The 144,179-nt window shown below is 48.7% G+C and overlaps 2 protein-coding genes across 3 annotated transcripts in view; one reads left to right on the forward strand and one right to left on the reverse strand.

The window, feature by feature from the left end:
* LOC120916960 (small VCP interacting protein) overlaps nt 1-10,494 on the forward strand; it is a 19,942-nt gene extending 9,448 nt beyond the window's left edge. For both annotated transcript variants that reach the window (XM_040327897.1, XM_040327898.1), the window contains one exon: nt 9,886-10,494. In XM_040327897.1, coding sequence (XP_040183831.1) covers nt 9,886-9,900 — 15 coding nt within the window. In that variant the 3' untranslated portion in view covers nt 9,901-10,494. The remainder of the gene's footprint in view (nt 1-9,885) is intronic.
* Nucleotides 10,495-19,653: 9,159 nt separating this feature from the next.
* On the reverse strand, nt 19,654-92,028 carry GAS2 (growth arrest specific 2). Its single transcript, XM_040327900.1, is given in 9 exon segments — nt 19,654-22,368; nt 50,108-50,215; nt 51,585-51,735; nt 56,820-56,883; nt 69,262-69,403; nt 74,102-74,176; nt 74,179-74,228; nt 81,440-81,600; nt 91,635-92,028. Coding segments are annotated over 8 exon segments (954 nt in total). The 5' UTR covers nt 81,585-81,600; nt 91,635-92,028; the 3' UTR covers nt 19,654-22,149.
* Nucleotides 92,029-144,179: the final 52,151 nt, after the last annotated feature.

The following is a 144,179-nucleotide window of genomic DNA, read 5'->3' on the forward strand; positions in this document are numbered from 1 at the left end:
AACAAGCAATGCGGGGCCCCCCCAACAAGCAATGCGGGGCCCCCCAACAAGCAATGCGGGGCCCCCCAACAAGCAATGCGGGGCCCCCCAACAAGCAATGCGGGGCCCCCCAACAAGCAATGCGGGGCCCCCCAACAAGCAATGCGGGGCCCTTCCGTCTATTTCTAGTCTGGCTGGAATGTGTTGTATAACACTGAGGGGGGGGATCCTTCCAGATTGGATGGGATACACGCCCCGTGTGTGGTGTAAACACTCCGTACTTCTATGTGCTTCTAATTCCGGCTCTGATCACTTGCAGGGTGTGAAATAATTGCAGCTGTACTTGTATTGGCTGAGCAATGCTGACCTAAGGAATGGGAGATTTTATCTGTGAAATACTCTGCTGGAGGACTCTGCTCCTTCCTCTGTCTAACTTTTACTCTCCTAAAATATCGGGGAAGTTCCCAGCGTGAGGACCTCACGTTTGCAGCCCCACCCTACGCGTTACGTCCTTAGGACTGCATCATATAGGGTCTGCATGAGGATTGGGGGTCTGCTCCTTCCTCTATAACTCTCCTCTCCTGAAATACTCTGCTGGAGGACTCTGCTCCTTCCTCCAGAACTCTCCTCTCCTGATATACTCTGCTGGAGGACTCTGCTCCTTCCTCTATAACTCTCCTCTCCTGATATACTCTGCTGGAGGACTCTGCTCCTTCCTCTATAACTCTCCTCTCCAGAAATACTCTGCTGGAGGACTCTGCTCCTTCCTCTATAACTCTCCTGAAATACTCTGCTCTGCTGGAGGACTCTGCTTCTTCCTCTATAACTCTCCTCTCCAGAAATACTCTGCTGGAGGACTCTGCTCCTTCCTCTATAACTCTCCTGAAATACTCTGCTCTGCTGGAGGACTCTGCTTCTTCCTCTATAACTCTCCTCTCCTGAAATACTCTGCACTGCTGGATGACTCTGCTCCTTCCTCTATAACTCTCCTCTCCAGAAATACTCTGCTGGAGAACTCTGCTCCTTCCTCTATAACTCTCCTCTCCTGAAATACTCTGCTGGAGGACTCTGCTCCTTCCTCTATAACTCTCCTCTCCTGATATACTCTGCTGGAGGACTGTGCTCCTTCCTCTATAACTCTCCTCTCCTGAAATACTCTGCACTGCTGGAGGACTCTGCTCCTTCCTCTATAACTCTCCTCTCCTGATATACTCTGCATCAGGGTTTGACAAAATCTGGGCGCCTGGTCGCAATTGCGACTAGAATTGGCAACCTGGTGCCCGGGGAAGCTTGGGCCTGCAGAAGGCCGCAAAGCCGCACCCTCAGTTACCGACCGGCGCAGCCCGATGCGATCGCGCGGCAGGGGGAGGTGGGGGCGCATGGAAACCCATCCTGGGTCTCCGTGCACTCCCGCGCCGGCCGGTAATTGAGGCCGTAGCTTTGCGGCCTTCTACAGGCCTAAGCTTCCTTCTGTGCTCTGGCGCCTTCTTGAGGTGGCCGTTGGCATGACAAGTAAACCAGCAATTCTAATGGAGCTTCCCATGTGTTTTCACTGCCATTTCCTTCCCTCTGATTAGAATAAAATATATATATAATGTTTGGGGGCTCTAACACCCTAGAGAATAAAATGGTGGTTGTAAAATACTTTCTGTCACATCGTATTTGCTCAGCGGTCTTACAAGCGTACTTTTTTTGGGGGAAAAAAATCTTTTTTGAAATAAAAAAAATAAGACAACAGTAAAGTTAGCCACATTTTTTTTTATATTGTGAAAGATAATGTTACGCCGAGTAAATTGATACCCATCATGTCGCGCTTCAAAATTGCGCCCGCTCGTAGAATGGCGACAAACTTTTACCCTTTAAAATCTCCATAGGTGACGTTTAAAAAAAACTCTACAGGTTGCATGTTTTGAGTTAGAGGAGTTCTAGGGTTAAAATTATTGCTCTCACTCTAACCATCGCGGCGACACCTCACATGTGTGGTTTGAACACCGTTTTCATATGCGGCCGCTGCTCACGTATGTGTTCGCTTCTGCGCGCGATGGGGCGCGTTTTCTGGCTCCTAACTTTTTTAGCTGGATCCTAGATTCCAAGCAAATTTGTCAAACCCTGCTCTGCACTGCTGGAGGACTCTGCTCCTTGCTCTATAACTCTCCTCTCCTGAAATACTCTGCTCTGCCGGAGGACTCTGCTCCTTCCTCTATAACTCTCCTCTCCTGAAATACTCTGCTCTGCTGGAGGACTCTGCTCCTTCCTCTATAACTCTCCTCTCCTGAAATTCTCTGCTGGAGGACTCTGCTCCTTCCTCTATAACTCTCCTCTCCTGATATACTCTGCTGGAGGACTCTGCTCCTTCCTCTATAACTAGGGTTGTCCCGATACCACTTTTTTAGGACCGAGTACAAGTACCGATACTTTTTTTCAAGTAGTCGCCGATACCGAATACCGATACTTTTTTAAAATGTGTCCCCAAATGCAGCCATGTCCCCCCACAAATGCAGCCATGTCCCCCCACAAATGCAGCCATGTCCCCCCATATGCAGCCATGTCCCTCTAGCCATGTCCCTCACATATGCAGCCATGTCCCTCACATATGCAGCAATGTCCCTCTAGCCATGTCCCTCACATATGCAGCAATGTCCCTCTAGCCATGTCCCTCACATATGCAGCAATGTCCCTCTAGCCATGTCCCTCGATGCGGCGGCGGGGGGGGGAAAGGGGGGGTAAAGTATTCTATTTAGGTATCGGGGGTATTTGCGCGAGTACGAGTACTCCCGCAAATACTCGGTATCGGTCCCGATACCGATACTGGTATCGGTATCTGAACAACCCTATCTATAACTCTCCTCTCCTGATATAGAGGAAGGAGCAGAGTCCTCCAGCAGAGTATATCAGGAGAGGAGAGTTATAGAGGAAGGAGCAGAGTCCTCCAGCAGAGTATAACTCTCCTCTCCTGATATACTCTGCTGGAGGACTCTGCTCCTTCCTCTATAACTCTCCTCTCCTGATATTCTCTGCTGGAGGACTCTGCTCCTTCCTCTATAACTCTCCTCTCCAGAAATACTCTGCTGGAGGACTCTGCTCCTTCCTCTATAACTCTCCTCTCCAGAAATACTCTGCTGGAGGACTCTGCTCCTTCCTCTATAACTCTCCTGAAATACTCTGCTCTGCTGGAGGACTCTGCTTCTTCCTCTATAACTCTCCTCTCCTGAAATACTCTGCACTGCTGGATGACTCTGCTCCTTCCTCTATAACTCTCCTCTCCTGAAATACTCTGCTGGAGGACTCTGCTCCTTCCTCTATAACTCTCCTCTCCTGAAATACTCTGCACTGCTGGTGATTTCAGGATTTTACATCTTTATAAATGGCTCTGTTCCTTTTTTTTTAATCATGCATTTCCTGCTGCAGACACAAGGTGGCGGCGGAGATCCTCCTGTCTAGATTGATGGGATTACTTTCCCAAATCCTCGGAGTGAAGCAGAAGACAGGCAGCAGGAAAGCTGCGACACGTTCCGTGAGACGAATGACCTTTCCTCACGCCTTCCATCTGGCGGAGAGGAGCTTGTCGGACGGATTTAGCGGGCCGCGTTCTTTGGCGACGCAGCCATTATCTTAATGCAGCTCTGCTCACCTTCCCCCCCCCCCAGCCGATTCGGCTTCCTTGTTAGAATGTTATTAGGCAGACACTTCACACGGATCCTCCTCCCCAATCTCCCCACCCGTCATGTACAGCCTACGGAGACCGGGAGTTGTAGTACTCTGTGGAGACTTTAGGGGGCAGTGTTTTGTAGTCGCATGTCCTGGCAGAGGACCCCCAACCTTTTTTCACAGATATTAGAAGAAAAATATATATAATTGTGAAATGTTCTCTTTCTCTTCCGTTCATGGACGAACACAGCAGCAATTGACCTTAGGGTATTATCCTTCCTTTTAGGAGATTGACTAGGCAGAAAAACAGCATGTCAAGTGTTAAAACACTCCACACAGTACAGTACCTCCCAGGGGGCGGATCCCCCGGGTACATCCCTCTCTCTGCATCATGCAGCCTCAGTTTTTTTTCTGCCTAGCAAAAGGAGAAGACATGGCTCTTCTGGGCCCATGTGCTCTGGAGATTTTTTGCGATTTTTCTCGCTTTCCTTTTATTTTTTTCCAGCATTTTTGGATCCTGGGCGGCTCAATCGGAAAGGTGTCACGGTTCGTGGCCAGGTCAAGAGACCTGTGGGCGGACGCGTCGGTGGCGCCATGGGGTCACTATCGCCTAATCTACGCCTTCCCTCCTCTGAAGCTTCTTCCTCGCCTGCTGCGCAGAGTGGAAGCCGAGGGGATACCAACAATCCTGATCGCTCCGGATTGGCCGCGCCGTCCCTGGTACGCGGATCTGGTGGCAGACGTCCCCTGGTGTCTACCCCTGAGAGAAGACCTTCTGTCGCAGGGTCCGATCTTCCACCCTGCTTTACAGTTGTTGGCTTTAACGGCGTGGCTGTTGAGAGCCAGGTGCTGAAGGATCGAGGTCTGTCGGGATCGGTGGTTTCTACCATGCTACGAGCACGGAAGGCTACTTTACGGAGGATTTACCATCGTACGTGGAAGGCCTACATCTCCATGTGTGAAGAAATGAAGTGGCACCGCCGTACATACGTGATGTCCCGAATTCTGCTGTTCTTACAGCGTAGGGTGGATCAGGCTCTCGCCTTAAGTACGGTTAAGAGTCAGATTTCGGCTCTCTGCCCGTTGAATAGAACTAAGTGAGTAAATTATGGATTCTGTTGTTTTTCTCCCACCTTTCTCTGTGTGTTTTTATGAAAATGCTCAATGTGTACCAGCTACCAAAGTTTTGTAAAATGATGTACCGGGCGATGTTCGCCTAGGATGTGTGTTTGTTGTACTGTCTGTTTTGTATGTACAAAAATTTCAAAATAAAAATGTACCTTTAAAAAAAAAAAAGATTTCGGCTCTAGCCATTTACTTTTGGCGACCCTTGGCGGCGCACACTCTGGTGCGTACGTTTGTGCAGGGGGTCCGGCATGTGGCCCCTCCTGTGCGCCCTCCACTGCCTCCATGGGACTTGAATTTAGTCCTCTCGGTGCTTCAAGAGTCTCCGTTTGAGGACATTCGAAAAATCCCTTTATTGACTCTTTCCCAGAAGGTGGTTTTTCTGGTGGCAATTACTTTTCTGGTGGCAATTACCTCGGTCAGACGAGTATCTGAACTGGCGGCCTTGTCCTGCAAGGCTCCCTACTTGGTCATCCACAAGGATAAGGTGGTGCTGCGGCCGCAGCCGTCATTCCTTCCAAAGGTTGTTTCGGCTTTTCACATTAATGAGGACATTGTTCTTCCATCCTTGTGTCCTCGGCCGAAAAACCCGAAGGAGGCCACTTTACATTCCTTGGACGTGGTTCGGGCCCTACGGGTGTACCTGTCTACTATGGCTCAGTTTCGGAAGTCGGACTCACTGTTAGTGTCGGTGACTGGTCCTAAGAAGGGTCTGGCGGTCTCATCGGCCACCATTTCTAGGTGGATCAGACAGGTCGTGCTCCAGGCCTATGCCCTAAAGGGGCGGGCGCCCCCCTTCCCGGTTACGGCGCATTCGACCAGGGCAATTGGTGCCTCTTGGGCTTTTCGCCATCAAGCGTCTGTTTTACAGGTGTGTAAGGCAGCGACCTGGTCGTCAGTCCACACCTTCTCAAAGTTTTACAAGGTGGATGTGAGTGTGTCTTCGGATGCCTCCTTTGGCCGCAGGGTGTTACAGGCGGCTGTTTATGGTTGAAGTTCCTCCGTTGAGGAGCTCTGGTTTGTTTGGGGTGAAGTTGGTTTGCTGTGTTTTCCCGCCCCTCGATTTTTGACACTGCTTGGGGAGGTCCCTGTGAGGGGGGCGGAGATTTGTCATTGTAACAGTTTTGGAAATGACATATAAGCTGTGTGTTATAACATTAAAGTCTGTGTTGTTCAAGCAGTAAGCTGGTCTCATGTGTGGCTTTCTGGGCGATTCCAGGGATATCCCTCCTCGTGGAATATTGGGGTGATTTTCGTTATGGGAAGAAGGGAACGTTGACGGGGATATCATACCGATACCGTCACAATTGGTTGGTAGCAGTGGGATTTTTCCCTTCTATTCCCCTTCACACCCGGATTCCAAGCAGACACTGGAAGAACTACTGGAAGTTCGTGGAAGGATTGCTAGCAACAAAACCAAGCGGGTCATCATGGCAGAATCAATGGAGCTAGACCAGGAGGACGGGATTGCAGCAACGCCAGCAGTACAAGAGATGGAGACACCAGTGATTCAGGAGGAGGAATCGCCAGCCAACAAGCTAATGAGAGAGAAGCTAGCGTGGTTCGGCCCGAACCCAACACCAGATGTGGTACTGAAAGTGATGGACCTGTTAGCGAAGGAGGCTAAAGAAATAAGGGACGCAGAACTACAGTTAAAACTGGCAGCAGTCCAACAAGCAGCCGCACATTCTCCAAACAGTGAGTACAGCACAGCAGACGCAAGGAAGATTCCGTTTAGCGCTTTTAAAGCTTTTGATGAAAAGGACTGTGAGATTGATAACTTCCTGGCGGATTTTGAGCGACAATGTAACCTGCACCGAATAGCTAGAGGAGACTGGGTTGCAATATTGTCAGGCAAACTGTCAGGCAAAGCTTCTGATGCTTTCCGGACCGTGCCAGATCAGGATATCCATAGCTACGCCCGGGTTAAAGAAGTGCTCCTGGCTCGTTATGCATTAACCCCAGAGTCCCACCGACAGAAGTTCAGGGATTCACGCAAAACCACGAAAGACTCTTATGCGGAATGGGCATGCCAATTGTCCCGGTCGGCCTCTAACTGGGCTAACAGCAGCCAGGCCACCACCGCAGAGGACATTTTGCAACTAATGCTCCTGGAGCAATTTTACAATCACATCCAGACGGACGTCAAAGATTGGGTGAGAGATCGCAGGCCCATGACTCTACCAGAGGCCGCGAAGTTGGCGGATGAATATGCAGATACTCGCAAGACGAACCAGGTCACACCACAGGAACAACCTCCACCACAAACGGTGCCCTCACACCCACCAACCGCTAGATACCAACCTCCTAACAGACCGGTGACATCTAGCCCTCGCTATCATCGCCAGGAGGGCAACGAACAACGCTGCTTCCGGTGCAAACAGCTGGGTCACTTCAAGCAGAATTGCCCCATGAATGACAACACCAGGTCAAATTGGTCTCAACCTGGGTACCGCCCACCAGCAGCAGCCCATTGTGTAGACTCGGCTTGGGATCCAAAGGAGCTGGGTCAGGAAGAACCATTGGGCACCCCTTACGAAGCCCTCATGGTACAATCTGTTATTACGGACAACAGGGAACACCATTGTCAGCTGGTCATGGGCGACAGCCCTGAGCCGGAGGGGCCCTGGAGGGAGCTGGGCAGAAAGAGGCACCGCCGGCCACCCTTCAAGAAGAAGAGGTCCTGGAAGCCGTATAACAAGCTGACCTGGGAGGAGAAGAAGCGACTGGAGGAGAGGGAGTCGCAGCGGGCGTCCCAGATGCGTGCCGAGATGTTCGCCAAGGGCCCACCGGTGGCCCCTTACACCACCACCCAGTTCCTGATGATGAAGGACCACGTGGAGAGCCTGCAGGACATGAGCAAGCAGGAGCTGATCCGTGAGTACATAGAGCTGGAGGAGTGCATAAGCCGCATGGAGGAGGAGAACAACCACCTGAGGTCACAGCAGGCTGACCCCCCCAGGCTCCATGAACTGGAGATGGAGCTGGAGAAGCTCCAAGAGGAGAACCGGCGGCTGCGGAGTGAGCAGGGGGTGGCTGACCTTATGGGGCTCTGATTCCCCTCCCCCCCCCCCCCCCCCGGACTCTGAGCACCAGTGCTACAGCATTTCAACAAATATAACTTTTTCTTTTTATGAATCTCCTGGGATTGTCACTTCAGAGCCATAACCTGCCCCCTCCCATAGCGGGACACCTAGACGGCGGCGCACAGACCCATTCGCTGTCTTCACACTGACTTCTGGTGACTTTGCAGATCGCACAAAGACTTGGGGACTGACCGGCGTGTGATCTGACGACCCGGTGACATACCTGAGTCTGAAGCAGTTGCCAAGGGAGGTCAGTCATGCCAAACGGAGTTAACCTCTGACTAATAGCTCTGAACCCGTCAACCCTACTGGACCAGGGAAGGTCCAACCGGGTTTGCCGGAGCAGGGAGCAAAAGGGGGGCCATTGTGATACATTTGCCTATATGTCTCAGTTTACTGCTCCCTGCTAGCCAGGTTATTGATGTGCTAATGTCCCCTCACTATTTCTAAAGGTTAATTGATCTATTGTGTTGTGTGAAGGAGAGCTGGGTTTAAGTGGCTTGTGTTAATTATTCTGATTGCTTCATTGTGGTAATTATCTCTCTCTATGCGAGGTCGAGCGGTCTGGTTGATGTATTCAGTACAGCTAGTGCTCAGCGTCATTGATGTCATTGTCTAAAGAAAATGTGTTTCAGCATCGGCCCCGTCGTGTCTACCTACTCATCTGTATGGAAGCCCCAGTGTGAGGGGGGCGGAGATTTGTCATTGTAACAGTTTTGGAAATGACATATAAGCTGTGTGTTATAACATTAAAGTCTGTGTTGTTCAAGCAGTAAGCTGGTCTCATGTGTGGCTTTCTGGGCGATTCCAGGGATATCCCTCCTCGTGGAATATTGGGGTGATTTTCGTTATGGGAAGAACGTTGACGGGGATATCATACCGATACCGTCACAGTCCCTAAGGTCAATGCTGCTGTGTCCATCCATGAACGGAAGAGAAAATAGGATTTTTGTACTCACCGTAAAATCCATTTCTCTGAGTTCATGGACGGACACAGCACCCACCCCTCTTTTTGTTTGTACTGCTTGTTTACGAACTGAGGGCCAGATTCTCGTAGATCGGCGTATCTTTGCGCGGGCGTAACGTATCCGATTTACGTTACGCCTCCGCAACTTAGACGGGCAAGTGCTGTATTCTCAAAGCACTTGCTTCGTAAGTTGCGGCGGCGTAGCGTAAATAGGCCCGCCTAAACCCACCTAAATCAAATTTGGAACAGGGGGGCGTGTTTTATGTAAATAACTTGTGACCCGTCATGATTGATGTTTTTGACGAACGGCGCATGCAATTTCCCAGTGTGCATTGCTCCAAAGTACGCCGCAAGGACGTATTGGTTTCGACGTGAACGTAAATGATGTCCAGCCACATTCACGGACGACTTACGCAAACGACGTAAAATGTTCAAAATTCGACGCGGGAACGACGGCCATACTTAACATTGGTATGCCACATGTACGCCACCATATAGCAGGGGTAACTTTACACTGGGAAAAGCCTAACGGAAACAGCGTATCTGTACTGCGTCGGCCGGGCGTACGTTCGTGAATTCACGTATCTAGCTGATTTACATATTTCTAGGTGTAAATCAGCGTACACGCCCAGCGTAAATATGCAGTTAAGATCCGACGGCGTAACAGACTTACGCCGGTCGGATCTAATAGAAATCTATGCGTAACTGATTCTAAGAATCAGGTGCATGGATACGACCGCCCAGACTCAGAGTTACGCCGTCGTATCTGGAGATACGCCGTCGTATCTCTTTTGAAAATCTGGCCCAGAGGCATGATGCAAAGAGAGGGGTGTACCCGGGGGATCCGCCCCCATGGGCGGTGCTGTACTATGTGGAGTGTTTTAACACTTAACATGCTGTTTTTCTGCTTAGTCAATCTCCTAAAAGGGAGGATAATACCAGAAGGTCAATTGCTGCTGTGTCCGTCCATGAACTCAGAGAAATGGATTTTACGGTGAGTACAAAATCCTATTTTTGTGTGTTTGAATATAAAAAAAAAAAGGCGAGGTCTAATGCGACTTTTTATTGGTTGTCTTCCAGTGGCAGGTCGGCTAGCGATTGGACGGATCCCGGAAGACGATGTTGTTGTTGCAGAATTCCCGTTCTTGGAACAATTGTCTGGCTTTTGCTGTTTGCATATTGTGGTTCCTGGAGACAGTCGGTGACGCTGCGTTGTGGGCGGCGACGACCCCTGACCTCTGCAGCCTATCGCTTCGCAGTCCCGTATTGCTTAAATCCAAGCTGCTAACGCAAATCTCCACCCCCCGCCCATCATCATCATCACCACACCGGAGACTTCGCCTGTCCCCCAACCGGCCGTGCCAAACTTTATATAAGATGACCGGACTGATCACTGCCAGTCGTCGCCCAATTAAAAGCCCAACTGTCACCAAAACTTCTTCTTTTATTTTGGATGGAGCAGGGAAGCTGCAGAGGCCATTTTTAAGCTGTTTGTGTTTCTGTTTGGGAGATTTATCCTCACTTCCTGTTGCAGTCACACAGCAGGAAGTGAGAAGAAATCTCCCAACTTGTTCTTGTTTTGTCAAAATCATGTAAAAAAAAAAAAAAAGTGAGAGGAACCCCCACCCCATAGGGGTATAGAACAGAAAGTGACCAGATACCCCCCCCCCTCCCTCCCCCATAGGGGCATAGAACAGGAAGTGAAGGGAACCCCCTTTTTACTCCAACAGGGACACCGTACACAAAAGTGAGGGGATTCCCCATCCATAGGGGCATAGAACAGGAAGTGACGGGACCCTCGCTTCCCCCTTCAACAGGAACATGTTCCCCACCCATAGTGGCATAGAACAGGAAGTGAGTGGATTACCCCCACCCCCATATAGGGGGCATAGAACAGTAAGTGAGTGGATTAACCCACCAACCACACGCCCCCCCCCATAGGGCATAAAACAGGAAGTGAGTGGATCAACCAACCCCCCCGCCATGGGGGCATAGAACAGGAAGTGAGTGGATTACCCCACCCCCCTATAGGGGCATAGAACAGGAAGTGAGTGGATTCCACCCCCATAGGGGCATAGAACAGGAAGTGAGTGGATTAATCCACCCCCCCCCCCCCCATAGGGGCATAGATCAGGAAGTGATGGGAACCCCCCCCCCCCTCTATAGGAACACATACATAAAGTAAGGGGATTACCCCACCCATAGGGGCATAGAACAGGAAGTGAGTGGATTAATCCACCCCCCCCCCATAGGGGCATAGAACAGGAAGTGATGGGAACCCCCCCTCTATAGGAACACATACATAAAGTAAGGGGATTACCCCACCCAGGGGCATAGAACAGGAAGTGAGTGGATTCCACCCCCATAGGGTCATAGAACAGGAAGTGAGTGGATTAATCCACCCCCCCCCCCATAGTGGTATAGAACAGGAAGTGAATGGAACCCCTCTTCCCCTCTAACAGGGACACCATACATAAAGTGAGGGGATTTCCCACCCATAGGGGCATAGAATAGGAAGTAAGCAAATCCCTCCCTCTTTAATAGGGGCATAGAACAGGAAGTGAGTGGATTCCACCCCCATAGGGGCATAGAACAGGAAGTGAGTGGATTCCACCCCCATAGGGGCATAGAACAGGAAGTGTGTGGATTAATCCACCCCCCCCCCCCCATAGGGGCATAGAACAGGAAGTGAATGGAACCCCTCTCCCCCTCTAACAGGGACACCATATATAAAGTGAGGGGATTCCCCACCCATAAGGGCATAGAACAGGAAGTAAGCAAATCTCCCCCCTCCCTCTTTAATAGGGGCATAGAACAGGAAGTAAGGGGAATCCGTCCAACAGGGCTACAGACAGAAATAAAAACGTATTTTCCAGTATAGAGGGGAAGATTGGGGGCCTCTGTCAGGATCTTATTACTGTGTCCCCATGAGGGTGATTTCCCCCTCACTTTCTGTCCAGATAATAAGAACAGAACAAGAAGAGAAATCTCAGTTCTATCCCTTCTCTACGCTATCCAACAATTTAAAGCAGAACTCCACTCCAAAGTTTTATAAAAGCAGCTTTTTGCTTCAACAGTTTTTTAGGGCCATGCCCATGCAGTAATTCCTTTCCGCCACTAGATGTCCTCAGTCTTGAATGACAGCCAGCATCGTACTTCCTGCTTCCCCCTAAGCCACCCTTGGCTGTCATGGACCCGCCCCCTAGTGTGATGTCATTACACCAGGCTGGGCTCGAGTATCATGGTGCTCACATGTCATTTTACACCAGGCTGGAGCAAGGACCGCTCACTGACCTAGGAAAAGAGATCTGTGAGGTAATCGGACCGACCAGAAATTGGAGTTCTACTTTATAGATGAAAACGTTTTTGTTTGATTTTGGGCTTTGAGTTGGTGACATTCACTGTGAGATTGTTTTTTTAGTGTTATTGAGGAAACTTTCTATATATAGAAATATAAAACCCATAGAGATTATAAACCCATGTGTCTGACGGAGAACCAATCACCATTGTCCATTCCGCACCAGATATGTAACCAGTCAAGCTGCATTCTGCTTTGCTGAACCTCTGTAAGCTTTAGTGACACCAAACATGATGAATCCGACATCTGCTCCCCATATCTGACGCATTTCGCCCATAATATGGACCTAGTCGTAGATTAAGACCCCCTATAATGCAGCCTTTGTTGTGTGTGAAACGTGTCAAGGGTGTGGTCTTGTCATACATGGTCAATCCGACATCTGCTCCCCGTAACTGACGCTTTTCGCCCATAATATGGACCTAGTCGTAGATGAAGACCCCTATGATGAAGCCTTTGTTGTGGATGAAACGCCTGGGAGGTGGGGTCATGTCAGACATCTGGTCTTCATAACTGACACATTTCACCCATTATTTGGGCACTAGTCATAGACTAAGAACCCCTATGATGAAGCCTTTGTTGTGGATGAAACGTGTCAGCGGTGTGGTCTTGTCATACAAGGTCGATCCGACATCTGCTCCCCATAACTAATGCATTTCGTCCATAATATGGCCCTAGTCGTAGACAAAGGCGCCTTTGTTGTGGATGAAACGTGTCGGAGGTGTGGTCTTGTCATACAAGGTCAGGCCGATATCTGATCCCCATAGCTAATGCGTTTTGTCCATAATATGGACCTAGTCATAGACTAATTCCCCCTATGATGAAGCCTTTATTGTGGGTGAAACGCCTGGGAGGTGGGGGTCATGTCGGCCATCTTCTCCCCGTAGCTAATGCATTTCACCCATAAAATTAGCCTTGTTCGGCGAAGACCCTTATAATGAAGCCTTTGTTGTAGATGAAACGTGTCAGAGGTGTGGTCTTGTCATACAAGGTCAATCCAACATCTGCTCCCCATAACTAATACATTTCGTCCATAATATGGGCCCTAGTCGTAGACGAAGACGCCTATGATGAAGCCTATGTTGTCGGTGAAACGCCTGGGTGGTGGGGTCATGTCAGACCAGGTCAATTTGACGTCTGATCCCCATAACTGATGCATTTTTAGTATGGACCCTAGTCATAGACTGATCCCTATGCCTGGAGCCTTTGTTGTGGGTGAAACGTTTGGGAGGTGGAGTCATGTCAGACATCTGCTCTTTATAACTGACACATTTTGTCTATAATATGGGCCCTATGATGGAGCCTTTGTTGTGGGTGAAATGCTCGGGAGGTGGGGTCATGTCAGAAATCTGCTCCCCTAACCTGAAGCATTTCGCCCATATTATGAGACTAAGACCCCTATGATGAAGCCTTTGTTGTGGGTGAAACTTGTTGGAGGTGGGGTCATGTCTGGAGGGAGAGGAGTTATCTGACTGACCTTGTAATTCAGAAAAGTAAAGCAGAGTGCAGCTTCACTGTTTATATCTTCTTCAGGGAAGAGGCGGATCCCGGAACGGTTGAGGTTGCCTAGAGAAGAGCCCTTTCTATCCATTCCCCACGAGAACGACTTCTGACGAAGCTCACACTCTATACATGTGGCCCCCAAACGAAGGACTATTGGCCCCATGTGTGGACGGTATTCCAGGGGTATGACAACCAATCAGATTCTGCCTTGGGACGCCAGCAGCTGCAATCTCATTGGTCGACTTTGGCAATACCGAGCGCCCTCCATTGCCATGTTTCCGCTCTTCAGTTGTTTTGTAGTGCAGGTCTGAGTCTTGATTGGTTACTCTGACGCAAAACAGACGGTTCCTTTTTCAAGCTGTGTGATAAGAGTGGCAAATGTTTTTTGTTTTAAAGAGGACCTGTCACTTTGGAAGTGTCGGGTGGTCGGTATGTCTACGACCTTTTTCTTATCTTATTTCGGAATTTTACATTCTTGGCCCGGCTTGCAGCTGAGAGTCAAGTCTGTGGTGTCCCCGATTCCTCCTATCACAGCCACCTTCTCCCTACAGATCCTAAAGAGAACCTGTCAGGAACGTGGGCACTAGGTTCTTTTATCCCTGGCTGAGTAGGAATAGGGGACCAGCCAGTGCAGTCCGCGTCCCACCCATGGTGAGGATGACGGCCCAGAAACCTGCACCTCGACTGTTGCTGAGAGTCAGGCCTGTGATGTCCCTGATTCCTCCTATCACAGCCACCTTCTCCCTACAGATCCTAAAGAGAACCTGTCAGGAACGTGGGCACTAGGTTCTTTTATCCCTGGCTGAGTAGGAATAGGGGACCAGCCAGTGCAGTCCACGTCTCACCCATGGTGAGGATGACGGCCCAGAAACCTGCACCTCGACTGTTGCTGAGAGTCAGGCCTGTGGTGTCTCTAATCCCTCCTATAGCAACCACCTGATCCCTACAGATCCTAAAGAGAACCTGTCAGGACAGGAACATGGGAGCTGCCGGTGGTAGCTTATCTCCCTGTCCCTGTCCGTAATTTCTACCCAAGAAGGAGAGTCCAGCCAGAGACCATGGGGTTCCATGTCTACATGCCAGTGACCCCCGATGAGGGGGCCAACATTTCCCCCTAAGTACTAAAACCAAGAGATAGATGGGGCAGTCATATTTACTCTACAGTTCATGGAGACCTTTCGCTTCAGTCATTGGATTTAAGGGTTTATGTCGCCGCCTGCAGGAGGAGGATGCTAGGTGCAATAAAAAAAGCTACCTTAGGGGGCCAGCACCAGCTAGTGGCTAAACCCGTCCTGAGGGGGCCAGCACCACCTAGTGGCTAAACCCATCCTGAGGGGGCCAGCACCACCTAGTGGCTAAACCCGTCCTGAGGGGGCCAGCACCACCTAGTGGCTAAACCCGTCCTGAGGGGGCCAGCACCACCTAGTGGCTTAACCTGTCCTGAGGGGGCCAGCACCACCTAGTGGCTCAACCCGTCCTGAGGGGGCCAGCACCACCTAGTGGCTCAACCCGTTCTGAGGGGGCCAGCACCACCTAGTGGCTCAACCCGTCCTGAGGGGGCCAGCACCACCTAGTGGCTAAACCCGTCCTGAGGGGGCCAGCACCACCTAGTGGCTAAACCCGTCCTGAGGGGGCCAGCACCACCTAGTGGCTAAACCCGTCCTGAGGGGGCCAGCACCACCTAGTGGCTCAACCCGTCCTGAGGGGGCCAGCACCACCTAGTGGCTAAACCCGTCCTGAGGGGGCCAGCACCACCTAGTGGCTAAACCCGCCCTGAGGGGGCCAGCACCACCTAGTGGCTAAACCCGTCATGAGGGGGCCAGCACCATCTAGTGGCTAAACCCGTCCTGAGGGGGCCAGCACCACCTAGTGGCTAAACCCGTCCTGAGGGGGCCAGCACCACCTAGTGGCTAAACCTGTCCTGAGGGGGCCAGCACCACCTAGTGGCTAAACCCGTCCTGAGGGGGCCAGCACCACCTAGTGGCTAAACCTGTGCTGAGGGGGCCAGCACTACCTAGTGGCTAAACCTTTCCTGAGGGGGCCAGCACCACCTAGTGGCTAAACCCGTCATGAGGGGGCCAGCACCACCTAGTGGCTAAACCTTTCCTGAGGGGGACAGCACTACCTAGTGGCTAAACCCATCCTAAGGGGAGCAGCACCACCTAGTGGCTAAACCTTTCCTGAGGGGGCCAGCACCACCTAATGGCTAAACCCATCCTTGCATAGGGGTGAACTTTTTTATTCTAGCGTCCAAGGAGGAAGGACCCCTCTTGCCCCGCTCCATGGTTCCAGTTACATTTGAAGCTTTTTAGGGCGAGAAGTACAATCTGCTGAATAAGCAATTTCCAAAGTATACAGGTCCTCTTTAGCGTGTACCGGTATCGAGCACAAAGTGAAGGCTGCGGTTGGCTTATTAACTGTGCAGCCCATCGGGGGGGGGGGGGGGGGGGCACCAAAAATTTCCAACATGTGGCCACCTGGTCGGCTGAGGACACTTTCAGCCAATCAGTATGCTTGCAGTCAGCGATTCACCAAAAACCGCCACCATGCTGCTGCTGTTTATTTTCAGCCAATCCGCTTGCTGGCTCCCCCTGCCAATGTTCACACTGCCAATGTGCATAGTGCCTTGTGATGTCACAGGGGGAGGGGTATCCTCATTGGAAGGTGGGGCGTCCTCATTGGAGGGAGGTGCATCCTCATTGGGGGAGGGGCAACCTCATGGGGAGGGGTGTCCTCGCTGGGGGGAGGGGCGTCCTCATTGGGGAGAAGGTGCATCCTCATTGGAGGGAGGGGTGTCCTCATGGGAGGGAGGAGCATCCTCATTGGGAGGAGGGAGGAGCATCCTCATTGGGAGGAGGGGGTCCTCATTGGAGGGAGGAGCATCCTCATTGGGGGGAGGAGCGTCCATTGGAGGGAGGGGTGACCTCACTGGGGGGAGGGGTGTCCTCATCGGCCCCCTTCGCTGATACCGGTTGGACAGGTACACTTGAAATGCATTCCTTGGGTGAAGCGACACTCGCCGGTCACACCTGTGGAGGGATCCTGTTCAGTGTTTGGTTCGGGTTTGAAGTATAAGATATTTATATAAAATGTTCTATTAAATGTTCTATTATATTAACCTGTTTATTTAATTCTATAAAATTTATCATTTCACTGACACCGGCGTCCTCGTCTTCTTTCCTGAAGTTCATATGTATCGCTGTGCCACATAATTTGAGGCGCAAAAGGGTTCTCACCATCCCTGTGCCGAGTTCTAGACATGTGCACTGCCGAAAAAAAATTGTTTGCGTTCCTTTCATTCATTTTTATAGCTTTTTTGGGAAATTCGGGTAATTCGAAATTACGAAATTAGGAATACGGAAATTCGAAAATCCACGTTTTTAACATTTTCAAATTTCCGGTCTTTGAATTTCCGAAAATTTTCGGATTTCCAAACCAAAAATTCCGGAAATTCAGAGAGTTCAGAATTAACAAATTTTGTCAAAATTTGTTAAAAAACAAATTAGGAGCGAATTGCACATGTCTACTGAGTTCCCGGGTCTGTACACCCGCTGTGCCCATTATGAGGGGTTCCCACCATCCCTGTGCTGAGTTCCTGGGTCTGTACACCCACTGTGCCCCATTATGAGGGGTTCCCACCATCCCTGTGCTGAGTTCCCGGGTCTGTACACCCGCTGTGCCCATTATGAGGGGTTCCCACCATCCCTGTGCTGAGTTCCCGGGTCTGTACACCCACTGTGCCCCATTATGAGGGGTTCCCACCATCCCTGTGCTGAGTTCCCGGGTCTGTACACCCACTGTGCCCCATTATGAGGGGTTCCCACCATCCCTGTGCTGAGTCCCGGGTCTGTACACCCGCTGTGCCCATTATGAGGAGTTCCCACGATCCCTGTGCTGAGTTCCCGGGTCTGTACCCCCGCTGTGCCCATTATGAGGGGTTCCCACCATCCCTGTGCTGAGTTCCCGGGTCTGTACACCCGCTGTGCCCATTATGAGGGGTTCCCACCATCCCTGTGCTGAGTTCTAGACATGTGCACTGCCGGAAAAAAAATTTGTTCGCTTTCGTTTCATTCATTTTTATAGCTTTTTTTTTGGAAATTCGGGTAATTCGAAATTACGAAAATGTGCAATACGGAAATTCGAAAATCCAAGTTTTTCGAATTTTCGGAAATTTCGAATTTCCAAACCAAAAATTCTGGAAATTCAGAGTTTGGAATTAACAAATTTTGTCAAAATTTGTTAAAAAAAACTAATTTAGGAACTTTAATGAATTGCAGTCTACTGAGTTCCCAGGTCTGTACACCTGATGTGCCCATTATGAGGGGTTCTCACCATCCCTGTGCTGAGTCCCGGGTCTGTACACCCGCTGTGCCCCATTATGAGGGGTTCCCACCATTCCTGTGCTGAGTCCCGGGTCTGTATACCTGCTGTGCCCATTATGAGGGGTTCCCACCATCCCTGTGCTGAGTTCCTGGGTCTGTACACCCGCTGTGCCCATTATGAGGGGTTCTCACCATCCCTGTGCTGAGTTCCCGGGTCTGTACACCCGCTGTGCCCCATTATGAAGGGTTCCCACCATCCCTGTGCTGAGTTCCCGGGTCTGTACACCCGCTGTGCCCATTATGAGGGGTTCCCACCATCCCTTTGCTGAGTTCCCGGGTCTGTACACCCGCTGTGCCCATTATGAGGGGTTCCCACCATCCCTGTGCTGAGTCCTGGGTCTGTACACCCGCTGTGCCCATTATGAGGGGTTCCCACCATCCCTGAAGCTCACAGTGTGCAGTGAAATCGGAGGAAGCCGGTTCAGTCCAGGAGAGGAGCCTCGGGGGTCCCGGGACCTCGGAAGTAACAATGAACACAACACAACAATCTGTTTTAAAAAAAAAAACTTTATCAAAATCAGGAAAGTTTTCTACCTACAGAAGGAAAGTCGGCCGTACAAAGCCGAGATCTACAATCTACCAATCAACAGAAAACACAAAATCATCGTCGCAACCTCTCATCTTCATTCCAGTTATCAGAACATAAAATACAAAATGTGATCCGGAGCGACTCAAATAAAGGGAACACAACACCTGTGTGAGAAGCTTCCGATGGAAGTTGTCATTTCCAGACCTGTGATCCCCGGTGTGCCGCCCCCCACAGGTCAGAGAGTGTCGGCTTCCAGCGGAGGCTTCTTATAAATCACGGGGGACCCCAACAGAAATGATCAGAGTGTCTCGAAATTCAACAGAAATTTCATATTTGTTCACTTTTGGATATTCCGCTCTTTTATATCTGTTTGATAAGTACAAAATAATACTTGTTGATCCTGCCAAAAATCCCCGTCCCCTCATATTCTATATGACAGAGGGGGAGGGGTTATGTAGTTCACAGAGAGGGTTGGAAACAATGTAACTGATAATAGTGCAGCACAGGAAGTTATTTCTGGCAGAATCTATAGGGATTTATACACACGTTTATTGAATTTATTTTATTATTTGTATTTAATTTATTGAATTTTTAACTGAATTTATTTTGTTTTTATTATTTGTATTTTATATTTTTATTTTATTTATTGAATTTTTAACTGAATTTATTTTATTTTTATTATTTGTATTTTATATTTTTATTTTATTTATTGAATTTTTACCTGAATTTATTTTATTTTTTATTATTTGTATTTTAAATTGTTATTGTATTTATTGAATTTTTAACTGAATTTATTGAATTTGTATTATTTGTATTTTATATTTTTATTTTATTTATTGAATTCTTAACTGAATTTATTTTTATTTAACAAATTTATTTTATTGAATTTATTTGTTGAATTGTTTTATTGAATGTGCTTTTTTTACTGGGTGTATTATTTGCATTTATTTTTTTAAATGTATTTATTGAATTCATTCTATTGAATTGATTTATTGAATTTATTTTATTAAATGTATGGATTGATTGAAAGACACTGGTGACGTAGCCTTCCCAGGAGGCATCAGGAAGACACTGGTGATGTAGCCTTCCCAGAAGGCATCAGGAAGACACTGGTGACATACCCTTCCTAGAAGGCATCAGGAAGACACTGGTGATGTAGCCTTCCCAGGAGGCATCAGGAAGACACTGGTGACGTAGCCTTCCCAGGAGGCATCAGGAAGACACTGGTGCTTTACCCTTCCCAGGAGGCATCAGGAAGACACTGGTGATGTAGCCTTCCCAGGAGGCATCAGGAAGACACTGGTGATGTAGCCTTCCCAGGAGGCATCAGGAAGACACTGGTGACGTAGCCTTCCCAGGAGGCATCAGGAAGACACTGGTGCTTTACCCTTCCCAGGAGGCATCAGGAAGACACTGATGCTGTTGCCTTCCCAGGAGGCAGTAGGGAGAATCTGGTGACAGAGCCTTCCTAGGAGGCTGTTGGGAAACACTAATGATGAATCTTTCCCAAGAGGCATCAGAAAGGCATTGTGGCTGTAGCCTTCCCAGGAGTTGGCAGGAAGACACTGGTGCCAAAGCCTTCCCAGAAGGGAGCAGGGAGGCACTGGTGTCATAGACTTCCCAGGAGGGACAAAGGCTTCTGGGGAGGCACAGATCATCTAGCATTCCCAGGAGGCATCAGGAAGGCACTGTTGCCATAGCTTTCCCAGGAGGGAGCAGGGAGGCACTGGTGACATAGCCTTTCCAGGAGGCATCAAGGAGGTACTGGTGATGTACAGTAGCATTCCCAGGAGGCAGCAGGGAGACCCTGGTGAGGGAGCCTTCCCAGGAGGCAGCAGGGAGGCCTACTAGTAATGTAAAGTAGCCTTCCCAAGAAGGATCAGGGAGGCACTGGTGACATAGAGTTTCCAAGAGGCAGCAGGAAGGCACTGGTGACAAAGGCTTCTGGGGAGGCACAGGTGTCATAGCTTTCCCAGGAGGCATTGAGAAGGCACTGGTGATGGAGCCTTCCTAGGAGGCAGCAGAGAGACCCTGGTGAGGGAGCATTCCTAGGAGGCAGCAGGGAGACCCTGGTGAGGGAGCATACCTAGGAGGCAGCAGGGAGACCCTGGTGATGGAGCCTTTCTAGGAGGCAGCAGAGAGACCCTGGTGAGGGAGCCTTCTCAGGAGGCAGCAGGGAGACCCTGGTGAGGGAGCCTTCCTAAGAGGCAGCAGAGAGACCCTGGTGATGGAGCCTTCCTAGGAGGCAGCAGGGAGATCCTGCTGAGGAAGCCTCCCCAAGAGGCAGCAGGGAGATCCTGGTGATGGAGCCTTCCCAGGAGGCAGCAGGGAGATCCTAGTGATGGAGCCTTCCCAGGAGGCAGCAGAGAGATCAGGTGATAGAGTCTTCCCAGGAGGCAGCAGGGAGATTCTGGTGAGGGAGCCTTCCCAGGAGGCAGCAGGGAGATCCTGGTGATGGAGCCTTCCCAGGAGGCAGCAGGGAGATCCTGGTGATGGAGCCTTTCCAGGAGGCAGCAGGGGGATCCTGGTGAGGGAGCCTTCCCAGGAGGCAGCAGGGAGACCCTGCTGAGGGAGCCTTCCCAGGAGGCAGCAGGGAGATCCTGGTGATGGAGCCTTTCCAGGAGGCAGCAGGGGGATCCTGGTGAGGGAGCCTTCCCAGGAGGCAACAGGGGGATCCTGCTGAGGGAGCCTCCCCAGGAGGCAGCAGGGAGACCCTGGTGATTGAGCCTTCCCAGGAGGCAGCAGGGAGACCCTGCTGAGGGAGCCCTCCCAGGAGGCAGCAGGGAGATCCTGGTGATGGAGCCTTCCTAGGAGGCAGCAGGGAGATCCTGGTGATGGCGCCTTCCTAGGGGGTAGCGGGGAGACTCTGGTGAGGGAGCCTTCCTAGGAGGCAGCAAGGAGATCCTGGTGAGGGCGCCTTCCCAGGAGGCAGCAGGGAGACCCTAGTGATGGAGCCTTCCTAGGAGGGTAGCAGGGAGACCCTAGTGATGGAGCCTTCCTAGGGGGTAGCAGGGAGACCCTAGTGATGGAGCCTTCCTAGGGGGTAACAGGGAGACCCTAGTGATGGAGCCTTCCCAGGAGGCATCTAGGAGGCTTTGGTTACGTCACCAGTGCTTGCAGACATGCAGAAGGGGAAGAACCTTTCTGAGTGTATATAGAGCCGTATTCAATGTATCATTCTGTATCTGGGGGAGGGGGGGGGATGTTCCTCTTTATTTCTGATGATTCCTATTCTTCCCGTGTCCGAGACAAAAAAACGATACGACAAGAGACAACGATTGTTTCCAGCAATAAACATAAACTGACAGTAAAAAGACGACTGGAGCTTCCTATATCCAGAAAGAGATGAACACGTCCCCACCAATGAGAGGAATGTATGAGTGGGATCCCTCCCTGTGATTGGGTGATCAGAGCGCCATGTTCATTATAACACAATAATACTCGGTACGTTTTCTTTACACGCTAAACATACTCAATATGCAAGTTACACTTCTAACATTTCGCTCGCCCAGATCGGCAGCGTTAGGCGTTTTCTTTTTTTATTGGCGAATTCCCGGCGCCCAACCAGCGGCGTCTCACTTCACCTCCCTCTTGGACTTGTAGTGCGCCGACACCACCAGGTAGGTGTCGGGACTCATGTCTTTGATGGTCGGAGATTTGTTCTGGATGGGGGAGGTCTTGCCGTCTACGCGGGAAATCTGCAGCATCCGGCACGGGTCGTGTTTCAGCAGATAACCGGCGAACGTTTCCCAGCCGCCTCCCACGCGCACCATCACGTGTTTGTTGTGAAGCATCTGGAACAGGAAAGAGGAATCAAATGAATGTCTTAAAATTCTAAAATATTGTTATTAAATAAAAATGTACTTTATACAGTCTATAAATGATATATATATATATATTTTAATTAATTCAATTTTGCATATTTTTTAATTCATAAATATTTAATTGAAAATGTTTATTTTAATAATTAATTACATATTAAAAAAGAAATAAAACAAAAAAATAATAATTATTATTATTAAATAACAAAAAAACTGTAATATATATATATGATGGTGACCTCTACTTGGTGACCAGTAGAGAAGGAACACCTTACACTGGTGGTCAAGGGAGAAGGGCTCCTTTACATTGGTGGTAAGTAGAGAAGGACCTCCCCCCTTACATTGGTGGTCAGTAGAGAAGGACCTCCCCCCCTTACATTGGTGGTCAGTAGAGATGGACCTCCCCCTTACATTGGTGGTCAGTAGGGATGAGCTCCGCGTTCGATTCGAACGTATGTTCGAATCGAACATCGGTCGTTCGATCGTTCGTCGAAAATCGAACAAAACGGGTCGTTCGCGCCAAATTCGAATGACACTAAACGTCCCATAATTCACTGGGGCGTTGAGCGCTGATGATTGGCCAAGCATGCTGTATGTCCCGCATGCTTGCCCAATCACAGCGCTCAAAAAACGAAGAGCCATAATTGGCCAAAGCCAGGGTGGCTTTGGCCAATTATGGCTCAGGGGGATTAGTACACGCCCCCCACTATAAAAGGCAGCCTGCACGGCTGCCTAGTGTAGTGTGTTGGCGGTTCTAGAGAAGATCAGTCAGTCAGACAGAGAGAGATAGAGAGATAGAGACACAGTGTCTTAACTAGATAGATAGATAGATAGATAGATAGAGTAGGAAGTGTAGTCAGTATAGTTAAAAGTACAGTTTGTAGAGAATATATTCACATCCTTAGGCGTTGTCAATATATTTATAAACTGTACAGCTCAGCTAGTTTATCTATCAGGCAGGAGATTGTTCTACATGCAGCGCTCTAACGTGTTGTATTGCCTGCATTAGGGATTAGTGCTAGTTAATTGCACACACAGACGCATTACCTGTTACTGCACGTGTGCAATTTATTTGCACAGAAGCACAGTCGCTGTTAATGCAACTGGGCTATTGAATTGCACAGAAACGCAGTCGCTATTACTGCGTGCGTGCTGTTTAATAGCAACTAAAGGCAGTTGGTGTCACTGCGTGCGTGCTGTTAAATCGCATTTGACCGCAGTCGCTATTACTGCGTGCGTGCTGTTTAATAGCAACTAAAGGAAGTTGGTGTCACTGCGTGCGTGCTGTTAAATCGCATTTGACCGCAGTCGCTATTACTGCGTGCGTGCTGTTTAATAGCAACTAAAGGCAGTTGGTGTCACTGCGTGCGTGCTGTTAAATCGCATTTGACCGCAGTCGCTATTACTGCGTGCGTGCTGTTTAATAGCAAGTAAAGGCAGTTGGTGTCACTGCGTGCGTGCTGTTAAATCGCATTTGACCGCAGTCGCTATTACTGCGTACGTGCTGTTTAATAGCAACTAAAGGCAGTTGGTGTCACTGCGTGCGTGCTGTTAAATCGCATTTGACCGCAGTCGCTATTACTGCGTGCGTGCTGTTTAATAGCAACTAAAGGCAGTTGGTGTCACTGCGGCTATTTTGTTACTTTACACTTGAGCCAAGTCGCTCTTACTGTGTGGTTGCTGTTTAATACCATCTGAAAGCAGTTGGTGTGACAGCGACTATTTTGTTACTTTACACTTGAACCAAGTCGCTCTTACTGTGTGATTGCTGTTTAATACCATCTGAACGCAGTCGGTGTGACAGCGACTATTTTGTTACTTTACACTTGAGCCAAGTCGCTCTTACTGTGTGGTTGCTGTTTAATACCATCTGAACGCAGTCGGTGTGACAGCGACTATTTTGTTACTTTACACTTGAGCCAAGTCGCTCTTACTGTGTGGTTGCTGTTTAATACCATCTGAACGCAGTTGGTGTGACAGCGACTATTTTGTTACTTTACACTTGAACCAAGTCGCTCTTACTGTGTGATTGCTGTTTAATACCATCTGAACGCAGTCGGTGTGACAGCGACTATTTTGTTACTTTACACTTGAGCCAAGTCGCTCTTACTGTGTGGTTGCTGTTTAATACCATCTGAACGCAGTTGGTGTGACAGCGACTATTTTGTTACTTCACACTTGAGCCAAGTCGCTCTTACTGTGTGGTTGCTGTTTAATACCATCTGAAAGCAGTTGGTGTGACAGCGACTATTTTGTTACTTTACACTTGAACCAAGTCGCTCTTACTGTGTGGTTGCTGTTTAATACCATCTGAACGCAGTTGGTGTGACAGCGACTATTTTGTTACTTCACACTTGAGCCAAGTCGCTCTTACTGTGTGGTTGCTGTTTAATACCATCTGAAAGCAGTTGGTGTGACAGCGACTATTTTGTTACTTTACACTTGAACCAAGTCGCTCTTACTGTGTGATTGCTGTTTAATACCATCTGAACGCAGTCGGTGTGACAGCGACTATTTTGTTACTTTACACTTGAGCCAAGTCGCTCTTACTGTGTGGTTGCTGTTTAATACCATCTGAACGCAGTTGGTGTGACAGCGACTATTTTGTTACATAACACCTGAACGCATAACTATGGCTGGAAGGACAAAGAGAGGCAGAGAGTCACGAGGGCAAGCAGGCTCTGCATCTAGAGGTAACGCTGGTGATGGATGTGGTGCATCCTCTTCAGCACGTGGCCGTGGCCGCTCGTCCTTCTTTTCGGGAGCTGGCCGTGTTGAGCCTCAACATGCTGAGAAATTAGTTGAGTGGATGACCAAGCCGTCCTCATCCTCCTCATCCTCTCTCACACAGACTGATTATAGTTTGTCTGGCAAAGCAGCTGCCAAGGCGTCCTCTACCCTCTGCACAATGGGATCACACAATCCTTCCCTAGTCCCACCGTGTCCTCCTGAGGAGTCCCCCGAACTGTTTCAACACAGTGTTGGGTACATGCTAGCTGAAGATGCACAGCGTTTTGAAGACTCCGATGACGGAACACTGATAGAGGAAGGCATTGATGTGAGCCCAGGGAGAGGGGGTGGCCGAGAGGGACAACAATCTGGGAGTGATGTTCCCCCAGCTGGAGCATACTGCCAGGTTGTCGCCAGTGATGATGAGGAGGGAGGGGATGATGAGGTCATTGACTCTACCTGGGTGCCTGGTAGGAGAGAGGAGGAGGAGGAAGAGGACGAGGCACAGGCACATCTTCAAAGAGGCAGGAAGCCCTCCAGGGGTCAGCTTAAGGGCAGTACACCAACTGCATTACGTGGCGCTGCTGTGTCTCAACGGTACAGCAAAAGTTCTTTGGTGTGGGCCTTTTTTGAAACCTGTCCATCAGATGCTACCTTTGCTGTTTGCAACATATGTCTCAAGCGTATCTCGCGTGGCCAAAACATCACCCGCTTGGGCACCACATGCTTGTCCAGACATATGTCGACCTGCCATGCAGCTCGTTGGCAGGCATACCAGAAAGACCCACACCAAAGACCAAAGCGGTCCTCCCCTTGCCCTTCTGTGACCTCAAACCCCACTAGACCCCTAGTCCTCTCTGCAGCCTGCACCGAAGGTGTAGAAATAGGTGTGTCACAACGTAGTAGTGGTAGTACATCCGGCCAATCTACTGATATTACCAGACAAATTTCCCTGCCCCAGCTGCTGCAGCGCCGAAAGAAGTACGCTCCCAGCCATCCACATGCCCAGCGGTTGAATGCTAGCTTAGCAAAATTGCTAGCACTTCAACTGCTACCTTTTCAGTTGGTAGATTCTGCCCCCTTCCGTGAGTTTGTGGAATGTGCAGTACCTCAGTGGCAAGTACCCAAACGCCACTTTTTTTCACGGAAGGCGATTCCGGCTCTCTACCGGCATGTGGAAGGCAATGTCCATACCTCGCTGGACAGGGCGGTCAGTGGTAAGGTGCATCTTACCGCTGACTCATGGTCCAGCAGGCATGGACAGGGACGTTACCTGTCTTTTACGGCCCATTGGGTGACTCTGCTGGCAGCTGGGAAGGACGCAGGTCAAGGCACAGTAGTTTTGGAGGTTGTTCCACCACCACGCCTCCAAAACACTACAACTGCTTGTGACACACCTCTCTCCTCCACCCCCTCCTCTTCTTCTTCCTCTGTGGCCTCTTCCTGTGGTGATGTTGGCTCAGAACCAGCCGTGCTCCGTAGGCGTACGACGGGCTACGCAGGAATGCAGGCCAAGAGATGCCATGCGGTCCTAGAGCTGGTGTGCTTGGGAGACAGGAGCCACACTGGGGAAGAGGTTCTTTCAGCTCTGCAGGGGCAGGCTCAGAGGTGGTTGACGCCACGCCAGCTGAAGCCTGGAATGGTGGTCAGCGATAATGGCACCAACCTCCTCTCTGCCCTGCGACGTGGAAAACTCACCCATGTGCCCTGTTTTGCGCATGTTCTCAATTTGGTGGTGCAGCGGTTCTTGGGCAGGTACCCTGGCTTACAGGATGTCCTGAGGCAGGCCAGGAAAGTCTGTGTGCATTTCCGGAGGTCATATAATGCCACTGCTCGGCTGACAGACCTCCAGAGGGAATACAACCTGCCCAAGAACCGCCTAATCTGTGACATGCCCACCAGATGGAACTCTACGTTGGCCATGCTGCAGCGGCTGCACACGCAGCAGAGGGCCATCAATGAGTACCTGTGCCAATATGGCAGCAGAACTGGCTCAGGGGAGCTTGGGTTTTTTTCACCACGCCAGTGGGCCTTGATCAGGGATGCATGCACTGTCCTGTCACCATTTGAGGAGGCCACGAGGATGGTGAGCAGTGACAGTGCATGCATCAGTGAGACTGTCCCGCTTATTCACATGTTGGAGCACACCCTACGTGGAATAATGGACAGGGCCCTTGAGGCAGAACAGAGGGAGGAAGAGGAGGACTTCCTTACCTCTCAAGGCCCCCTTTATCCAGACACTGTTCCTGCTTGCCCACCTGGAACACAGGAAGAGGAGGAGGAGGATGAGGAAGAGGAGGAGGATTGTATCAGCAGCATGGAGGTGGAGCCTAGCACTCAGCATCAACAGCAGCAGTCTTCAAGGGATCATTTACAGTCCCAAGGAACACGTGGACTTTTACGTGGCTGGGATGAGGTGGCTGAGGATCCTGTCGTCCTCAGTGACCCAGAGGACTGTGCCCCGAATGCCTCTGCAAACCTACGCTGCATGGCCTCCCTGATTCTGCAAAGCCTGCGTAAGGATCCTCGTGTACGTGCTATCAAGGAGAGGGATCATTACTGGCTGGCAACTCTCCTTGATCCACGTTACAAGAGTAAGGTAACGGATCTTATGTTGCCATCGCAGAGGGAGCAGAAGATGAAACTACTGCGGGAGGCCTTGCAGAAGGGTCTGTGCAATGCGTTCCCAGAACCGGGGGGATTACCAAAACCTGGCCCTGGACAACGTCTTGCTGAGGCTTCGGTGAGTCAGAGAAGGAGCGGTGGAGAAGGTGGCCGTCTGACCGATGCGTTCAGACAATTTTTTAGTCCGCAGCCCCAAGGTCTGACCGGTTCCAGCAACCATCGCCAGCGTCTGGTTTACATGGTCCGGGAATACCTAGCGGCAAGATCCGACTTGGACACCTTCCCCACGGAAAATCCTCTGGCTTACTGGGTCTTGAGGATGGATCACTGGCCAGAGCTTGCACAGTACGCAATTGAGCTACTGGCTTGCCCTGCATCCAGTGTTCTTTCAGAACGTACATTCAGTGCTGCTGGAGGCTTTGTGACCGATCACAGGGTACGCCTCTCCACCGACTCTGTTGATCGACTGACCTTCATCAAAATGAATCAGGCTTGGATCAACACCGGCTACCAAGCACCTGATGCTGATGTTACTGAATAAGAATTTTGTGTTGAAATATCAGATCCCTTTGAGACTGCTGATGCTGAGTGACTGTCCTGTTGTGCTGCTGATGGAATATCCTCCTCCTCACTTTTCATGCTGTTAGCTAGTAAGAAATTTTGTTTTTCTGTGCTCCGCCACCAGTGCCTAAGGCCTAATTTTTCTGCCCCTGTTTAACAGGGGCGCCTAATAACAATTTTTGATGCAATACTTTGCACGTGGCCTAAGGCCTAATTTTTGTGCCCCTGTGTAACAGGGGCGCCTAATAACAATTTTTGATGCAATACTTTGCACGTGGCTCCTTGTTGCGCTCCAATTACAGATATTGGGAGGGGTTGCAGTGTTATGTTGCGCCTAATAACAATTTTGGATGCAATACTTTGCATGTGGCCTAAGGCCTAAGGCCTAATTTTTCTGCCCCTGTGTAACAGGGGCGTCTAATAACAATTTTTGATGCAATACTTTGCACGTGGCCTAAGGCACAATTTTTGTGCCCCTGTGTAACAGGGGCACCTAATAACAATTTTTGATGCAATACTTTGCACATGGCTCCTTGTTGCGCTCCAATTACAGATATTGGGAGGGGTTGCAGTGTTATGTTGCGCCTACGGACACATTTTTATGCCCCTGTGTAACAGGGGCACCTAATAACAATTTTTGATGCAATACTTTGCACGTGGCTCCTTGTTGCGCTCCAATTACAGATATTGGAAGGGGTTGCAGTGTTATGTTGCGCCTATGGACACATTTTTATGCCCCTGTGTAACAGGGGCACCTAATAACAATTTTTGATGCAATACTTTGCACGTGGCTCCTTGTTGCGCTCCAATTACAGATATTGGGAGGGGTTGCAGTGTTATGTTGCGCCTACGGACACATTTTTATGCCCCTGTGTAACAAGGGCGCCTAATAACAATTTTTGATGCAATACTTTGCACGTGGCTCTTTGTTGCGCTACAATTACAGATATTGGGAGGGGTTGCAGTGTTATGTTGCGCCTACGGACACATTTTTATGCCCCTGTGTAACAGGGGCACCTAATAACAATTTTTGATGCAATACTTTGCACGTGGCTCCTTGTTGCGCTCCAATTACAGATATTGGGAGGGGTTGCAGTGTTATGTTGCGCCTACGGACACATTTTTATGCCCCTGTGTAACAAGGGCGCCTAATAACAATTTTTGATGCAATACTTTGCACGTGGCTCTTTGTTGCGCTACAATTACAGATATTGGGAGGGGTTGCAGTGTTATGTTGCGCCTACGGACACATTTTTATGCCCCTGTGTAACAAGGGCGCCTAATAACAATTTTTGATGCAATACTTTGCACGTGGCTCCTTGTTGCGCTACAATTACAGTATGTTTGAGGGGTGCCCTTTTTTCTACAATTTTGCTTTCCCAAAAAGATAATGCCACCCCCCCACCACCCCTAAAATAATCGAGATATTGTTCCCACACAGCACGTGCGCAACCAGTATTAAATTACTTTGTTCTTATAATATTTTAATGTTGTGCAGGGACATTTCTAAACACGTGCCACTACTAGAGACACACAGCAGGTGTGATATTTGAAGGAATTTTTCATTTTTTTTTTTCACTTTAAACATCATTAAAATCGCTGCTCCGCAAAAACGTCTGTTTTTAAAATATTTTTTTCGATTGATACATGTTCCCTGGGGCAAGACCCGGGTTCTGAAAGACGTTTACCAACATTAAATTGAATATTGGTCTTTAAAATGATCGTTTTTTAATTCGAACGTTCGAGTCCCATAGACTTCAATGGGGTTCTAAATGTTCGCGCGAACCCGCGGTCTGTTCGAACGTTCTGATGCGAACCGAACCCGGGTATGTTCGGCTCATCCCTAGTGGTCAGTAGAGAAGGACCCCCCTTACATTGGTGGTCAGTAGAGAAGGACCTCCCCCCTTACATTGGTGGTCAGTAGAGATGGACCTCCCCCTTACATTGGTGGTCAGTAGAGAAGGACCTCCCCCCTTACATTAGTGGTCGGTAGAGATGGACCTCCCTCTTACATTGGTGGTCAGTAGAGAAGGACCCCCCTTACATTGGTGGTCAGTGGAAAAGTGTCCCCTTTACATTGGTGGTCAGTAGGGAGGTGCCCTCTTACATTAGTGGTCAGGATAAAAAGGTCACTTTACCTTGGTGGCCAGTAGAGAAGGAACACCTTACACAGTTGGTCAAGGAAGAAGGGCTTCTTTACATTGGTGGTTAGTAGAGAAGGATCCCCCATACATTGGTGGGCAGTAGAAAAGGACCCCCCCCCCCTTTACATTGGTTGGTCAGTGGAAGTGTGTCCTCTTTACATTGGTTTTCAGTAGAGAGTTCAGGGTAAAAGGACTTTAGATTGGTGGCCAGTAGAGAAGGACCCCTGTAAAATGCTGGTCAAGGGAGAAGGGTTCCTTTACATTATTGATCAGTAGAGGACTCCCCCCCACTTACATTGGTTGTCTGTAGAGAAGGGCCTGCTTACAAGGATAAAAGGGCCACTTTACATTGGTGGCCAGTAGAGAAGGAAGACCTTACACAGGTGGTCAAGGAAGAAGGGCTTCTTTACATTGGTGGTTAGTAGAGAAGGACCCCCCATACATTGGTGGTCAGTGGATAAGTGCCACCTTACATAGGTGGTCAATGTAAAATGACCCCTTTACATTGGTGTTCAGAAGAGAAGTTCTCCCTTAGATGGCTGCTCAATGGAATAGGGCCCCTTCCATTGGGGGTTATTGTAGAAGTGACCCCTGACATTGGATAAAACATTGCCTCCTCATATTAATGCTCAGGTGGGAGATCAATCCACCACTTATTGCTCAAGGAACCCATAGTGACCTCTGGAGGACCCATAGTGACCTCTGGAGCAACTCCTAGTGACCACTGGAGGAATTCCTAGTGACCTCTGGAGGAACTCCTAGTGAAGTCTGGAGGAACCCCTAATGACCTCTGGAGGAACCCCCTAGTGACATCTGGAGGAACCCCCTAGTGACATCTGGAGGAACCCCTAGTGACCTCTGGAGGACCCCCTAGTGACCTCTGGAGGAACCCCCTAGTGACTTCTGGAGGAACCCCTAGTGACCTCTGGAGGAACCCCCTAGTGACATCTGGAGGAACCCCTAGTGACATCTGGAGGAACCCCTAGTGACCTCTGGAGGAACCCCTAGTGACCTCTGGAGGAACCCCTAGTGACCTCTGGAGGAGCCCCCTAGTGACATCTGGAGGAACCCCTAGTGACCTCTGGAGGAACCCCTAGTGACCTCTGGAGGACCCCTAACGTCCACAGAACTCTGGCCGAGCTAGACTTCTCCCGGATATATGAGCCTTCTATGTTTCCTCGTATTGTTGATGCCGGGAGCTCGGAGCATTTCGCACTTTTCCACCCGCTGAAGTTTTATAAAATTTGGAATGATCTGTGCGTTATTATTATCACCTCTATGAAGGTCCCTCCCGGCGGGTGACGGGCCCCGCGAGACGCGGGATAATCAGATTGTGTGCTGTGAAAGGTCAGGCGGGACGTGATGAGATTTCTGGAGATCGGTTCTCACTCTCAGTAATTGTTCTTAAGTTCCCAGCGGAATCCCGTCCCGGAGCCCCGGAGCCCCGGGGCCCTTCATACGCCTCCTGTCAATTGTGAAGGAGCAATATGGATTTTTTTTCATATCGAGCTATAAAATGACATTAGGATGGAAGTGATGGGCTTAAGGCAGGATTCTGGAATCTCCATTCACATTATCGCATTGCGGGAACGCTGCGGTGCGCGGGGTTTGCACAAAGTGACACATAATTGTGAAGTGGAAGGAAAATGATGCAAATAAATGTGAAAGGGGGAGGGGCATTTGTATGGCGCCCCCTTCACTCTGATACCCCCAACTAAAATCTAGTTGAAGCAATCGCCTTCAGAAGTCACCTAATTAGTAAACAGAGTCCACCTGTGTGTGATGTAATCTCAGTATAAATACAGCTGTTCTGTGAAGCCCTCAGAGGTTTGTTAGAGAACCTTAGTGAACAAACAGCATCAAGAAGGCCAAGGAACACACCAGACAGGTCAGGGATAAAGTTGTGGAGAAGTATAAAGCAGGGTTCGGTTATAAAAAAAATCTCCCAAGCTTTGAAGATCTCACGGAGCTTCTGTTCAATCCATCATCCGAAAATGGAAAGAGTATGGCACAACTGCAAACCTACCAAGACATGGCCGTCCCTCTAAACTGACCGGGCCGGGCAAGGAGAGCATTTATCAGAGAAGCAGCCAAGAGGCCCATGGTAACTCTGGAGGAGCTGCAGAGATCCACAGCTCAGGGGGGAGAATCTGTCCACAGGAAAACTATTAGTGGTCTCTCCACAAATCTGCCCTTTATGGAAGAGTGACAAGAAGAAAGACATTGGAGAAAGAAAGACATAAGAAGTCCTGTTTGCAGTTTGTGAGAAGCCATGTGGGGAGGGGACACAGCAAACATGTGGAAGAAGGGGCTCTGGTCACATGACACCAAAATTCCACAAAAACCGCTATGTGTGGGGGGGAAAACTAACACTGCACATCACCCTGAACACACCATCCCCACCGTGAAACATGGTGGTGGCAGCATCATGTGGTGGGGATGCTTTTCTTCAGCAGGGACAGGGAAGCTGGTCAGAGTTGATGGGAAGATGGATGGAGACAAATACAGGACAATCTTAGGAGAAAAGACTTGAGACTGGGGGGGGGGGGGGGTTCACCTTCCAGCAGGACAACGACCCTAAAGTACAGCCAGAGCTACAATGGAACGGTTTAGATCAAAGCCTATTCATGTGTTAGAATGGCCGAGTCACAGTCCAGACCTAAATCCCATTGAGAATCTGTGGGCAAGACTTGAAAATTGCTGATCACAGACGCTCTCCATCCAATCTGACAGAGCGTGAGATATTTTACAAAGAAGAAGAATGGGGCAGAAATGTCCCTCTCTAGATGTGCAAAGCTGGTAGAGACACCCCCAAAAAGACTTGTAGAGAAAGGGGGTTCTACAAAGTATACAAATGCCCCTCCCCCCCACACTTTTCACATATTTATTTGTATCATTTATTATTCACAATTATGTGACACATTGTGTCTCTCACATAAAATCCCAATAAAAGACATTTAGGTTTTTGGTTGTAACATGAGAAAGTGTGGGGAATTTCAAGGGGTATGAATACTTTTTCAAGGCACTGTATATATATATATATATATATATATATATATGGAGAGAGAGATAGAGATACACTGTATATATATATATATAGGGAGAGAGAGATAGAGATACACTGTATATATATATATATATATATATATAGGGAGAGAGAGATAGAGATACACTGTGTATATATATATATATATATATATATATATATATATATATATATAGGGAGAGAGGGATAGAGATACACTGTATATATATATATATATATATGGGGAGAGAGAGATAGAGATACACTGTATATATATATATAGGGAGAGAGGGATAGAGATACACTGTATATATATATATAGGGAGAGAGAAATAGAGATACACTGTGTATATATATATATATATATATATATATATATAGGGAGAGAGGGATAGAGATACACTGTATATATATATATATGGGGAGAGAGAGATAGAGATACACTGTATATATATATATATATAGGGAGAGAGAGATAGAGATACACTGTATATATATATATATATATATATATATATATATATATAGGGAGAGAGAGATAGAGATACACTGTATATATATATATATATATATATATATATATATATATATATAGGGAGAGGGGGATAGAGATACACTGTATATATATATATATATATAGGATAAGAATGCTGAATATAAACTAATAAACATGGAATTGGCCTTGTTCCTCTGTGTTACATTGTGGGACCAATTGATGGGGTTTGTTGTGTTTTTTTTTTGGGGGGGGGGGGGTCTCGGCCCCCCACCAATGAGAAGAAAGCCTCAAAAGTCAGATTTCTTCTCGGAGCATTTTTTTTTTTTTTTTTAATAAATAATCCACAAGTCTGGGGCCCGCGCTGGGTTGCCATGGAGACGGCTGCCTCCTCAAGGCTACGTGAATGCAGAGTGAGGAGGTCCTCTGCGCTCGGATCATCCTGCTACAAAACTGATGTGTGTGGTGGGGGGGGGGGGTGGAGACTCGCGTACGCCGATAATTAAAGACCTGATAGGAATATATTCTGTAAAGCCGCAACGGGATATGACGGGGGAGGGGCCTATCTCCTCTAAAAATCAATTTACAATCTCGGCAACAATAATGTGATTCAGTTGGATCTCTGAAGATGGAATTATCTTCTCTGTTTTCCATATGGATGCCGGACTCCAAGAGGGATTGATGTGTCGGCATTACGGCCTTTCAGCTGGGTTCTTTAAGGTTTGGAAATGGCATTTATTGTCAGCTAGGTCCAATGAGCTCTGGAAATGTCAGCTATTTTCAGCTACGTCCAATGGGGTTTGAAAAAAAATAATTTTTTTCAGCTAGGTCCAATGAGAATTGAAAATGTCGGCTATTTTCAGCTAGGTTCAATACGGCTTTGAAATGTCAGTTATTATCAGCGAGGTCCAATGAGGTCTGAAAATGACAGTTTCTTTCAGCTAGGTCCAATGAGGGTTAAAAATGTCAGTTATCTTCAGCTAGGTCCAATGAGGTTTGGAAATGACGACAGAGAAGACTGGGCCGCCGCTAAGAAGATAGCGGAGGAGCCCGGCAGAAGGAAGAAGGCACCGGAGAGCGGGAGAAGGACCGGAGACGACACCGGAGAGCAGAAGAAGAGAGCGGAGAAGTCGGAAGAAGACCCCCGAAGTCGGAGAAGAAGACCCCGGAGCTGCCTAATAAATGACTTTAAAAACCTGTGTAGTGTGTTTTTTTTTCTTGACACTTTTTTTCTCCAGGTTAATGGGTAGGGGTACAATGTACCCCATACTCATTCACCTAGGGTGGGGGGCCAGGATCTGGGGGCCCCCTTATTAAAGGGGGCTCCCGAATTCCGATAAGCCCCCCACCCGCAGACCCCAATGGCCAGGGTTGTCGGGAAGAGGCCCTTGTCCTCATCAACACAGGGACAGGGTGCTTTGGGGTGGGCGCCCCCCTGCCCCAAAGCACCCACCCCCCCATGTTGAGGGCATGTGGCTCAAGAGGGGGGGGTGCTCGCTTGTCCTCGTCCCCTTTCCTGACCGGCCAGTCTGCATGCTCGGATAAGGGTCTGGTATGGATCTTGGGGGAACCCCTATGCTGGCGGCCTAGGGGGGGTTCCCCTTAAAATCCATATCAGACCTAAGGGCCCCGGCATGCTCCTGGAGGGGAACCCATGCAGTTTTTTAATTTAAAATTTGGCGTGGAGTTCCCCCTCATGATTCATACCAAACACAGTGCCTGGAATTGGCGGGAATCCAAATCGGATCCCCGTCACTTCTTTTGCGCTCGCTGTAATGTGTTTTTCCCATTGCAGCCAGCGCGAGATGTACAGTAGCCTGTCGCCGAGAACCAGCGCGATGCGATTGCGCTGGAAACACATTCTCGCGGGCAGGTACTGTATGTCTATGTAGTTTTTGAAGGCTTGCCTGATTGGATGCAAATTCAAAGAATAGTTGAGGCTTGTCCTTGTGTTATATAGTATTGATGAATCTAAAGGATATTTCAGAGAAGTTGTACAATCAGATTGTAAAGTGTGTGGCAGGCTTCAGGCTTGGGATGAAGCTGTGTGAATGGATTGTGTTACAATGTACAGATTGATACATCAGATGTCGGGAGAAGAGAGATATGGAAAGGAAGGATTTGGGTTCCTGGTGCCCCCTGGTGGTGAGAAGCAGTTAATGGCGGCTGTAGGTGCCAGGAAAGGGTGTCAAGTCGTTTTCAAGGGCACCACCGGCGGTGTAAATGAAGAAGAATTCATGCAGTGAGGAGCGCCAGGGAGGCATCGCACTCCTACAATAAATACACATTAACCCCGGTGTCATCGGAGGACCAATAGGCTGAGCGCCGCGGCCTTGGGCTGAGCTGACATTGTAAATATTTAATGTACAGAGCAGAACAAACAGGATTGTGATGGAGGAGGGGCAGCGGGGCGGGAGAGAGAGATTCCTCCTAAGGACACCAACAATGGGCAGAAATCTGGAACTTCACATTACAGGATTCTTACGGGGCCATAGCCTCTCAGGAATAATTTTCACATCAATAAGTTAATAAATCTTAAATTTTATTGAATACAAAGTGTTAAAATCGAAAAACATAGAGGGCCAGATTCACAGTCAGCGGCGTATCTTTGCCCGGGCGTAACGTATCCGATTTACTTTACGCCTCCGCAACTTAGACGGGCAAGTGCTTTATTCTCAAAGCACTTGCTCTGTAAGTTGCGGCGGCGTAGTGTAAATCGGCCAGCGTAAGCCCGCCTAATTCAAATTTGGATCAGGGGGGCGTGTTTTATGTAAAACTACTGTGACCCGACGTGATTGACGTTTTTGCGGAACGGCGCATGCGCCGTCCGTGAAATTTCCCAGTGTGCATTGCTCCAAAGTACGCCGCAAGGACGTCATTGGTTTCAACGTGAACGTAAATGACGTCCAGACCCATTCACGGACGACTTACGCAAACGACGTAACTTTTTCAAATTCCGACGCGGGAACGACGGCCATACTTAACATTGGTACGCCGCACTTATGCCTCATATGGCAGGGGCAACTATACGCCGGGAAAAGCCTAACGTAAACGTCGTAACTTTACTGCGTCGGCCGCGCGTACGTTCGGGAATTTGCGTATCTAACTAATTTGCATACTCGACGGGGAAAATGACGGATGCGCCACTTAGCGGGCAAAAAAAAAATTACAGTTAAGATCCAACGGCGTAAGAGCCTTACGCCTGTCGGATCTAATGGATATCTATGCGTAACTGATTCTAAGAATCAGTCGCATAGATACGACGGGCCAGATTAGGACTTTTATGACGGCGTACATGGCGTTGCGCCATCGTAAGCCCTTTGAGAATCTGGGCCACAGACTTCAACAGGTTAAAAATACGGCATTGATGGCCAGCTAAAAAAATCTGGTGGGAAGAAAAATGAACAAAAAAAAAGATTTTTACGGTGCCATAGAACCTTGCAATGTAACAATTCCTTAAGAACGTCAGATTGGACGAAACGCGTCGGACGGAGTCTAAAAAATGATTTTTACGTTGCCATAGCCTCTCAGGAATAATTTTCACATCAATAAGTTAAAAAATCTTAAATTTTATTGAATACAAAGTGTTCACTGCCAGTGTCATTTACACAGTAATCAGTGCATTTTTAGAGCACTGATCGCTGTATAAATGACAATGGTCCCAAAATAGTGTCTGAAGTGTCCGCCATGATGTCGCAGTCACGATAAAAATCGCAGATCGCCGCCATTACTAGTAAAAATAATATAAAAAAATGCCATAAAACTATCCCCTATTTTGTAGACGCTATAACTTTTGCGCAAACCAATCAATAAACGCTTCTTGCGATTTTTTTTTTACCAAAAATATATATAAGATTACGTATCGGCCTAAACCGAGGAAAACATTTTTTGGGGGATATTTATTATAGTAAAAAGTAAAAAATATTGTGTTTTTTTTTCAAAATTGTCGCTCTATTTTTGTTTATAGCGCCAAAAAGCTCTATTTGTGGGCAAAAAAGGACGTCAATTTTGTTTGGGAGCCACGTCGCACGACCGCGCAATTGTCAGTTAAAGCGACGCGGTGCCGAATCGCAAAAAGTGGCCCGGTCATCGGGCAGCCAAATGGTCCGGGGGCTGAAGTGGTTAATTATACTTTGAATAATGTTCTGCACAAATTAAGTTTTGGTTATGGGTAGGTAAGTCGGTGGGTTTTTTCTTTTTTTTTTCTTTCTCTTCTAAAGAGGACATGATCAAGGACCCAGTGTGTTTTCTCCGCCCAACGTGTTTCGTCCAATCGGACGTTCTTAAGGGATTGTTACATTACAAGGATCTGCTGGATGGTAGACGGATGTAAATTCTATTCTATGTTTTTTTGTGTTATTCAAACACAAAATTTAAGATTTTTAACTTATTGATGTGAAAATTATTCCTAAGAGGCACCGCAAAAATCTATTTTATTTTTCTTGTTTTTTGTTAATTTTTCTTCTCACTAGAGTAGTTTAGAGGAATGGAATATGGGATTTGTCTGTTAGGCCTTGAGACCCAACATGGGGAAACAACAATGTACATTCTATGTTTTTTTTAAAGGTATCAGTGCAAAGATTTCTCCCAAGAGGCTATAGCACCATAAAAATCTCACTGAGAATCCACCCCGATGCGTTTCGTCCATACGGACATTCTTAAGGGGTTGTTAAATTACAAGGATCTGCTGGGTGGGGTGGGGGAGATCTTCTCTGAACTTTGACTAAAGCCGGACGTTTGGCACATTAAACGCCTTTTATTTATTTTGTATGTCTTTCAGTGGCAGACGCTCAGGCATGGTGCAGGAGCGTTGCCCCCCTAATCTATGCGCAGGGTGCCAGGCACGTGGATTTCAAGTTTTTTTTTCGAAGCACATGATTAGATCCTGAAGCACTAATTGGCTTTAAAAAAGGGTGGACTCGGGGGGGGGGGGCAGAGCACTGCGTCCGGAGCCCACCCAGCTGTGTGACATTAATATTCGCTAATGTCTTCCTGTTTCTCCTCCCAGCCAACCAGGAAGCGAGTCCTGAGACCCGATCGTCCCGGAGTCCTAAGACCCGATTGGCCGCGATTCCTAAGTCCTGATTGACCGGGAGGAGAAGCGAACGTCAGGACTCGGGGGGGGGGGGAGCCCTGAAGCCGAGACCTGGATGGGGTAAGTGTGGGGCTGTCGGGGGGCCTGGTGGGCGACAAGCGAGTGATGCGGCGATCGATTTGGGTTTTGGGTTGTTTGCCAGCGGTCATACATGCATATCCCATCCTGATGATTTCTTCCTTATTAATGAGTAATATTTGACTGCAAGTCCGGGTTTTATCAGCCAGGTAAGACATCAGACAGGCGGCCGTAACAGATCAACACTTTGGGTGTGAGCGTTTTGTACGCCGCAGGGGCTGTTCTCATATCCCACACTAACAACAGGTGAGCTTGAGGACAAGGTTGAGGGTCCACCATCAATGTGCAGAGGTGGCTCTTTAATTAGGCAAATTAGGCGGTCGCCCAAGGCCTCGCACTAACAGGGGCCTCGTGGCCGCCTAACCTACCCAATGCATTACCCCAGTTTTGAGGAACAGTGGACCTTAAAGGTGCTGTGCTCAGGCAGCATTAAAAGCCCTGACTCAGAAGCGGGGGCCGCCAACGTCCATAACAACCAGTGAATATAGGTGACACCACCCCTTGTGACGTCAATGACTCAGCATGCCCTCAGTCAATGACGTCACAAGGGGGCGGGTTCACCAGGTGACATCACCGGGTGGCCCCAGGCAGTTAGGTATTAAATAGCAGGATCTGGAGGCCGTCTTGTTAAAGAGGGCTTCCGGATTCCATTAAGTCCCATGTCCGCAGACCCCCCACAACCACCGGCCAGGGTTGTGGGGAAGAGGCTCTTGTCCTCTATTTTTCCCATCATTGGCGTGAGTGGGGCCCCATACCAAGTTTTGCCTCACAAAGCCTAGAGCCGCCTCTATCAATGTGCTCCACCCAGTCCTCAAGCTTCTCCGTCAGCCTCACCAAAAGACGGCCTCTGTATTTCTCTCAGTACAGGTTTGATATAAAATTTTACAAAGCACAAGCAAGTAAGAATGGTTCAAGTTCGTTGGATTTTTGTTTTCGGGAAATCAGGTGTCTTGTTGTCTATGAAATCATCAATTATTTTTAACATCTTTCCTATCTTCTCACATCTTTCCACGGCAAAGGAATGAGAGCAGCGATCCCCCAATCATCCAGCAGATGGCGTGTTTGCTCTAAAATCTCACACATCCATTTCATAGGCGAGGTATAGATTTTGGATAAAGGGCTAGCACATTTATTTATTTTTCCCACTTCTGTATAAATGATTAGAGATGTTAAATGTTGGCCCCCGGGGGCCACACAAATCCCTCGGCTCCTCTGTTCTTCCTTGTCAGGTAGCAGCCGGCCTGACAGGTTCCTCTTATTATACATTGCAGATTTACACCTCATCCACCATGGCTCACCCCAACGATGATGTCATTTTGTACCGGCACCTCCTTCCCTCTACATCCCCTGCACCCCATTTCCTCTACATCCCCTATACCTCCTTCCCTCTACATCCCCGGCACCTCCTTCCCTCCACATCCCCTGCACCTCCTTCCCTCCACATCCCCGACACCTCCTTCCCTCTACATCCCCTGCACCTCCTTCCCTCTACATCCCCTGCACCTCCTTCCCTCTACATCCCCTGCACCTCCTTCCCTCTACATCCCCTGCACCTCCTTTCCTCTACATCCCCTGCACCTCCTTCCCTCTACATCCCCTGCACCTCCTTCCCTCTACATCCTCGGCACCTCCTTCCCTCTACATCCCCTGAACCCCATTTCCTCTACATCCCCTATACCTCCTTCCCTCTACATCCCCTGCACCTCCTTCCCTCTACATCCCCTGCACCTCCTTCACTCTACATCCCCTGCACCCCATTTCCTCTACATCCCCTATACCTCCTTCCCTCTACATCCCCTGCACCTCCTTCCCTTTACATCCCCTGCACCTCCTTCCCTCTACATCCCCTGCACCTCCTTCCCTCTACATCCCCTGCACCTCCTTCCCTCTACATCCCCTGCACCCCATTTCCTCTACATCCCCTATACCTCCTTCCCTCTACATCCCCTGCATCTCCTTCCCTCTACATCCTCGGCACCTCCTTCCCTCTACATTCCCTGCACCCAATTTCCTCTTCATCCCCTATACCTCCTTCCCTCTACATCCCCTGCACCTCCTTCCCTCTACATCCTCGGCACCTCCTTCCCTCTACATTCCCTGCACCCAATTTCCTCTTCATCCCCTGCACCTCCTTCCCTCTTCATCACCTACACCTCCTTCCCTCTACATCCCTTGCACCTCCTTCCCTCTACATCCCCTATACCTCCTTCCCTCTACATCCCCTGCACCCCATTTCCTCTACATCCCCTGCACCTCCTTCCTTCTACAGCAGGGGTCTCCAAACTTTCTAAACAAAGGGCCAGTTTATTGTCCTTCAAACTTCAGGGGGGTCACACTGTGGCCAGCAAGGGTGGAAGTTTTTCTGCCATCAGTGGGAGTAAAAATGGCCACATTTGGTAGAAATGGTTCCCTATTGTTGGTATCAGTGGGAAGAATAGTGCCCAGAGGGCCGGATAAAAGCAAGAAAGAGGCCACATCTGGCCCCCGGGCCGTAGTTTGTAGACCACTACTTTACATCACCTGTATCCTATTTCCTCTACATCACCTGCACCTCCTTTCCTCGACATCCCCGGCACCCCCTTTCCTCTACATCCCCAGCACCCCCTTTCCGCTACACCCCCTGCACCCTATTTCCTCTACATCCCCTGCACCCTATTTCCTCGACATCCCCGGCACCCCCTTTCATCTACACCCCCGGCACCCCCTTTCCTCTACATCCCGATACCTCCTTTCATCTACACCCCCGGCACCCCCTTTCCTCTACACCCCCAACACCCCCTTTCCTCTACATCCCCGGGACCCCTTTCCTCTACATCTCCTGCACCCCATTTCCTCTACAGCCGGGGTCTCCAAACTTTCTAAACAAAGGGCCAGTTTATTGTCCTTCAGGGGGGGCCGCACTGTGGCCAGCAAGGGGTTTTTCTGCCATCAGTTGGAGTAAAAAATACCACATTTGATATTATGACCACATCTGGCCCCCGGGCAGCAGTTTGAAGACCACTGCTCTACATCACCTGTACCCTATTTCCTCTACATCCGCGACACCCCCTTTCCTCTACATCCCCTGCGCTTCCTTTCCACTACATCCCCTGCACCCCCTTTCCTCTACATCCGCGACACCCCCTTTCCTCTACATCCCCTGCACTTCCTTTCCACTACATCCCCTGCACCCCCTTTCCTCTACATCCGCGACACCCCCTTTCCTCTACATCCCCTGCACTTCCTTTCCACTACATCCCCTGCACCTCCTTTCCTCTACATCCCAACACCCGCTTTCCTCTACATCCCCTGCACCCCCTTTCCTCTACATCCGCGACACCCCCTTTCCTCTACATCCCCTTCACCTCCTTTCCTCTACATCCCCTGCACCTCCTTTCCTCTACATCCGCGACACCCCCTTTCCTCTACATCCCCTTTACCTCCTTTCCTCTACATCCCCTGCACCCCCTTTCCTCTACATCCCCTTTACCTCCTTTCCTCTACATCCCCTGCACCCCCTTTCCTCTACATTCCCTGCACCTCCTTTCCTCTACATTCGCGACACCCCCTTTCCTCTACATTCCCTGCACCTCCTTTCCTCTACATCCCCTGCACCCCCTTTCCTCTACATCACCTGTACCCTATTTCCTCTACATCCGCGACACCCCCTTTCCTCTACATCCCCTGCACCTCCTTTCCTCTACATCCGCGACACCCCCTTTCCTCTACATTCCCTGCACCTCCTTTCCTCTACATCCGCGACACCCCCTTTCCTCTACATCCCCTGCACCCCCTTTCCTCTACATCCCCTGCACCTCCTTTCCTCTACATCCGCGACACCCCCTTTCCTCTACATACCCTTTACCTCCTTTCCTCTACATCCCCTGTACCCCCTTTCCTCTACATCCCCTGCACTTCCTTTCCACTACATCCCCTGTACCCTCTTTCTGCACATCCCCAGTACCCTCTTTCCATCTACATCCCCTGTACCCCATTCCCTCTACCCCCCCTGCACCTCCGACCCTCTACATTTCCTGTACCTAATTCCATCTACCACCCCATTTCCTGAACACCTCCTGTACCCCCTTCCCCCTATAACTACTACCAATCCATTCTGCAGTGGGAGTCTCATCGATCATCGATCATTGGTCAGTAAGGTTGCTCTCACTCAGTGAAGTTTGGCCTCCAAGTCAGAGAAAGTCAATCCCGGGTAAGAAAGTGAAACTAAATCAGAGAGCCGGGGCACAGAAGAGCCTGTTCTGGGTGATGGTGGGTACATCACACATCATGTAGCTAAGGTACACTTTATATGATACATATAGAAATAAAGCCCTGTATGTGGGAGCCCCCTGTGCCCCAGGCATTGTGGGTAATGTAGACATCACTGTCCCCAGCCAGAGGATGTTATGCTGCGAGTTCCTCTTTGTCTCGACATCTTCCCATTCAACAAACATAAGACCAGATAATAGCCCTGGCTGTGTTCCTATCTCCCCGATCAGCCCGGTGTCCTCTCCGCCTCAATCGTCTTATCCATGTAATCACTTATCCCTCAGAGGCCGCAGACACCAATCTGCCTTCCTGAAGCCGTCGTGATGAATGGGGGCGCGATATTACAGATTGGGAGCTGCCGACACTTAATAAGACCGTGTCACATTGAGGAGATGATTCAGACGTATTGGAGAACACTCTGAGGCGATTACACCGTAATTCAGTGCGGCTTCAGGACCGAGCCGTCATAATCTTATTACTGCGCCATCGGACACCGAACACTCTACCGTATCTCCACTCACTGCATAGACCACCCATTTTCAACCAGGGTTCCTTCAGAGGTGGCTAGGGGTTCCTTGAACTGATTGACCTTCAATTATTGGAGCCGGCATAGTTCTGGGGCCAACACCACTTGGAAGAGTCATCAACAGGACATAATGATCTTTTGATCTCTTGTTAAGGGTGCTATCAATGTAGGGGGCATTTTTACCACTGAGCCTCAATAAATTACTTTTAGTAGGGGTTCCCCCAAGACCTGAAATGTATTTATATATCTATAGAGGTATAAGCCAAATATAAGCCCCAATCATGATGGCCAATGGTCCCTCAGAGGTGGCCGATTGACCTTCCTTTACTGGTGCCTGTGACTTTTCCTTAAGGTTCCTCTAACGTGAAAGTTCCTTCAAGGACTGCGCAGGCGCAAACTTGCCGACGAAAATCTCCGAACCTCGCCCGGCATCCAGGCTCATTCTTTAACATGCCCGTGGATTGGAGGATGTTAAAAAAAGAGCCAGGAGGCCGAGCGAAGCGAGGACGTGAGGCCGACTGGGCACTTTCCTCGAAATCCACGTCGCCCTGGATGCCGGCCGAGGTTCGGAGATTTCCGTCGGCAAGTTTGCGCCTGCGCAGTCCTTAAAGGAACTTTCTCGTTAGCCGGAACCATATCGGCAGATCAGATTGCGCCTGCGCAGGAACTTTCACGTTAGCCAGAACCAGCTCGGCAGATCACCGGCATAGCTCCTGGGCTAGGGGTTCCTTGAACTGATTGACCTTCCATTATTGGAGCCGGCATAGTTCTGGGGCCAACACCACTTGGAAGAGTCATTAACAGGACACAATGATCTTTTTATCTCTTGTTAAGGGTGCTATCAATGTAGGGGGCATTTTCCCATTGACCACCAATGTAGGGGGCATTTTGACCACTGAGCCTCAATAAATTACCTTTAGTAGGGGTTCCCCTCAAGACCTGAAATGTATTTCCTCTGGGGTAAAGGGTTGAGAAAGGCCAACATAGACTGAACTAAGATTTGGCATCATCATCTATAGAGGTAGAAGCCAACCATAAGCTCCAATCACGATGGCCAATGGTACCTCAGATGTTCCTTAAGCAGTGGCTAATTGACCTACCTTCCACTACTGGTGCCGGCATAGTTCCTGGGCCATGCATGGGACATTTTTCCCACTGACTACCTATGTAGGAGACATTTTTCCCACTGACCCTCAATAAACTAGTTTTAGCTGAAGTTCCCTCAAGACTCGAAATGTATTTCAAGGGTTCCTCTGGGATTAAAGGTTGAGAAAGGCCGACAATAAACTGAACGTAGACTCTGCGCCATCATCTGTAGAGGTGGAAGTAAAGTATAAGCTCCAATCACGATGGTCAATGGTCCCTCAGAGGTTCCTTAAGCAGTGGCTGATTGACCTTCCTTTACTGGTGCCGGCATAGTTCCTGGGTCAACACCACTTTGCAGAGCCATCGACATGTCACCAATGATCTTTTTATCTCTTGATAAGGGTGGTATTCTGACCACCAAAGTAGGGGACATTTTTCCCACTGACCACCAAATTAGGGGACATTTTTCCCACTGACCACCAAAGTAGTGGTCATTTTTCTCACTGACCCTCAATAAACTAGTTTTAGCTGAGGTTCCCTCAAGACCTGAAATGTATTTTAAGGGTTCCTCTGGGATTAAAGGTTGAGAAAGGCCGACAATAAACCGAATGCAGACTCTGCGCCATCATCTGTAGAGGTGGAAGGCAACTATACGCTTCTCTCACAATGGTATGTGGTCCCTCCAGGGGTTCCTTGAACTGTGGCTGATTCACCTTCCTTTACTGGTGCCGACATAGTTCTGGGACCAAAGCCACTTGGCAGAGTCTTTGGCATGACATCAATGATTTTTTTATCTCTTTTTTAAGGGTGGTATTCTAACCACAAATGAAGGTGACATTTTTCCCCCCTGGCCACCAATGCAGTGGACATTTTTCCCACTGACCTTCAAATAAATACTTTTAGTAGAGGTTCCTTCAAGACCTGATATTTATTTCAAGAGTTCATCTGGGGTAAAAGGTTGCGAAAAGGTCGGCCTTGACTGCGCTTAGGCTCGGCGTCACCTGTAGAGGTGGAGGCCAACCATAACCTCCCATCGCGATGGTCAATGGTACCTCAGAGGTTGGCCAAGTACCACGATGATGATGAGCTGAATGTAACTGGGTTCGGTTATTGATGGGGTCGTAGAACATTACTGGAGTTCAGGTGTCAAATTCCAACCCAAAAGAACTCAATGGGAGCCAGAGGCACGAGACTCATTGCAACAAAATCCATTCATTATGGGTCTTCTTCTCGAATCTCGGTGATCTTTGTGTACTTCTACCAGATCTGTGAGGTAATCCAGTGAGACTTCCTGTAATAAAGACCGCCCACTGCTGCTCTCTCTATGTGCAGGGTGACTGGTCTTGTCTCCGCCCCCTCCTGTAGTTTTCTTTAAGTAGCTTATAGTGGGTGGTGCTTGATGGCCCCTCCCACAGCTCTGCTCTCTCTCTCCTTGTGCAGGGTGACTGATCTTGTCTCTGCCCCTTTCCTGCAGTTTTCTTTAGGCAACCTCTAGAGGGTGGGGCCTAATGAGCCCCTCCCACAGCTCTGCTCTCTCACCTTGTGCAGAGTGACTGGTCTTGTCTCCTCCCCCTCCTGTAGTTTCCTTTCTATACCTTATAGTGGGTGGTGCTTGATGGCCCCTCCCACAGCTCTGCTCTCTCTCACCTTGTGCAGGGTGACTGGTCTTGTCTCCGCCCCTTTCCTGCAGTTTTCTTTAGATACCTTATAGTGGGTGGTGCTTAATGGCCCCTCCCACACCTCTACTCTCTCTCCTTGTGCAGAGTGACTGGTCTTGTCTCCGCCCCCTCCTGTAGTTTTCTTTAGGCAACCTCTAGAGGGTGGGGCCTAATGAGCCCCTCCCACAGCTCTGCTCTTTCACCTTGTGCAGGGTGACTGGTCTTGTCTCCGCCCCCTCCTGTAGATTTCTTTAGATACCTTATAGTGGGTGGTGCTTGATGGCCCCTCCCACAGCTCTGCTCTCTCTCTCCTTGTGCAGGGTGACTGGTCTTGTCTCCGCCCCCTCCTATAGTTTTTCTTTAAGTAGCTTATAGTGGGTGGTGCTTGATGGCCCCTCCCACAGCTTTGCTCTCTCTCACCTTATGCAGAGTGACTGGTCTTGTCTCCGCCCCCTCCTGTAGTTTCCTTTATATACCTTATAGTGGGTGGTGCTTGATGGCCCCTCCCACAGCTCTGCTCTCTCTCTCTCCTTGTGCAGAGTGACTGATCTTGTCTCCGCCCCTTTCCTGCAGTTTTCTTTAGAAAAACTTATAGTGGGTGGTGCTTAATGGCCCCTCCCACAGCTCTGCTCTCTCTCTCCTTGTGCAGGCTGACTGGTCTTGTCTCCGCCCCCTCCTGTCGTTTTCTTTAGGCAACCTCTAGAGGGTGGGGCCTAATGAGCCCCTCCCACAGCTCTGTTGTCTGCGCAGGCTATGTACAGCACAGTGATGATGTCACTGCTACTTTTACAAGGTAATATCTGGGATTGCAAAGGCAAAGGGATTTTCTTCGATTTTTTATAGCCAGATGGAGGCAGCAAACGGAATAGCAATGAGAAATTGCGGCGGGCGCTCTTAATGCATGATGGAGGGGGGGGGGGGAGGGGTGATAGAGGCGATGGCGGGGCTCCAATCATACAAACTCGTATCATAAATGAGGTGCGTGTTTAATTTTCGCAGGGCGGCCTCGGGCGAAGCGTCGCGCCGATTTATAATGTGCTAATGTACTAAACAGACATCAATCCCGCTCAGCGGCCCGAGCCGCGCACATCACTCACTGCTAATGCCTCAAATCCCCGAAGAGACGTCCCGGCTCTGTTACCAAGGCGACCGGATTACGCCCCATCCTTCAAGTCGGGTTAGCGGCCGCAGGAACCCGGCGCGGCCTCGCTGCGCGCCCCCAACCAAGATCGATCGATGCCCAACGCCGTCCGGCTAAAATCCAGACGTTGCTTTTCCTACTGAATAATTCAATGGGGATTATTGTCCCCGGTACGAGACCGGCCGCCATTTTATGGGTGGGATCTTCCTGTATTCATCATTGGAAGCTTTACTTCATCACCGGAGTCCCCCTTATAACAGGTTCCCCATCGGAGTCCTTCCTTACATTCAGTGTCCCCATCAATGCCCCCCTTACATCAGGGTCTACTTCAGAGCCCACATTAGAGTCCGCCCTTACATCAGGGTCCCCATCAGAGTCTGCCCATACATCGGGACCCCATCAGAGTCCCCATTTACATCAGGATCTACACCAGAGCCCATATTAGAGTCCCCCTTACATCAGAGCTCCCATCAATATTCCCATTACATCAGGGTCTATATCAGAGCCCCCCCCTTATATCAGGGTCCCCATCAGAGTCCCCTATTACATCTAGTGTTCCCTCTTACATTAGAGTCCCTATCAGAGTCCCCCTTACATCAGGAACACCATCAGAGTTCCCCTTTACATCAGGGTCTACTTCAGAGCCCACATTAGAGTCCCCCTTACATCAGGGTACCCATAACATCAGGGTCCCCATGAGAGTCCGCCCTTACATCAGGGTCCCCATCAGAGTCCACCCATACATCAGGTCCCCATTTACATCAGGATCTACACCAGAGCCCATATTAGAGTCCCCCTTACATCAGGGCTCCCATCAATATCCCCATTACATCAGGGTCTATATCAGAGCCCCCTTATATCAGGGTCCCCATCAGAGTCCCCTCTTACATCAGGGTCCCCATCAGAGTCCCCCTTACATCAGAGTCCTCTCTTACATCAGGGTCCCCATCAGAGTCCCCCTTACATCAGAGTCCCCTCTTACATCAGAGTCCTCTCTTACATCAGGGTCCCCATCAGAGTCCCCCTTACATCAGGATCCCCATCAGAGTCCCCCTTACATCAGGGTCCCCATCAGAGTCCCCCTTACATCAGGATCCCCATCAGAGTCCCCCTTACATCAGGGTCCCCATCAAAGTCCTCCCTTACATCAGGGTCCCCATCAGAGTCCTCCCTTACATCAGGGTCCCCATGAGAGTCCCCTTTACATTCAGGGTCCCCATAAGAGTCCTCCCTTACATCATGATCCCCATCAGAGTCCCCCTTACATCAGGGTCCCCTTCAGAGTCTTCCCTTATATCAGGGTCCCCATCAAAGTCCTCCCTTACATCAGGGTCCCCATGAGAGTCCTCCCTTACATCAGTCCCCTATCAGAGTCCTCCCTTACATCAGGGTCCCCATCAATATCTCTTGTTACATCAGCATCTACATCAGAGTCCCCCCTTACATTCTGTGTCCCCATACAAATGTCCCCCCCCCCTTACATTAGGGTACCCCTCAGAGTCCCCTCTTACATCAGGGTCCACATCAGAGTCCCCCTTACATCCAGTGTCCCCACTGTTTTTTTCCCCAGAAAGCAGAGACCCTGAAAAAAATGTATTATAACTAAAATATTTAAAATACAATTTAAAATAGAATACAAATATAAAAAAAAAAAAAATGTAAATAATAAAATCAAATTTAAAAGAAATCATTATAAATAAAAGAAAATATTTAAAATATGATATTTTTTCTAAAATGCAGAGACCCTGAAAAAAGTTATTATAACTAAAATATTTAAAATAAAATAAAAATATAATTTTTTTTAAAATTAAAATAATAAAATACAATTTAAAATAATAGTCGTGGAAGCAGATTTTTATGTCACACAATATTAGTGTAACAGTCTATCAATTTAAAAAAAAAAATAAAAAAAATGGACCAAAGTAAATTTTTAGGGCACACAAATACATTCCCCCTTTTTTTGGGTACAATATAAAAGAGACTCTGCGTCAAGTAAATAGATACCAAACATGTCAAACCTTCAAATTGCTACAACAGCAGCAAACTTTTCTGCTGTGACTTGCTACATTGTTGCAGCCTGTTTACCGGGGGGGGGGGGGGGGCATTCCTCCTACCTGCAGCAGACTGATGACATCATCTCAGCCTAGGCAAAACCACTGACTGGAGTTTCAGGACAGTTTTATGACTGGCATTTTAGACTTCACTGGCTACATGCTAACTCGCCAGGTAATGAAAATCAGAAGTAAAATGTCAGCCATAGAAGTTCTCATCATATCTCCCCTTCAAGGCGCAGTCCACTTACCCTGATGAAGAGGATCTTCTCCCCCACTTTGTACCTCCCCTGAGATAGACGTTCCACGCAGAATTTGTTGGGGCATTTACATGGAGGGTCCTGAGAAATGTGCTGCACCTGAAATACAAGGGGGGGGGGAGGGGGGAGGGGGGTTAGGCTGCGGTTCTGCTGACAAAATATGAAAACTTCCCTCTAAAACAGTGGTCTCCAAACTGCGGCCCGGGGGCCAGATGTGGCCCATTGCTTAATTTTATCCGGCCCTTGGGGTGCTTTTTTATTCATTGGCACCAATGATGGGGCAGAATTCCTCCCAATTACCCAAATAAAGGGGCAGAATTACTCCCAATGACACCAATGATGGGGCAGAATTCCTCCCAATGATAGGGCAGAATTCCTCCCAATGATGGGGCAGAATTCCTCCCAATGATGGGGCAGAATTCCTCCCAATGATAGGGCAGAATTCCTCCCAATGACACCAATGATGGGGCAGGATTCCTCCCAATGACACCAATGATGGGGCAGAATTCCTCCCAATGACACCAATGATAGGGCAGAATTCCTCCCAATGATAGGGCAGAATTCCTCCCAATGATGGGGCAGAATTCCTCCCAATGACACCAATGATGGGGCAGAATTCCTCCCAATGATGGGGCAGAATTCCTCCCAATGACACCAATGATGGGGCAGAATTCCTCCCAATGACACCAATGATAGGGCAGAATTCCTCCCAATGATAGGGCAGAATTCCTCCCAATGATGGGGCAGAATTCCTCCCAATGACACCAATGATGGGGCAGAATTCCTCCCAATGATGGGGCAGAATTCCTCCCAATGACACCAATGATGGGGCAGAATTCCTCCCAATGATGGGGCAGAATTCCTCCCAATGACACCAATGATGGGGTAGAATTCCTCCCAATGACACCAATGATAGGGCAGAATTCCTCCCAATGATGGGGCAGAATTCCTCCCAGTGATGGGGCAGAATTTCTCCCAAAGACACCAATGATGGGGGATTTTGTACTCATGATGGCCACAGTCCGGCCCCCTTAAAGTCTGGAGGACAGTAATCCGGCCCTTTGTTTAGAAAGTTTGGAGACCCCTGCTCTAGAAGGATAACAATACAGCTGGAGCCATGCGCTTCACTCAACACGGTCTATTTCTACAACATTGTTTATAAACATTGTTCAAACAGGAGATAGAGAGATACAAAGTAACATTTTGTTTACTCTATTTACTATTATATCTACAAATATCAGAAGGATGAGATTTTGTATACAAAGTCCCATTAAAGCAACCCGACAAGTTAAAAAAAAAAAAACGTTTTTGTTTGTTCCATCTGTTCCTATGTAACGCTTAGTTTACCCTGATCAGCTCCAATTAACTCCTTCTTCCCCTTCTCCTCTTAACAATTATTTTAACGATTATTTTCCTGATGATTATTTTTTATCTTATGTTTCTACCCATCGCATTCCTATATCCTTACTGCGTCATCTAATAGCTTCCCGGCGCTCTTCTTTCCAGACGCGGACTTTGTGGGGGAAGGGGACGGGGACGGTGTCGTCGGGGTCGATAGCGTTTCTTCCTGTTCAATCTCCTTCTCCAGTTTTATCAAACCAGGCGGCTCCAGGCCAAACCTGCCAATCAGAAAGAATGATTAGTTTACAGTAACAGCCTATAGACAGCACAGCTACCCCCAGCTTGTATCTCACAGACATGTGACTGGGGGGGTCACCAAGGAGGGGCTGAGAGATTCACACACCTCTGGGACTTTATCTGTCCTCAAAGCAAATGCAAAAAAAAAAAAAAAAAGAGAAGAAAGTTGAAGCCCCCAAATCAAGAACATTTATCAAAAGTATATATATTTTTTTTAAGAATTGTGACAGTACTACTTATAGCCAACAGGTGGCGCTGTAGAACAGCCACAATTAAGCAGCACCTGTCACCTGTAAACACACCTTGAAAATTCACTAATCACAGTAAGGGGCGGGTTCAGATTGGTCTGACATGCGCTGCGACTTCGAGAGCACAAGTTGCACGACATGTCAAAATCAATGGCTTCCTATGAGAGCCGTCCTAACTGGTCCGCCTTTGAAAGTGCTCCCTGCACCACTTTGGCACGATTTTAGCCCATTGATTTGAATGGAAGTCGGATCATCAGCTTAACAGATCCAACTTGTGGCTCCCCTCTCCCCCCCCCAAAGCACCTTGTCCCCATTATAATGAAGACAAGGGCCTCTGCTCCAAAACCCTGGCCTGGCGGTGGTTTTGGGGGTATGCAGGCAGGGGGTTTATCGGAATCGAGAAAGCCCCCTGTCATGTGAATGAGTAGGGGGTGGAGGGGGCAGGATCTGGGGACTTTCAGATTCCTGTAAGCCCCCCTGCCTGCAGACCCCCAAAACCACCAGGCCAGGGCTTTGGGGCAGAGGCCATTGTCCTCATCAACATGGGGACAAGGTGCTTTAAGGGGGGGGGGGGAGCCACAAGTCGGATCTGTTAAGATCTTGAGGGGAACCCCATGCCAAAAAAAAAAATACTGTTGGCCCCCCCCCCTTCCAAGACAATACCAGACCCTTATCCAAGCATGCAGTCCGGCAAATCAGGAAATGGGGGGACGGACGAGCATCCCCCCTTTTATACCAAATCCATACCAGGCCCTTTGAGTCTGGTATGGTATGGATCTTAAGGGGAGCCCCATGCCAAATAAATAAATATGAAAATGGTGTTGGGTCTCCCCACAACATCATACTAGACCCTTATTCAAGAATTCAGCCTGGCAAGTCAGGAAACGGGGGGGGGGGGGGGGTAGGGGGATGAGTGAGCGCCATACCAGGCCCGTTGAGTCTGGTATGGATCTTGAGGGGAACCCCATGCCAAAAAAAAATCTTGAGGGGAACCCCCTGCCTGCAGACCCCCACAACCACCACCATGCCAGGGTTGTGGGGCAGAGGCCCTTGTCCTCATCAACATGGGAACAAGGTGCTTTGGGGGGAGAGGGGAGCCCCCCCCACCTCAAAGCACCCCCCCCCCATGTTGAGGGCATGTCGCCTGGTATGGTTTAGGGGGGCTAGCTCACCCCCCCCCCTTCACTGCATGCTCAGACAAGGTTCTGGTATGGATTTAGGGGGAGGGGGACTCCCATGCCCTTTTTCTCTTACATTTTGGCATGGGACTCCTTTTAAAATCCATACCAGACCCGAAGAAGGGGGGGCTCATTTGTAGAATAATGCCAAAGACGTTGCAACGCGACGGTTCAAACAAAGACATTTTCTGCCGCGTCCCATCCTTCCCGCTATCGCCCCGTGTTGAACGCAGGCTTCCACCGGATTGCAATGTGTGCGGTCGGCGCGCCGGGTGCCAACGTCAGGCGTTATTAGAAGCGGCGGTCTCGCCTGTTATTGCAGCCGTCGGAATGAAGCGATTCGGCGGAGGGAACGGCTACAAGAAAATTCCATCGGCTTCCTGTCTGTCTGGCCTCTGGCCGTAAATCTTGGAATTCCCTCTGGGCTGCGGGCCCGACACCTGCACATAAAAAAAAAAAGAACCTGCTGGAGGAGCCAGAGCTCGCGCCTGCCCAAAATCGCAGCGATATTACACAGCGCCTCGTCCGGCCGCCCGCTGGAAGGTGGCGGGAAAACGCATTCGGCTATTTATAGAATGACGGGAAAAATAAAAAAAAATGGAAAAACGAGACGTTCTCAGATCTAAAAAAATCTCTGCAGGAGACGGAGGAGCCACCGGTCCTGAGTTACCCTGGAAAGCCATGAAAGACAAAAAGCTTCCCGTCAATTCTCTCTCCCGATATTTTACATGAAATAACTTTGCAGATATTGTAATTCCAATCGCCAGATGCCCCTCCGACATTTCCAAATGCCACCCATACAACGCTCACGCAATTGCCGGCAAAAAACTTGGTCCATGGGAATTCTGGGTGGTGTGGATTTTTCTAAAAAAAATTTTTTTACAAGAAATTCTACTACAAATTTAAAAAATTTGGGGGGGATTATTGTTGTGAAGGTTTTAATATTAAAGCGGAAGCTCCACCCAAAAGGGGAAGCCTTTTTGGCACCTTGTGTGGGGGAGGGTGAAGCGGGTACCTGGTTTTGACAGGTACCCGCTCACACTTCCTGCTGAGGTCACCATAGCCCTCAGCTACATATCCAAATCATTGTCAACCACCCTTCTCTGCCAATCCCTTCACTGGCTACCCTTCACCTCTGCTCTGAGCGACATTACCAATCACTAAAGGTCCACCCACCCCCTCTGCCAATATATCCACTGGCTTCCCTTCACCCCTGCTTCAAACTCCATCACCAACCGGTCCACCCACCATCTCTCTCCACCAATCCTTCCACTAGCTTCCCTTCACCAACCACTCAGTGTCCACCATCTCGCTCTACAAATATCCCCATTGGCTTCCCTTCATCTTTGCTTCAAGCTCCTTCACCAACTGCTTAATGACCACCACCCCTCTCTACCAATCATTCCACTAGCTTCCCTTCACCTCTGCTCCGGGCTACATCACCAAACTGTTCAGTGTCCACCATTTTGCTCTACCAATATCACCATTTCCTTCACCTCTGCTTCAAGCTCCTTCACCAACTGCTCAATGTCCATCATCCCTCTCTACCAATCCCTCCACTAGTTTCCCTTCACCTCTGCTCTGGGCTTCATATCCAGGCCATTCATTGTCCACCACCCCTCTCTGCCAATCCTTCCACTGGCTTCCCTTCACCTCTGCTCCAAGCTCCATCACCAACCACGCCAGATCCACCAATCCCTTCTACCAATATCTCCACTGGCTACTCTTTAACACTGCTAGGGGCTACATATCCAAACCATTGTCCACCACCCCAATCCCTCCACTGTCTACCATTCACCTCTGCACTAATCAACATTACCAACCACTCAAAGTCCACCAATCCCCTCTGCCAATATCTCCAATGACTTCCCTTCACCTCTGCTTCATACTCCATCACCAACCGCTAAGTTTCCACCATCTTTCTCTACCAATCCCACCACTGGCTTTCCTTCACTTCTCCTCTGGGCTACATCACCAACCACTCAAGGTCCACCACCCCTCTCTACCAATATCTCCATTGGCTTCCCTTCACCTCTGCTTCTAACTCCATCATCAACCGCTCAGTTACCACTATCCCTCTCTATTAATCCTTCCACTAGCTTCCCTTCACATCTGCTCCGAGCTCCTTCACCAACCACTCAAGGTCCACCAACCCCCTCTGCCAATATCTCCACTGGCTTCCCTTAATCTCTGCTTTGAGCTCCTTTATCAACTGCTCAAGATACACCAATCTCCCCTGCTAATATCTCTACTGGCTTCCCTTCTCCTCTGCTTCAAACTCCATCACCAACCACTCAAGATCTACCAATCACCTCTGCCAATATCTCCAATGGCTTCCCTTCTTCTCTGCTTCAAACTCCATCACCAACCACTCAAGATATACCAATACCCTCTGCCAATATCTCCAATGGCTTCCCTTCACCTCTGCTTCGAACTCCATCACCAACCGCTCAGTATCCACCACTCCTCTTTACCAATCCTTCCACTAGCTTTCCTTCACCTCTACTCCAGGCTACATCACCAACCACTCAAGGGCCATCACCCTTCTCTACCGATATATCCTCTGGCTCCCCTTCACCTCTGCTCTGAGCTCTATCACCAACCACTCAGTGTCCACTATTCCTCTCTACCAATATCTCCACTGGCTTCCCTTCACCTCTTCTTTGAACTCCATCACCAAGCCGCTCAGTGTCCACCACTCCTCTCTACCAATCCCTCCATTAGCTCCCCTTCACCTCTGCTCCGGGCTACATGTCCAGACCATTCATTGTCAACCACCCCTCTCTGCCAGTCCCTCTCCACTGACTTCTGATCACCCAACACATCAAAAATATTAACAACAACATACAAAGTCATCCACAACTTCTCCCCAGGCTACATCATCAACTCTATTTCAAAATATCACCCAAACCGACCTCCTGCTCTCCAGGACTTCTTCAGAGACTCTCTTATCCTCTGGAACTCCCTACCTCGATCTATCCTGCTATCTTTTACAATAAATAACTCATCCCTTCCAGGAAGCCTATCCCACCTCCACCTAACAACTGCACTTCTACTTTCATTAACAGCTCACCCCTGACAGTTATTACCTTTGGTATTACGTGACCCTCCCTATTAGATTGCAAGTTCTCATGGGCAGGGTTCTCCTAACCCTCTGGTCTTGATACTGTATGTACTGTCTCCCTTTATAACATAGAGCAGTGGTCATCAACCCTGTCCTCAGGGCCCACTAAGGTAATACATAAAACCTGGACGGTTAGTGGGCCCTGAGGAGGACAGGGTTGATGACCACTGGCGTAGAGCACCATGAAATCTGTTGGCGCTAAATCCTCTATAATAATAATAATAATAATAATAATAATAATAATATATAAACATTCCCTGATCCTTTTGCTCGGGAGGAGTTCCCCTTTAAAACACCATGGTGGAGTTCTGAGCCCTCCGTCCCTCCCTCTCACATTTGCTCACAAGATGTTCATTATCGGTCACACTGAACGCTCCAGTTCTACGGGGTTATTATTACAAGAGCACAAAAAAAAAGGTTTATTAGTTCAAGACAAATGTTGTTATTTTAAGGGAGAAAAAAAAGACGTAAAATATGTAGAAAATGTGAATGTGCTCCATGCGGAGTTCTCGTACCTCGCCGCTATCCTGCCCAACTCCAAGAGGCAGAGGCACACTTCCCGGGGCTGCTTGTGGAGGACTAGGAGACAAAAAGAGGAACATGTGTTATAATTATAAAATGCACAAAACTTTCTTCTTTTGTGTTGATTGGGTCAGGAGGTTAAAATGTCCCGTCATAGAAGACAGTGGCAGGACATCCAGCGCCCAGCGTGAAGATGCCAAACTGTAGGCATCAGGTGTCATCAACACCCACCCCCCAAACAAATCCAGCATTTACCTGCACGCCCCACCCCCTTAAGCATAAATTCCCCATTTACACCCCATCTACACACCCCCAATTTACACCCCATCTACACACCCCCCAGTTACACCCCATCTACACACCCCCCATTTACACCCCATCTACACACCCCATCTACACACCCCCCATTTACACCCCATCTACACACCCCATCTACACCCCCCCCAGTTACACCCCATCTACACACCCCCCATGTACACCCCATCTACACCCCCCCCAGTTACACCCCATCTACACCCCCCCCCAGTTACACCCCATCTACACCCCCCCCATTTACACCCCATCTACACACCCCCCCATTTACACCCCATCTACACACCCCCAATTTACACCCCATCTACACACCCCATCTACACCCCCCCATCTACACCCCCCCATCTACACCCCATCTACACACCCCATCTACACCCCCCCATCTACACCCCCCCATCTACACCCCATCTACACACACCCCATCTAAACCCCCCCATCTACACCCCATCTACACCCCCCATCTACACCCCCCCATTTACACCCCATCTACACCCCCCCATCTACACCCCATCTACACACCCCATCTACACCCCCCATCTACACCCCCCCCATTTACACCCCATCTACAAACCCCCCATTTACACCCCATCTACACACCCCATCTAACCCCCCCCCCATCTACACCCCATCTTCACACCCCCCATCTACACCCCATCTACACACCACATCTACACCCCCCCATCTACACCCCATCTACACACCCCCCATTTACACCCCATCTACACCCCATCTACACACCCCCCATCTACACACCCCATCTACACACCCCATCTACACCCCCCCCATCTACACACCCCATCTACACCCCCCCCATCTACACACCCCATCTACACACCCCATCTACACCCCCCCCATCTACACCCCATCTACACACCCCCATTTACACCCCATCTACAAACCCCCCATCTACACACCCCATCTACACACCCCATCTACACCCCCCCATCTACACCCCATCTACACACCCCCAATCTACACCCCATCTACACCCCATCTACACACCCCATATACACACCCCATCTACACCCCCCCCCATCTACACCCCATCTACACCCCCCCATCTACACCCCATCTACACCCCCCCATCTACACACCACAACTACACACCTCATCTTCACACACCCCATCTACACCCCCCATCTACACACACCTCATCACACACATCCCATCTTCACCCCCCCCAACTACACACCATCCACACACACCCCAACTACACACCATCCACACACACCCCAACTACACACCATCCACACACACCCCATCTACACACCTTATCTACACACACACACACACACCTGAGACATTGGAAAAGTTATCCTCTTGTGAGAGAAAACCATGAATTATAACCATTATGGTCAGATGGAGATCTGTGTGAATGGTGTGCATACAATCACTCCAATGTATGATTAGTAATGGAAAAACACAGAGATCTCAGAATTGTGCTAAAGTGTATGTACACCCCAACAATGAACGACTCTGATTGGCTCCATTTGGTCTGTTAAAGTGACACTAAACGTTATCCTTATTCTCAAAAAATTATCTATACACATCCACTACTTAACGGTCCCGTAATCTATTTCCATTAAACTGTTCCCTTGTAATGTCCTCTGTCAGCTCCCGATCCTCTCCTTTTCCCACCTCACTTCCCTTTGTTTGGAATGCTCAGTGCACACTGCATGTGGTCATGTACACTGCTCTATGTACACCAATCTATAGTCCATATTTTACAGACCATAGTCTATAGTCCAGTCTATAGGCCGAGAATTGGTCCATTGTCTATAGTCCAGTCTATTGGGTATAGTCTATAGTCCAAAGTTTATACTCCATAGTGTGTGCATAGTCTATAGTCCAGTCTATAGGGCATAGTCCATAGTCCAGTCTATAGTCCATAGTCTTTAGTCCAGTCTGTAGGGCGTACTTTGTCCATAGTCTTTAGTCCAGTCTATAGGGCGTACTTTGTCCATAGTCTATAGTCCAGTCTATTGGACATAGTCATAGTCCAGTCTATAGGGCATAGTCCATAGTCCAGTCTATAGTCCATAGTCTTTAGTCCAGTCTATAGGGCGTACTTAGTCCATAGTCTATAGTCCAGTCTACTGAGTATAGTCCATAGTCATAGTCCATAGTCTATAGTCAAGTCTATAGTCAAGTCTATAGGGCCTACATAATCCATTGTCTAGAGCCCAATCTATTGGGTATAATCTATAGTCCATAGTTTATACTCCATAGTCTATAGGGCGTAAATGGTCTATTGGGCAAAGTCTATAGTCCAGTCTATAGGGCATACTTAGTCCGTAGTTTATAGTCCAGTCTATTGAGCATAGTCCATTGTCTATAGTCCAGTCTATTGGGTATAATCTATAGTTCATAGTTTATACTCCATAGTCTATAGGGCGTACATAGTCTATAGTCCAGTCTATTGGGCATAGTCCATAGTCAAGTCTATAGGGCGTACTTAGTCCATAGTCTATAGTCCAGTCTATTGAGTATAGTCTATAGTCCTTAGTCCATTGTCTATAGTCCAGTCTATTGAGTATAGTCTATAGTCCTTAGTCCATTGTCTATAGTCCAGTCTATTGGGCATAGTCTATAGTCCATAGTCTACAGTTCATAGTCTATAGTCCATTTGGGCATAGTCTATAATCCATAGTCCAGTCTACAGTCCATAGCCTATAGTCCAGCCTATTGGGCATAGTCCATAATCAACAGTCCATAGTCTATAGTCCAGTCTATAGGGCCTAGCCCATAGTACATACTCCAAAGTCTATAGTCCAGTCTATAGGGCACAGTACATAGTACATAGTCCACAGTCTATAGTCCAATCTATTAGGCATAGTCTATAGTCCAGTCCAATGGGAATTGTCTATCGTACATAGTCTATACTCCATAGTCCATAATCCATACACTATAATCTATAGTCTACAGTCCAGTCTATAGAACATAGTCCATAGTCTATAGTGTATAGTCTATAGTACATAATACATTGTCTATACTACAGTCTATAGTGTATAGTCCATAGTACACAGTCCATCATTTATAGTCCAGTCTATAGTCCATAGTCTATAGTACAGTCTGCAGTGTATAGTCCATAATACATATTCACAGATAGTCATGGTTTGGTAGAGCAGTGGAGGGGGCTCAGCCGTACCACATTTTGTTCAAGTTTTATATACCCTTTTTTTTTGTTGGGTTCTGTATGTTGGAGATTTAATTATTTGGGCCACTAAAGTCCTGTTAAGGGGGAGTTTTCTCCATTGTAGTCTATAGTACAGTCTGTAGTATAAAGTCCATAATACATTATACACAGTCTATAGTCGATCTCAGGGACAGGAAAAGGAGGCGGCGTTCCTCCATACAATGGGACGAGGATCAATGTTTGTCGCCCTCTAACAGGAAGTCAGACTGAAATAAAATTGTATTTTCTAAACCAGAATTTAGTGTCACCTTAAAATTCCTATTAAAGTGATTTGTTTTATCTGCTCAATAAATGCAAAGAGGAGCCATTGATCCTGCCAGAAAGCTTGTGCGCTGATACCCTCCTGTGCTGCACAGTTATCAGTTATATTGCTCCCATTTATTTCTAAGGACTACAAACCACCTCCACCTATGTTATGGGGGGGGGGGGTGTGAAGAAAAGGGGAGGTGTTCTGTAGTCCTCAGAAATAACTGGCAACAATGTAACAGATAAGAGTGCTGCACAGAAATGTATCAGTTCCATAGATACTAGCGGTGTCACTCTAGGACAGGAAGTGAGTTACTGGCAGGATCGCCGGGTGACAATAAGAGAAAAAAGTCTAAAAAATAAAACGAAGGCAGACATCACATCGGATGGCCTGGTAAGCTGCAATATATTATGTTTTTGTTCTGGGGTTTAGATACATTTTAAATTAAAATGTGAATGTTGGGTGCACAAAGCAGAGCGGAGGTGATGTGTGTGGAGGACACCAGGAATGCGAGGATGGCGATATGTGAAATGGACGAGCAATGATAAAAAATCTGCGTCCTACCAGCTGGGGCGGCATCGAGAAGGCAATAGCTTACAGCAAAGGAGAAAGTAAAGATAATATTATTACTATTATTATTATAATATATTATAATATTATAACATTAATAATATTAAATATTATTAACATTATAAGTATAAATATTATAATATAAAATTATATTATATACTTTTTTAATTCAGTAATGTTTTATACATTTTTCTTTCAATAATACTAATTAACATTTCACATTGATTGATAATTTTCCAGATACAGTTATCATACACATACTACATCTTACAGTAACCCCACAAATGTTTTTTTTTTTTTTATATATATATATAATATATAAAATAATTATAAATATCAAAATAACTACAAACATACATCCTACATACAACTATTAATATTATAATACTATAAATATATAATAATATAATATAATATAATATGGTATTATATATAATATTATAATAATATAAGTATTAAAAAAAAAAATTAAATCATACAGTAACTATTACATATAATATTATATATAACATTGTAATATTAAAAGTAAAATAAATAAATAAATAAAAACGTTCAGAATTATTAATATTGTAATATAAAATGATATTATATATAGAATTCTAATATGATACATATAAATAAAAAGAAACACATACATAACTATTAGCATTCTAATATTATAAATATATAATATTATAATGTAAAATTATAATATATATAACATTTGAATGTCATACGTATTAAAAAGAACATAAAACATACAATATTATAATATTATAAATATATATTATAATATAAATATACGGGGCTAGATTCAGAGAGACTTACGACGGCGTATCAGTAGACATATTTTTTTTTTTAAATTATAATGTGCCCTGCATGTAGTTATGTCATTTTTAAAATAATTACACATATATATATATATATTTATAAATTATAATTTATTTTAGTTTTCATCAGACGAACCGATCCTGTGTACAGGGCATTACATTATAAGTATTAAAAAAATACTAAAAACATACATAAATATCAATATTATAATATTTTTATATAAAATGATATCATATATACAATTCTAATATTATACATATTAAAAAAATATTAAAAGAATACATAACTATCAATATTATAATATTATAATACTAATAATTATGAAAGTTTTTAGTTTTTATATATACATACTATATATATATACACAGTGGGCCAGATCCAGAGAGAATTACATCCGCGCAGCGTATCAGAGATACGCTACGCCGACGTACCTTACCTGGCGGATCTTCGAATCCTCAAAGAATTTGCGCCTTAAGTTACGGCGGCGTAGTGTATTTCTGGCGGCGGAATTCAAATCGGCGATTAGGGGGCGTGATTCATTTAAATTAAGCGCGTCTCCGCGCCGATTGACCTGCGCATGCTCCGTTTTGAAATTTCCCGCCGTGCTTTGCGCGAAATGATGTTGCAACAACGTAATTTTTTGAACTTAGACGTGAGTTACGTCCATCCCTATTCACAGACGACTTACGCAAAAAAAAAAATCTAATTTAGACGCGGGGAACGACGGCCATACTTAACATGGCAAGTCTAACCTATACGCCGCAAAATACCAGCTTTAACTATATGCCGGAAAAAGCCGACTAGAGACGACGTAAGAGAATGCGACGGCCGCGTGTACGTTCGTGGATTGTCGTAAATCGCTAATTTGCATACTCGACGCGGAAAATGACAGGAACGCCACCAAGCGGACGCCGAAGAATTGCATCTTAGATCCGAAGGCGTACAAAGCCATACACCTGTCGGATCGAACCCAGATGCGTCGTATCTTGGTTTGAGGATTCAAAACAAAGGTACGACGCGGGAAATTTGAAAGTACGCCGGCGTATCAGTAGATACGCCGGCGTACTCGCTCTGTGGATCTGCCCCTGTCTCTGTCCATCGCACAGTTACTGGAGTTGCTTCTAGAAAGGTTACGCAGCATTTTTTATTTTTTTTTGGGAGGGGGAGGGGGAATCGAAAGTTTGGCAGACGCAGTCCAAACTGTCAGCTGGCCGACTGTCTAGGACACGTCAAGCATAAAATGAGGAACAGGCAGAGCATTGTCAGTGCGCCGCACTCACTGTACGCACTCCGACCTTTCTCCTCCAATAAAATCCCCTTTTCATAGAAGACGATTTATCTCATGGCGGTCCTGAGGTCTGAATGTTTGTTTTTTGTTTATTATTGGATAGATGAAACTAAACATTTTTTTTTTTTTACTTCTTTTTACTGCCTGTGAATATTTTATCTTTTTCTACTTGCAGGCCAGCGGAATTTTCTAGGCTAATTTACTTCTATGCTGTGAATAGCCCTAATAGGAGGGAGGGGCCAGGGTACAGAGTGGGGTCAGAATAGGGACACACCCCCCTCCTATTCCACAAACAGAGATTGGACCATGTGGATAAATCAATGTTTCTCAACTCCAGTCTCAAGGCGTCCCAACAGGTCATGTTTTCAGGATTTCCATTATTTTGCAGAGGGGATTTTATCAGTTTCACTGCCTTAGTAATTACCACAGCTGTTTCATCTGGAGGGAAATCCTGAAAACATGACCTGTTGGGGTTGAGAAACACTGGGATAAATGATGCATAGGACGTGCCATGGATATCCAGTGATAGAAGAGTAGCGCCCTCTAGTGTGTCAGGGTTACTAGAGTTCAGGGCTGGATGACTCATCCTGGCAGCTCTCTGGTGCCCCCACCCTCCCCCTGATTCTAGAATGTTGGAGAACATTCTAGAATATAGTGGGCGGGGGATAGGAGGGGACTGCCTGGGATTTTTTTGTGGGCCCTCAGCCAATCCCCAGGAGTAGGTCACAGGGAGCACATGGGGTGCACAGGGGTGTCATAGGATGTACAGAGGTGCAGAGGAGTCTTGGGGCACACAAATGCACAGGAGATGCATAGGAGTCGTGAGGCACACAGGGGATGCATGAAATTCTTGGGGTGCAGAGGGGTGCATGGGAGTCATGGGGTACAGAGAGGGGCATGGGAGTCATGGGGTGCACAGGAGTCATGGGGTACAGAGAGGGGCATGAGGGTCATGGGGTGCAGAGGGGGCATGGGTGATGGGGTACAGAGGGGTGCATCGAAGTCATGGGGTACAGAGAGGGGCATGGGAGTCATGGGGTGTAGAGGGGTGCATGGGAGTGATGGGGTACAGAGGGCTGCATGAAAGTCATGGTGTGCAGATGGAGGCATGGGAGTCATGGGGTGCACGGGAGTCATGGGGTACAAAGAGGGGCATGGGAATTTATGGGGTGCAGAGGGGTGCATGGGGGTCACAGGGGGCAGAGGGGTGCATGGGGGTCACGGGGGCAGAGGGGTGCATGGGAGTCATGGGGTACAGAAAGGCATGGGAGTCATGGGGTGCAGAGGGGTGCATGGGAGTCATGGGGTGCAGAGAGGGGCATGGGAGTCATGGGGTGCAGAGAGGGGCATGGGAGTCATGGGGTGCAGAGAGGTGCATGGGAGTCATGGGGTGCAGAGAGGGGCATGGGAATCATGGGGTGCAGAGGGGTGCATGGGAGTCATAGGGTGCAGAGGGGGGCATGGGAGTCATGGGATGCAGAGGGGGCATGGGAGTCAGGGCCGATCCGCCCTATAGGCTCACTATGCAAGCCGCTTAGGGCCCCCTAAATTACTAGAGGCCCCGCCTGGTGAGAAGTCATTTTTAACCCCTCACCCCGCTTCTCAACTCGCTGGTTGCACGGGAGAAGAGGTAGGAAACCAGCACCCCCGCTTCTCACTTTAATGTAAGATGTAATTTCCGAGAGCAGAACACCCCCTCACTGTCGGCAGCGCCCCCCCCCTGCCTCTTAAATTTAATGTGACATGTAATTTCGGCAGTGCCGCTTCTCAACTTTCATGTGACATGTAATTTTGCTTAGGTCCCCAGGGAGGTCAGGATCGGCACTGATGGGAGTCATGGGGTGCAGAGAGGGGTATGGGGGTCATGGGGTGCAGAGGGTGGCATGGGAGTCATGGGGTGCAGAGGGGGCATGGGAGTCATGGGGTGGAGAGGGGGGCATGGGAGTCATGGGGTGCAGAGAGGGGTATGGGAGTCATGGGGTGCAGAGGGGGCATGGGAGTCATGGGGTACAGAGAGGGGCAAGGGAATCATGGGGTGCAGAGGGGGGTATGGGAGTCATGGGGTGCAGAGGGGGGCATGGGAGTCATGGGGTGCAGAGAGGGGCATTGGAGTCATGGGGTGGAGAGGGGTGCATGGGAGTCATGGGGTGGAGAGGGGGTATGGGAGTCATGGGGTGGAGAGGGGGGCATGGGAGTCATGGGTGGAGAGGGGTGCATGGGGGTCAGGGGGTGGAGAGGGGTGCATGGGAGTCATGGGGTGCAGAGGGGTGCATGGGAGTCATGGGGTGCAGAGGGGTGCATGGGAGTCATGGGGTACAGAGAGGGGGATGGGAGTCATGGAGTGCAGAGGGGTGCATGGGAGTCATGGGGTGCAGAGGGGGGCATGGGAGTCATGGGGTGCAGAGGGGGCATGGGAGTCATGGGGTGCAGAAGGGTGCATGGGAGTCATGGGGTGCAGAGTATGGGAGTCATGGGGTGCAGAGGGGGGCATGGGAGTCGTGGGGTGCAGAGGGGGGCATGGGAGTCATGGGGTGCAGAGGGGGGCATGGGAGTCATGGGGTGCAGCCATGGTGAGAAGCTCACAGTGTGCGGTAAAATCAGAGGAAGCCGTTTCAGTCCAGGGGGAGGAGCCGGATTTAGCGCCAGCTCAGCATTTAAATAAAAATTAAAAATACACTTTTAAATAATATTCAGTTTTCTACTTTTTAGGCCCTACAAGCCAGGAAAGCGTCTTCAGGGAGCGGGGGAAGCGCTGAGCGTTGCGGCTCATCCTCGCCGGGCGATGACAAGCGATCGTATTCCGCGGGGAGCCGCTCCATCCTGGTGTCTCAGTTACAATAGCAGAGATGGAGGTGGAGATAACGGGGGGGGGGGGGGGGGGAGTCATCTCCACACAGAGGACCCCCGGGGGCCCCGAGGATCTGGTGTCATCCGACAGAAAGCCTTTTCATCGCCGCGAACAGAGCCGCCATTTATCCCGTTATCTATCGGCCCCGAACATCTCAGCTCTTTATTCGCCGGGCCTGACTGGCAGTCATGTGTTTGGCGCTGCGATCGATTCTCTGATAAAGACGCTTTGATATGAAAAGGAAAACTCAGAACTAAAATAGACTCTTCCCTGATAGGACACATAAAGGCCGTCTTCTTCTCTCGCAAATATTTGACATTTTTCCAGCAATCGTCTCTTTTCCGAGTCAAAAGATCGAGCGGCGCCGAGCCGCGGACTTCACCTCTCTTCATTCCCTACATTTTAACCCTTTTATTGACAGAGGCCCAGATCCACGTAGCGCGGCATATTTTTAGGCAGGCGTAGCGTATCGTAGTTACGCTACGGTGCCGCTACTTTGAGAGGCAAGTGCTGTATTCACAAAGCACTTGCGTCTAAAGTCACGGCGGCGTAGCGTAAATGTGTCGGCGTAAGGGGGCGGAATTCAAATGACAAAGATGTGGGCGTGTTTTATGTATATTAACTGTGACCCCCACGTAAATTACGTTTATATCGAACGGCGCATGCGCCGTCCGTGGGGGTATCCCAGTGCGCATGCTCCAAATGACGTCGGCAAATCGTCATGCTTTCGACGTGCAACGTAAATTACGGCCAGCCCCATCACGGACGAGTTACGCAAACGACGTAAAATTTGAAAAAATTCGCGCGGTTCGACGTCCATACTTAACAATGGCTGCGCCATGTTATTGGTGGTTTATCTTTACGCCTGAAAACCCCTACGTAAACGGCGTATCTTTACTGCGACGGCCGGGCGTACGTTCGTGAATAGGCGTATCTAGCTGATTTACATATTTAGGCGTAAATCAACGTACACGCCCCCTAGCGGCCAGCGTAAATATGCAGTTAAGATACGGCGGTGTAGGAGACTTACGCCGGCCGTATCTTAGCAACATTTAATCGTATCTCAGTTTGAGCATACGCTTAAAGTTGCGACGGCGCGGATTCGGACTTACGACGGCGTATCTACCTGATACGCCCGTCGTAAGTCTTCGTGATCTGGCCCCAGAGACTTTTTTTTTTGCGTTTTGTTACAAACATGTTATACCTCTTCATGACACTTGTTGTTTACAAGTTAAATCTGTATTTCTTGGCTAGAAAATTACTTACGACCCGCAAACATATATATTTTTTTAACAGAGACCCTAGAGAATAAAATGGCGGTCGTTGCAAACTTATTTCTGTCACACCGTATTGCGCAGCGGTCTGACAAACGCAATTTTAGAAAGGAAAAAATTACACTTTTTTTAAATAAAAAATAAGACAACAGTAAAGTTAGCCCATTTTTTTTTATATTGTGAAAGATAATGTTACGCCGAGAAAATTGATACCCAACATGTCACGCTTCAAAATTGCGCTCGCTCGTGGAACGGCGACAAACTTTTACCCTTAAAAATCTCCATAGGCAACGTTTAAAAAATTCTAGAGCTTACCAGTTTGAGTTACAAGAGGAGGTCTAGGGCTAGAATTATTGCCTCTCGCTCTAACAATCGCGGCGATACCTCACATGTGCGGTTTTTAACACCGTTTTTGTATGTGTGCGTGACTTACGTAGTGTTTGCTACTGCGCGGAGCACGGCGGTGCGCTTTCATTTGTTTTTCTATTTATTTTACTTTTTATCTTTACATAATGTCCCATCATTGGTGTCAGTGGGAGGAATAGTGTCCCATCATTGGTGTCAGTGGGAGGAATAGTGACCCATCATTGGGTGTCAGTGAGAGGAATAGTGTCCCATCACTGGTGTCAGTGGGAGGAATAGTGTCCCATCATGGTGTCAGTGGGAGGAATAGTGACCCATCATTGGTGTCAGTGGGAAGAATAGTGCCCCATCATTGGTGTCAGTGGGAGGAATAGTGTCCCATCATTGGTGTCAGTGGGAGGGAAAGTGTCCCATCATTGGTGTCCAGTGGAGAATAGTGTCCCTTCATTGTATCAGTAGGAGGAATAGTGTCCTATCATTGGTGTCAGTGGGAGGAAATAGTGTCCCATCATTGGTGTCAGTTGGGGGAATAGTAGCCCCATCATTGGTGTCAGTGGGAGGAATAGGTGTCCCCATCATTGGTGTCAGTGGGAGGAATAGTGTCCCATCATTGGTATCAGTAGGAGGAATAGTGTCCTATCATTGGTGTCAGTGGGAGGAATAGTGTCCCCATCATTGGTATCAGTAGGAGGAATCGTGACCCATCATTGGTGTCAGTGGGAGGAATAGTGTCCCATCATTGGTGTCAGTGGGAGGAATAGTGTCCCATCATTTGGTGTCAGTGGGAGGAATAGTCCCTCATCATTGGTGTCAGTGGGAGGAATAGTGTCCCATCATTGGTGTCAGAGGGAGGAATAGTGTCCCATCATTGGTGTCAGTGGGAGGAATAGTGTCCCATCATTGGTATCAGTGGGAGGAATAGAGTCCCTCATTGGTATCAGTGGGAGGAATAGTGTCCCATCATTGTATCATTGGGAGGAACTGTGCCCCATCATTGAGGTCAATGGGAGGAGTTGTGCCCCATCGTTAGTGTCATTTTGAGAATTAAGTCTCATAGCTTGGGTCAGTGAATGGAATGGCGCCGAAGGGCCAGAAAAAGGCAGGCAAAGGGCACGGACACTGGAGAATGATTGGTCTATTAAGTAGATGCCTTTACTTCCCTCACTAGAGCTAATGGAGAGCAGATTGTGCTTTATTCGCTTCCTTCACAGCCACAGAGCCAGGAAAGGGACAGCAGAAACCTGGAAGTGATGTAATGCATTTCACTTCCGGGTTCTTAGGTAGTGGAGATCAGCAATCAGATGTTCGCCGGTCTCTCATCCCTCTAGCTGGCCCTTTGCCATGCCGGTGCCCAGGCCCACTGGTGGGAACATGGAGCCCTGTGGCATGGAGGGGGCAGGGTGAGCGGGGGTGGAGACGGGTGGGTAGAGACGTACCAGGAGGTGATCCAGCAGCTACACAGATACTTCAGTTATTCAATGAGTAGAAGAAATCTGAGTAGACTGTAAGTAAAGCTGGTTACTTACCCGAGTCCATCAGACTCAAACAAGCAGGTCTCCCCGACGCCGATACTTCTACACCAGGACAGGAAGTTGGCCGTGTTGTCTCTTGCGAAGAAGGATCCGGATGGGGCGTTGGCTCGGCATGGAATCCTCTCTGATGGAAGACTCTGTGGAAATACATGAAGCTTGTTACAGAAGTTCCATCTAGACCAGTGATGGAGAACCTCGAACCCCAGATGTTTGGGAACTACATTTCCCATGATGCTCCACTACACCGCAGAGTGCCTGAGGATCATGGGAAATGTAGTTCCAAACATCTGGGGTGCCGAGGTTCTCATCACTGATCTATAGGAGCCTTTTTTTTATTGGTCAATTTTGTTCTCAAAAGACACCTTGCCCGGCACATCCAATGAGCAACCACTGTGACGGGTTATTATGGATAAAATAAAAAAGAGACAGAAATTATCATTATCCTATTGTAATTATTAATATTCAGCCGGATGTGGTTGGCTTGTCCCGAAAAGTCTTATGGCAGGAACAACAAAAATATTGACCCCTTACCGTTTCCCTCAACCTAACCCGTCACTGTTATCCTCACTCTAAACTCTTAACTTCATTCTTAATCTAAAACTTTACCCTTCTCCTAAACCTAACCCTAAACTCAAACCTCACCCCAATCCTCAGCCACCATCTTGCCTCTTACACTTTACCTAACCCCAACCTCAATCCTTGACCTAACTCCCAACACTTTACCTCAAATTGACCCTCTAAACTTAACCTATCCCCAACCTTAAACTTCAACCTAACCTCCTACACTTACCCTCAACTTCACCTATGACACTTTCACCTAACCCCAGCCTCAATCCTGAACCTAATCCCAAAACCTTTATCTCAACTTTGCTGTTTACACTTAACCTGACTCCAGCCTCAATCCTCAACCTAACCTCCAACACTTATCCTCAACTTCACGCATGACACTTCACCTAACCCCAGCCTCAACCTAACCTCCAACACTTATCCTCAACTTCACCCATGACACTTCACCTAACCCCAGCCTCAATCCTCAACCTAACCTGCAACCTTTAGCCTCAGCCTTACCCCTTACACTTAACCTAACCCCAACCTCAATCCTTGACCTAACTCCCAACGCTTTACCTCAAATTGACCCTATAAACCTAACCTATCCCCACCTTAAACTTCACCTAACCTCCTACACTTATCCTCACTTCACCCATAACACTTCACCTAACCCCAACCTCAATCCTGACCTAATCCCAAACCTTTATTTCGGGATAAAGGTTTTAGGCATTATTGCTCTTAAGCCTTGTACACACAATCAGTTTCCTGACAGGAAAACTAGATGAAGCTTTGGTCGGGAATCCGCCACCGTGTGTATCCTCCTCGCAGTTTTTCCTATGGGAAAAACTGCGATGGAGCACTACACACGGCTGGAATTCCCGACCAAGCTTCATCACAGTTTTCCTGTCAGGGAAACTGAATGTGTGTACAAGCTTAAGAGCAATAATGCCTAAAACCTTTATCCCGAAATAAAGGTTTTGGGATTAGGTTCAGGATTGAGGTTGGGGTTAGGTGAAGTGTTATGGGTGAAGTTGAGGGATAAGTGTAGGAGGTTAGGTTGAAGTTTAAGGTTGGAAATACCAAAGACTTTTTTTCAGATCCTCAGAGAGTTCTTTGCCACGAGGTGCCATGTTGTTGAACTTCCAGTGACCAGTATGAGAGAGTGAGAGCGATAACACCAAATTTAACACACCTGCTCCCCATTCACACCTGAGACCTTGTAACACTAACGAGTCACATGACACCGGGAAGGGAAAATGGCTAATTGGTCCCAATTTGGAGATTTTCACTTAGGGGGTGTACTCACTTTTGTTGCCAGAGGTTTAGACATTAATGGCTGTGTGTTGAGATATTTTGAGGGGACGGCAAATTTACACCGTTATACAAGCTGTACACTCACTACACAACATTGTAGATACAAAGGGCCAGATTCAGAGAGACTTAGGCTGGTGTATCAGTAGATACGCCAGCCTAAGTCAGAATTTGCGCTGGCGCTAATTTAAGCGTATTCTGGTAACCAGATACGCTTAAATTAGGCTCAGATACGAGCGGCGTATGTGTCTTACACCCTCGTATCCTAAAGTGTAATTTTTAGGCTGACCGCTAGGTGGCACTTCCATTGCGGTCGGCGTATAATATGTAAATCAGTAGATACGCCTATTCACGAACGTACGCCCGGCCGCCGCAGTACAGATACGCCGTTTGCGTAAGAGATAGGCCGCCTAAAGTTAAAGATGCCCCCTAGGTGGGGTAGCAAATGTTAAAGTATGGCCGCCGTTCCCACTTCGAAATTCGAAAATTTTACGTCGTTTGCTTAAGCCGTCGTGAATAGGGATTTACGTCGTTTACGTCCGCGTCGAAATCAATAGGCCCGTACGGCCTACTTAGCCGCAATGTGCACTGGGAAATGTAGGCGCCCGGCGCATGCGCAGTTCATACAAGACGTCAATCACGTCGGGTCAAGCCTCATTATCATAAAACACGCCCCCTCAGACAAATTTGAATTAGGCGCCCTTACGCCTGCCCGCTTCAGGCTACGCTGCCGTAACTTAGCAGGCAAGTACATTGCCAATCATGTACTTGCCTCGCTAACTTACGGCGGCAGAGCTTAAATGCCTTAAGCTAAGCCGCCGCAAGTATGCGCTCGCCATCCTGAATCTAGCTAAAAGTGTCATTTCTTCAGTGTTGTCACATGAAAAGACAGAATAAAAGATTCACACAAATGTGAGGGGTGTACTATACTTTTGTGAGATACTGTATATACTGTACACCAACTGTATGTCGGGGGCAAAAGTGGCGAGGCCTAAACAAGCCAAAGCGATATGTGCCAACTGTTCTCCTCCGAGCATGGCTGACCCGCGTATGGATTGGCCGCCCCGCGTATGGATTGGCCGCCCCTTGGACCCCCAAATGGGATCTCTGAATGAAGCGAACACCAGACTAAATTTTTCATTTTTTTAATAAAATAGCCCAATTTTTTTTCTCTCTCTCTCTGGCGCGTTGCGATCTGCAGATTCCAGAGAAATAATTAGCTTTCCAGGTGGCGAGAATGAATCTGGTCGACACCGTCTAATATTTCCAACTCCGCCGTTCATCAGAGATGCCCGCAGCCCCGCAGCCCCGCTTCTCAAGTATCAGTCTGATGGTTCCCCAGCTGCCCCCCCCGGGGGGGTTGCCCCATCTTGCTGGTGGCGGCGGCGGGGGGCATGTTGGTTTAAGGCAGGATGTGAGAAGCCAATGATGTCATCCTGCAACCATTCCAGGGAGTTGAGTTCTTCGGAGGCTCCTGGGGTCCCGCGCTGCACCGGTGTTGTGAAATCCGAGAGCCCCCGACTTTTATAGCTCGCCTTTTTCCAAATGAATTGGCTGGAGGGGATTAAGTGGAATTTTAACACTTTGCTCGCTGCGCAGAACCATTCAGGGTTTTTTTTTAGCTTCTATTGTAACAATTGTCCGTTCATTTTGATACTTTTGTTTTACATTTTATTCTTTTTTATTTACCGTATTTATCGGGGTATTGCGTGCTCCCGCGTATAGCGCGCACCCCTAAAGTTGCCCCGAAATTCCTGTGGAAAAAAGATTTTTGTACTTACAGTTTTGGTGTCTTGCGCGGCGTCCATATGCGGCCTCGTCGGGTCCGGCGTCCGTCTGCGGCTTCGGGTGTCCTCTTCGTCGGGTCCGGCGTTCTTCCCGCTCGTTTCCCGCTTTCCCGCGCCGAGTTTGAATACTGCGCCGGTATATACCGAGCGCAGTACACTCGTGTATAGTCGGGCAGGCTCGGCTACTCTCGCGCTCACGTCCTGTACGTCCAGGGCGTGAGCGCGAGAGGAGCCGAGACTGCCTGACTATACACGAGTGTACTGCGCTCGGTATATACCGGCGCAGTATTCAAACTCGGCGCGGGAAAGCGGGTATCGGCGTATATCGCGCACCCACGATTTTGCCCTGATTTCAGGGCGAAAAAGTGCCCGGTATACGCCGATAAATACGGTACATTTTATTTTGCCACTGCAACCCTGAAATGCTAAAAAAAAAACAGAAAGCAGATGACCTTTTTTTTGTAACGCAAGTCACCGCAATATATACGTTACAATACGGGCGCCGTTTAAATGGCAGCAACGCACGATACTTCGGTTACTGCGACGCAGAAATCGAAATGGGCGGAGTCTTTATCAGTTGCCCTCCTGTGTGTATCAGATGTAACACGCTTTACTACAACATGTATTACTGCTTTGTAATTCCATTCATTTTAATGGCATCCCAATGCGCAAAGGCACCTAATGTTGTCATAAAACGCCCGATGCTTGTGTGCATTTTTTGTTGCGCGTTTTCACGCTACGCGCATAGGGCAGCTTATTTGTTTGAATGGGCTGTCCTACAAATGAAAAAGAGCCAAGGTGGCTCATGTAGCTTTTTTCGCATTTTTTGGCACGTTTGGCAAGCGATTTTGTGCATGTAAAAAATTCACACACAGGAACAGAGCTGAGGTTATCAATCACAGGCTGTGTGCTGCGGCTCCCTCCCCTGTCTCCATTTATCTCTTGGTGTCAGGAAAACCTTGTCAGAAGTGACTCATGCTGGAAGGTCCCACTATAGGATCCTGACATAAGGGGAGGTTCTCTGGGACCCTGATGTAAAGGGGGCTCTCTGGGGATCCTGACATAAGGAGGGCTCTCTGGGGACCCTGATGTAAAGAAATGTCAAGGGGTATGAATACTTTTTCTCATTTTTTTTTTTATCCGGTGACCGTCCATTGGATATGAGTTGAGGAGAAGAACTCCGCTCACCTTGTCTGACTTTCCCACCTCCTTCAGCTTTTTCCGGAACTTGTCCTGTAGAGTTCCCGCCAGCTGGCACAGCAGAGAGCGCCGTTATCCAACTTCTCCATGAAGGTCTCGGCCGTCACCTCCTTCCCTGCTGAGAAGACCATATCGGGGGTTAAAACATGACTTTACCTACCGATCATGTGATGTGAAGCCTATGATTGGATGAACTGAAATCCAATAAATAAAGGGGGCGGGGCCAGGGGTGGGGCCATGGGCGGGGCCAGGGATGGGGACATGGGTGGGGCAGGGGTGGGGCCAGGGGCGGGGCCAGGGATAGGGCCATGGGTGGGAACATGGGTGGGACAGGGATAGGGCCATGGGCGGGGCCTTGGGCAGGGCCAGAGGCGGGTCCAGGGATGGGGCTATGGGTGGGGCCAGGGGTGGGGCCCGGGGTGGGGCCATGGGCAGGGCCAGGGGTGGAGCCAGGGGCGGGTCCAGGGATGGGGCCATGGGTAGGGCCAGGGGTGGGGGCCAGGGGTGGGGCCATGGGCAGGGCCAGGGACTGTCAGGCTGGGTACGAAAAGGACTAGATGACTCTGGATTTACATCGGGGGACATTGTCTATGTATTTTTTTTTTAATAAAGTAATTGTCAAAAACTATCTTCGTATTTATTTTTAACACTTTTTTTGGTGAATGAGAAGGCGTACAATGTACCTCATACTCATTCACACGGGGGCCCCCCTTGTTACCATTAAGGTTATGGGGAAGAGGCCCCTTGTCACCATGGGGGGATGTGGCCTTGTATGCTTCATTCAGAAGGGGCAGGGGCACTTACTTGTCCACCCCCCGCCCCCTTTCCTGGCCTGGCTTCATTCTCGGATAAGGGTCTAGTATAGATTTAAGGGGGACCCCAACGTCATTTTAAAAACATTTTGGCGTGGGGTTCCCCTTAGAATCCATCCCAGGCCTAAGGGTCTGGGATGGATTTGGGGGAGCCCTACACACTTTTTTTTTTCTTTAAATTTTGGTGTGGGGTTCCCCCAAAATCCCTACCAAGGGGGGAGATGCATTTTTTTTAATCCCTTAATTTTGGCATTGGGTTCCCTTCAAAATCCATACCAGATCTATGGGTCTGGAATTAATTTGGGGGGGACGGGTTTTTTTTATTTCTAAATTTTGGCATTGGGGTTCCCCTAAAAATCTATACTGGGGGGGTGCGTTTTTTTAAATTCCTTAATTTTGGCATGGGGTTCTCTTTCAAATCCTTACCTGATCTAAGGGTCTGGTATGGATTTGGGGGGACCCCATGTGTTTTTATTTTTTATTTTGGTGTGGGGTTCCCCTCAAAATCCATACCAGACCTAAGGGTCTGGTATAGATTGGGGGTTGGAAACGCATTTTAATTTTTCTTTGGCGTGGGGTTCCCCTTAAATCCATACCAGACCTAACGTATCTCCCCCCGGTATGGATTTTTGAGGGGAACCCCCACGTCAAAATAAAAAAAATGCATTGGGTTCCCCCCCAAATCCATACCAGACCTAACGTATCTCCCCCCGGTATGGATTTTGAGGGGAACTCCACATCAAATAAAAAAAATGCATGGGGTCCCCCCAAATCCATACCAGACCTAACGTACCCCCCCGGTATGGATTTTGAGGGAACCCCACATCAAAATAAAAAAAATGCATGGGGTCCCCCCAAATCCATACCAGACCTAACGTACCCCCCCGGTATGGATTTTGAGGGGAACCCCACATCAAAATAAAAAAAAATGCATGGGGTCCCCCCCAAATCCATACCAGACATAACGTACCCCCCCGGTATGGATTTTGAGGGGAACCCCACATCAAAATAAAAAGAAATGCATGGGGTCCCTCCAAATCCATACCAGACCTAACGTATCTCCCCTCCCGGTATGGATTTTGAGGGGAACCCCACATCAAAATAAAAAAAATGCATGGGGTCCCCCCGAAATCCATACCAGACCTAACGTATCCCCCCCCCCCCGGTATGGATTTTGAGGGGAACCCCACATCAAAATAAAAAAAATGCATGGGGCCCCCCCAAATCCATACCAGATCTAACGTACCCCCCCGGTATGGATATTGAGGGGAACCCCATATCAAAATAAAAAAAAATGCATGGGGTCCCCCCCCAAATCCATACCAGACCTAACGTATCCCCCCGGTATGGATTTTGAGGGGAACCCCACATCAAAATAAAAAAAATGCATGGGGTCCCCCCCAAATCCATACCAGACCTAACGTATCTCCCCTCCCGGTATGGATTTTGAGGGGAACCCCACATCAAAATAAAAAAAATGCATGGGGTCCCCCCCAAATCCATACCAGACCTAACGTACCCCCCCATTATGGATTTTGAGGGGAACCCCACATAAAAAAAAATGCATGGGGTCCCCCCCAAATCCATACCAGACCTAACGTACCCCCCCGGTATGGATTTTGAGGGGAACCCTACATCAAAATAAAAAAATGCATGGGGTCCCCCCCAAATCCATACCAGACCTAACGTATCCCTCCCCAGTATGGATTTTGAGGGGAACCCCACATAAAAAAAAATGCATGGGGTCCCCCCCAAATCCATACCAGACCTAACGTATCTCCCCCCGGTATGGATTTTGAGGGGCACCCCACATCAAAATAAAAAAAATGCATGGGGTCCCCCCAAATCCATACCAGATCTAACGTACCCCCCCGGTATGGATTTTGAGGGGAACCCCACATCAAAATAAAAAAAAAATGCATTGGGTCCCCCCAAATCAATACCAGACCTAACGTATCCCCCCCCCGGTATGGATTTTGAGGGGAACCCCACATCAAAATAAAAAAAAATGCATGGGGTCCCCCCCCAAATCCATACCAGACCTAACGTACCCCCCCCGGTATGGATTTTGAGGGAACCCCACATCAAAATAAAAAAAAATGCATGGGGCCCCCCCCAAATCCATAACAGACCTAGCGTACCCCCCCCATTATGGATTTTGAGGGGAACCCCACATAAAAAAAATGCATGGGGTCCCCCCTCCCGGTATGGATTTTGAGGGGAACCCCACATCAAAATAAAAAAATGCATGGGGTCCCCCCCAAATCCATACCAGACCTAACGTAACCCCCCCGGTATGGATTTTGAGGGGAACCCCACATCAAAATAAAAAAAATGTATGGGGTCCCCCCCAAATCCATACCAGACCTAACGTATCTCCCCTCCCGGTATGGATTTTGAGGGGAACCCCACATCAAAATAAAAAAAATGCATGGGGTCCCCCCCAAATCCATACCAGACCTAACGTATCCCTCCCGGTATGGATTTTGAGGGGAACCCCACATCAAAATAAAAAAAAATGCATGGGGTCCCCCCCAAATCCATACCAGACCTAACGTATCCCCCCCGGTATGGAGTTTGAGGGGAACCCCACATCAAAATAAAAAAAATGCATGGGGTCCCCCCCAAATCCATACCAGACCTAACGTATCTCCCCCTCCCGGTATGGATTTTGAGGGGAACCCCACATCAAAATAAAAAAAAATGCATGGGGTCCCCCCCAAATCCATACCAGACCTAACGTACCCCCCCACCCCCGGTATGGATTTTGAGGGGAACCCCACATCAAAATAAAAAAAATGCATGGGGTCCCCCCAAATCCATACCAGACCTAACGTATCTCCCCCCCCCCGGTATGAATTTTGAGGGGAACCCCACATCAAAATGAAAAAAATGCATGGGGTCCCCCCCAAATCCATACCAGACCTAACATACCCCCCCGGTATGGATTTTGAGGGGAACCCCACATCAAAATAAAAAAAAAATGCATGGGGTCCCCCCCAAATCCATACCAGACCTAACGTATGCCCCCCGGTATGGATTTTGAGGGGAACCCCACATCAAAATAAAAAAAAATGCATGGGGTCCCCCCAAATCCATACCAGACCTAACGTATCTCCCCTCCCGGTATGGATTTTGAGGGGAACCCCACATCAAAATAAAAAAAAATGCATGGGGTCCCCCCCAAATCCATACCAGACCTAACGTATCTCCCCTCCCGGTATGGATTTTGAGGGGAACCCCACATCAAAATAAAAAAAATGCATGGGGTCCCCCCCAAATCCATACCAGACCTAACGTATCTCCCCTCCCGGTATGGATTTTGAGGGGAACCCCACATCAAAATAAAAAAAATGCATGGGGTCCCCCCAAATCCATACCAGACCTAACGGTCTGGTATGGATTTGAGGGGGACCCCATGCATTTTTTTTTATTTTGATGTGTATTTCCCCTCAAAATCCACGGTCTGGTATGGATTTGGGGGGACCCCATGCATTTTTTTTTATTTTGGTGTGGGGTTCCCCTCAAAATCCATACCAGACCTAAGGGTCTGGTATAGATTGGGGGTTGGAAACGCATTTTTAATTTTTTCTTTGGCGTGGGGTTCCCCTTAAATCCATACTAGACCTAACGGTCTGGTATGGATTTGGGGGGGACCCCATGCATTTTTTTTAATTTTGATGTCAAAATCCATACCGGGGGAGATACATTTTTTTAAATTCCTATATTTTGGCATGGGGTTGCCTTCAAAATTTATATCAGACCTTAGGGTCTGGTATAGATTTGTGGGGCGGGGGGGAGTGGGGGGGGGCCTTAGAGAAGGAGCTGAAACGCGGTGACAATGGGGGTGTCATGTGACCTCTTGGGTTTGGACCTTTTCTTTATTTTCTCATTTTGGACGCCCCTCTCTCCTCTCTCTCACCGCCGGACCCTTTTCGGCGTTGCGTTTTTTTTTAGTCCAGCTAAACTCTGGCAGAAGGATTCCATTGGCCGGGAACATCTGTATCCAATGAAAAATATATTAGGTGTCGGCTTTCAATTTGCCGTGCTTTATACCGGCGAGGAGCTGAACTTCATTTCTGAGACGCGGCCCCCGAAATATTTCCCCCCCAAACCAGGAGAGAAAAAACTCCATTCATTTCTATGGAAAATCCATTATAGGAGGCTCAGCCATGTGTATGAGGGCTGATAACTGATATACGAGGGCTGATAACTGATATACGAGGGATGATAACTGATATACGAGGGCTGATTACTGATATACGAGGGCTGATAACTGATATACGAGGGCTGATAACTGATATACGAGGGCTGATAACTGATATGTGAGGACCGATAACTGATATGCGAGGACTGATAACTGATATACGAGGGCTGATAATTGATCTACGAGGGCTGATAACTGATATACGAGGGCTGATAACTGATATACGAGGGATGATAACTGATATACGAGGGCTGATTACTGATATACGAGGGCTGATAACTGATATACAAGGACTGATTACTGATATACGAGGGCTGATAACTGATATACGAGGGATGATAACTGATATACGAGGGATGATAACTGATATACGAGAGCTTATAACTAATAAGAGGGCTGATAACTGATATACAAGGGCTGATAACTGATATACGAGGGCTGATGACTGATATACGAGAGCTTATAACTAATAAGAGGGCTGATAACTGATATACAAGGGTTGATAACTGATATATGAGGGCTGATAACTGATATACAAGGACTGATAACTGATATACGAGGGCTGATTACTGATATATGAGGGCTGATAACTGATATACGAGGGATGATAACTGATATACGAGGACTGATATACGAGGGCTGATAACTGATATACGAGGACTGATATACGAGGGCTGATAACTGATATACGAGGGCTGATGACTGATATATGAGGGCTGATAACTGATATATGAGGGCTGATAACTGATATACGAGGACTGATATACGAGGGCCGATAACTGATATACGAGGGCTGATAACTGATATACGAGGGCCGATAACTGATATACGAGGGCTGATAACTGATATACGAGGGCTGATAACTGATATACGAGGGGTGATAACTGATATACGAGGACTGATATACGAGGGCTGATAACTGATATACGAGGACTGATATACGAGGGCTGATAACTGATATACGAGGGCTGATGACTGATATATGAGGGCTGATAACTGATATATGAGGGCTGATAACTGATATACGAGGACTGATATACGAGGGCCGATAACTGATATACGAGGGCTGATAACTGATATACGAGGGCCGATAACTGATATACGAGGGCCGATAACTGATATACGAGGGCCGATAACTGATATACGAGGGCTGATAACTGATATACGAGGGCTGATTACTGATATATGAGGGCTGATAACTGATATATGAGGGCTAATAACTGATATACGAGGGCTGATAACTGATACATGAGGGCTGATAACCTGCACTGAGTTCCCGGGTCTGTACACCCGCTGTGCCCATTATGAGGAGTTCCCACCATTCCTGTGCTGAGTTCCCGGGTCTGTACACCCGCTGTGCCCATTATGAGGGGTTCCCACCATCCCTGTGCTGAGTTCCCGGGTCTGTACACCCGCTGTGCCCATTATGAGGGGTTCCCACCATCCCTGTGCTGAGTTCCCCGGGTCTTTATACCTGCTGTGCCCATTATGAGGGGTTCCCACCATCCCTGTGCTGAGTCCCGGGTCTGTACACCCGCTGTGCCCATTATGAGGGGTTCCCACCATCCCTGTGCTGAGTTCCCGGGTCTGTACACCCGCTGTGCCCATTATGAGAGGTTCCCACCACCCCTGTGCTGAGTTCCCGGGTCTGTACACCCGCTGTGCCCATTATGAGGGGTTCCCACCATCCTGTGCTGAGTTCCCGGGTCTGTACACCCGCTGTGCCCATTATGAGGGGTTCCCACCATCCCTGTGCTGAGTTCCCGGGTCTGTACCCCCCGCTGTGCCCATTATGAGGAGTTCCCACCATCCCTGTGCTGAGTTCCCGGGTCTGTACACCCGCTGTGCCCATTATGAGGGGTTCCCACCATCCCTGTGCTGAGTTCCCGGGTCTGTACACCCGCTGTGCCCATTATGAGGGGTTCCCACCATCCCTGTGCTGAGTTCCTGGGTCTGTACACCCGCTGTGCCCATTATGAGGGGTTCCCACCATCCCTGTGCTGAGTTCCCGGGTCTGTACACCCGCTGTGCCCCATTATGAGGGGTTCTCACCATCCCTGTGCTGAGTTCCCGGGTCTGTACACCTGCTGTGCCCATTATGAGGGGTTCCCACCATCCCTGTGCTGGATTATTGGAGAATGTAGAAGGAGAGGTTGGAATACATACAGGTGTGTGGAGTTCCCCCAGCTCTAGAAAAGGGGGGGATGGGGGGGGGCAGAGCCAACAGTTTACAGCAGGTATATACAGCCAGCCCAGCAGACTCCGCCTACAACTGTCACTTGTGGGCGATGCCACCCTTGTTCTTACCCAGCATGATGGTCAGCCAGAGGGCCAGGTCCTCCTTCATGGGCAGCAGGTTGGCTTCATGCCGGATGGAAAGCCACTGGCTGTATTGGTGCATGTCGGAGAGACCCGGACTGCGTCCTGCTGGACTCAACGTGGGGCACATCATGACCAATCAGGAGAGTCTGAGGGGACAAGAAATACCGCAATCAGCGCAAAATCTCACATCACACCTTTTCATTACACACTGATGATGATGTCATCACTCTTCTTCTCTATGCAATTCCAGCAGATCGTGGCTGGTGGGAGGAGCCAGCATGGCGCTGTACATACAGTCCATTCACAGCGCTTCACTTTTTCCACATTTTGTGATGTTACAGCCTCATTCCAAAATGGATTCAATTCATTATTTTCCCCAAAATTCTACAAACATCCCCCAAAATGACAACGGGAGAGAAGTTTGTTAGAAATCTTTGCAAATTTATAAAAAAAAAATATATAAAAAATCTATGTACATAATTATCACAGGCTCCTCCCACGTACATAAGTATCACAGGCTCCTCCCACGTACATAAGTATCACAGGCTCCTCCCATGTACATAAGTATCACAGGCTCCTCCTACATACATGGGTATCATAGGCTCCTCCCATGTACACAAGTATCACAGGCTCCTCCCATGTACATAATTATCACAGGCTCCTCCCATGTACATAAGTATCACAGGCTCCTCCCATGTACACAAGTATCACAGGCTCCTCCCATGTACACAAGTAGCACAGGCTCCTCCCATGTACACAAGTATCACAGGCTCCTCCCATGTACATAAGTATCACAGGCTCCTCCCATGTACACAAGTATCACAGGCTCCTCCCATGTACACAAGTATCACAGGCCCCTCCCATGTACATACTTATCACAGACTCCTCCCATGTACATAAGTGTCACAGGCCCCTCCCATGTACATAATTATCACAGACTCCTCCCATGTACAGAAGGATCACAGGCTCCTCCCATGTACATAATTATCACAGGCTCCTCCCATGTACATAAGTATCACAGGCTCCTCCCATGTACATAATTATCACAGACTCCTCCCATGTACATAAGTGTCACAGGCCCCTCCCATGTACATAATTATCACAGACTCCTCCCATGTACATAAGTATCACAGGCTCCTCCCATGTACATAAATATCACAGACTCCTCCCATGTACAGAAGTATCACAGACTCCTCCCATGTACAGAAGGATCACAGGCTCCTCCCATCCACATAAGTATCACAGGCTCCTCCCATGTACATAAGTATCACAGGCTCCTCCCATGTACATAAGTATCACAGGCTCCTCCCATGTACATAAATATCACAGACTCCTCCCATGTACATAAGTATCACAGGCTCCTCCCATGTACATAAATATCACAGACTCCTCCCATGTACAGAAGTATCACAGACTCCTCCCATGTACAGAAGGATCACAGGCTCCTCCCATGTACATAAGTATCACAGGCTCCTCCCATGTACATAAGTATCACAGGCTCCTCCCATGTACATAATTATCACAGACTCCTCCCATGTACATAAGTGTCACAGGCCCCTCCCATGTACATAATTATCACAGACTCCTCCCATGTACATAAGTATCACAGGCCCCTCCCATGTACATAATTATCACAGACTCCTCCCATGTACATAAGTATCACAGGCCCCTCCCATGTACATAAGTATCACAGACTCCTCCCATGTACATAAGTATCACAGGCTCCTCCCATGTACACAAGTATCACAGGCTCCTCCCATGTACATAAGTATCACAGACTCCTCCCACATACATAAGTATCACAGGCTCCTCCCATGTACATAAGTATCAAAGGCTCCTCCCATGTACATAAGTATCACAGGCTCCTCCCACATACATGAGTATCACAGGCTCCTCCCATGTACATAAGTATCAAAGGCTCCTCCCATGTACATACGTATCACAGGCTCCTCCCATGATAGATAGATAGATAGAGAGAGAGAGAGAGAGAGAGAGAGAGAGAAAGATAGATAGACAGATAGAGATAGATAGATAGATAGATAGATAGATAGATAGATAGATAGATAGATAGATAGATAGATAGATAGATAGATAGATAGATGGATGGATGGATGGATGGATGGATGGATGGATGGATGGATGGATAGATAGATAGATAGATAGATAATGGTGGACAGATAGAGACTTTGCTGGCTGCATGCTTCTCTGGGGTGTCAGGAAATCTTGGATCCAGATACAGCCAGGTGATTGGTGGGATTCTCTGGCCGCCCCAGAATTCCATCCAATGAAATAACATTATATAAGAACGGCCCAAAGTCTCCTTTCTATTCCAATGATACAAGGAATCCGCAGAATTATAAAAAGGAGAAAAATCTCGGATCTCCTCTCAGCGCCGCTCCTCGTCACCGCCAATCACTCCTCAGTCCCGGCGACGAGCGACGACCATCATCTCCTCTCCGCATCGCCGCAACTAATTACCACACCGCAAAATAAACATGAAGATCATTAGAATTATATATAAAAAAAAGGCCAATATAAAAAAAAGTTCTGTTTGTTAATTTGTTAAAACAATGTATAAAGGCAAAACAGATACTTGAGGAAGAACTCTGAGAAAACCTACTATTCTCCCATGCAGTGGGGATTAGTCTCCCATGCAGTGGGGATTATTCTTCCATGCAGTGGGGATTATTCTGCCATGCAGTAGGACTGTGTTGCGCCCGGTTACACTGGTCCTCCATCTGCTGTGTGCTGCCGGTCCTGCTGCATCTTCTACCAGCTGCTGCCTACCCAGCCTGGGGTCTGCTGTTCCTGCTGCCCTCCGCTGCTTCAGCTATCCAGCCTGACCCTGGTGACGCACCTGTCATGCCCCTCAGCGACCAACGGAAGATCTTACAGGCACTCTTACCTTACCACACACTCGTGGCCTCTGTTGCAACATCAGTGGTCCTTGGGCTGGGGCTCTACGAGAGATCTCCCTTTACACATCAGGCTCTGCCACAAGGTACGTGACAACCACCTATCAGTGCTTATCAGTGCCACCTATCAGTGCTAATCAATGCAGCCTATCAGTGCCCACCAGTGCCACCTATTAGTGCTAATCAATGCAGCCTATCAGTGCCCACCAGTGCCGCCTATCAGTGCCCACCAGTGCAGTCTATCAGTGCTAATCAATACTGCCTATCAGTGCCCATCAGTGCAGCCTATCAGTGCTCATCAATGCTGCCTATCAGTGCCTCCTCAGCAGGACTCTGAGCTGAGAGTGTCTCTCTCATACAGCCCAGAGCCTGCATTGACAGTTCCCCCCTCCCTCACATAGATGGGTGATGAGAGAGCCGATCTGCTCCTCCTCCTCCTCCCGCCCCTCTCCTGTGTGCACCATGGGAAGTGCGAAGCCCAGAAGCTGAACGATTAAAGCCCCCGACAGTGGCAGAACACCGGAGTCGCAAGTACAAACTTTTGCGACCCTGGTAGTTCCGCCACTGAAGCAGATCATGACTGGTGGAAGGTTCTGTACATAGCTTTCCTGAAAACATCACAGCGCCCTGCCTCAGTACTCCTCTCAAGAGCCCTCAGTCCTGATATAAGGGGGACTCTGATGGGGACCCTGATTTAATTGGGGGCCGCTGATGTAAAGTGTGACTCTGATGGAGACCCTGATGTAAGGGTGACTTTGATGTGGTCCCTGATGTAAATGATGGGGACCTATAAGTAAGGAAGAACTCTGATGGGGATCATGATATAAGGGGGACTCGAATGGGGACCCTGATTTAATTGGGAACCCCCGATGGGGATACTGATGTAAGTGGGGGACTCTGATGGAGACCCTGATGTAAGGGCGACTTTGTTTTTACGACGACTTTAACTAGGTCTTATTTTCGGGGTAGGGCTTATTTTCAGGGGAAACGGGGTAGATAGTTCCACAGAACCCCTTCTGGAGGTTGAAATTCCACCCATAAACACCCCTTACCTTATCCAAGAATATTGTGCCAAAATCAAGGTGAACCAGTGGCGGCTGGTGCTCAAAATTTTTGGGTGGGCGCAAACGGAAAAAAAAAATTGCAGCCTCACTGTGCCTATCAAATGCAGCCACTGTGCCATCAATTTTCACCACTGTGCCATGCCATCAAACGCAGTCACTGTGCCATGCCATCAAATTCAGTCACTGTGCCATCAATTGTCACCACTGTGCCATGCCAAACGCAGCCACTGTGCCATGCCATCAAATGCAGTCACTGTGCCATCAATTGTCTCCACTGTGCCATGCCATCAAACGCAGCCACTGTGCCATCAATTGTCACCACTGTGCCATGCCATCAAACGTAGCCACTGTGCCATCAATTGTCACCACTGTGCCATGCCATCAAATGCAGCCACTGTGCCATCAATTGTCACCACTGTGCCATGCCATCAAACGCAGCCACTATGCCATCAATTCGCACCACTGTGCCATGCCATCAAACGCAGCCACTGTGCCATGCCATCAAACGCAGCCACTGTGCCATCAATTGTCACCACTGTGCCATGCCATCAAATGCAGCCACTGTGCCCCTCAATTGTCGCCACTGTGCCAATTGTCATCACTGTGCCCTTTAATTGTCGCCACTGTGCCCATTGTTGCCACTGTGCATGTCACTGTGCCCTAAGCAAAATTCTGCTAAGGGGCCCTCTACCTGACCCGTGATGCCGTGAGCTATTTAAACCATTTGGCCGAAGAGAATCGCGCACACGAGTGACATCACCGCGCCCGTGACATTAATTCACACACTATGACAGGAGGGCAGGGCTGGACTGGGACAAAAATTTGTCCCTGGACTTCATCCAGACCGGCCCACTTTAATTTTGAGTGTGACCAACAGCACCCCCTGGTGAACAATTCCTCTCTGCCATATCTTATCCTATAGATTGTGTAGATCAGCAAAAGATCTGAATATTGTTACATTTTAGCACAAAACAAGTTCCGAAAGTTCGAATCTCATCAATCCAATGCTAGAGAATAGATAGGTTACCAATGAATGAAAATATTGCTACGTATTAGAACGGGAAGGCTTCAAGAGCATGAAAAGCCACCCAGAATGTCCAACCCGACAAATCTCACTCTATAGGGTGCGCAGCCTAACAAAAGTGCAGAATATTGATAAATAACCCCTTCAGGAAGCTGAAATCCCTTCCAAAATTCCAAACTCCTTATCCTGACTAAGGCCGCGTGCACGCGATCAGTCCATCCGATGAGAACGGTCCTTCAGTCCGTTTTCATTGGTTTTGACCGATCGTGTGTACGCGGCCTAAGAATGTGATAGTGAATATCTCCTGGCTGGGCTACCAGTTCAGACACAAAGGGCTAGATTCACAGAGAGTTACGCCGGCGTATCAGTAGATACGCCGTCGTAACTCTGAATCTGCGCCGTCGTAAATTTAAGCGTATTCTGGAAACCAGATACGCTTAAATTAGGCTAAGATACGAGCGGCGCAAGTCTCCTACGCCGTCGTAATCTTAGGATGCATATTTACGCTTAGCGTAGTGTATCGTCTTTACACTACGCCGCCGTAAGTTAGCGAGGCAAGTACATGATTCACATAGTACTTGCCTGCTATGTTATGGCGGCGTAGCCTAAAGCGGGCGGGCGTAAGCGCGCCTAATTCAAAATAGGCTGAGGGGGGCGTGTTTAATGTTAATTTTGTTTGACCTGACGTGATTGAAGTTTTTTTGGAACGGCGCATGCGCCGTCCACCTACATATCCCAGTGTGCATTGCGGCAACGTATGCCGCACGGGCCTATTGGTTTCGACGTGGACGTAAATGACGTAAATCCCTATTCACGGACGACTTACGCAAACGACGTAAAATTTTTGAATTTCGGCGCGGGAACGGCGCCCATACTTAACATTACTGTTCCAGCTATTTGATGGAATATCTTTAGGCCTGATAATGCGTTACGTAAACGGCGTATCTGTACTGCGTCACCCGGGCGTACGTTCGTGAATAGGCGTATCTAGTGATTTACATATTCTACGCCGACCGCAATGGAAGCGCCACCTAGCGGCCAGCCAACATATTGCACCCTAAGATAGGACGGCGCAAGCCGTCGTATCTTAGATAGGTTTAAGTGTATCTCTGTTTGAGAATACACTTAAACTTAGGTGGGCGCAGATTCCGAGTTAGGTCGGCGTATCTACTGATACGCCGACCTAACTCTACCTGAATCTAGCTATTAATCTTTAGAATTTTCGGATTTTCTTTCTTATTTTCTAATTTTCTAATTTACAAATTTTTTAATTTACAAATTTTAGAATTTAAGATTTTTTGAATTTACGAATTTTCTAATTTACGAATTGCGATCATATAGATTGACCCAAAAAACAAAAAAAAACAACAAAAAAAAACAAATGAGACAAAAACTAACACATTTTTCGGCAGTGCCTTTGCAACCCCATTAAGATATTATTGACAATTGTATAGATTGCACAGGTTATCAATATTTAATAATATATTGTTACATATTAGCTTCAGGAACATGGGCGTCCGCTGACATTTTTCAGGAGGGGGGGGGCACTTCTGCAGCGGTGATACACATTTAACCCTTTCTTTAAACGCTAGCAGGAGTTAAAAGCCCCACCGCTAGCGGCCGAATAGCGCAGCTAAAACGATGGTAAAGCGGCACTTTTTATCGGTGCTTTACCGATAACGCATCCAGCTGGCAGTGTGAAATAGCTCTTGAGATAGTTCAGCTTCACTCCATGCCCATATAAATATAGCCTAGAGAATGTACAGACCCCCCTTCAGCACAGACCCCTCCATTCAGCACAGATCCCTCCATTCAGCACAGACCCCTCCATTCAGCACAGACCCCTCCATTTAGCACAGACCCCTCCATTCAGCACAGACCCCCCCCTTCAGCACAGATGGACCACCATTCTGCACAAACCCCCCCCCCCCCTTCAGCACAGACGGACCTCCCCTCCCCCCATCCCATTCAGTACCTCATTTCAGCCATCAGCATGACCGGGTCACAGCAGGTTCCCTCCCCCTGTGTACACATAAACACTGGAGGGGGAGGCAGCTTCACTCTGTTCGCTGTGTCTGTGTGACATCCGGCCCGGGACCACTCAGACAGCCCGTGGCCGCGAGGCTCTTCAACACCTTCTCGATTTTCCAGGGGGGGGTCAATTGCCCCCCCCTTGCCCTATGGAGCGGACGCCCATGTTCAGGAACTACACATTCCATGCAAAATGACCAACCTGATAGATCTTATCTTACAGATTGCGTTGGTTAGCAAAAGATCAAAATATTATGTTTTAGCACAGTATAGGTTCAGGAAGCTCAGAACCTATACATTTGTACCTATAGGTTGTATAGGTTTTCAATAGTTTAAAAAATTGCAATATATCAGCCTAGGCAGGCTTCTGGAACCTGAAGTACCATCGGAAATGTGCAATCTGATAGGTCTTATCCTATAGGTTGAGTTGATTAGCAAATAGATCAACATATTGATACTTTTTAGCACTGTAAAGGTTCAGAAAGCTCAAATCCCAAGAAATGTATCCTATAGGTTGTGTAGGCTATCAATAGTTTTAAATATTCGTATATCTGAGCCTAGGCAGGCTTCTGGAACCTAACGTGCCATCCAGAATTTCCAATCTGGTGGACCTTATCCTATAGGTTGAGTTGGTTAAGAATAGATTGAAATATTGTTACTTTTTAGCACTGTAAAGGTTCAGAAGGCTCAAATCCCAAGAAATGTATCCTATAGGTTGTGTAGGCTATCAATACAGTAGTTATAAATATTGTTAAATATCAGCCTAGGCAGGCTTCTGGACCCTGAAGTGCCATCCAGAATGCCCAGTCTGGTAGACCTTATCCTACAAGTTGAGTTGGTTAAGAATAGATTAGAATATTGTTACTTTTTAGCATTGTAAAGGCTCAGAAAGCTCAAACCCCATAAACCTTTACCTATAGATTGCATAGGTTATTAATTTTTAATAATATATTGTTACATATTATGACAGGCAGGCTTCAGAAACCACAATTGCCATCCAAATTGACCAACTTGATAGATTTTATCCTACAGATTACATTGGTTAGCAATGGATTGAAATATTAAGTTTTAGAACAGTAAAGGTTCAGAAAGTTCAAATCCTATAAGTCTTTACCTATGGATTGTGTAGGTTACCAATAGTTAAAAATATTGTTACATATAAGCTCAGGAAGGTTTCAGGAACCTGAAATGCCACCCAGAATGTCCAATCTGGTAGACCTTATCCCAAAGGATGAGTTTGTAAGCAATAGATCAAAATATTGTTACTTTTTTAGCACCATCAAGGTTCGAAAAAAGCTCAAATCCCATAAACCTTTATCTATAGATTACATAGTTTATCAATATTTATTAATATATCGATATATATTGAGACAGGGAAGCTTCAGGAACCACAAATGCCACCCAAAATGACCAACTTGATAAATTCTACAGACTGCGTTGGTTAGCAGGAGATCCAAATATCCAAATGTCTTTACCTATGGATTGTGTAGGTTACCAATAGTTATAAATATTGTTACATATCAGCTCAGGAAGGTTTCAGGAACCTGAAATGCCATCCAGAATGTCCAGTCTGGTGGACCTTATCCTAAAGGTTGAGTTTGTAAGCAATGGATCAAAATATTGTTACTTTTTTTTAGCACCATAAAGGTTAAAAAAAAGCTCAAGTCCCACAAACCTTTATCTATAGATTACATAGGTTATCAATATTTAAGAATATATTGATACATATTGAGACAGTCACAGGAAAGCTTCAGGAACCACAAATGCCACCCAAAATGACCAACTTGATAGATTCTACAGACTATCCAAATGTCGTTACCTATGGATTGTGTAGGTTACCAATAGTTAAAAATATTGTTACATATCAGCTCAGGAAGGTTTCAGGAACCTGAAATGCCATCCAGAATGTCCAGTCTGGTAGACCTTATCCTACAGGTTGAGTTTGTAAGCAATGGATCAAAATATTGTTACTTTTTAGCACCATAATGGTACAAAGAAGCTCAAATCCCATAAAATGTTATCTATAGATTATATAAGTTATCAATATTTAATAATATATTGATACACTTTGAGACAGGAAAGCTTCAGGAACCACAAATGCCACCCAAAATGGCCAACTTGATAGATTCTACAGACTGCGTTGGTTAGCAAGAGATCCACATATATTTTTTTAGCACAGTAAAGGTTCAGAAAGCTCAAATCCTATACCCATGGATTGTGTAGGTTACCAACAGTTACAAATATTGTTACATATCAGCCCAGGAAGGTTTCAGGAACCTGAAATGCCGTCCAGAATTTCCAGTCTGGTAGACCTTATACTATAGGTTGAGTTGGTAAGCAATAGATCAAAATATTGTTACTTTTTTAGCACCATAAAGGTTAAAAAAAAGCTCAAATCCCATAAACCTTTATCTATAGATTACATAGGTTATCAATATTTAATAATATATCGATATATATTGAGACAGGGAAGCTTCAGGAACCACAAATGCCACCCAAAATGACCAACTTGATCAATTCTACAGACTGCGTTGGTTAGCAAGAGATCCAAATATAGAAATGTCTTTATGGATTGTGTAGGTTACCAATAGTTAAAAATATTGTTACATATCAGCTTAGGAAGGTTTCAGGAACCTGAAATGCCATCCAGAATGTCCAGTCTGGTGGCTTCTATCCAATAGATTGTGTTTGGTTAGCAATAGATCAAAATATTGTTACTTTTTTAGCACCATAAAGGTTTAAAAAAAGCTCAAATCCCAAAAACCTTTATCTATAGATTACATAGGTTATCAATATTTAATAATATATCGATATATATTGAGACAGGGAAGCTTCAGGAACCACAAATGCCACCCAAAATGACCAACTTGATCAATTCTACAGACTGCGTTGGTTAGCAAGAGATCCAAATATCCAAATGTCTTTATGGATTGTGTAGGTTACCAATAGTTAAAAATATTGTTACATATCAGCTCAGGAAGGTTTCAGGAACCTGAAATGCCGTCCAAAATGTCCAGTCTGGTGGCTTCTATCCAATAGATTGTGTTTGGTTAGCAATAGATCGGAAAATATAGTTAATTAGTCGTAGAGAACGTCCTCAGGAAACTCAAAATTCCTTCCAGAATTCCGATCGCAGACCCCCTTACCTCGTTCCCTTTCAGGAAGACCGTCTAGCCTCCAACTCCCAGGCAGTACATGAACGTTTTGTAACTTCTCGCAAAATGTTGCTATCGGTATTAGGACCCAGGTTTTTTTTTTTCCTCCCCAAGTCTATAAAAGTAAAAAGTCATCTCGGATTGAGAGCGCCATTGTCAGGAGCAGAGCCCGGGATGGTTTACACTGCACCTAATGGCATGTAACACATTCAACAAACTGCAGGGCTGCCTGCCTCCCCCTCCACGCTGCGAACACTGAGCTTCTTATATGACTGCACACAAAACTTTTTTTTTCTTTTTTTGGAAGCTCTTCTTTGCAGAAAAGGACAGCGCTTGTATTTTGCCAGCAAAGTCATTTAAACCATCCGCTGATATTTCCAAATAATCGACCCCCCACCCCCCCCCCCCCTGTCCGTCCGTCCGTCCGTTCGTCAGACAATATCGCAGAAACTGGGTCATGCGCTGAAAGCGATTCTGTTTCAGGGCGCCCTTTGTGTGAAAAGGGAGACATCGGAGGAATCTGAGCGTTTTTGTTTTGTCCGCCTTCGTTAGCTACATGAAACGCCGTCATTATGAGCTTAGGGGAGATTAAGAGATTTTTTCGGGTGAGTTCCCACGTGGTAATATGAGTCCAAATAAAGCTTCTTCTTGTTGGGTTTTTTTTTTGGGCTTTCTTTTTGTTATTTTGAAGAAGAAGAAGACGAAGAAGAAGAAGAAGAAGAAGAAGAAGAAGAAGAAGAAGAAGAAGAAGAAGAAGAAGAAGAAGAAGAAGAAGACCATACACGTGAGATAGAGGTTGGAAGCCAGGGAACTTTAATTATCAAAGATCTTTCTATAAGCCTAAACTTACATTTGATATTAGTGAGCTGAGGGGTCCTGGCCGGCCTTGGGGAAACAACAGGAAAATCAGGATTTCAGGGGATCCCCATGACTAAGCCCTGAGGGGCAGAGCGAAATGCGTTGGGAGCATGGCCTGGCCTGAGCCAAGGCTGAGGTTGCCACTTATCATTGCACCTGGGATGATACAGATGTGCGGCCATAGGGTTATCTTTCTTCATACTGAGTGACTACTGGAGCCGGGAAGGGCTCCCTCCCGATCAGCACTCCCAGCGGTGGACACTAAGGACTAGTACCCCCTCCAGAGAGCCTGAACAGCACACTAAACAGGTCTTTTGAGTCACAGGAAAATCAATGGCAGCCCATTGGTTCTGCCCAAGATCAATCAGAAATTGGGAGTCTACAGAGCGCCACAGCTGTCATGGGTGGGGCCACAAACAGATCCTAATTGTTTTATAATTTCACAAGACTGTTTGAGCCGTCGGGTTATTGAGGTTATGTTAAAGCAGAAGTTTTCAACCACCGGGCTGTGGCCCATTGCCACGCCAAAGCCTCTCTTCTCCCAGGCCTCAAGCCAACTGCAGATCCTAAAACCTCTCACAGTGCCCCCCAGTTCCCATAGTTCCCCCCAAACCTCCTATAGTGGCCCACAGTGCCCCCTACATTTCCTGAGAGTCCTCCACCTCCCACAGTGTCGTCCAACTTAAAACAGTGTCCCTTAGCCTGCTGTAGAGCCTGCAGCCTTCATAGTGCTCCCAGCCTCCAACATTGGTGCACAGTGCCACCTCCCAAGCTTGCACTCATGCCTTCTTTCTCCAGAATGGTCATGCCCTACAGGACCACCCAATCTCCTGTAGAGTCTCCTATCCCACTCCACAACTTTCACCCACATCCCCGCGCACACACAGTGCCACCCAGCCTCCTACAAAGCCTCCAACACTCCATAGTGCCCCCAACCTCCAACCATGTCTCACAGTGCCCTCCAGCTTCCTCCAGAATCTTCATCCCCCTACAGGGCCACCAAGCCTTCTGCAGAGTCTCCTATCTCACTCCACACCCTCCTTCTCTACTGCAGTGCCACATAGCCTTTCACACGGCCCACCCCAAGCCTGCTGCAGACTCCAGCGCTCCATGGTACCCCCAAACTCCACAGTGCCTCGCAGAGCCCCAGCTTCCTCCAGAAACCCCATCCCCTACAGGGCCACCAAGTCGGCTGCAGAGTCCCCTATCCCAGTTCACAACCTCCATCCCCACCACAGTGCCACCCAGCCTCCCACACTTTCACCCCCTCCCCCCAAGCCTGCTTCACAGCCTCCAGCCCTGCATAATGCCCCCAATCTTCAAAAGTGCCCCCCTCCCCCCAGCTTTCTCCAAATACCTCATCCACTACAGGGCCACCAAGTCGGCTGCAGAGTCCCCTATCCCAGTTCACAACCTCCATCCCCACCACAGTGCCACCCAGCCTCCCACAATTTCAACCCCTCCCCCCCAAGTCTGCTTCACAGCCTCCAGCCCTCCATAATGCCCCCAATCTTCAAAAGTGCCCCCCTCCCCCCAGCTTTCTCTAGATACCTCATCCACTACAGGGCCACCAAGTCTGCTGCAGAATCTCCGAACCCAGTCCATAACCATCATTCCCCCAGCAGTGTCACCTAGCCTCCCACAGTGCTCCCAGCGCTCTCCAGAACCCTTATCCTGTACAGGGCCACCAAGTGTGCTGCAGAGTCTCCTGTCCCAGTCCAAAACTTCCATCTCCACCACAGTGCCACCCAGCTTCTCACACTGCCACCCCCCAAGCCTGCTGCAGAGCCTTCAGCCTTTTTATAGTACCCCCATACTCCAACAGTGCCCCACAGTATTCCATGGCTTGCTCCAAAAACCTCATTCCTTACAGAGCCACCAAGTCTGCTGCAGAATCTCCTAACCCAGTCCACAACCACCATTCTCACCCATCAGTGCCAACTAGCCTCCCACAGAGCCCCCAGCTTTCTCAGAAAACTCATCCTCTACAGGACCACCAAGTCTGCTGCAGAGTCTCCTATACACAGCCTCCATGTCCATCACAGTGCCGACCAGCCTCTCACACTGCCCCGCCCCCCCCCCAAGTCTGCTGCAGAGCCTACAGCCATCCAAAGTGCCCCCAAACTTCAACAGTGTCCCAGAGTGCCCTCAAGAAACCTCATCCTTTACAGGATCACCAGGTTTGCGGCAGAGTCTCCTATCCCAGTCCGCAACCTCCATGTCCACCACAGTGCCGACCCACCTCTCACACTGCCCCCCCCCCCCAATCTTCTCCAATCCTGCTGCAGAGCCTCCAGCCCTCTATAATACCCCCAAACTCCAACAGTGCCCTCCAGCTTTCTCCAGAAACCTAATCCTTTAAAGGGCCACCAAGTCTGCGTCAGAATCTCCTAAACCAATCCAAAACCAACAGTGCCACCTAGCCTCCCACAGTGCCCCCCCAAACCTGTTGCAGAGCCTCCAACCCTTCGTAGTTCCCCAAAATCCAACAGTGCCCCTGCCAGCTTTCACTAGAACCCTCATCCTCTACAGGGCCAATAATTCTGCTGCAGAGTCTCCTAATCCAGTCCACAACCACCATTCTCACCCATCAGTGCCACCTAGCCTCCCACAGAGCCCCCAGCTTTCTCCAGAAAACTCATACTCTACAGGACCACCAAGTCTTCTGCAGAGTCTCCTATACACAGCCTCCATGTCCATCACAGTGCCGACCAGCCTCTCACATTGACCCCCCCCCTCCAAGCCTGCTGCAGAGCCTACAGCCCTCCATAGTGCCCCCAAACTTCAACAGTGTCCCAGTGTGCCCTCCAGAAACCTCATCCTTTACAGGACCACCAGGTTTGCGGCAGAGTCTCCTATCCCAGTCCGCAACCTCCATGTCCTCTCACACTGCCCCCCCCAATCTTCTCCAATCCTGCTTCAGAGACTCCAGCCCTCCATAATACCCCCAAACTCCAACAGTGCCCTCCAGCTTTCTCCAGAAACCTAATCCTTTAAAGGGCCACCAAGTCTGCGTCAGAATCTCCTAACCCAATCCAAAACCAACAGTGCCACCTAGCCTCCCCCCAATCCTGTTGCAGAGCCTCCAACCCTTCATAGTTCCCCAAACTCCAACAGTGCCCCTGCCAGCTTTCTCTAGAATCCTCATCCTCTACAGGGCCAATAATTCTTTTGTAGAGTCTCCTATTCCAGTCCGTAACCTCCATCTCCACCACAATGCCACCCAGACTCCCACACCCCCCCCCCCCCAGCCTTCAGACTGCAGGAGGGGGCTAATCTGTGTCAGACATTTGTGAACACATCCAAGAATTGATTGTGTCTCAGAGCCTACATTTTAGTCCAGGAATTAGATGGTGACTTTGGATGATGCCTGAACAGAAATGACACCATCCTTCTGGACAGAAAAGCAGATGATGGTATTGTCAGAGGGAGTACTAGGATCTCTTGAGAAAGAATAAATACCTGCCCCCCCCCCCCCATCCCCAGATTGAACACTGGTGCCACATACTCTGTAGTACAGTAGTCCTCTTGGCTTTGTAGTACTGTAGCTCCATTCCCAGAATCCTTTGGGGGTTCTCCTGGGTCAGGATGAGATGCAGATTGGCCAGACTTCCTACATAAAGGACTGATAATTGAGAGGCTGCGTCGGAGGACACTTTCCCCTGATTGCATTACCATGCAGGTTAGAGCAGAAATCAATACTTCATCGCCAGCAAATGCACTGAGAGCGGCTCAGCAAGAAAACAAAATTAGACTATTTAAGGGGAGAAAACAAATTCTCATGGAAATTGTCCAGAAAGTGGATTTCTGCATTCGTAATCAATCAGCTTCTCTAATTTTCCTGCACAATGTGAGAGAAAGAAACAACCTTCCTGATTCTACACTATGGAGAGAGATGGTACATATACACGGAGCATAGAGGGGGGGGGGGGGGGACACACCCCAATAAAATACTACGGAGTAGAGATGGCAACATTGTAACACTGCGTCTCTCCTAAACAACCCCCCCCCTTACACCCTTAAGAACAATGACCAATAGAGTCATGCAATTGATCTCCATGGGTTGTGGGGATGTGGCCCTTATACTCATCAGCATGGGAACAAGGGCCCAGATTCACAGAGAGCAGGGCGCACATTACGCCGCCGTAGAGCAAACACTGTACGCCACGCCAACGCAGCGCAGAGAGGCAAGCATTGCATTCAGCAAGCCAGTGTTCCCAACGCTGCGCCAGCGTGGGCTTTAAAGGTGCACGTCGGCGTAGGTGGAAGTGGGCGTGAACCCATGCAAATGAGGCGTGACCCCATGCAAATGACGGGCCGAGCGCCAGACAGGTACGAATCATGAACTGCGCATGCGCCGTGACGTGGACGCAACCCCCTGCGCCTGCTCACAACCACACCGGCAAAACTGCCTAAGCTACGCTGGATCACTGTGTACGCCGTGAACATAACGTACGCCCAGCCAGACACACGTCCAACGCACAATACTCCGGCTTGTGTTCCCTGGTGCAGACCTGTGCATGTCTGTTGCCGGGTTGCACCTCCTTTATGGGGAATTACTTTACGCCGGACGTACAACTTACGCGCATCTCGCATAGCATGCGCCGAGCACACGCACGTTCGTGAATCGCCATATTTCCCTCATTTGCATGTTTGAATGGCTTATCAATGGGAGAGGCACCATGCACCCAGCCTAAATGTGCGCCCACCCTACGCCGGCGTAAGCAAGCTACGTCGGCGGGGTGTAGCCTGGTTTTAGGCGCATGTCTGTTTGTGGGTCTGGCGCACAGATACGACGGCGCACATTTCCACTTACGTCGGCGTAACTTGTTATACGTCGGCGTAAGTGCTTTGTGAATCTGGGCCAAGGTGTTTTTGAAGACGGGTCTCCCCTGGCATAAGCACAATGACCAATAGAGTCATGCAATTGATCTCCATAGGTTCCTATGGCCAACTGTTCATCCGGAGCCTCTGGTTTATAGACTGGACACACCCTAAATATAGAACCATTTGACCAACTGTCATTACAGAGCCTCCGGTTTATGTAGATCCCCCACATCCACCACCCCAGGGTTGTGGGGATGTGGCCCTTTTACTCATCAGCATGGGAACAAGGTGTTTTTGAAGAAGGGTCTCCCCTGGCATAAGCACAATGACCAATAGAGTCATGCAATTGTCTCCATAGGTTCCTATGGCCAAATGTCCATCCAGAGCCTCTGGTTTATAGACCAGATACATCCTAAATATAGAACCATTTACCCAACTGTCCATCCAGATCCTCTGTTTTTTTAGACCGGATACATCCTATATAGAGTCATGTATCCAACTGTCCACCATCCAAAGCCTCTGGTTTATAGTCCAGATACATTCTAAAAATAGAGCAATTTGTCCAACTGTCCATCCAGAGCCTCCGGTTTATACAGTTCCCCACATCCACAAACCCAGGGTTGTGGGGACGTGGCCCTTCTACTCATCAGCATGGGAACAAGGTGTTTTTGAAGAAGGGTCTCCCCTGGCATAAGCACAATGACCAATAGAGTCATGCAATTGATCTCCATAGGTTCCTATGGCCAATTGTCCATCTAGAGCCTCTGGTTTATAGACCAGATACATCCTAAGTATAGAGTCATTTATCCAACTGTCCCTCAAAAGCCTCTGGTTTATAGACTGGATATAACCTAAATATAGAACCATTTATCCAACTGTCCATCCAGAGCCTCTGGTTTATAGACCAGATACATCCTAAGTATAGAACCATTTATCCAACTGTCCATCCAGAGCCTCTGGTTTATGTAGACCACCACATCCACCATGCCAGGGTTGTGGGGATGTGGCCCTTCTACTCATCAGCATGGTAACAAGGTTTTTTTGAAGAAGGGTCTCCCCTGGCAATGTTACTCCCCAATATTGAGCAAATGAAGTCTTTGTTGAGGAAAGATATCCCTCAACAAAGGGGTACCTCTGGTACATGTCCCCCAGGTCAGTGCCCAGCCCCCCACCCCCATTTCATGTCCTTGACAATCTCTTGCCTATTAGTCTAGGAAATGGCCAGAACTGTTGACATTTGCCTCCAGTTGACTTCAGTGGGGTTCAGATCTGGTACCTGAATTTCAGTCACTGTCTTTTAACCTACCCCTATCTGAACCCAGGTACATTCGTCTCGTCACTGGACACAGCGAGTTTTAACTTACCCGGCCCTTAGAATGTCGTCTGTATTCTGCAGAAGGTTTACTGGGAGGGAAGTCGGCTTCATGCCTCGAATTATTATTCCTCCTATACTCCTCTAAACACTCAGAGGCTTCTTTCAATGTTCTATCTGATTTGTGGTCCTCTAAGTATATCTCAGACCGTGCAGATAAAAAATTAATTCTGCCCAGACACCTGACCAATCACAACGTCCATCCATCTACTGTCCAATAAACAGACCATATATACCATTATATAGTGTACACCGGGGAGAGGGTGCATTAGGCTGAATACAAGGAGGGCCGGAGGAGATCACACCTTCCTGGAAGAGTGCCGGAAATTTTCCATCTTAGAGGTATGGACAAAAAATAAAAGAGGCAGCTGACTTCTTAGATACAATGTATCTCTTTTTCTGTTGAGAAATATATATCTTCAGCAGGTCTGACTAGATTAACATCTCCAGAGCGAAGAGATTTGGGAAAACCAATTACTCTGGAGGAAGTGCAATCAATAATGAAAACAATAAAACAGGGTAAAGCTCCAGGCCCAGATGGGTTCACCATACAATATTACAAAAGCTTTAGTACACTATTAGGGACATACATGACTAAATTGTTTAATACAGTAGGACAAATAAGAAGGTTACCCCCGGAAACGTTACTAGCACATATTACGATTATCCCAAAAGAAGGGAAGGATCCAGGGGCATGCACCAGTTATAGACCAATATCATTAATAAATGTAGATATTAAAATTCTGACAAAGATCTTGGCATCACGTATACAGCCCTATTTATCTAAACTGGTACATTTGGATCAGGTCGGGTTCATCCCAAATAGAGAAGCAAGGGATAGTACTATTAAAGTGTTAAACTTAATAAATCAAGTAAAAGAAAAGAAGATATCGAGTGTTTTCTTGAACTCAGATGCAGAGAAGGCATTCGATCGAGTGAATTGGGAGTTTATGTTGGGAACAGTAAAACAAATGGGATTAGGAGAGCGGATGGCTCAGTGGATAGCGGGGGTGTATGCGGGACCCAGAGCTTTGGTAAAAGTGAATGGGGTATACTCTGAGCCTCTAGCAATTACAAATGGTACTAGGCAGGGCTGCCCCCTGTCGCCTTTATTATTTGCACTGACATTAGAACCATTATTAAACAAGATTCGACAGAACAGAGATATAGTGGGTATTCAAATGGGAGGGAGGGAATATAAAGTATCGGTCTACGCAGATGACATGCTCTTCTCCCTAACAAAACCACAGATATCCCTTCCAAATTTAATGAAAGAAGTAGAACTATACGGGAGGATGTCAAACTTTAAAATAAATTATAATAAATCTGAAGCAATGGGGGTCGCTCTGCCAGGGTCGATTAAGAATGGCTTGGAATTTAGTTTTAAGTTTAAGTGGACGACGAGGGCATTGAATTATTTGGGTACTCAAATGCCACCAGATTTAAAGGATACTTTTGAACTAAATTTTAAGCCATTATTGGGTACAATCAGAACAATGTTAGATGGATGGAGTAGAGGGATGCACTCTTGGTTTGGGAGATCTAATATTTTGAAAATGAGTGTAGTGCTAAAGTTTTTATATCTTTTTCAAGCTCTACCAATTCAGATCCCCATGTCGTACTTCAATCAAATTCGGGCCTTATTTACAAAATTTATATGGGGGAGTAAAAGGCCCAGGATTGGTAGGAAATTATTGATCCTACCCAAGAAGGTGGGAGGGATATCAGCACCGGATATGTTAAAGTACTATCACGCAGTCCAGTTGGGCAGGATAGCAGATTGGAGTAGACATGGGGATTATAAATTGTGGATCACTATAGAGCAACAAACGTGCCCTGTACCGTTAGATAGGGCAATATGGTGCTATTCTGCGTTACCCCTTACAGTTAAAACTCACCCAACGATAGGACCAACTTTATGGACTGGAAATAAAATATGTCATAATCCGAACTTCTCAACTAATAATTCCCCCCTCTACCCAATAATAGGAAATCCAGAATTCCAGCCTGGTATGGAATCCCATATACTCAAGAAATTAAAAGAAAAGGGTAGATTTCAAGCCTCCCACTTTCTGGGGGAAAGGGGGTGGATGACAATAGGAGAAATAGCACAAAGGGGAGGGAGTGGCGAGATACCGATATGGCAAGCGCGACAGGTACGACACTTTCTGGAGACTCTGGATGGTGCAGAAAAGTATAAACGGGCACTTACAAAGTTTGAGGAGTACTGTGGAGGAAAGGAACCACTAGCCCATATGATCTCTAAAATGTACACATTATTGACTGCACCACCAGAGGACTTTAGAATGTCGAGCCTAGTAAAATGGGAGAGAGATTTAGGCCAAGTTTTTTCCCCAATACAAAGCCAAAATATTATAAATTTAGCATTAAACTCTTCAAGATGCACGAAAATACAAGAATTAAATTATAAAATATTAACAAGATGGTACTATACGCCAGCGCGTTTAAATACATTTTTTCCTGAAATGTCAGATAGATGTTGGAGAGGCTGTGGGGAGAAAGGGACAATGCTACATACATTTTGGGGATGTCCAATAATACAACAATTCTGGGAAACAGTACGGAGAATTACACAAGTATTTACGGAATATCATATTCCAGTTGACCCATCGTTTTTTCTACTACATCATGCTGAAATATATCCGGTGAGATATAAGGGATCAATGATGTGTCATTTGATAAATGCGGCGAAAAGCTGCATTGCAACAAAATGGAAAGATCCCGAGGCACCTCCAATATCTATGTGGCTGAAAAAAGTAAGGAAAATAGGGATAATGGAGAAACTCCTCCCAAAAACAATAGATAAGAAAGAGCAAATTAAAATGATATGGGCACCTTGGGAATTATTTTTACAGTCGGAGGAAGGTAAAAAGTTAATAGGAGAATAAGATAAAGGGCAGTAGATGGATGAAAGAAGGAAAATAGGAGAGAGAACATTTTGCGCACGGATGGAGGATAGCGGAGGAGAGGAGGGGTGTTTTGTATTGTCTGGTTAAGAAAAATTTTTCTTCCCCTTTTTTTTTTTTTTTTTTTTTTTTTTTTTTTTTTTTTTTTTTTTTTTTTTTCCTCTTCTCCTAATTCTTCTCTCCGGCCTGAGGATAGACGGCTGGAGGAGGGGAATGGGGGAAGAAGGGGGTCTAGAGGTAGGGATGAGGGGGGAGGGAAAGGGGGGATAAAATGAGGAAGGAAGTGCTGCGGGACTAAGGAGGGAATTAGTACTTTAGATAAAGAATAAATGGATACTTAGTGGGAGATGGAATACTCGGGTAGTCTGAAAATTAGTTTAGAAGTAGAAAGTATTTGGTCTATCATAGAGGAATGGATTGAAACTAGTAGTGATACAGATACTATGAATAGTAAATAGAGTTGAAGAGAGAGAATAAATATAATTCTCATATATATGTTGATGTATAGGACTATGCTCAGTCCTCTTCTTATGTTTCCTGTATCACTTTCTTGCTTTTTGTTTTCTTGGAAAAGAAACGAAATAAAAAAAAAGGAAAATTTAAAAAAAAAAAAAAAAAAAAAAAAAAAAAATAAAGTAACAGCAGATAACCACTCCCTGGCCACTTTATTAGGTCCCCCTTGCTAGTAGCGGGTTGGACCCTCTTTATTAGGTCCCCCTTGCTAGTAGCGGGTTGGACCCCCTATATTAGATCCACTTTGCTAGTCCCGGGTTGGACCCCCTTTATTAGGTCCCCCTTGCTAGTAGCGGGTTGGACCCCCTATATTAGATCCACTTTGCTAGTCCAGGGTTGGACCCCCTTTATTAGGCCTCCCTTGCTAGTTGCGGGTTGGTCCACCTTTATTAGGTCCCCCTTGCTAGTAGTGGGTTGGACCCCCTTTATTAGGTCCCCCTTGCTAGTAGTGGGTCGGACCCCCTTTATTAGGTCCCCCTGCTAGTAGCGGGTTGGACCCCCTATATTAGATCCACTTTGCTAGTCCAGGGTTGGACCCCCTTTATTAGGTCCCCCTTGCTAGTAGCGGGTTGGACCCCCTTTATTAGGCCCCCCTTGCTAGTAGCGGGTTGGACCCCCTTTATTAGGTCCCCCTTGCTAGTAGCGGGTTGGACCCCCTTTATTAGGTCCCCCTTGCTAGTAGCGGGTTGGACCCCCTTTATTAGGTCCCCCTTGCTAGTAGTGGGTTGGACCCCCTTTATTAGGTCCCCCTTGCTAGTAGTGGGTTGGACCCCCTTTATTAGGTCCCCCTTGCTAGTTGCGGGTTGGTCCACCTTTATTAGGTCCCCCTTGCTAGTAGCGGGTTGGACCCCCTTTATTAGGTCCCCCTTGCTAGTAGTGGGTTGGACCCCCTTTATTAGGTCCCCCTTGCTAGTAGTGGGTTGGACCCCCTTTATTAGGTCCCCCTTGCTAGTAGCGGGTTGGACCCCACTGAAGCAGGTGTAGCTAATAAAGTGGCTTGTGAATGTATAAAACATATAAAAACATTTTTTTTTTTAAATTACATTAATTAAATTAAAATCAAATATAACACAATAATTAACACTTCTAAATAACTATTAATTAATTAATACATTAAAATTACATTAATTAAATTAAATTAAAATTAAAATTAACACATTAATAAAAATAAATAATAACTATTAATTAATTAATACATTAAAATTACATTAATTAAATTAAATTAAAATCAAATGAACACATTAATTTACATTTTTAAATAACTATCAATTAATTAATACATTACAATTAAATGAATTTGTTAAGTATATTAAAACAATTGAAATTAAATTAAATCAATTTAAATAAAAAAATATATATATCAAATCTGGGAATCAAGGATGCCCACTGAGCTCAGCCAATCAGCGTGACACATGGACAAGGAGGTCAGGATCTGTCACTGGATTCTCATTGCAGAGTCAGAATATTACAGAGCCAAGAAACCCAAAAAATATTAATACACGATCATATTAAGACGTTTAAATGATTAGCTTAAAAAAATAAAATAGAAAAAAAAAGTTTAATTTTGTACAAGATCGGGGGAGGGGGTTGTATAAACAGAGAGACTAAATAAAAAAAAACTCCTTTTAATAATAATAATAAAAAAAATAATAAAAAAAACTCCATCTAAACATTGGCTCGCTGGCATGAAATATAACTGGAAAAATAAAATCAGCTCAGGATATTGCCAGAACCCGTATAAAATAGATTTCATACCGCGAGCGGCGCGAACATGTGGCTTTCACATCGACATGAATGGAGGAGAACTTTTTTCATTAAATTTCGATGTAAACCCTGAATGGATGCTCTTTAGTTTACTGCATGGCATTTCTTAGTTACAGATGAGCGAACGTCTAAAAAGTTGGATCGGTTTTGTTGGTCGGACAAACTTAAAAAAAAAAAAAAGAAGCGAACCTCCCAAATGATGAATCTTTAAGCCTGAAGTCGCGTTGGGAATCTGAAGCCGGCTCCTGAAATGTGTATTACATGGCGGCAAATGTAAGATTGCACGGAATGGTCTTCTGGCAGCCTGGCCTGATAAACGATAAAACGATTATTATATTGGTTGGGGGGGGCTTTAACTGGGGTACAGACTGACCTGGGGGATTAAACTGGGGTACAGACTGACCTGGGGGGCTGTACTGGGGACAGACTGAACAAGGAGAGATTATACTGGAGGACAGACTTACCTAGGGTGGGATTATACTGGGGTACAGACTTACCTATGGGGGTGTACTGGGGTACAAACTAAAATGGGGGGGTGTACTGGGGGACAGACTGACCTGGGGGGGACTGTACTGGGGGACAACTTGAACAAGGAGAGATTAAACTGGGGGACAGTCTTACCTAGGGGGAGAGTGTACTGGGGTACAGATTTACCTAGGGGGGGGATGTACTGGGGTACATACTAAACTAGGAGGGCGTATTGTGGGACAGACGGACCAAGGAGAGATTATACTGGGGTACAGACATACCTAGGGGGGTGTACTGGGGTACAGACTTACCTAGGGGGGATTATACTGGGGTACAGACTGACCTTGGGGGGGGGCTGTACTGGGGGACAGATTGAACAAGGAGAGCTTATACTGGGGTACAGACTTACCTAGGGGCATAGGCGTGCGCACAGGGTGTGCCAGGTGTGCCCAGGCACACCCTAATCACCCCCTGCAGTGAAGATTCCCCCTGCTTCCCGGTGCCCCCTCCAACAGTATGGCTGGCTTTCCTCCTCTCCCATAGGCTACGGCAGTGGGCACACACATATGATATTTCAGGATGAGTGGGGGAAGGGGTAATGTCATTTACCGGTCCCTTCCCTTTCTGATTGAACACAGTGAGAGATCGGTACCGTGTTTTTGAGCTTTCAGGTGCACACCCTAATGCTACAGGCTGCACACACCTATGCCTAGGGGGGTGTACTGGGGTACAGACTTACATAGGGGGGTGTACTGGGGTACAGACTGAACTGGGCAGGATGTACTGGGGGACAGACTGACCTGGGGGGGACTGTACTGGGGGACTGCCTGAACAAGGAGAGATTATACTGGGGGACAGACTTACCTAGGGGGGGAGTGTACTGGGGTAAAGATTTACCTAGGGGGGATCATGTACTGGGGTAAATACTGAACTGGGGGGGGGGGTGTACTGGGGGACAGACTGACCAAGGAGAGATTATACCGGAGGACAGACTTACCTAGGGGGGATTATACTGGGGTACAGACTGACCGGGGGGGGGGGGGGGGCTGTACTGGGGGACAGATTGAACAAGGAGAGATTATATTGGGGGACAGATTTACCTAGGGGGGATTATACTGGGGTACAGACTGACCTAGGCGATTTAACTGGGATACAGACTGACCTGGGGGGAATGTACTGGGGACAGACTGAACAAGGAGAGATTATACTGGGGTACAGACTTACCTAGGTGGGTGTACTGGGGTACAGATTTACCTGGGGGGATGTCTTTTTATAAATATATATATATATATATATATATATATATATATATATATATATATATATATATATATATATATATATATATATATATATATATATTTAGAAAAATTTCATAAAATTTGTAAAAAAAAATTATAAAGTTTTTTTTTTTATAAATGCTTATAAAGTATTTTTTTTTTTTGGATTGTGTATTTCTCCCGATTATTACGACTCGTGTAATCAGAGCGCCGGCTCGTTACAGGAAAATAGAATTGGCAGTTGATTGGCCGGAGCCGGCAGCAGAGGCTGATGAATGTCCTCATTGTTTTCACTTATTTTGTTTGTATCTTTTTTTTCTATTTTCTTTTTTTTTAAAGGGCCGGTACGGTTTCCGGAGCTGAGAGCGTCTACGGTCTGTCTCCGGCTGTGGAATTTGACAGTTTGTGCATGACATTTCTTCGCTTTCTCAGCATGGGGAAAGGTTAGCGGTCAGGTACATGTGAAAATAAACAAGCCCCCCCCCCCCCCCTTCCCCAAAAAAGATGTCAGGATGGGGGCTGGGCGGCAGAACTGTCTGAGCATCACACAGGGAAAAGAGAACCAATCACTAAAATCCCACACATCAGTCCCCACCCTCAAGGAGCTTACAATCTAAGGTCCCCAACTCACATTCATATACTAGGGGCCAATTTTAGGCAGAAGCCAATTAACCTACCAGCATGTCTTTGGAACGTGGGAGGAAACCGGAGTACCCGGAGGAAACCCCCGCAGGCACAGGGAGAACATGCAAACTCCAGGCAGAGGGCAGAAGGGACGTGTGCCCCAGATTCAGTGCCACGAGACGACTGTCCCTGGCTCCACCCCTTTAGGCAGAGATGGGACAAGGATGGGGGAGCAGAAGGGCAATGTGCCCCAGACTCAGTGCCACAGACTGACTGTCCCTGGCTCTGCCCCTTTCATCAGAGCTGGGACAAGGATACAAGGATGGGTGGGGACAAACGAGGCATATGCCACAGACTTAGTGCCCCGGACTGACTGCCCTGGCGCACCCCTTTAATCAGAGATGGGACAAGTATGGGGGGGGGGGCAGAAGGGCCGTGTGCCCCAGGCTCAGCGCCCCGGGCTGACAGCCCCTGGATCACCCCTTTAATCAGAGCTGGGACAAATATGGAGGGGGCAGGAGGGACATGTTCCCCAGATTCAGTGCCACGAGATGACTGTCCCTGGCTCCACCCCTTTAATCAGAGCTGGGACAAGTATGGAGGGGGGAACAGAAGGGACGTGTGCCCCAGACTCAGTCCCACGAGATGACTGTCCCTGGCTCCGCCCCTTTAAACAGAGCTGAGACACAGATGGGGGGGCAGGAGGGACGTGTGCCCCAGACTCAGTGCCACGAGATGGCTGTCCCTGGCTCCGCCTCTTTAATCAGAGCTGGGACAAGGATGGGGGGGGCAGGAGGGACATGTGCCCCAGGCTCAGTACAGTGGACAGACTGTCACTGGCTCTTCCCTCTTTAAACAGAGTTGGGACAAGGACGGCGGGGAACAGAAGGGGCATGCAGCCATTGCGTTCCTTACATCAGAATCCACCGCCAAAGTCACACGGTGCAGAAAAGGGGAGAAAACGATGAAAACAAATAATTGTGGATCAGAAAGCTTTGAGGCGAATGAAAGGCTGCGCCTGTTGTGGCTGCGAGGGGTTCACAGGCCGGGCTCAAGACATTCAGACTTTTTATGGCCGGAGCCGCAAGGAACTGTAAAGAGAAGCATTCCAGATCTCATAACAGGTTCTGTGTTCCCCCCACCCCCCCCCAATGCCGGCCGACTCCGGGGAAATGAAGGTCCAGATGGGGATACATGTGGTCTCCGCACTGCCCACCCATCACCAACCGAGACCCCCGTCCTCAGATACACATCATCCTCACCACCAACCGAGACCCCCGTCCTCAGATACACGTCATCCTCATCACCAACCGAGACCCCCGTCCTCAGATACACGTCATCCTCATCACCGACCGAGACCCCCGTCCTCAGATACACATCATCCTCATCACCAACCGAGACCCCCGTCCTCAGATACACGTCATCCTCATCACCAACCGAGACCCCCGTCCTCAGATACACATCATCCTCATCACCAACCGAGACCCCCGTCCTCAGATACACATCATCCTCATCACCAACCGAGACCCCCATCCTCAGATACACATCATCCTCATCACCAACCGAGACCCCCATCCTCAGATACACATCATCCTCATCACCAACCGAGACCCCCATCCTCAGATACACATCATCCTCATCACCAACCGAGACCCCCGTCCTCAGATACACGTCATCCTTATCACCAACCGAGACCCCCGTCCTCAGATACACATCATCCTCATCACCAACCGAGACCCCCGTCCTCAGATACACATCATCCTCATCACCAACCGAGACCCCCGTCCTCAGATACACGTCATCCTCATCACCAACCGAGACCCCCGTCCTCAGATACACGTCATCCTCATCACCAACCGAGACCCCCGTCCTCAGATACACGTCATCCTCATCACCAACCGAGACCCCCGTCCTCAGATACACGTCATCCTCATCACCAACCGAGACCCCCGTCCTCAGATACACGTCATCCTCATCACCAACCGAGACCCCCGTCCTCAGATACACGTCATCCTCATCACCAACCGAGACCCCCGTCCTCAGATACACGTCATCCTCATCACCAACCGAGACCCCCGTCCTCAGATACACGTCATCCTCATCACCAACCGAGACCCCCGTCCTCAGATACACGTCATCCTCATCACCAACCGAGACCCCCGTCCTCAGATACACGTCATCCTCATCACCAACCGAGACCCCCGTCCTCAGATACACGTCATCCTCATCACCAACCGAGACCCCCGTCCTCAGATACACGTCATCCTCATCACCAACCGAGACCCCCGTCCTCAGATACACATCATCCTTATCACCAACCGAGACCCCCATCCTCAGATACACGTCATCCTCATCACCGACCGAGACCCCCGTCCTCAGATACACATCATCACCAACCGAGACCCCCATCCTCAGATACACGTCATCCTCATCACCAACCGAGACCCCCGTCCTCAGATACACATCATCCTCATCACCAACCGAGACCCCCGTCCTCAGATACACATCATCCTCATCACCGACCGAGACCCCCGTCCTCAGACACACATCATCCTCATCACTAACCGAGACCCCCGTCCTCAGATACACATCATCCTCATCACCAACCGAGACCCCCATCCTCAGATACACGTCATCCTCATCACCGACCGAGACCCCCGTCCTCAGATACACATCATCCTCATCACCGACCGAGACCCCTGTCCTCATATTTATATCATCCCCATCCTCATCCTCCCAGTGTCATTATATTCAGCACCTTCCTATTACTGGTCAGTGGAGGTGTAAAGAGGAGAGCGAGGATAAACATGGGGGGGGGGGAGAAAGAAGGAAGGAAGGAAAAGAAGAAAAGGGGGGGGGCAGGGACACGGTGGAAGGGAGAAAGAAAGAAAGAAAAAAAAAAGAATAAGAGAAAAAGAGGAGAGGAGAGAAAGAAAAACTAGAGAAATGGAGAATGAAGAGGAGAGAAAAAAAAAAGACAGAAAGAAAATGGGGGGGGGGGGGGGAGAAGTAAAGAGAAACGAGAGAAAGGGAGAGTGAAAATGAGGGAGAAAGAAAGGAGGGGGGCAGAGACACAGTGGAAGGGAGAAAGAAAGAGGAGAGGAAAGGAAAGAAAGAGAACTAAGAGAACAGGAGGGGGGGGGGGGTTGGGCAGAGATACTAAATAAAAATAATCAGGGAGAAAGAGAATAGAATGGAAAAACAAAAAGAGAAAGAGGGGGGGAAGCGAGAGAGAGAAAGAAATAAAAGGGGCAGAGACACAGTGGAAGGGAAAAAAATTAAGAGAAGATAGAGAAAGAACAAGAGAGAGGGAGAGTGTGAGGGGAGAAAGAAAAAGGGGGGGGGGGTCCAGAGATGCAAAAGAAAAACAATCAGGGGAAAAAGAGGAGAGAAAGAAAGACAAACAAGAGACATGGAGAGTGAAGAGGAGAGAGAAAAAGAAAAATGAGAGAAAGGGAGAGTGAAGAGGAGAGAAAGAAGGAAAAAAGGAGGGGGGCAGAGACACGAAAAGAAAAGAATCAGGGAAAACGAGAAAAGAAGAGAAGGAAAGAGAAACAAGAGAAAGGGAGAGTGAAGAGGAGAGAGAGAGAAAGAAAAAAAGAAAGAAAGAAAGAAAGAAAGAAAGAAAGAAAGAAAGAAAGAAAGAAAGAAAGAAAGGGGGGCAGAGACATAGTGGAAGGGAGAAAGGAAGCGGAAAGGAGACAAGAGAAGGGGAGAGTGTAGAGGAGGAAAAAAGAAAGAAAAAGGGGGGCAGAGACACAGTGAAAGGGAGAAAGAAAGGTAGAGAAGAGAAGAGAAAGAAAAGAAAAAAAGAGAGAGGGAGGGAGAAAGAAATAAAGAAAGAAAAAGAATGAGGGAAGGAGAAGAGAAGGATGGAGGGAGAAAGAAAGAGGAAAAAGGAGAAGGGGAGAGTGAAGAGGAGACAGAAGGAAAGAAAAAGAGAGAGAGAGAAAAAAGTGAGTTAGAGGGGGACACAGGAAGAGAGGGGGGGGAGAGAAATAAAAAGGATTGATCCATCATATTTCAATGAATGTAGACACAGGTTATATGACTCACTATGCAGTCTGTGTAATCTGATCTCTACTGATTTTTCTGGTAACAGTTTTTGGAGCGCTAGAAACTTAGAAAGCTGCAATTATTTTCAGAACTCGAGTCGCCACCAGCTGGGGGACAGCAGAAAATACGAAATATTTATTTGTATTAAATTGATGAAATAAAATGAAAATGAATAGTTTTTTACTGAACATTAATAATTCCATTAATAAATAAAAAATAAAATAATAAAAAATAATCCCCTTCACATTCTAAGGATCTCCAGTCATCACCGGGTCTCAAATAAGATATGTAAAGAAAATGGAAATGTTTTATTTTTTATTTTAATATGATGTTGGGGGGGGGGGGGGGTCAAAATGCAAACAGATTAAACTTCAGCTTTATTAAAAAATATTGATCTTGTGTCAGTGGAAGGAATAGTGCCCCATCATTGGTGTCAGTGGGAGGAATAGTGTCCCATCATTGGTATCAGTGGGGGGAATAGTGTCCCATCATTGGTGTCAGTGGGAGGAATAGTGTCCCATCATTGGTATCAGTGGGAGGAATAGTGTCCCATCATTGGTATCAGTGGGGGGAATAGTGTCCCATCATTGGTGTCAGTGGGAGGAATAGTGTCCCATCATTGGTGTCAGTGGGAGGAATAGTGTCACATCATTGGTGTCAGTGGGAGGAATAGTGTCCCATCATTGGTGTCAGTGGGAGGAATAGTGTCCCATCATTGGTGTCAGTGGGAGGAATAGTGTCCCATCATTGGTGTCAGTGGGAGGAATAGTGTCACATCATTGGTGTCAGTGGGAGGAATAGTGTCCCATCATTGGTGTCAGTGGGAGGAATAGTGTCCCATCATTGGTGTCAGTGGGAGGAATAGTGTCCCATCATTGGTGTCAGTGGGAGGAATAGTGTCACATCATTGGTGTCAGTGGGAGGAATAGTGTCCCATCATTGGTGTCAGTGGGAGGAATAGTGTCACATCATTGGTGTCAGTGGGAGGAATAGTGTCCCATCATTGGTGTCAGTGGCAGGAATAGTGTCCCATCATTGGTGTCAGTGGGAGAATTAGTGTCCCATCATTGGTGTCAGTGGCAGGAATAGTGTCTCATCATTGGTGTCAGTGGGAGGAATAGTGTCACATCATTGGTGTCAGTGGGAGGAATAGTGTCCCATCATTGGTGTCAGTGGGAGGAATAGTGTCACATCATTGGTGTCAGTGGGAGGAATAGTGTCCCATCATTGGTGTCAGTGGGAGGAATAGTGTCCCATCATTGGTGTCAGTGGGAGGAATAGTGTCACATCATTGGTGTCAGTGGGAGGAATAGTGTCCCATCATTGGTGTCAGTGGGAGGAATAGTGTCCCATCATTGGTGTCAGTGGGAGGAATAGTGCCCCATCATTGGTGTCAGTGGGGAGAATTAGTGTCCCATCATTGGTGTCAGTGGCAGGAATAGTGTCTCATCATTGGTGTCAGTGGCAGGAATAGTGTCCCATCATTGGTGTCAGTGGGAGAATTAGTGTCCCATCATTGGTGTCAGTGGCAGGAATAGTGTCCCATCATTGGTGTCAGTGGGAGGAATAGTGTCCCATCATTGGTGTCAGTGGGAGGAATAGTGTCCCATCATTGGTGTCAGTGGGAGGAATACTTCCCTATCATTGGTGTCAGTGGGAGGAATAGTGTCCCATCATTGGTGTCAGTGGGAGGAATAGTGTCCCATCATTGGTATCAGTGGGGGGAATAGTGTCCCATCATTGGTGTCAGTGGGAGGAATAGTGTCCCATCATTGGTATCAGTGGGAGGAATAGTGTCCCATCATTGGTATCAGTGGGGGGAATAGTGTCCCATCATTGGTGTCAGTGGGAGGAATAGTGTCCCATCATTGGTGTCAGTGGGAGGAATAGTGTCACATCATTGGTGTCAGTGGGAGGAATAGTGTCCCATCATTGGTGTCAGTGGGAGGAATAGTGTCCCATCATTGGTGTCAGTGGGAGGAATAGTGTCCCATCATTGGTGTCAGTGGGAGGAATAGTGTCACATCATTGGTGTCAGTGGGAGGAATAGTGTCCCATCATTGGTGTCAGTGGGAGGAATAGTGTCCCATCATTGGTGTCAGTGGGAGGAATAGTGTCCCATCATTGGTGTCAGTGGGAGGAATAGTGTCACATCATTGGTGTCAGTGGGAGGAATAGTGTCCCATCATTGGTGTCAGTGGGAGGAATAGTGTCACATCATTGGTGTCAGTGGGAGGAATAGTGTCCCATCATTGGTGTCAGTGGGAGGAATAGTGTCCCATCATTGGTGTCAGTGGGAGAATTAGTGTCCCATCATTGGTGTCAGTGGCAGGAATAGTGTCTCATCATTGGTGTCAGTGGGAGGAATAGTGTCACATCATTGGTGTCAGTGGGAGGAATAGTGTCCCATCATTGGTGTCAGTGGGAGGAATAGTGTCACATCATTGGTGTCAGTGGGAGGAATAGTGTCCCATCATTGGTGTCAGTGGGAGGAATAGTGTCCCATCATTGGTGTCAGTGGGAGGAATAGTGTCACATCATTGGTGTCAGTGGGAGGAATAGTGTCCCATCATTGGTGTCAGTGGGAGGAATAGTGTCCCATCATTGGTGTCAGTGGGAGGAATAGTGCCCCATCATTGGTGTCAGTGGGGAGAATTAGTGTCCCATCATTGGTGTCAGTGGCAGGAATAGTGTCTCATCATTGGTGTCAGTGGCAGGAATAGTGTCCCATCATTGGTGTCAGTGGGAGAATTAGTGTCCCATCATTGGTGTCAGTGGCAGGAATAGTGTCTCATCATTGGTGTCAGTGGGAGGAATAGTGTCCCATCATTGGTGTCAGTGGGAGGAATAGTGTCCCATCATTGGTGTCAGTGGGAGGAATACTTCCCTATCATTGGTGTCAGTGGGAGGAATAGTGTCCCATCATTGGTGTCAGTGGGAGGAATAGTGTCCCATCATTGGTGTCAGTGGGAGGAATAGTGTCCCATCATTGGTGTCAGTGGGAGGAATAGTGTCCCATCATTGGTGTCAGTGGGAGGAATAGTGTCCCATCATTGGTGTCAGTGGGAGGAATAGTGTCCCATCATTGGTGTCAGTGGGAGGAATAGTGTCCCATCATTGGTGTCAGTGGGAGGAATAGTGTCACATCATTGGTGTCAGTGGGAGGAATAGTGTCCCATCATTGGTGTCAGTGGGAGGAATAGTGTCCCATCATTGGTGTCAGTGGGAGGAATAGTGTCCCATCATTGGTGTCAGTGGGAGGAATAGTGTCACATCATTGGTGTCAGTGGGAGGAATAGTGTCCCATCATTGGTGTCAGTGGGAGGAATAGTGTCACATCATTGGTGTCAGTGGGAGGAATAGTGTCCCATCATTGGTGTCAGTGGGAGGAATAGTGTCCCATCATTGGTGTCAGTGGGAGAATTAGTGTCCCATCATTGGTGTCAGTGGCAGGAATAGTGTCTCATCATTGGTGTCAGTGGGAGGAATAGTGTCACATCATTGGTGTCAGTGGGAGGAATAGTGTCCCATCATTGGTGTCAGTGGGAGGAATAGTGTCACATCATTGGTGTCAGTGGGAGGAATAGTGTCCCATCATTGGTGTCAGTGGGAGGAATAGTGTCCCATCATTGGTGTCAGTGGGAGGAATAGTGTCACATCATTGGTGTCAGTGGGAGGAATAGTGTCCCATCATTGGTGTCAGTGGGAGGAATAGTGTCCCATCATTGGTGTCAGTGGGAGGAATAGTGCCCCATCATTGGTGTCAGTGGGGAGAATTAGTGTCCCATCATTGGTGTCAGTGGCAGGAATAGTGTCTCATCATTGGTGTCAGTGGCAGGAATAGTGTCCCATCATTGGTGTCAGTGGGAGAATTAGTGTCCCATCATTGGTGTCAGTGGCAGGAATAGTGTCTCATCATTGGTGTCAGTGGGAGGAATAGTGTCCCATCATTGGTGTCAGTGGGAGGAATAGTGTCCCATCATTGGTGTCAGTGGGAGGAATACTTCCCTATCATTGGTGTCAGTGGGAGGAATAGTGTCCCATCATTGGTGTCAGTGGGAGGAATAGTGTCCCATCATTGGTGTCAGTGGGAGGAATTGTGTCCCATCATTGGTGTCAGTGGGAGAATTAGTGTCCCATCATTGGTGTCAGTGGCAGGAATAGTGTCTCATCATTGGTGTCAGTGGGAGGAATAGTGTCCCATCATTGGTATCAGTGGGAGGAATAGTGTCCCATCATTGGTGTCAGTCGGAGGAATTGTGTCCCATAATTGGTGTCAGTGGGAGGAATAGTGTCCCATCATTGGTGTCAGTGGGAGGAATAGTGTCACATCATTGGTGTCAGTGGGAGGAATAGTGTCCCATCATTGGTGTCAGTGGGAGGAATAGTGTCACATCATTGGTGTCAGTGGGAGGAATAGTGTCCCATCATTGGTGTCAGTGGGAGGAATAGTGTCCCATCATTGGTGTCAGTGGGAGAATTAGTGTCCCATCATTGGTGTCAGTGGCAGGAATAGTGTCTCATCATTGGTGTCAGTGGGAGGAATAGTGTCCCATCATTGGTATCAGTGGGAGGAATAGTGTCCCATCATTGGTGTCAGTCGGAGGAATTGTGTCCCATAATTGGTGTCAGTGGGAGGAATAGTGTCCCATCATTGGTGTCAGTGGGAGGAATAGTGTCCCATCATTGGTGTCAGTGGGAGGAATAGTGTCCCATCATTGGTGTCAGTGGGAGGAATAGTGCCCCATCATTGGTGTCAGTGGGAGAAATAGTGTCCCATCATTGGTATCAGTGGGAGGAATAGTGTCCCATAACTGGTGTCAGTGGGAGGAATAGTGTCCCATCATTGGTATCAGTGGGAGAATTAGTGTCCCATCATTGGTGTCAGTGGCAGGAATAGTGTCTCATCATTGGTGTCAGTGGGAGGAATAGTGTCACATCATTGGTGTCAGTGGGAGGAATAGTGTCCCATCATTGGTGTCAGTGGGAGGAATAGTGTCCCATCATTGGTGTCAGTGGCAGGAATAGTGTCCCATCATTGGTGTCAGTGGGAGAATTAGTGTCCCATCATTGGTGTCAGTGGCAGGAATAGTGTCTCATCATTGGTGTCAGTGGGAGGAATAGTGTCCCATCATTGGTGTCAGTGGGAGGAATAGTGTCACATCATTGGTGTCAGTGGGAGGAATAGTGTCCCATCATTGGTGTCAGTGGGAGGAATAGTGTCCCATCATTGGTGTCAGTGGGAGGAATAGCGTCCCATTATTGGTGTCAGTGGAAGGAATGGTGCCCCATTATTGGTGTCAGTGGGAAGCCCTCGGGGACGCAGTTTGGAGATCACTGCTGTAGATGACTGATATACATTGGTGATCGGATAATCGGTGTTTATGGAAGGATGTGTATAAATCGCCGGTTTGCCGATCGCTCGGCGCCCTCACACACACACGCACCCGATCGGTTACTTACTTTGCCGTCAGCTCATGTCTCTGATAGGGAAAGTAATGAGAGTGGAAGATGTTGTATTACACAGAGACAGGCTGAGCAAACACAACTCAACGGCGGCCACGGCGCCAAAGTGGGCGGGGACAGAAGAGACGGTACACAGGAGTCAGTCTGTTAGATACGTTGCTAAGCAACTGCCAGAACAATAGACCTGCTGCACCTACCTGGTGACACTCGGCATCAATGTGATGATTGGAGGAGATTGTACAACCCTCCGAATCTTCTATAATAAATGGATCTCTTTGTATCGCTTGTCATTTTATGTGAAAAAGTATTCATACCCCCTGACATTCTCCACACAACCAAAAACCTAAATGTATTTTATGGGGATTTTATGTGATAAACCAACACAAAGTGTCACATAATTGTGAAGTGGAATGAAAATGATAAATCGTTTTCGAAAAGTGTGGGGGGGGGGGGGCAGCAACATTGTAACCTAGTAGCAAGTCGAGGTGAGAGCTTCCCTGGAGCAGCAGGGGGCTGATCTGAGTCAGACATTTGTGAACATGGCCAAGAGCTGGCACCAGGATCTCAGAGCCGGCATCTCAATTCTGTAGAGGGTGATCCTAAGTGACTCCCGATCAAAGATGGCGCCACCCTGCTGGAGAGAAATGACAGATCAAGTGCCCACCTCAAAATACGTAGGCCTGCCCATCATGCCCAATTCATGAGCTGACTTCATACAGACGCCAACTCTTAATAGGTTGGACCACCTATCACACTCAATACATGGGTTGACCACACCCAGAACCCACCTCTAATTATGTAGGACCACCTATCACACTCAATACATAGGCTGGCCCCGCCCAGATCCCACCTCTAATTATGTAGGACCACCTATCACACTCAATACATGGGTTGACCACACCCAGAACCCACCTCTAATTATGTAGGACCACCTATCAGACTCAAAACATAGGCTGGCCCTACCCAGACCACACCTCTAAATATGTAGGACCACCACTTACACTGACTTAATGACTGGCCCGCCCAGACCCCACCTCTCAAACTCAATACATGGGCTGGCCCTTCCCAGACCCCACCTTTAAATATGTAGGACTACCTATAACACTCAATACATGGGCTGGCCCCGCCCAGACCCGACCTCTAAATATGTAGGACCACCTATCACATTTAATACATGGGCTGGCCGTGCCCAGACCCCACCTCTAAATATGACCCATCATGCCTACTACATGGGCTGGCCCCGCCCAGACCCCACTTTTTAATATTTAGGGCCACCTATAGGACTCATTACCTTGGCTGGCCCTGCCCAGACCCCAGATCTAAATATGTAGGACCACCTATCACACGCAATACCTTGGCTGGCTCCGCCCAGACCCCACCTCAAAATATGTAGGACCACCTATCACACTCAATACCTTGGCTGGCCCTGCCCAAACCCTGCCTCTAGATATGTAGGACCACCTATCACACTCAATACTTTGGCTAGCCCCGCACAGACCCCACCTCTAAATATGTAGGACCACCTATCACAGGCAATACCTTGGCTGGCCCCACCCAGACCCCACCTCTAAATATGTAGGACCTCCTATCACACTCAATACCTTGGCTAGCCCTGCCCAGACCCCACCTCTAAATATGTAGGACCATCTATCACAGGCAATACCTTGGCTGGCCCCGCCCAGACCCCACCTCTAAATATGTAGGACCATCTATCACACGCAATACCTTGGCTGGCCCCGCACAGACCCCACCTCTAAATATGTAGGACCACCTATCACACTCAATACATGGGCTGGCCCCGCCCAGACCCCACCTCTAAATATGTAGGACCACCTATCACACTCAATACATGTGCTGGACCCGCCCAGACCCCACCTCTAAATATGTAGGACCACCTATCAGACTCAATACCTTGGCTGGCCCTGCCCAGACCCCACCTCTAAATATGGAGGACCACCTATCACACTCAATACCTTGGCTGACCCCGCCCAGACCCCACCTCTAAATATGTAGGACCACCTATCACACTCAATACATGGGCTGGCCCTGCCCAGACCCCACCTCTAAATATGTAGGACCACCTATCAGACTCAATACCTTGGCTGGCCCTGCCCAGACCCCACCTCTAAATATGGAGGACCACCTATCACACTCAATACCTTGGCTGACCCCGCCCAGACCCCACCTCTTAATTGAGTGTAAGTGGTGGTCCTACATATTTAGAGGTGTGATCTGGGTAGGGCCAGCCTATGTTTTGAGTCTGATAGGTGGTCCTACATAATTAGAGGTGGGTTCTGGGCGGGGCCAGCCCATGTACTGAGTGTGATAGGTGGTCCTACATAATTAGAGGTGGGTTCTGGGTGTGGTCAACCCATGTATTGAGTCCCCACCCCTAAATATGTAGGACCACCTATCACACTCAATACATGGGCTGGCCCCACCCAGACCCACCTCTAAATATGTAGGACCACCTATCACACGCAATACCTTGGCTGGTCCTGCCCAGACCCCACCTCTAAATATGGAGGACCACCTATCACTGATAGGTGGTCCTCCATATTTAGAGGTGGGGTCTGGGCAGGGCCAGCCAAGGTATTGAGTCTGATAGGCTATCAGACTCAATACCTTGGCTAGCCCTGCCCAGTCCCCACCCCTAAATATGTAGGACCACCTATTACACTCAATACACGGGCTGGCCCCACCTCTAAATATGTAGGACCACCTATCACACTCAATACATGGGCTGGCCCCACCTCTAAATATGTAGGACCACTTAATATTTGCAACTTTTCAAGGTGTTTGCAGTAACTCGTGTATGTTTGGTGCTTTGATTCCAGGACACGGCACGGGACACAGCATCTGCCAGATAGAGGGCCAAGATGGAGCTACCATGGAGGCAAATCCGGAAGCAACCACAGGTACGTATGACATGAGGATCTATATCTGATGACAGGTCCACTTTATAATAAACGTTCTATGTAAACGGAGAGTTGCGGCGGCTGTAAACGCGTTCCTCGCTCCTGAGAATCGCGATGGAGCCGATGACGAAGGGATAACAAATTCTAAGAATAAAAAATAAAATCCCCCCCGATAATGAGATTCATGAAGAGCGTCCGGGACGTGGAATAAAAATGACTTGGCCCAGATTTAATTACCGCGTCTCCCCCGGCCCCCATCTGGAGGGTTGTGTTGTGTAATTAATGTAAATGAGGGAGGTCGAGTCCATCGATTCTCCCAGGAATTAATTGGACGTGATCAATCACCGCATCAGAAGCGTGCCAGCGAGGTCGTTCATCAGATCGTTAATGTCATTCATGCCCGGCGTGGCCTTTCGGCGCGGGAGAGATGGAGCACCCCCGGGGGGAGGGGGGGGAGGGATCATTACACAGGTGACAATTAATGTGCGCTCGGCCTGTCTGTGAGTCTCATTACTCTTCCTGCCGCACAGAATCCGCAGGACAGAGGATGGCGCTCTGCGGGGCTGCGAGGGGCAGCGCCCCCGGATGGAAACCCCCCCTTTTTTTTAAAAAAAATACATTTATATATATATATATATATTTTTTTATATATATATTTTTTTTTTATTATTAAAGGGCTCAGAGGTCCCCAGGGCCCCATGTGGCAACCCCCCCCTTTTTTTTAATAAATGTTTATTATTTTTTTATATATTTTTTATAAATGTTTATTTTTTTAATATATTTTTTATAAATGTTTATTTTTTTTATATATTTTTTATAAATGTTTATTTTTTTTATATATATATTTTTATTTTTTTATTAAAGGGCCCAGAGGTTTATTTTTTCTTTTTATTAAAGGGCCCAGAGGTCCCCAGGGCCCTGGATGGCTACCCCCCCCCTTTTTTATAATTTATTTTATAAATATATTTTCCTTTATTTCTTTTTTTTTTGTAAAGACCCCCCCCCCCCCCCGCTTCTCATTTTCAGGCTGCAGCACCCCCCCCCCCCAGTTCTCTGCTCCAGGGGCCCCATGCCTGAAGCTGTGTAAAGGGGCCCCAAAATTCCTGATGGCGGCCCTGGTCACACCTAGGAAAATAATATAGCCTGGTTCTGACTCCGCCCTTCTTCTGGCTCCGTGGCCCCACCCACGCGCACTACAGCAACATCGAATCAGATAACAGGAGGCCGCAGAGTTCTCTGGTATCACCATAAGATACGATGTAATAAAATCACATTAATAGTAAGGAAATTTTACAATGAATTGACAATCAATTTTATTTATTCTATTAGTAAATATTCTGATATTCAAAAATTGTATCAATTCACGTGATTTGAGAACCAATCATATTTGTGAATTGAATAATATAGATAATAATATGAACTGTCACTTAAATTTTTTTTTAAATTATACTTTTTTTTTTTTTTCTTAAAACCTATCTGGGTTCGCCTTAAGACACAATGTAATAAAATGACAATAATTCACATGATTTGAGAACCAATCAAAATAGTGTGATGTTACTTAATAAGATTATATGGAAGAGCCCTGGGGTCATCATAATTTTATTTTTAATTATTATTTATTTATTAAGCACAATTCTGAGATGGAAAAAAAACAGAATTTTGAGATTAGTTTGTTTCTCAAACTCAGAATTAAAAAAAATAAAATAAATGATGATGACCCCAGGGCTCCTCTATATTATGAAAGCATGGAAGAGCCCTGGGGGCCATCATCATTTTTATTTTTTTTATTTTTTTTACAAAATTCTGAGTTTGAAAAAAAAAAAAATCTCAAAATTCAGATTTTTTTTATCTCAGAATTGTGCTTAATAAATAAATAATAATAATAAAAAAATTATGATGACCCCAGGGCTCTTCCATAGAGGAAGAGCCCTGGGGTCATCATTTTTTTTTTTTACAGAATTCTGAGTCTTAAAGTCAGAATTCTGAGATTACAAATTTGGGCCATGCTAAAATGTATTAAGCAAAATTCTGAGTGTAAAAATCTAAATTTTGAGATAATTTTTTTTTCAAACTCATAATTCTGTAAAACATATATATATATTATGGCCCCAGGGCTCTTTCACACAATTTTTTTTTTTTTTTTACAGAATTCTGAGTCTTAAAGTCAGAATTATTAAGCAAAATTCTGAGATTAAAAATCTGAAAATTTCAATTTTTTTTTTCAAACTCAGAATTCTGTAAAGAAAAAAAAAATATGATGATGACCCCAGGGCTCCGTATTATGAAAGTCATCATAATTTTTTTATTATTATTATTTATTTATTAAGCACAATTCTGAGATAAAAAAAATCTGAATTTTGAGATTATTTTTTTTTCAAACTCAGAATTCTGTAAAAAAAAAATATATATATATGATGGCCCCCAGGGCTCTTCCATGCTTTCATAATATAGAAGAGCCCTGGGGTCATCATCATTTTTTTTATTTTATTTTTTTAAATTCTGAGTTTGAGAAACAAACTAATCTCAAAATTCTGATTTTTTTTTATCTCAGAATTGTGCTTAATAAATAAATAATAATTACAAATAAAATTATGATGACCCCAGGGCTCTTCCATAGTGTGGGAGAGCCCTGGGGCCATAATATATATATATATATATATATATATATATATATATATATATATATATATATATATATATATATATATATATTTTTTTTTTTTTTACAGAATTATGAGTTTGAAAAAAAAAATAACTCAAAATTTAGATTTTTAATCTCAGAATTTTGCTTAATACATTTTAGCATGGCCCAATTTTGTAATCTCAGAATTCTGACTTTCAAACTCAAAATTCTGTAAAAAAAATGATGACCCCAGGGCTCTTCCATAAGGGACAGACACATCCTAGTCCTTTTTTTATACATATATATTTTGTTGCTATTTTTCTTTTTTCCATGGAAAGAAAAAAAATATAGTAAACATTTTGAAACAAAATGTTTAATGAAACAGTAAACATTTTTATTTTGCTTTTTAACCATATTTATTCTTTCTGTTAATAAAAATAAGAAAAAAAATGCCTCTGTAGCCATTTAAATCCTTTCTATTGATTTGGCTGAAATAGAAAAATTGTTGCTGAAAAGTCCATAGGGCCAGATTCACAGCGGAGATACGCCGTCGTATCTCAGTTTCTATCTATGCAGATAATTCATAGTTACGCATAGATATCCCTAAGATCCGACAGGTGTAATTGTTTTACACTGTCGGATCTTAGGATGCAATACCGCGGCTGCCGCTGGGGGGAGTTTGCGTCGTAAACCAGCGTCGGGTATGCAAATTAGTAGTTACGGCGATCCACTGCGGTTTTTCGCATTCGCTACGTCGCTATTAGTCTAGTTTCCCGTCGCAAAGTTAGTCGCCGTTTTAGGTGCCCTAACTTTAGACAGCACACGTATGTGCTGTTTAAAGTATGGCCGTCGTTCCCGCGTCGAAATTTAATTTTTTTTTCTTCTCGCGTAAAACGTCCGGGAATACGAAAGTACGCTTCGCACGTCATCGCCGTTCGAAAAAATGACGTCACTTCGCGCAAAGCACGACGGGAAATTCAAAATAGAGCATGCGCAGTAGGTCCGGCGCGGGAGCGCGCCTAATTTAAATGGCACACGCCCCTTTGAATTACGCAGGCTTACGCCGGAGACCGCCAGTGTAAGTTTTCACGCAAGTGCTTGGTGAATCAGGCACTTGTGATGAAAACGATACGTTACGCCGCCGCAATTCTTCGTGAATCTGGTCCATCGTTTTTTGTCATAGTATGTGTCGGTGTTGACTGACAATTGCGCGGTCGTGCGACGTGGCTCCCAAACTAAATTGTCGTCCTTGTTTCATTCAAATAGAGCTTTCTTTTGGTGGTATTTGATCACCTCTGCGGTTTTTAATTTTTTGCACTATAAACAAAAATAAAGCGACAATTTAGGAAAAAAAATAGAAATTTAACTTTTTGCTATAATAAATATCCCCAAAAAATATGTTTTTTTTCCTCAGTTTAGGCCGATACGCATTCTTCTACATATTTTTTGTTAAAAAAAAAAGCAATAAGCGTTTATTAATTGGTTTGCGCAAAAGTTATAGCGTCTACCAAATAGGGAATAGTTTTAGTGCATTTTTTTATTATTGTTTTTTTTTTACTAGTAATGGCGGCGATCAGCGATTTTTATCGTGACTGCGACATTACGTCGGACACTTTTGACACCATTTTGGGACCATTGTCATTTATACAGCGATCAGTGCTATAAAAATGCACTGGTTACTGTAAAAATGACACTGTTAGCGAAGGGGTTAACCTGTAGGTGTCGCTGAAAGGGTTAAGACCCCTTTCACACTGAGGAGTTATTCAAACGTTTTTCGAGCGTTATTCAAGCGTTTTTTTGAGCGTTATTCGAGCGAGGCCTCATCTGGAATCCCAATGTGCTGGTAAAGCACCGCTAAGACCCTAACGTTTTAGGACGTTTTTGCAGTGCCTCAGTGTGAAAGAGTAAGGCGTTTTTACAGCGCTTTCAATTAATTTCAATGGAGAGGGGCGTTTTTGGAGCGTTTTTTTTTCAGCGCCCAAAATCCGCTCCAAAGATGCTGCTTGCAGGATTCAGTGTGAAAGGGTCCATTGAGATGCATTGAGAGTGTTTAATGAGCATTTTAATAGCGCTATTTTTAACGCTAAAACACTGTAAAAACGCTTCAGTGTGAAAGGGGTCTAACTGTGTCCTAGGGAGTGATTCTAACTGCTAGGGGGCATGGCTTACTGTGACACGTCACTGATCGATGTTCCTGATGACAGGGAACAGACAATCAGTGACCTGTCACTAGGAAGAACGGGGGAGATGTTGTGTTTACACTTCCCTCTCCCCGTTCTTCAGCTCTGTGACCCGATCCTGGGACACCGGCGGACATCGAGTCCGTGGGTCCTGCGGGCACGGTCACGGGGCTTGCGACAGGGTCGCGAGCGCGCCACCGGCGGCACGAGCGCAACCCTGCGGCTGACAAAGTAAAGGGGATGTATATACACTCCCATTTGCCCAGCTGTGCCATTCTGTCCACGTAAATCTGAATGCGGCGGTCCTTAAGCGGTTAAAATCCCTTGAAGTTTTAGTAGTGTTAATGAGGACCAATCCACGTATTGCGCTTTGTGCGGCGCATTTATTTATTTTTGATCTCTGCAGCGCCGGTGGTAGCAGAAGGCAGATAAACAAGCGGCTCCTCCTCCCGGTAATTGCTCGGCTCGGCTGTCACTTGTTCTGCCTTCCGGAACGATGAAATATTTTACCAGTCGCTAACAGGAGCGACACGAAACCCTCCGGCAGGCAGCAGATAAATGGCGGCGCTGACTGGTGGGCGCAATAACACCGCTCAGGGTCACTGCGCCGCCGCTAATTAGTCCCCCGGGAATCCGCCTCTTCTTCCCATTCACAGCCAGCGCCCCCCCCCTCCCCCCTCTTCGCTCTGCGGGGTCTTACAACGCGACTCGGATCACCGCACAAAGACTGATATTTACAAATAAATTATAAAAAGAAACTCACCTTTTGTCTGTGAGGTTTGTAATATTTTGTCCTTTCTCATGACCCCCGATAAGGGCCGAGAAAATGGATCTTTATATCGCTACATTTCATTGCTTTATGTTTAAAATAGATATTGTTGTTATTATTATTATTATTATTATTATTTAGGTACTTATATAGCGCTGTCAATTTAGTTATTTCTGTTATTTGTATGGAAATGTAATAAAAATTTGAAGAAAAAAAATATATATATAGAGAGAGAGAGAGAGAGATCTCTGTATATACGTAATATAAAGTATTAGTAATATACAGATAAGCGTATACATTTTTATATAACTGGAATATATATATATATATATATATATATATATATATATATATATATATATATATATATCATTTTGGTGTCAGTAGGGCAGTGGACGGTGTCAGTAGAGCAGTGGACGGTGTCAGTAGGGCAGTGGATGGTGTCAGTAGAGCAGTGGACGGTGTCAGTAGAGCAGTGGACGGTGTCAGTAGAGCAGTGGACGGTGTCAGTAGGGCAGTGGACGGTGTCAGTAGAGCAGTGGATGGTGTCAGTAGAGCAGTGGACTGTGTCAGTAGAGCAGTGGACGGTGTCAGTAGAGCAGTGGACGGTGTCAGTAGAGCAGTGGATGGTGTCAGTAGAGCAGTGGACGATGTCAGTAGAGCAGTGGACAGTGTCAGTAGGGCAGTGGATGGTGTCAGTAGGGCAGTGGACGATGTCAGTAGAGCAGTGGACGGTGTCAGTAGAGCAGTGGACGGTGTCAGTAGAGCAGTGGACGGTGTCGGTAGGGCAGTGGACGGTGTCAGTAGAGCAGTGGACAGTGTCAGTAGGGCAGTGGATGGTGTCAGTAGGGCAGTGGACGATGTCAGTAGAGCAGTGGACGGTGTCAGTAGAGCAGTGGACGGTGTCAGTAGGGCAGTGGATGGTGTCAGTAGAGCAGAGGACGGTGTCAGTAGGGCAGTGGACGGTGTCAGTAGGGCAGTGGATGGTGTCAGTAGGGCAGTGGACGGTGTCGGTAGGGCAGTGGGCGGTGTCAGTAGAGCAGTGGACGGTGTCAGTAGAGTAGTAGATGGTGTCAGTAGGGCAGTGGACGATGTCAGTAGGGCAGAGGACGGTGTCAGTAGAGCAGAGGATGGTGTCAGTAGAGCAGTGGACGGTGTCAGTAGAGCAGTGGATGGTGTCAGTAGGGCAGTGGACGGTGTCAGTAGAGTAGTGGATGGTGTCAGTAGGGCAGTGGACGGTGTCAGTAGAGGAGTGGATGGTGTCAGTAGAGCAGTGGACGGTGTCAGTAGAGCAGTGGACGGTGTCAGTAGGGCAGTGGACGGTGTCAGTAGAGCAGTGGACGGTGTCAGTAGGGCAGCGGATGGTGTCAGTAGGGCAGTGGACGGTGTCAGTAGAGCAGTGGACGGTGTCGGTAGAGCAGTGGATGGTGTCAGTAGGGCAGTGGACGGTGTCGGTAGGGCAGTGGGCGGTGTCAGTAGAGCAGTGGACGGTGTCAGTAGAGTAGTGGACGGTGTCAGTAGAGCAGTGGATGGTGTCAGTAGGGCAGTGGATGGTGTCAGTAGGGCAGTGGACGGTGTCAGTAGAGTAGTGGATGGTGTCAGTAGGGCAGTGGACGGTGTCAGTAGAGCAGTGGACGGTGTCAGTAGAGCAGTGGACGGTGTCAGTAGAGCAGTGGACGGTGTCAGTAGAGCAGTGGACGGTGTCAGTAGAGCAGTGGACGGTGTCAGTAGGGCAGTGGACGGTGTCAGTAGGGCAGTGGACGGTGTCAGTAGGGCAGTGGACGGTGTCAGTAGGGCAGTGGACGGTGTCAGTAGGGCAGTGAACGGTGTCAGTAGGGCAGTGGACGGTGTCAGTAGGGCAGTGGACGGTGTCGGTAGGGCAGTGGACGGTGTCATTAGAGCAGTGGACGGTGTCAGTAGAGCAGTGGACGGTGTCAGTAGAGCAGTGGACGGTGTCAGTAGGGCAGTGGACGGTGTCAGTAGAGCAGTGGACGGTGTCAGTAGAGCAGTGGACGGTGTCTGTAGAGCAGTGGACGGTGTCAGTAGGGCAGTGGACGGTGTCAGTTGGGCAGTGGACGGTGTCAGTAGAGCAGTGGACGGTGTCAGTTGGGCAGTGGATGGTGTCAGTAGGGCAGTGGATGGTGTCAGTAGAGCAGTGGACGGTGTCAGTAGGGCAGTGGACGGTATCAGTAGAGCAGTGGACGGTGTCATTAGAGCAGTGGACGGTGTCAGTAGAGCAGTGGACGGTGTCAGTAGAGCAGTGGATGGTGTCGGTAGAGCAGAGGACGGTGTCAGTAGGGCAGTGGGCGGTGTCAGTAGAGCAGTGGGCGGTGTCAGTAGAGCAGTGGGCGGTGTCAGTAGAGCAGTGGACGGTGTCAGTAGGGCAGTGGATGGTGTCAGTAGAGCAGTGGACGGTGTCAGTAGGGCAGTGGGCGGTGTCAGTAGAGCAGTGGGCGGTGTCAGTAGAGCAGTGGACGGTGTCAGTAGAGCAGTGGACGGTGTCAGTAGGGCAGTGGACGGTGTCAGTAGAGCAGAGGACGGTGTCAGTAGAGCAGTGGACGGTGTCAGTAGAGCAGTGGACGGTGTCAGTAGGGCAGTGGACGGTGTCAGTAGAGCAGTGGACGGTGTCAGTAGAGCAGTGGACAGTGTCAGTAGAGCAGAGGACGGTGTCAGTAGGGCAGTGGATGGTGTCAGTAGAGCAGTGGACGGTGTCAGTAGAGCAGTGGACGGTGTCAGTAGAGCAGTGGACGGTGTCAGTAGAGCAGTGGACGGTGTCAGTAGGGCAGTGGACGGTGTCAGTAGGGCAGTGGATGGTGTCAGTAGGGCAGTGGACGGTGTCGGTAGGGCAGTGGGCGGTGTCAGTAGAGCAGTGGACGGTGTCAGTAGAGTAGTGGATGGTGTCAGTAGGGCAGTGGACGATGTCAGTAGGGCAGAGGACGGTGTCAGTAGAGCAGAGGATGGTGTCAGTAGAGCAGTGGACGGTGTCAGTAGAGCAGTGGATGGTGTCAGTAGGGCAGTGGATGGTGTCAGTAGAGTAGTGGATGGTGTCAGTAGGACAGTGGACGGTGTCAGTAGAGGAGTGGACGGTGTCAGTAGAGCAGTGGACGGTGTCAGTAGAGCAGTGGACCGTGTCAGTAGGGCAGTGGACGGTGTCAGTAGAGCAGTGGACGGTGTCAGTAGGGCAGCGGATGGTGTCAGTAGGGCAGTGGACGGTGTCAGTAGAGCAGTGGACGGTGTCGGTAGAGCAGTGGATGGTGTCAGTAGGGCAGTGGACGGTGTCGGTAGGGCAGTGGGCGGTGTCAGTAGAGCAGTGGACGGTGTCAGTAGAGTAGTGGACGGTGTCAGTAGAGCAGTGGATGGTGTCAGTAGGGCAGTGGATGGTGTCAGTAGGGCAGTGGACGGTGTCAGTAGAGTAGTGGATGGTGTCAGTAGGGCAGTGGACGGTGTCAGTAGAGCAGTGGACAGTGTCAGTAGAGCAGTGGACGGTGTCAGTAGAGCAGTGGACGGTGTCAGTAGAGCAGTGGACGGTGTCAGTAGGGCAGTGGACGGTGTCAGTAGGGCAGTGGATGATGTCAGTAGGGCAGTGGACGGTGTCAGTAGGGCAGTGGACGGTGTCAGTAGGGCAGTGGACGGTGTCAGTAGGGCAGTGGACGGTGTCAGTAGGGCAGTGGACGGTGTCGGTAGGGCAGTGGACGGTGTCATTAGAGCAGTGGACGGTGTCAGTAGAGCAGTGGACGGTGTCAGTAGGGCAGTGGACGGTGTCAGTAGGGCAGTGGACGGTGTCAGTTGGGCAGTGGACGGTGTCAGTAGAGCAGTGGACGGTGTCAGTAGAGCAGTGGACGGTGTCAGTAGAGCAGTGGATGGTGTCGGTAGAGCAGAGGACGGTGTCGGTAGGGCAGTGGGCGGTGTCAGTAGAGCAGTGGGCGGTGTCAGTAGAGCAGTGGGCGGTGTCAGTAGAGCAGTGGACGGTGTCAGTAGGGCAGTGGATGGTGTCAGTAGAGCAGTGGACGGTGTCAGTAGGGCAGTGGGCGGTGTCAGTAGAGCAGTGGGCGGTGTCAGTAGAGCAGTGGACGGTGTCAGTAGAGCAGTGGACGGTGTCAGTAGGGCAGTGGACGGTGTCAGTAGAGCAGAGGACGGTGTCAGTAGAGCAGTGGACGGTGTCAGTAGAGCAGTGGACGGTGTCAGTAGGGCAGTGGACGGTGTCAGTAGAGCAGTGGACGGTGTCAGTAGAGCAGTGGACGGTGTCAGTAGAGCAGAGGACGGTGTCAGTAGGGCAGTGGATGGTGTCAGTAGAGCAGTGGACGGTGTCAGTAGAGCAGTGGACGGTGTCAGTAGAGCAGTGGACGGTGTCAGTAGAGCAGTGGACGGTGTCAGTAGGGCAGTGGACGGTGTCAGTAGGGCAGTGGATGGTGTCAGTAGGGCAGTGGACGGTGTCGGTAGGGCAGTGGGCGGTGTCGGTAGAGCAGTGGACGGTGTCAGTAGAGTAGTGGATGGTGTCAGTAGGGCAGTGGACGATGTCAGTAGGGCAGAGGACGGTGTCAGTAGAGCAGAGGATGGTGTCAGTAGAGCAGTGGACGGTGTCAGTAGAGCAGTGGATGGTGTCAGTAGGGCAGTGGATGGTGTCAGTAGAGTAGTGGATGGTGTCAGTAGGGCAGTGGACGGTGTCAGTAGAGGAGTGGACGGTGTCAGTAGAGCAGTGGACGGTGTCAGTAGAGCAGTGGACCGTGTCAGTAGGGCAGTGGACGGTGTCAGTAGAGCAGTGGACGGTGTCAGTAGGGCAGCGGATGGTGTCAGTAGGGCAGTGGACGGTGTCAGTAGAGCAGTGGACGGTGTCGGTAGGGCAGTGGATGGTGTCAGTAGGGCAGTGGACGGTGTCGGTAGGGCAGTGGGCGGTGTCAGTAGAGCAGTGGACGGTGTCAGTAGAGTAGTGGACGGTGTCAGTAGAGCAGTGGATGGTGTCAGTAGGGCAGTGGATGGTGTCAGTAGGGCAGTGGACGGTGTCAGTAGAGTAGTGGATGGTGTCAGTAGGGCAGTGGACGGTGTCAGTAGAGCAGTGGACGGTGTCAGTAGAGCAGTGGACGGTGTCAGTAGAGCAGTGGACGGTGTCAGTAGAGCAGTGGACGGTGTCAGTAGGGCAGTGGACGGTGTCAGTAGGGCAGTGGATGATGTCAGTAGGGCAGTGGACGGTGTCAGTAGGGCAGTGGACGGTGTCAGTAGGGCATTGGACGGTGTCAGTAGGGCAGTGGACGGTGTCAGTAGGGCAGTGGACGGTGTCGGTAGGGCAGTGGACGGTGTCATTAGAGCAGTGGACGGTGTCAGTAGAGCAGTGGACGGTGTCAGTAGAGCAGTGGACGGTGTCAGTAGGGCAGTGGACGGTGTCAGTAGAGCAGTGGACGGTGTCAGTAGAGCAGTGGACGGTGTCAGTAGAGCAGTGGACGGTGTCTGTAGAGCAGTGGACGGTGTCAGTAGGGCAGTGGACGGTGTCATTTGGGCAGTGGACGGTGTCAGTAGAGCAGTGGACGGTGTCAGTTGGGCAGTGGATGGTGTCAGTAGGGCAGTGGACGGTGTCAGTAGAGCAGTGGACGGTGTCAGTAGGGCAGTGGACGGTATCAGTAGAGCAGTGGACGGTGTCAGTAGGGCAGTGGACGGTGTCAGTAGAGCAGTGGACGGTGTCAGTAGGGCAGTGGACGGTGTCAGTTGGGCAGTGGACGGTGTCAGTAGAGCAGTGGACGGTGTCAGTTGGGCAGTGGATGGTGTCAGTAGGACAGTGGACGGTGTCATTAGAGCAGTGGACGGTGTCAGTAGAGCAGTGGACGGTGTCGGTAGAGCAGAGGACGGTGTCAGTAGGGCAGTGGGCGGTGTCAGTAGAGCAGTGGGCGGTGTCAGTAGAGCAGTGGGCGGTGTCAGTAGAGCAGTGGACGGTGTCAGTAGAGCAGTGGACGGTGTCAGTAGAGCAGTGGACGGTGTCAGTAGGGCAGTGGGCGGTGTCAGTAGAGCAGTGGGCGGTGTCAGTAGAGCAGTGGACGGTGTCAGTAGGGCAGTGGACGGTGTCAGTAGAGCAGAGGACGGTGTCAGTAGAGCAGTGGACGGTGTCAGTAGAGCAGTGGACGGTGTCAGTAGGGCAGTGGACGGTGTCAGTAGAGCAGTGGATGGTGTCAGTAGGGCAGTGGACGGTGTCAGTAGACAAGTGGATGGTGTCAGTAGGGCAGTGGACGGTGTCAGTAGGGCAGTGGACGGTGTCAGTAGGGCAGTGGACAGTGTCAGTAGAGCAGTGGACGGTGTCAGTAGGGCAGTGGATGGTGTCAGTAGGGCAGTGGACGGTGTCAGTAGGGCAGTGGACGGTGTCAGTAGAGCAGTGGATGGTGTCAGTAGGGCAGTGGACGGTGTCAGTAGAGCAGTGGACAGTGTCACTAGGGCAGTGGACGGTGTCAGTAGGGCAGTGGACGGTGTCAGTAGGGCAGTGCACGGTGTCAGTAGAGCAGTGGACGGTGTCAGTAGGGCAGTGGACGGTGTCAGTAGAGCAGTGGACGGTGTCAGTAGGGCAGTGGATGGTGTCAGTAGGGCAGTGGATGGTGTCAGTAGGGCAGTGGACGGTGTCAGTAGAGCAGTGGACGGTGTCAATAGAGCAGTGGACGGTGTCAGTAGAGCAGTGGACGGTGTCAGTAGGGCAGTGGACGGTGTCAGTAGGGCAGTGGATGGTGTCAGTAGAGCAGTGGACGGTGTCAGTAGAGCAGTGGACGGTGTCAGTAGAGCAGTGGACGGTGTCAGTAGGGCAGTGGATGGTGTCAGTAGAGCAGTGGACGGTGTCAGTTGGGCAGTGGACGGTGTCAGTAGGGCAGTGGACGGTGTCAGTAGGGCAGTGGACGGTGTCAGTAGAGCAGTGGACGGTGTCAGTTGGGCAGTGGATGGTGTCAGTAGGGCAGTGGACGGTGTCAGTAGAGCAGTGGACGGTGTCAGTAGAGCAGTGGACGGTGTCGGTAGGGCAGTGGATGGTGTCAGTAGGGCAGTGGACGGTGTCAGTAGAGCAGTGGACGGTGTCAGTTGGGCAGTGGATGGTGTCAGTAGGGCAGTGGATGGTGTCTGTAGAGCAGTGGACGGTGTCAGTAGGGTAGTGGACGGTGTCAGTAGGGCAGTGGACGGTGTCAGTAGAGCAGTGGATGGTGTCAGTAAAGCAGTGGATGGTGTCAGTAGAGCAGAGGACGGTGTCAGTAGGGCAGTGGACGGTGTCAGTAGAGCAGTGGACGGTGTCAGTAGAGCAGTGGATGGTGTCAGTAAAGCAGTGGACGGTGTCAGTAGGGCAGTTGATGGTGTCAGTAGGGCAGTGGACGGTGTCAGTAGAGCAGTGGACGGTGTCAATAGAGCAGTGGACGGTGTCAGTAGGGCAGTGGACGGTATCAGTAGGGCAGTGGACAGTGTCAGTAGGGCAGTGGACGGTGTCAGTAGGGCAGTGGACGGTGTCAGTAGGGCAGTGGACGGTGTCAGTAGAACAGTGGACGGTGTCAGTAGGGCAGTGGACGGTGTCAGTAGGGCAGTGGACGGTGTCAGTAGGGCAGTGGACGGTGTCAGTAGGGCAGTGGACGGTGTCAGTAGAACAGTGGACGGTGTCAGTAGAGCAGTGGACGGTGTCAGTAGGGCAGTGGACGGTGTCAGTAGGGCAGTGGACGGTGTCAGTAGGGCAGTGGACGGTGTCAGTAGAACAGTGGACGGTGTCAGTAGGGCAGTGGACGGTGTCAGTAGGGCAGTGGACGGTGTCAGTAGGGCAGTGGACGGTGTCAGTAGGGCAGTGGACGGTGTCAGTAGGGCAGTGGACGGTGTCAGTAGGGCAGTGGACGGTGTCAGTAGGGCAGTGGACGGCATGCATTAGGTACATGGAGGAGGACGCCTCCCTTGTGGTGATGGAGGGAACTATGAAGCATTTCACCAGCCAGATAACGAGCCTCCGATGATCCGGCTGTTCTGTGGAATTCTGTCTTCAGTATTTTATTAGGACATCGGAGAGTCGTACAGAACAGAGGCTCCATTGATGTGAATGACACTCGGCCGGGGCGTCGCCCCTCACCCAACTTTCACATAAACAGCCATTCATGTCCAGACCGACTCCATACAAATATTTGTGATCGGATTTAATTGGTTCGGTGTTTTGTTTAGCAGGTTGTTTGACACGAGTCGGGGAAGCGGCACTAATCTCCCCCAGATGGGCAAATCCCTTTATGTAGAGTCTGTACTCACCTTATAGCACTCGGCTCTCCCCCTGTGTCCCCCCTGTGTACCCCCCTGTGTCCCCCCTGTGTCCCCCCTGTGTTCCCCCTGTGCCCCCCCCTGTGCCCCCCCTGTGTCCCCCCTGTGTCCCCCCTGTGTTCCCCCCTGTGCCCCCCCTGTGTCTCCTAGGGTGACCACATTTCCAAACTACTATTCAGGGACACCCCCCCTTCCCAAAAATCAGCTTGTGATTGGACACAAAAGGCGGGATTTATGATTTTTCCAATCACAAGCAGGGGGCGGGGACTGTGCCCCTCCAGGCATTCCCGGCCAGGACAAGTACTGTCAGTAAGTAAAGTGGTGATGTGGCGGTCATCAGATTGGCCCTGGAGGGTGTCTGTGTCAGTTTTATTCCGGGACACTGTATTGTCCTGGAATTAATGTGCCCGGGACAGACCTGCAAAATGCGGGACTGTCCCGGGCAATCCGGGACACGTGGTCACCCTAGTGTCTCCCCCTGTGTCCCCCCTGTGCCCCCCCTGTGTTCCCCCTGTGTCCCCCCCTGTGCCCCCCCCTGTGTCCCCCCTGTGTCCCCCCCTGTGTCCCCCCTGTGTCCCCCCCTGTGTCCCCTTATATACAAAAATATTTTTCCAAATGTATAGAGAAGGAAAGAAGAGAGCGGAGAGATTGCTTCATGTTCCAGAATGATAAAGAGCCTTGTGACTCCTCTTAACATCTCCTGGATCTCCTCCCTACATACATCCCCCGCATCCCCGTCCCTCTGCATCCCCCGCATCCCCGTCCCTCTGCATCCCCCGCATTCCCCCGTCCCTCTACATCCCCCGCATCCCCGTCCCTCTACATCCCCCGCATCCCCGTCCCTCTACATCCCCCGCATCCCCGTCCCTCTGCATCCCCCGCATCCCCGTCCCTCTGCATCCCCCGCATTCCCCCGTCCCTCTACATCCCCCGCATCCCCGTCCCTCTACATCCCCCGCATCCCCGTCCCTCTACATCCCCCGCATCCCCGTCCCTCTGCATCCCCCGCATCCCCGTCCCTCTGCATCCCCCGCATCCCCGTCCCTCTACATCCCCCGCATCCCCGTCCCTCTGCATCCCCCGCATCCCCGTCCCTCTACATCCCCCGCATCCCCGTCCCTCTACAACCCCCGCATCCCCGTCCCTCTACATCCCCCGCATCCCCGTCCCTCTACATCCCCCGCATCCCCGTCCCTCTACATCCCCCGCATCCCCGTCCCTCTACATCCCCCGCATCCCCGTCCCTCTACATCCCCCGCATCCCCGTCCCTCTACATCCCCCGCATCCCCGTCCCTCTACATCCCCCGCATCCCCGTCCCTCTACATCCCCCGCCCCTCTGCACCCCCCCGCATCCCCGTCCCTCTACATCCCCCGCATCCCCGTCCCTCTACATCCCCCGCATCCCCGTCCCTCTACATCCCCCGCATCCCCGTCCCTCTGCATCCCCCGCATCCCCGTCCCTCTGCATCCCCCGCATCCCCGTCCCTCTACATCCCCCGCATCCCCGTCCCTCTGCATCCCCCGCATCCCCGTCCCTCTACATCCCCCGCATCCCCGTCCCTCTACAACCCCCGCATCCCCGTCCCTCTACATCCCCCGCATCCCCGTCCCTCTACATCCCCCGCATCCCCGTCCCTCTACATCCCCCGCATCCCCGTCCCTCTACATCCCCCGCATCCCCGTCCCTCTACATCCCCCGCATCCCCGTCCCTCTACATCCCCCGCATCCCCGTCCCTCTACATCCCCCGCATCCCCGTCCCTCTACATCCCCCGCCCCTCTGCACCCCCTCGCATCCCCGTCCCTCTACATCCCCCGCATCCCCGTCCCTCTACATCCCCCGCATCCCCGTCCCTCTACATCCCCCGCATCCCCGTCCCTCTACATCCCCCGCATCCCCTTCCCTCTACAACCCCCGCATCCCCGTCCCTCTACATCCCCCGCATCCCCGTCCCTCTACATCCCCGTCCCTCTACATCCCCCGCATCCCCGTCCCTCTACATCCCCCGCCCCTCTGCACCCCCCGCATCCCCGTCCCTCTGCATCCCCCGCATCCCCGTCCCTCTACATCCCCCGCACCCCCGTCCCTCTGCATCCCCCGCATCCCCGTCCCTCTACATCCCCCGCATCCCCGTCCCTCTACATCCCCCGCATCCCCGTCCCTCTACATCCCCCGCATCCCCGTCCCTCTACATCCCCCGCATCCCCGTCCCTCTACATCCCCCGCATCCCCGTCCCTCTACATCCCCCGCCCCTCTGCACCCCCTCGCATCCCCGTCCCTCTACATCCCCCGCATCCCCGTCCCTCTACATCCCCCGCATCCCCGTCCCTCTACATCCCCCGCATCCCCGTCCCTCTACATCCCCCGCATCCCCGTCCCTCTACAACCCCCGCATCCCCGTCCCTCTACATCCCCCGCATCCCCGTCCCTCTACATCCCCGTCCCTCTACATCCCCCGCATCCCCGTCTCTCTACATCCCCCGCCCCTCTGCACCCCCCGCATCCCCGTCCCTCTGCATCCCCCGCATCCCCGTCCCTCTACATCCCCCGCACCCCCGTCCCTCTGCATCCCCCGCATCCCCGTCCCTCTGCATCCCCCGCATCCCCCGTCCCTCTACATCCCCGTTTTTCATATCCTCAGAGAGTTCTTTGCCATGAGGCGCCATGTTGTCCTTCCAGTGACCAGTATGAGAGAGTGAGAGCGATAACACCAAATGTAACACACCTGAGACCTTGTAACACCAACGAGTCACATGACACCGGGGGAGGGGAAAATGGCTTATTGGGCCCAATTTGATTTTTTTTTACTTAGGGGTGTACTTACTTTTGTTGCCAGCGGGATTAGACATTAATGGCTGTGTGTTGAGTGATTTGTTGTACAAGCTGCACACTCACTACACAACATTGTAGATACCATGGGCCAGATTCACGTAGCGCAGCGGATCGATAGATCCGCTCGTTCTACCTGATTTAAGATCCGCTCCCGCAAGTTTGCGAGGCAAGTGGCTAATTCACAAACCACTCACCTCCAAACTTGCGGCGGCGGATCCTAAATCCCCCGGCGGAATTCAAATTCAGCGGCTAGGGGGAGTGTACTATTTAAATCAGGCGCGTTCCCGCGCCGATTTAAATGCGCATGCGCCGTCCGCAAAATTTCCCGGCGTGCATTGCTCCCACTGACGTCACTAGGATGTCAGTGGTTTCGACGCTTACGTAAACGACGTCCATCCGCGTTCGAGAACGACTTACGCAAACGACGTTAAAAAATTCAAATTCGACGCGGGAACGTCGGCTATACTTAACATTGGCTGCGCCTCATAGAAGCAGGGGTAAGTATACGCCGGGAAAGCCGCTACGGAAACGTCGTAACAACACTGCGTCGGGTCCGCGTACGTTCGTGAATTTGCGTATCTCGCTGATTTACATATTATTCAACTTAAATCAGCGGGAACGCCCCCGGCGCCATTTTCAAATAAAAAAAAAGATCCGACAGTGTAACACAGTGTAACACTGTCGGATCTTAGCCCTATCTATGTGTATGTGATTCTATGAATCAGGCGCATAGATAGGACCAGTGTAAGTCAGAGATACGATGGGGGATCAGGAGATGAATCCGGGCCAAAGTGTCATTTCTTCAGTGTTGTCACATGAAAAGATACAAGAAATGTCACCGGGGGGTGTACTTACTTTTGTCAGATCTGTGGATCTCTATGGGATAGAAGAAGAATAGAATTGATTAGAATCCGATCCCCGGATTTTGCGGAGACGATTTTTATTTTTATTATTTTTCTCCCTCGCGCTTTTGTTACAATTTCTTTTTTCTCGTTTGCGACGCGTTTACAGAAGACGGCGGATTTGTCGCGATTTCCCGCCCCCCCGGAGACATAAATCTGTGAGGTTTGCGGCTCCCAGAGATGGATGTGTTTGTCGGGAGCGCGGTGCGGCGGCGGCCTGCGTCTGCTCCTGGCGGGAATCCTCTCTGACACTCTTCAGGGTTACAATACCCCTAAGCTCCGTCAGGAGGAAAGGTGATTAAAAAATGGGGGTCCCGCGTCTCGGCCCGCCGGCTCAGGAGGGATGAAAAGGCCGCGGCGGCGGCGGGGGGGGGGGGGGGGGGCTTCTATTTAGTCGTGTCGTTTGGCGCTTTGCCTGCAGCGAAGAAAGGGAGACCACATCTGTTATAGTTACTAATGGCCCCTCGTCTTTCCATTCACCTCCCCGCCGTCCAATATACATTGTGAAAGGGGGAGGGGGAGCGCAAACCCGCGCCGCAAATACCCACATTCACTTTAATGTTTGGGGCCCCTTCCTACATTCCCTGCACCCCCCTTCCTACATTCCCCGCACCCCCCTTCCTACATTACCTGCACCCCCCTTCCTACATTCCCTGCACCCCCCTTCCTACATTCCCCGCACCCCCCTTCCTACATTACCTGCACCCCCTTCCTACATTCCCTGCACCCCCCTTCCTACATTCCCCGCACCCCCCTTCCTACATTACCTGCACCCCCTTCCTACATTCCCTGCACCCCCCTTCCTACATTCCCCGCACCCCCCTTCCTACATTCCCTACACCCCCCTTCCCTTCTTACATTCCCTGCACCCCCTTCCCTTTCTACATTCCCTGCACCCCCTTCCCTTCCTAAATTCCCTGCACACTTTCCCTTTCTACATTCCCTGCACCCCCTTGCCACATTCCCCGCACCCCCCTTCCTACATTCCCTGCACCCCCTTCCCTTCCTAAATTCCCTGCACACTTTCCCTTTCTACATTCCCGGCACCCCCCTTCCCTTCCTACATTCCCAGCACCCCCCTTCCTACATTCCCTGCACCACCTTTCCCCCTGCACCCCTCCATACATCCCCTACATTCTTTGCACCCCCTTTCTTCCTACTTTCCCTACGACCCTTCCTACATTCCCTGCACCCCCCCTTCCCCCCTGCACTCTCTTCCCTTCCTACATTCCCTGCACCCCCTTCCCTTCCTACATTCCCTGCACCCCCCCTTCCCCCCTGCACTCTCTTCCCTTCCTACATTCCCTGCACCCCCTTCCCTTCCTACATTCCCTGCACCCCCGTCCCTTCCTACATTCCCTGCACCCCCTTCCCTTCCTACATTCCCTGCACCCCCTTCCCTTCCTACATTCCCCGCACTCCTTCCCTTCATATATCCCCTGCACCCCCGTCCCTTCCTACATTCCCTGCACCCCCTTCCCTTCCTACATTCCCTGCACCCCCTTCCCTTCCTACATTCCCCGCACTCCTTCCCTTCATATATCCCCTGCACCCCCTTCCCTTCCTACATTCCCTGCATCCCTTTCCTTCTACATTTTCCTGCACCCCTTTCCTCCTCACATCCCCCGTTCCCCCCGGCACCCCTTTAGATGTGATTTCCTATTGGGAGTCTCTCACCAAAAAAAATGACATTTTATTTGCAGGGGATGCCAAAAATCGGACTTGTATCTCAGTGTGCCGACTTCTGGGACTTTTTTTGCGTGATGCAAACGCATCAAAATCGCATTGGGCGCATTAATGGGCGTTCCGATTTCTTTGCACGTCGACACGAGACCCGACGCACAATCCGCTGTGATATAAATCATATAATAGAACACAGACGTTATACAGAGAGACCGCAATCCCGGGAAATCGCCATCGCCGCGTGCGTTTCGTTCGTCTTCCCGTCTGACAATCTCATTCATCGTCCCGCTAATTGTCCCCCCTCCCCCGATCTTCTCCTCTTTGGATAATCGATTGGAAGCCTCTACCGCTCCATATATCTGAGCGCGATGACGTCACTCTGCCCGGGGGGGCGCCGTCACGCGATCCATCAAACGACAATTAGTAATATGGATTGGGTGGGGGAGGGGAAGGTTGGAGGACCCCAAGAGGAGGAGAATGTCTATAATTGTCCGGATCCCACCAATAGAGGCCCGGATTCAGTAAGAATTGCGCTTTTTTTACGGAGGCGCAGGGCAGCGTTTTTGCCCTGCGCCCCCGCAATTTTTTTGCGCTGCCCTCGATTCACGGAGCAGTAGCTCCGTAAATTGCGCGGGCGCGCCGGCAAAATGCCCGGCGTAAGCGCGCGCAAATTAAATGATCCCGTAGGGGGCGGGAATCATTTAAATTAGGCACGTTCCCGCGCCGATCGTAGAGCGCATGCTCCGTCGGGAAACTTTCCCGACGTGCATTGCGGCAAATGACGTCGCAAGGACGTCATTTGTTTCAAAGTGAACGTGAATGGCGTCCAGCGGCATTCACGATTCACTTACGCAAACTACGTAAATTTCAAATTTCTCGACGCGGGAACGACGGGTATACGTAACATAGGCTGCCCCTGCTAATAGCGAAAACCGTCGTACGGAAACTACGTAAATTGCGTACGCAGGGCTCGCGCAACGTTGTGAATCGGTGTTAGTATGCAATTTGCATACTATACGCTGAGCACAACGGGAACGCCACCTAGCGGCCATCGCAAGAATGCAGCCTAAGATATGCGGGCATAAGAGCCTTATGCCGCGCAGATCTTAGGCTGCAGTCGGCGTAACGAGTTCTCTGAATCAGGAGCATTCGTTACGCCGGAGCAAGTAACAATTGCGCTGTGTAACTTATGGTTACGCAGGCGCAATTGCTTCTTGAATCCAGGCCAGAGTTCCTGGGAGGTGGGGGGGGGCGCTGCCAGGGTGGGTGAAAGGGGCGGGGCTAAGGTTTGAGTATACCTAAAGCCCCGCCTTCATTTTATAGAATAGAAAATTGTTAAAATGTTTGTCATTTCTGTTTCCTTCACTTCCTGTCTCTCTGCGGTGCGACTCGCCATGCGATTTGACAGTTCAGAATCGTGTGACAAGTAGCGCCCTGTTGTCGGCAATGGAATGGCGTCACATCGGTGCGACTCCGACCTTGCTGCGCCGCAACAATTAAAAATAAAGGTCCCTGCGCTATTTTTTTGTTGCGATTTCAGGTGCGACTTGCATAGAAATCTGCGTATGAAGTCACACAAATGTTAGAGTCCTGGGGAGATCAGATATAGTGGCCCAGATTCAAGAAGCAATTGCGCCCGTGTAACCATAAGTTACACGGCGCAATTGCTTACTTGCCCCGGCGTAACGAGTGCTCCTGATTCAGGAACCTCGTTACACCGGCTGCAGCCTAAGATATGACTAGCATAAGGCTCTTATGCCTCGCAGATTTTAGGCTGCATTCTTGCGATGGCCGCTAGGGGGCGCTCCCGTTGTGATCAGCGTATAGTATGCAAATTGCATGCTAACACCAATTCACAATGTTGCGCCGGCCCTGCGCAAGCCAGGTACGGAGTTTCCGTACGGCAACTTTAGCGCAAGGCTGCCCCTTCTAATAGTAGGGGCAGCCAATGCTAAAGTATAGCCGCCGCTCCCGCGCCGTGAAATTTGAATTTCACGTCGTTTGTGTAAGTGATTCGTGAATGGCGCTGGACGCCATTCACGTTCACTTTGAAGCAAATGATGTCCTTGCGACGTCATTTGCCGCAATGCACGTTGGGAAAGTTTCCCGACGGAGCATACGGTGTACGCTCGGCGCGGGAGCGCGCCTAATTTAAATGATTCCCGCCCCCGGCGGGGTCATTTAACTTGCGCGCGCTTACGCCGGGCAAATTTGCCGGCGCGCCCTCGCAATTCAAGGAGCTACTGCTCCGTGAATCGAGGGCAGCGCAAAATATTTGCGGGGGCGCAGGGCAAAATCGTTGCCCTGCTCCCCCGCAAATATCGCGCAAATGTACCTGAATCTGGGCCAGTGACTGCAGAGTCCTGGGGGGATCAGATATAGTGACTGCAGAGTCCTGGGGGATCAGATGTAGTGACTGCAGAGTCCTGGGAGGATCAGATATAGTGACTGCAGAGTCCTGGGAGGATCAGATATAGTGACTGCAGAGTCCTGGGGAGAGCAGATATAGTGACTGCAGAGTCCTGGGAGATCAGATATAGTGACTGCAGAGTCCTGGGGGGATCAGATATAGTGACTGCAGAGTCCTGGGAGATCAGATATAGTGACTGCAGAGTCCTGGGAGATCAGATATAGTGACTGCAGAGTCCTGGGGGGATCAGATGTAGTGACTGCAGAGTCCTGGGAGATCAGATATAGTGACTGCAGAGTCCTGGGGGGATCAGATATAGTGAATGCAGAGTCCTGGGGAGAGCAGATATAGTGAATGCAGAGTCCTGGGGGATCAGATATAGTGAATGCAGAGTCCTGGGGAGACCAGATATAGTGACTGCAGGCTCCTGGGGAGAGCAGATATAGTGAATGCAGGCTCCTGGGGAGAGCAGATATAGTGAATGCAGAGTCCTGGGAGGATCAGATATAGTGAATGCAGAGTCCTGGGGGGATCAGATATAGTGAACGGGGATTGAGGTGAAATAGTCGGAGCGCCCCTCTAGTCCGGCTCCGGACTCCCATCCAGCCAGTGATTGATGATCGGAGGAGGGGACGATCGGCGGCACCAATGAGATTAGAGGGAGAATGAAGCGAGGAGCGATGGAGGAAAATCTCATTCCGGAGAGATGAAGTGACCGTTATTTCCCAGTAATTACATCGCCGATCGGCGGGGGGGGGGGGGCTCGGGGGGATTCGCAGCGATCGCAGGCTCCGCCCAGCCCGAGGGCCTCAAACCCGCCAGCGTCTCGTTTCTCCTAAATAACCAAAAACGATCGGCGCCGTAGCTGTGCGATCATTTGTTATTACTTTCCGCAGGATCAGGTATTGGGAGAGTGGAGGGCGGAGTTTGCAAGAGAGCCGCCCTTACATCAGAGTCCCCCCTTACATCAGAGTCCTTCCTTACATCAGAGTCCTTCCTTACATCAGAGTCCTTCCTTACACCAGAGTCCCCCCCTTACATCAGAGTCCCCCCCTTACATCAGAGTCCCCCCTTACATCAGAGTCCCCCATTACATCGGAGTCCCCCCTTACATCAGAGTCCCCCCTTACATCAGAGTCCCTCCTTACATCAGAGTCCCCCCTTACATCAGAGTCCCTCCTTACATCAGAGTCCTTCCTTACATCAGAGTCCCTCCTTACACCAGAGTCCCCCCCTTACATCAGAGTCCCCCCTTACATCAGAGTCCCCCCTTACATCAGAGTCCCCCCTTACATCAGAGTCCCTCCTTACATCAGAGTCCTTCCTTACATCAGAGTCCCCCCCTTACATCAGAGTCCCCCCTTACATCAGAGTCCCCCCTTACATCAGAGTCCCCCCTTACATCAGAGTCCCCCCTTACATCAGAGTCCCTCCTTACATCAGAGTCCCTCCTTACATCAGAGTCCCCCCTTACATCAGAGTCCACCCTTACATCAGAGTCCCCCCTTACATCAGAGTCCCTCCTTACATCAGAGTCCCCCCTTACATCAGAGTCCACCCTTACACCAGAGTCCCTCCTTACATCAGAGTCCCTCCTTACATCAGAGTCCTTCCTTACACCAGAGTCCCTCCTTACATCAGAGTCCCTCCTTACACCAGAGTCCCTCCTTACACCAGAGTCCCTCCTTACATCAGAGTCCCCCTTACATCAGAGTCCCTCCTTACACAAGAGTCCCCCTTACATCATGGTCCCTCCTTACACCAGAGTCCCTCCTTACACCAGAGTCCTTTCTTACATCAGGGTCCCCATCACAGTCCCCCATTACATCAGAGTCCCCCTTACATCAGAGTCCCTCCTTCAGGTTCCCCATCAGAGCCCCCCTTACATCAGAGTCCCTCCTTACACCAGAGTCCCTCCTTACACCAAAGTCCCTCCTTACACCAGAGTCCCTCCTTACATCAGAGTCCTTTCTTATATCAGGGTCCCCATTAAAGTCCTCCATTACATCAGAGTCCCCCCTTACATCATGGTCCTTCCTTACATCAGAGTCCCTCCTTCAGGGTCCCCATCAGAGCCCCCCCTTACATCAGAGTCCCCCCTTACATCAGAGTCCTCCATTACATCGGAGTCTCCCTTACATCAGAGTCCCCCCTTACATCATGGTCCTTCCTTACATCAGAGTCCCTCCTTCAGGGTCCCCATCAGAGCCCCCCCTTACATCAGAGTCCCCCCTTACATCAGAGTCCCCCCTTACATCAGAGTCCCCCCTTACATCAGAGTCCCTCCTTACATCAGAGTCCTTCCTTACATCAGAGTCCCCCCCTTACATCAGAGTCCCCCCTTACATCAGAGTCCCCCCTTACATCAGAGTCCCCCCTTACATCAGAGTCCCTCCTTACATCAGAGTCCCTCCTTACATCAGAGTCCCCCCTTACATCAGAGTCCACCCTTACATCAGAGTCCCTCCTTACACCAGAGTCCCTCCTTACATCAGAGTCCCTCCTTACATCAGAGTCCTTCCTTACACCAGAGTCCCTCCTTACATCAGAGTCCCTCCTTACACCAGAGTCCCTCCTTACACCAGAGTCCCTCCTTACATCAGAGTCCCCCTTACATCAGAGTCCCTCCTTACACAAGAGTCCCCCTTACATCATGGTCCCTCCTTACACCAGAGTCCTTTCTTACATCAGGGTCCCCATCACAGTCCCCCATTACATCAGAGTCCCCCTTACATCAGAGTCCCTCCTTCAGGTTCCCCATCAGAGCCCCCCTTACATCAGAGTCCCTCCTTACACCAGAGTCCCTCCTTACACCAAAGTCCCTCCTTACACCAGAGTCCCTCCTTACATCAGAGTCCTTTCTTATATCAGGGTCCCCATTAAAGTCCTCCATTACATCAGAGTCCCCCCTTACATCATGGTCCTTCCTTACATCAGAGTCCCTCCTTCAGGGTCCCCATCAGAGCCCCCCTTACATCAGAGTCCCCCCTTACATCAGAGTCCCCCCTTACATCAGAGTCCCCCCTTACATCAGAGTCCCTCCTTACATCAGAGTCCTTCCTTACATCAGAGTCCCCCCCTTACATCAGAGTCCCCCCTTACATCAGAGTCCCCCCTTACATCAGAGTCCCCCCTTACATCAGAGTCCCTCCTTACATCAGAGTCCCTCCTTACATCAGAGTCCCCCCTTACATCAGAGTCCACCCTTACATCAGAGTCCCTCCTTACACCAGAGTCCCTCCTTACATCAGAGTCCCTCCTTACATCAGAGTCCTTCCTTACACCAGAGTCCCTCCTTACACCAGAGTCCCTCCTTACACCAGAGTCCCTCCTTACACCAGAGTCCCTCCTTACATCAGAGTCCCCCTTACATCAGAGTCCCTCCTTACACAAGAGTCCCCCTTACATCATGGTCCCTCCTTACACCAGAGTCCCTCCTTACACCAGAGTCCTTTCTTACATCAGGGTCCCCATCACAGTCCCCCATTACATCAGAGTCCCCCTTACATCAGAGTCCCTCCTTCAGGTTCCCCATCAGAGCCCCCCTTACATCAGAGTCCCTCCTTACACCAGAGTCCCTCCTTACACCAAAGTCCCTCCTTACACCAGAGTCCCTCCTTACATCAGAGTCCTTTCTTATATCAGGGTCCCCATTAAAGTCCTCCATTACATCAGAGTCCCCCCTTACATCATGGTCCTTCCTTACATCAGAGTCCCTCCTTCAGGGTCCCCATCAGAGCCCCCCCTTACATCAGAGTCCCCCCTTACATCAGAGTCCTCCATTACATCGGAGTCTCCCTTACATCAGAGTCCCCCCTTACAT

This window comes from Rana temporaria, chromosome 11 (assembly GCF_905171775.1).
Source record: "Rana temporaria chromosome 11, aRanTem1.1, whole genome shotgun sequence".
Classification (NCBI taxonomy): Eukaryota; Metazoa; Chordata; class Amphibia; order Anura; family Ranidae; genus Rana; species Rana temporaria.